We start from the raw sequence: 121,973 nt of genomic DNA, 5'->3' as shown, positions 1-121,973 counted from the left end.
CCTGCCCGCCGAGGCGCCCCCTCGGGGCCCACCCACAGTCGGACGGTTTGCATCCGTCCCATTTGCATCCCAGGGTCCCGCTGGGCAGCTCCTTTGCGCTCCGGGTGGGGGTGGGTGGGAGGGAGAGGCGGCTGCGCGGGAAGGAGACCGCGCAGGCCTGGAGTGGGGAGGTGCGCCCCCCAGCGCTGGGACCGTCCTCGGCCGGCGGGGACCGGAGCGCTGGGAGCCCACGCGCAGAGCGGCTGGCAGCGCCGCGTCGGGCTGGGGCGCCCGGGGTCCCGCGCTCAGCGCCCCCCCGGGGCGGTCGGCCAGGTGGCTGCGCAGGTCCGTCTTCGTGAGGCTTTCAAATTACACGGTTAACGTGCGTTCGTTGTGGAAGCACGGGAAACACTGACCGGTCAAATAAAAAGCTTTACGACGTTGCTTGGACTCTCACTACGTAACACTGGGTGGCATTTCCTTTCTGTGTGTGTGTGTTGTTTGGTTTTTAAGATTTATTATTTATTTGAGAGCGAGAGCGAGAGAGCGCATGAGTGGGAGGGGCAGAGGGAGAAGGAATCTCAAGCGGACTCCCAGGGAGCCCAGAGGGGAGGCGGGGCCGGATCCCGGGACCCTGAGATGGTGAACTGAAAGGAAACCGAGAGCCCGATGCTTAACTCGCTTAACGCCCTGAGCCACCAGGCACGGCTCCTTTCTTCTGTGCTTTCTATGGATCTTTTCACCATCCTTTCCCGCTTGTTTACAAAATGAAAGTTGTAGGGCATATAAGTGCTTCTATCCTGTTTTTCTTGATTTAACGTTATTCATTCTTCCCAGTAGGTGGATTGTCTTGGGGATAAATGACAGCTGCCCCAAAGCCCCCTTGTCACCTCCCTTCCCACCCCCATCCAACTCCCCTCTCTGGAAGGAACCAAAATTGTTAGTGGGCTGTATCTTCCTCCAGACCTTTTGCACTTCTTACATCACACCTTATATGTATCTAGAAATACACAGTTTTCTTTTAGGGAGATCAGACTGGGTTGCGTATATAGTTCTGGAACTTGCTTCCCACCCGCCCCCTTAACAGTATGTTTTGGGAATCGGTCTGGACCTACCTCCTGCTTCACCGCTTCATGATAGTCCACAGTTTGAATGCACCTTTATTTATTTCAAGCATTCTCTCTTGTTTCTTGTTTTTAGTTTGTTTCCAGTCTCGCTCTATTCAATCAGTCATCCCAAACGTGTTTCTTAAGCACCTGCTGTGTGCCGTACCTTTCCCAGGCTGGGGAAGTACAATAGTGAACAAAATAGATGCCACTCTCTTGGGGTTCACTCTTAGAAGTGCAATGAACAAGTACACTGCATGTGGGTGAGGAGGTGATATTTTATTTTTTGAACAGGGAATATGCTCGAATCACTAATATGGTTCGAATATCAAATCAATACTTTGAAAAATATCTAGGGAAAATCTTACTCCCACCGACGGACGTGCTGAATCACTATATTGTCCATCTGAAACTAATATTACACTGTATGTTAATTAGCTGGAATTTGACTAAAAACTTCTAAAAGTCATGAACAATAACAACAAAAAAAGAGAATGTACATATATTTCCCTCTCTTTTTTAAAAGATTTTATTTATTTATTTGACAGAGAGAGACACAGCGAGAGAGGGAACACAAGCAGGGGGAGTGAGAGAGGGAGAAGCAGGCTCCCCACTGAGCAGGGAGCCCGATGTGGGGACTCGATCCCAGGCCTTCAGGATCATGACCTGAGCTGAGGGCGGATGCTTAACCGACTGAGCCACCCAGGTGCCCCTTCCTTCTTTCTCGTGTAAAAGGAAGCTTGCTATAACCCCCTTCTGTTTGCCTTTTTAAAAATGTCTTAGTGTTATTTTCCTGTAATTGCATAGAGAGCTTCCTTTAAGTTTATATATTGTTTGAAGGTAAACAGTGTTCCATCGTATAGTTTATTTTACTATGATTTATTTGTGCCCTGTGACATTTCGTGTTTCCTGTCTTTTGCTTTATAAACCTCACTGCAGTGAATAACTGCACAAAGGTCTTCCACCGGCAAGTTTAACTTTAGGTTGGATCCTCAGAGTTGTGATAGCTGGATCAAGGCCTTGTGTGTGCACACTGTTGATGTATATCACTGAATTGCCCTCTGCATTAGTTAGGGTTCTCCGGAGACAATAGGATATTATACATACACCTTAATATAATATAGAGATCTATTGTGAGAAATTTGCTCATTCAATTAGGGAGACTGACAAGTACTAAACTGTGCAGGAAGGCGCAGCACACACACCTGAGAGCTGAAGGTATAGTTCCAGAGAAGGAAGGCCGGCTGGCTCGAGACCTAAGAGCCAATGTTTCTATTTGAGTCTGAAGACGGAGGGGCGGGGGGGGGGGGGGGGAATCAATGTCCCAGTTCCAAGGCAGCTCGTTCTCTCTTAGGCCGTTAGGAGTTCCCTCTTATTCAGGGGAAATTCACCCTTTCAAGCTTTAACTGATTGGATGAGGCCCACCCACATTAGGGAAGGCAATCTGCTTTACTTAACCCACTCATTCAAATTTAATCTAGAAGCATCCCCACACACATCCAGAATCATGGTTGACCAAATATCTGCTCCCCCCCCACCCCCCCACCCCCGCCTCCCGCCTCCGTTGCCTAGTCAAGTTGACAAATAAAATTAACCCTTCACACCCTCTTTGGAGTTGTCCTGGTTTGCCCTCCCCTCTGCTCGGGATGAGAGCAGTGTTTCTCCAGGTATCCCCAAAAGTGTCTGTCAAAATGTTGGGTGTTCCTCAGTCTGAGAAGTGACAAATGGTGTCTTCATGCAGTTTTAATTTGCATTTTTTTTTCATTGTGCGTAAGGCTGAGTATCTTTTCACGAGCTTGGGGGAATATTTGTATTTCTTTTCAGTGTACTGCTCATATACTTTACCTAATTTTTCTGCTAGGTTGTTGACCTTTTTGTAGATTGAGCTGAAAAAAATAACTTTTTAACCAGCATGTCTTTTTACAATGAGCATTATCAAAGTAAAATTCTATGTGACACAATTCATCCATCTAAAGTATATATTTCCCCCAAAAAAGTATACATCTCAACGGTTTTTAGTGTATTTACAGAACTGTGCAACAATCGCCACAATTTCAGAAACATTTCATTACCCCAAAAGTCAATTGTCACTTCCCTCCAATAGTCACAGGCTTAAGCAACCACCAACATCTGTCCTTTTGGTCTGTGTGGATTTGCTTGTCCCGGACATTTCATACAAATGGGATCATCCACTATGTACCTTTTATGTCTGCCTTCTTCCACTTAACATGTTTTAGAAGTTCATTCATGCCGTAATATTCCTTTTAATGACTGAATAATGTCCCATCGTATGAATAGACCACATTTTGTTTATCCATTCATCTATTGAGAAACATTGGCTTCTTTCCTCTTTTTGGCTAAGCCCCATTTTATGTTCCCAACAATGGTGCACAGGGGTTCCCCTTTCTCCACATCCTCACAAACACTTGTTATGACCTATATCTTTGATTATAGCCATTGTTAAAAAAGACATGACAAGGCTGAATGGGACCCCTGGGTGGCGCAGTCCGTTAAGCGTCCGACTCTTGGTTTCGGCTCAGGTCATAATCTCAGTTTGGGGCTCCAAGCTCAGCGAGGAGTCTGCTAAAGTTTCTCTCTCCTTCCCCCTCTGCCCCTTCTTGCTCTCGTGCTCTCTCTCCCTCTAAAGTGAATAAATACATTAAAAAAAAAAATGATAGGCCCCAAAATAGAGTCACCTGTGCTAAGCCCCACATCAGCAAACCAAAACCTTAACTCCTAACTGCAGTTTCAGCACCTCCCAGAAGAGGAATTTTAAACGAATCATTCTAGAATTTCCTGATCAATACTAGAGAGGTCACCAGCTTGATAGGCTCTGCCTTCCCCCAAAGGAAGGTAACCTTGCCTGAGTTAATCCACTCTTTGCTAGAAACTTCTTTTTTCTGCTCCCTTCTGCGTGTAGAAGCCTTCCATTTTGTACAGCTTCCCGGAGCTCCTTTCTATTTGCTAGGTGGGATGCTGCCCAATTTAAAACTTGGGTCCATTTGGATCTTATTCTGGTAAATGATGTGAAATATACATCAACTTCTTTCTTTTTTCCAGAAGCATGCTGTGTCCTGGCACCCCGGTGGGGAGGCATTTTGAGCAGGAGAGGACATTTGCATGAAGACCTGGATGGGATGAGGAAAGGGGCCACCCTCAATTGCATGCTGGAGTCGCAGGTGACGGGCGCTGCAAACATAGAGGTCTGAAGGTAGAAGAAACTCAGCAGTTTCTAAGAATAGCAAGACCAGGGTGGCTGCAGGTGGTGACAGGCCACGGAGGGCCTTGTAGGTAACTGTGAAGTGAGATTTTGTTTTGGGTATAATGGCACTGGACTGCTGCGGGTAAGATCATTCCAGCTATTTACTTGGTAAGATAACACCAAGAAAGGAAACTTTCTAGGTTAGGGCACTTCACATTTTTCAGCAAATCACCAAACTGTTCTCCAAAAAGCCTGTATAAAATTATTCACCCTCCCCCTTCATTTTGTTATTTCAATACCATGTGCCATTTAATTAAATATTTTTGGAACATGGTTTAATGAATGCATGGTTCTTTTAAAAAACATCTTTATTGGGGTGAAACTGATATACAATAAGCCACACATACTTAGAGTGTGTTCAATAAGTTTTGACACACGTATGCCCCTGGGAAACCATCCCCACAATCAGCAGTGAACATATCCACCACCTCCAAAAGTCCACCCTTGGTGGTCCCGGCCCCCGAGACAAAGCAGGAGCTGCACGTGGGTCTCTTTACCCTGACTGCAAAACCCTTGGCTGCCTCCATAAGGAGAAGAAAAAGCTAAGGCTCTATGCCTCTTGCATGGCTGATCTTGCAGAAATTCGAGGGTGGGGGGGGGATGTGAACTGAGATGCGGATGCTCACCACAAAGCCTGGCAGAGACCAGACCAAACTAGTCTGCGCCAAGATGGACCCCAGTGCTGACCTTTCACCGACTTTTCCTCTCATTATAATACTAAACATCACACCCAGGGAGTGGAGATTTAACGTGATTCGACATGCCACGTGACAGAAGCATGACCTTTAAGTGTGCAGGTGCTAGTAAGTCCACACCCCTACATCCTTCCAGGGGACCCTTTTCTCTCCTGGGTTTCTTTGAAAAACTCTCCCTGGGGAGTCTGCCTGAGGATTGTTTCCTTTGTGCACCTCCCCTGTGCTGGAGCATAAGCCCCAGTAAAACCTTGCCTGAAACCCATTTGGCCTCTTTTCAATTTCTATCCCTCGGAGAGCCCAAGGACCAGGTTGGGTATCTCCCTGCCCATCCCCAGGCAAAGATCAGTCTGCTTTTTTTTTTTTTTTAAGATTTCATTTATTTATTTCAGAGAGAGAGAGAGAGAGAGAGAGAAAGCAAGAGAGGGAGAAGCAGGCTTTCCGCGGAGCAGGGAACCCAATGCGGGGCTCGATCCCAAGACCCTGGGATCATGACCTGAGCCCAAATAGACGCTTAATGACTGAGCCACTCAGGTGCCCCTCAGTCTGCTTTTTGATTACTGCACAAGGTCTACCATATGGCTGTCATGTAAGTACTTGAGCATCCCTCTATCATTGGGCGTCCACATTTATCCCACTTTCGCTATTAATCCAGCTATGGTGCATGTCCTTGTACATACATACATTTGCACATATCTGATTATCTTCTTTTTAAAAAAGATTTTATTTTATTATTTATTTTTGAGAGAGAGTGCACGAGCAGGGGAGGAGGGGCAGAGGGAGAAGCAGACTCCCAGCTAAGCAGGGAGCCCAACGTAGGACTTGATACCATGACCCTGGTATCATGACCTGAGCCGAAGGTAGACACTTAACCGACTGAGCCACCCATGCACCCCTCTTAAGACAAATTCCTAGAACTGACAGAACCAGACCAAAGTTTGTGAATGCTAATACTTTCCTTTTTAACACACACACACACACACACACACACACACACACACACACACACACACACACAGCTACCGCTCCAAGTGTGGTTCAGCTGTTTCTGCTTGGAGGGAGGGCTGGCTGTTTTTTGGAGAGATACTTTTGTGGCTGAGAAACAAACATTAACAACTAATGGGACTGTCTTTTTGCTGGGCCCCTAAGGCACCCTGGGCTTTGGTGGGGTCCAGCCCAGAGAGGGCTGCAGTTGCCCCGACAGCCCTCCCTCAGCCACACCCCACCTTACACAATCCTGGACTAGCTACATCAAGGACGGTGAGAGCAACACCTTGGGTCAACTTCTGTAGGCACAGGGTCCTCGGAGCAGGGTCCTGGGAGCATTTCCCAGGCAGCTGGAGGTGAAGGGAAGAAGCAGGGTTGGGGCCCCAGCCTAAGTCATCCCCAAATAGGCCTCTTTGGCCTTTGGAGTATTTTGAGTCGGTTTGGCTCAAAATAACCATTGAAAACAAGCAGATTCAGGAAAAGCTCTAAAAGCAGGGCACAAGGGGGTTTTTTGTAAAGGAAATTTACATTTATAAAGGTAATTTCCATTTGTAAAGTCTCCTGCTCTCACACAGGAAGCGGAGGGCTCTCCACACAGATCAGTGGGGAAGGCTGGGGCGCCAATCTGCTCAGCGAAACTCAAACCTCCATTACCACCCTTTTCCCTGCCACTTTCCCGCAAGAGGTCCTCCCCCCGGCAGCCCACATCCCCTTACCCTTAGTTTTAATCTAGGTGGTTCTTACGGTCATTATAAGCTGGTATATTTAAGCCCAAATCCTAACCACCACACTGGTTGCTCATCCCATATGTCCACACATAACGTGCGTGTTAATAAACAACTGTTTGATTTTCTCTCCTTCGTCTGTCTTTGCCAGTCGCATTCACAGGGCCCCAACTGCACAACCTACGATGGGTGGAGGAAGATTTTTTTCCTCCCCTACAGGCATTGTTTAAAAACAAAAACAAAAACCGTGGGGCACCTGGGTGGCTCAGTCGGTTAAGTGTCTGACTTCAGCTCAGGTCATGATCTCGGGGTCCTGGGGTCAAGCCCCATGTTGGGGAGTCTGCTTCTCCCTCTGCTCCCCGCCCCATACTCTCTCTCTCTCTCTCTCAAATAAATAAATAAAATCTTATCAAAAAAGAAAGGAAAACAACAGACCCAAAAAGGAGTCACTTTCACTCCCTGTCACTACGCCCCGCCGTGTCACTACGCCCCGCCGAGAGAGACTTCAGACCTAACCTAACTGTAGTTGCAGACTCTCTCCCAGGCCTAGAGAGGTCATCTGCTTGATAGACCCTCCCCTCTCCCAACCCCCAAAGGGAGGTGACCTGGCCTAAAACAATCCCTTTTCTTTGGCTAATAACTTCCTTGTCCTGTCCCGTTTCTGCCTATAAAATCAATCCATCCATTTTGTACAGATTCCTGGAGTCCCCTGTGCCCACTAGGTGGGCTGCTGCCTGACTCATGAATCACTGAATAAAGCCGATCAGGTCGTTACATTTGCTGAGTTGCATTTTTGTTACCTCCTCAGGTAGGCCTCAAATCCAGGTGCTTCCACTCTGGGCAGTGTGCATGCGCATAAGTTCTCTAAGCTCCAGGCCTTCCACCTGTGAGGCAGGGATCCTGAAACCTACCTTGCAGGATGGTTGTGGGAAATTCATGGGTGTGATGGTTGATTTTGTTATGGAACCTGGACTGGATCACCCAACGGAAGAACCAAGCAGCACCCAGAGATTTTGGAAGATAGGAGGTTTTTCTAATGCCGACGGGCTTAGAGGAGAGTGGTCTCCAAAGGTCTGAGCCCCGAGCACAAGGGGGGCAATTTATACGCTTCTACTTCCGCATACTTGGCACTTTTGGCGCGTGCGCGAAGCAGAGTAGGGAGAAGAACCCGGAAGAGCCCCGGGGCAAGGACTGGGACTCTCTGGCTGGTTCGGTCGGCCATCTTAGGATGCAGATTTTCCTTATCATTCCCCGCTTTGATGCCCTATAAGCACCTAGTTTAGAGCGCATCATTCTGTTTGACTCTGAGGGTTGACTGCAAGGCTTGGGGCGAACACGGACTTAATCATAAACTTAACAGCACACCAGGTAGCAGAAGACCAGGACTGACGGGGGCCAGGAAAACCATGGCGAAATACGCTCAGGAGTAGACAGCAGAGGGCCAGTAAAAGTGGGATCTATGACCTTAGGTAGAAGCCTCTGGGGGAAAGTCCAGTCAGGACGGGCAACAGTGAAGAGTCCGACTCCCAAGATGAGGGAAATCACACCGATGAGAGCCAGGGGCCACGGTGAGCAGGTGTCCATCAGTCGGTGGGGTCTCGTCGAAGGTGAAGCCGGACTGGGTTCGTGAAGTCTGGCTGGACTCTCCACTGGCGCGGCGCCTCGTCCAAATGACGAGCTTTCTTCTTTCTTCCAGTCTTTGACCCAAACGGAGTCCCCCGTCTGGAAGGAGTGTACCCGAGACCCTAAGGAGATTGGGGCCCTCTCAATGGTGTACTTTTGTAATTTATTTAGGGTGGCCCCCAGGGCCTGAAGCTGCTCTATCCCTTTATCTCCAACCTGATGCAGGTTTCCTGGAAGTTTTCCCAAGCGTGGGGGAGGCCGTCCATATATTAATTCAAATGGGAGAAACTTGATGTCCCGGGCATGCAATGAGCATGCAGGAGAGCTGGGGGTAGCAGATCCGGCCATGGAAGTTAGTCTCCTGACAAACTTTGCTAAGGTTCCCTTGAGGGTGCGGTTCATTCGCTCTCCTGTTCAGAGATCCTGTCTCCTCTTGCCTTGGGTTCAGTCGGAGGCTAGTGTGTGGAGTATGTCTTGGCCCAGGACAGGGATGGGACAATCAGGCAGATGAATTCATGTCGGACCTTGTGGCTCCCGAGTTTGCACTGGTGAGCCTGGCACAAGGGCTGTTGTATCACCCGTGTCCCGGTGGCCCCAAGGACGGTCGCAGTCCTTTTGCTGAAAGGGGCCACTGGGGAGGTGACAACAGAGTGCTCAGCCCCAATGTCCACCATAAAAGTTCCTGGTTGGCCCCCACCTTCATTCTGACCGTGAGCTCCTGGGGGCCAAGGAGGAAATAACCTGGTCCCCCTCAGTCTGAGTCCATTCCCGCAAGGCCTATGAGGTCCTCCTCTCGGGGTGCTTCCTTGTAGCAGCTGGGCATTCGTTTTTCCAATGCCCTTTCTCTTTACAGGAGGCACATCGATCCCTTGCCAAGGGGGTTCTGGGCTTCCCCCCTTTCGGTGGTTGGGGTCTCCCTGTCTTTGTGTTGTTCTTTTCTTTCAGGGCGGTGACGAGAAGGCTGACTTTCTTTTTCATCTTTTTGTCAGCTTCCCATTCGGCTGCGCCCTCCCTGTTCATGTAGACCTTATTGGCAATCTCTGTTAGCTGGGTGATGTTCATCCCGGCGAAACCCTCTAGTTTCTGAAGTTTCTTTTTTCTGATGTCTGGGGCGGCCTGAGCCACGAAGGAGGTGTTTACCATCTGTTGGCTTTCCTCTGCCTTGGGGTCGAAGGGAGTGTATATCCTGTAGGCTTCACATAGTCTTTCATAGTAGTCCCCAGGGGACTCCCCTGGTTGTTGAGTGACCGAGGATACCTTAGTCATGTTCATGGGTTTCTTAGCTCCTACCCAGGTTCCCCAGAGGAGGGCCTCCTGGTACCGGCGGATGTGGGCCTGTCCCTTCGTTGTGGTGAAGTCACATGCTGGGTGCTCTTCGGGTGCGGCTGTGTTAGCCCAGGCAGCAGGGTCGATGACTCTCGCTGGTACGTGCTCTTCCAGGTACTGCCGTGCACCTCTCATTCTTCTCCTCCTTTCCTCTGTGTTAAACAGGGTGCAGAGTAACTGTTGGCAGTGTTCCCAGGTTGGCCGATGAGTCTGGAAGAGGGGTTCTATGAGGTCTACCATGGCCTGTGGTTTCTCAGAGTCGTCCTCGGGATCTCCAGCTAGGATTTGTAGAGACTGGGGTCTTCGCTGATTTTCTTTAGGTCGCTTGGGTGAGGCGATTAAGACCCTGGCCTGTCCCTGCCTATTGCAAGTGAATCGCACCCAGGGGTAAGGGTCTGAGCAATTCCCAGCCAGGAGTCAATGTACGGAAACTGGTCAGGGTGTCCCACTTCTCTTGTTACGACTCGCCACACTTGATGAATCATTGGGACGTCCAGTGTCCCTTCTGAAGGCCGCCCGACATCAAAAGTAGGCCATTCCAATTCACATAGGGTTCTCAACTTGCCAGGGTTCATCCTGACTCCATAGTCTCCCGAAAACCCCTTCTTGAAATTTTGGATCATGGTCTCTAGAACAGTAGGTTTACTCTGCCCTGACCCCATGGTGATGTCCCCGTGCGCGGTGGCACAGAGACAGACAAAGGGGGGGTGCCTCCTGAGATGAGGAGACCAATTAGATGCCCGTCTGGCCGTGTCCCGAAGTTCCCGAAGGAACTTAGGTGAAGCTTAGCCGTAGTGGTCTCAGCGTTGTGACTTATGATCGGAAACTATTCCGATGCCACCACAGACCGTATGCCTTTCACCACAGAATTGCAGATGGGCCCACTCAGACTCTGTAGGTTCTGGGGACCTTAAGGGTGCCCACTCGTGGAGTCACAGAATCAGTCCGCTTGAGCAAGCCAGGTCGGACTGCACACTCACTCACACATTCACACTCCAGAAGTTATTACATTCCCTCCCTGGGAATCCCTACCTGGGAGACCTCTAAGAGGTCTCTGGGAGGTGATCAGGCTCCCCTTCCACCCCAGTGGGGGTGGGCTTGTCTGGGTCCTGAGCCCCAGGCCCTACCAGAATCCGACATCGGGACAGGGTCCTCACCTGCCAGGTCTCCTCAAGTCCGGGGGGAACAGCGGAGCGGGGCCGGCCCGAGGCAACCGGGGTGGGAGACTGCCCAAAATTAAGCAGGGTGCACCTTCTCCCTTACGATCCCTCATTCCGTCACCGCCCCTCTGTTGCCCCCAAACCGGTGGCAACAATGGGCCAGCGCTGTTGGGTTTCCCGGTCAGGGAACGAGATGTTACAGAACCTGGACTGGATCACCTAACGGAAGAACCAAGCAGCACCCAGAGATCTTGGAGGATCGGAGGTTTATTTAATGCCGGCGGGCTCAGAGGAGAGTGGTCTCCGAAGGTTTGAGCCCCAGCACAAAAAAAGGGGGCAATTTATACACTTCTACTTCCACGTACTTGGCACTTTTGGCGCGTGCGTGAAGCGGGGCAGGTAGAAGAACCCGGAAGTGGCAAGGACTGGGACTCTCTCGCTGGCTCGGTCGGCCATCTTAGGACACAGATTTTCCTTATCAATTTTACAGCAGCCTGACGCAGGCTGAGGGGCGTACGGAGGGCTGGGAAAACATAATTTCTGGGTGTGTCTTCGAGGGCATTTCCAGAAGAGATTAATTAGCCTTTGACGGGAGGGGTAAGGGAAAAGCGACATGGGCCAGCCCCATCCCATCCTTGGGGGCCTGGATGGAGCAAACTGGCAGAGGGAGGGTGAGTTTGCCCTCTCTGCTTGGACTGGGGCTTCCATCTTCTGCCCTGGACTTGGCCTCGCGCCTCAGGCTTGCCCGGAATCACACTTTCCTGGGTCTTCAGCTTGCACGCGGCAGATGGGACATGTCAGCTTCCGTAACTGTGTGAGCCAATCTTTGACAGTAAGTCTTTTTCCGTGTATCTCCGTATATCCTGTTGGTGCTGTTCCTCTGGAGAACCCTGACTCATACGGTGTGATCGTTTGGGGATAGAGTGGTAAAAACTCACAGAAGGGGCTGCAGTAAGTTCTGGATGCAAGGTGGTGATTGCTCTTGGTTCTTCCCCGCACGTGCATAGAGCCTCCTCGAGCTTCTGCAGAGACCCTGAGAATTCTAAGCCATGAAGTTGGAGTTTTATGATGTAAATGAGTTTCTGGTTTTTTTTTTTAAGATTTTATTTATTTATTCATGAGAGAGAGAGAGAGAGAAGCAGAGGGAGAAGCAGGTTCCCCGCTGAGCAGGGAGCCCGATGTGGGACTCGATGCCAGGATCCTGGGATCATGACCTGAGCCGAAGGCAGACGCTTAACCATCTGAGCCCCCCAGGCGCCCACAAATGAGTTTAATGTATTCTTTCACACAGGTAATACTTGCCCGTGGCCAAAATTCCGAAGGTACAAAAGGGCATACATGAAGAGCGTGTCTCCCTGTCCTCTGGTCTCCTAGCTCCCCACTCCGAAGAGACACACTTGTGCCAGCTTCGGGTGTAAACTTCCAGAGATAGCCCATGTTTCGACAAACATATACTTTTCTGCAGTTTTTGCCCAAGTGAAATGGTATCTTAAGATAGCTCTTTCGTTGTAACAAGTGTTTACTGATAAGTAGATGAGGCATGGGGCAGACTGGATTGGGAGCCCCTCAAGGAACAAGTGTCTTGTTGAGATTTGAAGCCCTTAACCCTGAGCGAAGCTGCAGACACCGGCTGCTTCCCCTACGGAATCAAGTCAGTGCGTGTTCGAACCCATCGTAGATACGGTCTTTGGTGATGAGAGATCAAGACGGACCCTCTCCTCAAGCTTGGCTATGGTTCCCAAATATCCCACGTCTGTCGGGGACAATAAAAACAACCAGCACGAGGGGCCCCTGGGGGGCTCAGTTGGTTAAGCGTCTGACTCTTGATTTCGGCTCAGGTCATGATCTCAGGGTTGTGGGATTGAGCCCTGTGTCGGGCTCTGTGCTCAGTGCAGTGTCTGCTTGAGATTCTCTCTCTCCCTCTCCGTCTGCCCCCCCTCCCCGCCCCCTCCCCCCTGCACGTGCTCTCTCTCTCTCTCTCTAAAATAAATAAATAAAATCTTAAAACAAAAAAAAAACAAACAACCAGCATGATCACTTGCATGTGCCAGGCCAAAGCCTCTCTGCCATCCCAGCCCTACCTCTCTGTGGCACCACGATTACATGGCAGGGACCCTACACAGGAATTTGGTTGCATCTGTGTGCAAATATTTTCCATGAGCATAACTGGTCTGAGAAATCAGCTTGCTAGGACTCTCTTTACCAGCATGCATGCATCCATTCATTCAATCATTCATTCTTCCATTTATTTACACAGACTTTACATTATATATTTTTTTAATTTTTTGTTTTAAGTAGGCTCCACACCCAATGTGGGGCTTGAACTCAGGACCCTGAGATTAAGTGTTTCATGTTCTACTGACTGAGCCAGCCAGGTGCCCCAACATTATATCTTGTTGTAAATCCTTCATATGATTCTAAGGGCTTTACTGGGGCACCTGGCTGGCTCAGTGGGTAAGAGCATGTGACTCTGATCTCGGTGTTGTGGGTTCAAGCCCCACATTGGGTGTAGAGGTTACTTTAAAAAAATTAAAAAAAAAAACAAAAAACTAAGTGCTCTACCCACAGTTACTTTGCCCATTTTGCAGACAAATAGAGTGAGCCAGAGACAGGTTAAGCAACTTTGTCCAAGCTTCCATGGCTTACAGGGGCAGAGCTGGGATGCTGACCCCACAGGTAGAGCAGAAGCACTGGGCTCCACCAGCCCAGGTCAGGGACAGTTTGTCACCAGTGTGGGGTGCAGGGCCAGGCTTTTCCGAAGAACCCTGAAGCTTTGATTATGTTGTCTTTGTTTGCAGGTTGCTCAGCCTCCCTGGGTGACAAATAAAAAGACTCTTGACTGGGTGGGCTGTGGGCTGCCTCTGGAGAGGACAAACAGAGAGCCAGGGAGACTGGCCTGGGGGCTCTTGCAGTAACCTAGGCATCAGCTCACCACTGTGGTGCCAAAAGGAACAGACCCAGGAGGAATCATCGAAGCACCGCTGTGAAGGGTCCAGTGGCAGAACTCATGACCAGTTGGTTCAAGGAGGAGGAGGGGTGTGCCGGGTCCTGGCTGGGTAACTGGAAGAACACAGGGCTGGGGGCCCGGGCCATGGTCCTACAGTGATTTCTGAAAGAGCTCCTCATCTCCTTACACATCCCCTGGCACTGGCCTCATGTCCCTACATTTGGAAGGTGACCTTTCATTACCAAGGAATGTACTACAACGGATTCAAACACACACCCCCTAGGTTCCATCTGGAATGTACTACAACGGATTCAAACACACACCCCCTAGGTTCCACAGACCCACACCCCTGGGGTCTGTGGCTGCATTCGGGGTTAAGGGATCAGCAAGGATGGGAGTCAGAAGGAAGGAAAAGCGGTTGGGACCGGAGTCTTTGTTTTTAGCTGCCCCTAGGAGGTCTGACATAAGATGATTTAGTTTACGTTTCAGCAGCTTGGGCTGGTCAGGGCCACACCTCATCAAGGTGAAGAGCGGACAGGCTGGTGGGTGGACCTTTGGGGCTGATGGGTTTGCTCATCCATGACTCCAGCCAGCCAGCTCGCGCTGGGCCTTCCCCGAAGGGGCACACGCCACCAGGGTAAGGAAGAACCAGGTCTCTGGGAGGCTGGTTTGACTTTTGAAGGAAAATGAAGAACACCTGTGGATCAAGTCCATGGCTCAACCTGGACAGAGCCACACGCTGGGAGCCAGGTGGGACATCAGATGGTGGGAATCAGAGTTCGGGGCCGATTCAAGGATGTATCCATCCTCTGTCTTCACCACTGTCTTCGTTTCCTGGGGCTGCTGGATGAAGGGGGCTCACGCAGCAGGCATTTGTCGTTTTGCACCATGCTGGAGGCTGGGAGTCTGAGATCACTGGGTGGGCAGGGCCGGGCCCTGCTGCAGGTGCTGGGAGGGGCTGTCCCAGGCCTCTCCCCTGACTTCTGGGAGCTCCGCAGTTTGTGGTTGTGTCGCTCCCGACGTCACGGGGTGTCCTCCTCATGTGTATGTCCACATTTCCCCTATTCCTAAGGACACCAGTCACATTGGTTCAGGACCCCCCCCGCCCCGGCCCGCCAGCCTAGTGTGACCTCGTCTGAACGGATCACATCTGCAATGACACTATGTCCAAGGAAGGCCATGATCTGCAGTGCTGGGGGTGAGGAGTCCAACATACAAATTTTGGGGCGACACAATTCAACCCATCACTACCACCTGATGGGGCTGCCTCCCTTCTCCATGTTGGCACATGCGTGCATGCTCAGGGGTGGGCTGTGATGTGCCTTGCTGCCCCCCAGCTGCTTGAGCTTGGACTTTGGTTTCCCCTTGAGTTAATCAGAGGCCCTGGACTTGGCTCCTGGGTGCCGATAGAATGCCGGGGCCCCTCAGGAGCAGAAGCAGAGCTTGAGGTCCAAGAACCGTGTGCATATAGGTGGCTTTCCTCTGTATGGCTGTGAGCAGAGCTCCGGAGACTCTGATGGGAGACCGACACGCCCGCCCAGCCTCTCCTGTCCAACATGCAGCTGAGAGACCAGAGGTTCTTCAATCTCTGTTTATGCCCGAGGCACGGATTACCCAACAGGTATTTATGAGGATTCACTGTGTCCCAGCCGCAAACTTTGCCAGGAGCTAGAGGCTTCGGCATGCAAGGCTCTGCTGTGGGAAGCTGGCCCTAGGTGGCAATTAGTTTGACATGGGGCACAGAATGTGGCTCAGATACTTCCCAAAGTAGAGAAATAGCGTGAGACACGTTGCAAATGCAAATGCATTTGCATCAAAGCTTCCATCAAAGCCCGTATTTACTCTTTTTATTTTTTTTTAGAAAAGATCTTATTTATTTGAGAGAGAGAGAGAAAGAGAGAGTGAGAGAGCTAGCAGGAGAGAAAGCTGTAGAGGCGGAGGGAGAAGTGGGCTCCCAGCAGAGCCTGACCTGGGGCTCAATCCCAGGACTCTGGGACCATGAACTGAGCCGAAGGCAGACGCTTCACTGACTGAGCCACCCAGGCGCCCACCCATATGGATTCTTTATGGTGACAAAGGGATTTATGCTACCCAGTCCAGCTTTTCGTAATAGCATCTCTTGGCCTCTTGCACCCTCTTGCTCTCCTCTGCAGTGACCGCCAGACAGACAGTTCCCAGAACCTTCTAGCTCTTTCCCTCCTCTAGGACATTGGGAACTTGGTGGTGTTTGTTTGCTCTGAGTGGCGTCACGATCGATGTCTGCTCCTCACCGAGGCCGGCCTGGCCCTCCAGCTGGGGGAGGGGCCCTCTCCTGGCCAAGAGCTGCTCCTATCTTGTGAATTGATGGGTTGACCAGTTGCCCAGTGGACTGCAGTGTCCCCAGCTGGGCCTCCTGCATGATGCCGGGTCTCAGTGAGGACTTAAGAGATGGGGGAGTCTCCTGGCTGCTGTGGGTGAACGTGTGTATGCCTGTCTATGTGTGCATGTGCGTGCATGTGCGTGTGTATGAGCATGATGGGTCTGCCCCAGGAGAAAGGGCTTTGCCATGTGTTGAGCATCATTATGCATGTGATTGTATCGGATTTGTCCAAGTCAGTGAGGGGGTTGTTTGCTCTGATTTGTGTGTAGGGAACAGAGGCTCACAAAGTTTCCGAGCTGTTGGCCCGCGTGTGTGTCAACTGTATCTTTTATCTTCTGTGCTTCTGAAGCTCTGGCACTGGGTGCCTTGCTGACTCTGGAGGGACTGCCCCTCCCAGGGTTAGCGATTCCTAGAGACGGCAAATAACTAGCCTGAAGGGCGACTTTCAAATGTCAAGAAGCCCAGCTAGAGCCCTCACCCCCCACCTGTCTTACTGGGCTCTCATGCTCAGGACTTCTGTCTCCTGACCTGATCAGCCCAGCGCAGGTCCCAGACAGCCAGGGACAGCCCCTGGGTCCCACATGCCCTGAAATTATCCAGACTAACCAAGCCTCAGCCTGTTTATTCTGCCCCGCCTGTTTGTCCTGCAGAAACCACAGTGGAGGCTCCTGCCCACAGTTCCCGTCTCCCTCCTGCCTCCTGACTGACCCGGGTGCTTTCCCGTGTGGCCCCCGTGGTGCGGTGTGCCCCCTCCTCTCGGGATCTGTGGGTAACACACCATCTTTTCAACAGCCGCCGACTGGTGATCTGTTGGCCTCACTGTACCTGAATGATAATCAAACCTATATTGGGGGCACCTGGGTGGCTCAGTTGGTTAAGCATCTGCCTTCGGCTCAGGTCATGATCCCAGGGTCCTGGGATCGAGTCCCACGTCGGGCTCCCTGCTCAGCGGGGAATCTGCTTCTCCCTCTCCCTCTGCCCCGCCCCCCTGCTCATACGTGCTCTCAAAAAAAAAAAAAAAATCTTAAAAAAAACCCTATATTTTGAAACAGAGGGATGCAGAAGAGGGGAGGAAGGTGGTGGAGTAGAACCCTAGCCTTGTCTTGTCCCATGAACACAACTAGATAACTATCAAATCATCCTGAATAGCCCAGAAATTGACCTGAAGACTGACAGAACAAACTCCACCACTAAAGAGAAAGAGGCTACCTTGAAGAAGAATGTGTTTTGCTCCATAGAATTCCACGTTGCCTATTTTATTACACAGAAAGTGTGATGTCTAATTTAACAAAATCAGTTATAAAAATTTTAAACCATATGTCAAATAAAATAAAATAAAAAACAGAAGGATGCAGCTCCCTGCCAGCCAGGAGAAGGAGGTGTTCGCCAGGTGACCACCTGGGGCATGCACTGAGGTCCTGGCCAGCTGTACTGAATGACCAGGGAAGGAGCATTGTGTCCTTCTGGATACTGAGACTGATGGCTCAGGCCAAATGCCTCCCTGAGGCAAATAACTCTCTGGCCCCATTTGGCCAAGGAGGAAGCTGAGGCTCAGGAGGCGAAATTATTTGCCCGTCAGAACTGGGACTCTGAACAGGGTCACCTGTCCTGAGGTGGTGAAGGAAGACCACCAAGAGAACCCCACCCAGACCCTGCATCGTGAGCACGGCAAACTCATCAGTGCTATGTGTCGTTCATACGGTAATGGAGGGGGGGGGCACAGGAACAGGTGGGCATCAGGGGGAGGCAAAGGTGCAGTGGGGGGAGGTAATTCTCTGGGGTGATAGAGGGCTCTGAGCCCAGGCCTCAAATCCTGCCCCTTGAAATGGCCCCACTTCTAGAATCTTCTCTGAGCATCCTAGGTTTTTTGTTTTGTTTTGTTTTGTCTTTTAAGTAGGCTCCACAGCCCAGCGTGGAGCCCAGTGTGGGGCTTGAACTCATGACCTTGAGATCATGACCTGAGCTGAGATCAATAGTTGGACGTTTAACCGACAGAGCCACCCTAGGACTTTTTATCTCAGTCCAAACATTCCGGGAGAGAGAACTCTGCACGCCTTAGGTGAGCTCCAGAAAGTTCCAGCAGCAGATGGAGGAAGGGCTTGGGGGTGTTTACAGAAGGGGGGACCATCAGAAGACACTTGGCTCCCAGGTTTAGCCTCAGGCTGTTCAAGAGAACAGGTTCCCTTTGGTGGCTTCAGAGACTTAGAAGGTTTTCTCAAGGAAAACACTCCTTACCAGTGGAAATACCAGTTTCTTCTCAAGTCTGGGCTCGACAGTTCCGTAGAGTCTTCCCTCGAAGGGGCAGGCACATCAGGAGCTCCCATTTGCGTGCACTGTAGGATCCCGGGAGAACTTTTCTGGAAGGCCAGACACTGGGCACCCCTTGCGCACCCACAATTAGCCACCGCCGTGACAGTGACAATGCTCCCCCTGCACAGGTGCTGGTGCGAGGCCAGGCGGGCGCCGCGCCTGTCCCCTGCCACAGGCAGGAAACCGAGGAGCCTCATGAGCTCGCTCGGGGCTCGGAGGCCGACTTCTCTGGCCGACAGACTCTCTGCTTTGAACGAGTCAGGAACCCCCCTCAAAAAGACAGTTATCATATGATCTCATATGCGGAATTTGAGAAACAAAACAGAGGATCCTAGGGGAAAAGAGGAAAAAATAAAACAAGATGAAACCGGGAGGGGGACAAACCGTAAGAGACTCTTAATCACAGAAAACGAACTGAGGGTCGCTGGAGGGGCGGGGGGTGGGGGGCTGGGGCAGCTGGGCATGAGGGAGGGCACGTGATGTCATGAGCGCTGGGTGTTATAGAAGACTGATGAATCGCTGACCTCTACCTCTGAAACCAGTAATACATTATATGTTAATTAAAAATAAAACAAAAGAAAATGATCCTTGATGACGTGCCTCAGAGATCCCTCAGAGATCATTCCCGGAGACAATCAGATAGGCTCTGCCGGCCCTGAAGTTTGGTTAGGAGCCCGGGGGGCAGGGCAAGACCCCCACCTCGCCATTCTGTCCCCGCACACGGAGCCTCGAACCCCTGGGCGGGCGGAGCAGGGGGCGCCGTGTCTCCTGGCCACCTTCCGCAGGAACGAAGAGAGAAGAAACCCAGAGGCGTCTTTAGGGGACATTAGGCGTCCCCGGCTAATGCGTCTCCAGTCCCTGCAGTGTCACGGCACAGGAAGTGGGTCAAAGGGCAGGTGGGGCAGCTATCTCCTAGAGCCATGTGGCTGTGCCCCGCCTCTGAGGAAGTGGCCCTCAGCCCCAGGAGACGGAGGCCCCGGGGTGTGGCGATGCCGGGAGGAAAGGTCAGCCTGGCAGCCACACTTCCTGGGGGCTCCCGGGAGCCACGTGCAAACGGAGGGAGCAGCCCTCCATCGCTGAGTCCCACCTGTGCAATTTACATATTTAATGCTTCTAGAGCTTTGTCTGACCGTGGTTCTGGTAGACACGGGATTCGATCTCTTCCACAAAACCCCCAGGTCATCAGCCTTGCTAGTGAGCCAAACAGAATTTCATTCTCGTCCTGGGGCTGGCCGTCCAGCGAGGGAGGGAGGCCAGCCAGAAACCTGGGATAAATAAATACGCATGTGCTGACCCCCGGAAGAAGGCAGGGAGCAGCCAGTGACCTGGGGAAGGGTCCTCCTGACATGGGATGGCCCGGCAGCCCCATCCGAGGGGGTGACTCATATCCATAGCAGCCAGGCAGGCGGGTTAGTGATGGAGGGGACTCCTAGCCCTGTGCCTAACCCCTGGGCTGGGCTGTCTCCCACTGTCCATTCCATACTCTCCTTACAATGCCTAACACCCCACCCCCTGCGCTCTCGGGACCTGCTGGGATCAGCCGGGAGGTCTCGAGGTGGCCTTGAGAGGGTGAGCGAGCTCTGCAGGCCAGGGGAGCACCCTGGGGCGCCAGGTCGAGGGGCAGTGCTCAGAGAGGGCCAGGCCAAGGTGGGTGCCGCTGTGCGGGGGGGCTGGGTTAACAGGGGGTGAGGCAGGCAGGCGCTTGGAGGCCCTGGGTGAAGCCCACGCTATTACTGGGGCAGCGAGGTGTCCCTATGGAAAAGAGAACAGAAAGCCGGCCTGGGTGAGATGGGAGGCAGCGGGATGTGGACAAAGCAGGGGTGCAGGCCAGAGCGTCCTGCCAACCCTGGGCCGTGCGTCCGCCGTCTGCTGCCAGAACGGCACAGCTGTGTCAGGAAGAACCTGGGAGCCGACGTTCATACTCTGCAAAAATACAGATGTGGGCCATTTCTCTTTTTTAAGTCAAGTGATGTCATTAACCTAATCCAGGTTTCCCCCCCCTTTTTTTTATTGTGGTATAATGTACCTCACATAGAATTTACTATCTTAACCATTTTTGGGGGGAGAGAGAGAGAGAAAGAGAGGAGGTGGGGAAAGGGAGAGAGAGACTCTCAAGCAGACTCTGTGCTGAGCATGAAGCCCGACAGGGGACACGACCCCACAACCCTGAGTTCGTGACCTAAGCCGAAACCAAGAGTCGGCCACTCAACTGACTGAGCCACCCGGGCACCCCTCATCCTAACCATTTTTAAGTGACAACCCAGTGGCATTAATGATATTCCCAATGTTGTGCAACCATCACCCCCATCTACACGCAGACTCTTCCATGACCTCAAACATTAAGCAATAGCTACCTCTTCCCCAGTGCTTGCCTCCCCTGGGAACCTTTCTCCTGCTTTCCCTGTGGATTTGCAAATTCCAGGTATTTCACACAAGTGCAATCACACAATACATGTCCTTTTGTAACCGACTTCTTTCACTCAGGGTCGCGTGCTCAAGGTTCATCCAGGCGGAGGCCGCTCAGGGCTTCATCGTATTCGAGGCTGAACAACATCCCACTGAACGAAGGGCCACCTACGTTTCTCCATCCACCTGCTGACATTGAGTTCTTTCTACATTTTGGCTACTGTGAAAAAGCCTAGTCCAGGTTTCTTTTTTAAAGACTTTACTTATTTGAGGGGCGCCTGGGTGTCTCAGATGGTTAAGCGTCTGCCTTCGGCTCAGGTCATGATCCCGGGGTCCTGGGATCGAGCCCCGCATCGGGCTCCTGGCTTGGTGGGGAGCCTGCTTCTCCCTCTCCCTCTGCCTCTCTCCCTGCTCGTGCTCTCTCTATCTCTGTCTCAAATGAATAAATAAAATCTTTAATAAAACAAAGAATTTGAAAAAAAAATAAAGACTATTTGAGAGAGTGTGTGCATGCAAGAGAGAGAGAGAGAGAGAGAGAGTGAGCACAGGAATCGGGGGAAGAGAGGATGAGGAATAAGCAGACTCCCCTCTGAGCGTGGAGCCCAACATGGGGCTCCAATCCACGACCCTGAGATCATGACCTGAGCCCAAATCAAGAATCTGGATGCCTAACTGAGCCACCCAGGTGCCCCAAGCCTAGTCCAGTTTTTAAAAGCAGTAAATGTTCACGAGCTCAACAGCCCTATTAATGCCCTGAAGGCACATCACCCAGTTCCCCAGAGCAGAGGTTCTGCCTCTTTCTTTCTTTTTTTTTTTTAAGATTTTATTTATTTATTTGACAGAGAGAGACACAGCGAGAGAGGGAACACAAGCAGGGGGAGTGGGAGAGGGAGAAGCCGGCTTCCCGCGGAGCAGGGAGCCCGATGCGGGGCTCGATCCCAGGACCCTGGGACCATGACCTGAGCCGAAGGCAGACGCTTAACGACGGAGCCACCCAGGCGCCCCAGAGGTTCTGCCTCTTTCTGGGTAAATACGCACGGTGAATACTGCCCCAGCTCTTCCCATCACCCGGAGTCCTCACGGCAGTCCCCACTAGGGAAGCGGGTACTGGGATCTCCCGCATTTGACAGGGGAGGCAGTCGAGGCCTGGGGTGCACCGGTCCGGGGTTCACACCCACGTCTGTGGCTCCAGAACCACCTCATGCCCCAGAGCTGTACTGCTGGCCTGAGCAGGCTTTCCAGAACCTACTGGATGTTTCCAGCATATGGATCTGCCAAAGGCAGAGAACGTGGAAGGTGACTCCTGTCAGCATGAGGGATGTCCACAGAAGTTCGCGGCGTGGCCTTAGGGGAGAGCGCTCCACATTCGGGGGCTGGGTCCCACCACCCCTCACACCCCCGCGTCACAGCCCACTTGGGTGTCCTCATCCTGCGGGACTGTGCCCCCTGCCGTCCACGGAGGGCACTGCAGGGGGAGCGTCTCCAGGGGCCGCCAGCTCTCCGGTCTTCATGTCCACAAAGCAGGGCCGACCCCGCGACCCCCCAACGGGACTCTCCAAGGCCTCCTGCAGAAGAAAGCACGCACTACGGTTCCACGGGTTTTACTGTGCGGCTCGCAAGCCCTGACTATTCTCTGGGAGGAAGGCCCTACCTCTGGGAATGACACAGCTCGGAGGGCCTTGCCGTCCAGAGAGCCCCTCGTCCCCAACCCGCTCGCCCGTTCCCTGACCTCAGGGCTCAGCACCTGTTGTCCCTCCTTGCCTGACTGACCCCACACAGGTCTGGGCAGCCCCAAAGCCTCCCAGGACAGGTGGCTGCTTTTAGGACCCATTCCACAACGCCTCTGCTGTCCCTTCACACCCAGTTCCCCGAATGGCACGCAGCACCGGCTCTCCGCCCCCCGCCGCCCGCCGCCCGTCCTTCCCTGTCCTGCCTGTGCTGCCCGTGGTCGCAGCACCAGCCCCTGCACCGCGACCCTCCTTCCCTGCTGGACCAAGAGCAAGAGTAAGGACCCTGGGCCCAGACTAGTTTGAAGCCCAGCTCCTTAAAAGAGCAAATCACTAGCAACAGGTACACTCAGGAGGTGGGCTTCGCTCAGGCTTTGTCCACCTTGCCAGAAGCAGAACCCAGGTTGTGTCTCCCTCGGCTAGCTGCCGGGTCCCGGCCGCGCCCCCACACCATGCCCTTGGGCCCTGCCGCCTTCGGTGGGGTGGAGGGCAGCCAAGAACACAACCTTGTCTCCTAAACAAGCCTCGAGTCTGTAGCTTGGGAGGGCCGGGCTTGTCATTCTTCCCAAATTCCAGGCTCCTCTGGCTCAGGGAGGCTGTTGCTTACAAAACTAAGCTCACAGACACGGTGCTCAAGTTAGAACAATCTGTCACAGGAACGCAAAGCTTTTTATATCAGAACTCAGAAACATGGCCTCCAGAAAACAGGAGTTTATTTTTATATTCTGTAAACATGAGCTTCACAATCAGCACAAACGTGGAGCAATCTCGATGGTGTTTACTCGGAGGACAGTCTGTGGGTTCACAATAACTGGAAGAGAGAGAACAGAGTCACAGCTTGGCCACGTCTGATGCTGTTTGTGGGCTACGGTGAGACCCTGTCGCCGGACCACCTGCTCTTTCCACAGGGAGTTGGCCCGGCACCAGCCTTCCCCAGGTGGAGGGCCCTGCCGGCCCCGTGCCATGAGGGCTTCACGGGGGGCGCTGCCTGCCTCCCCCTCGCGCTCCGTGCGCTCCGTCGGAAGCAGCAGCAGCTGTAACTCCCGGAGGCTGGAGGTCAGGAGCAGCCTGGCCTGGCCCTTCTTCCCCCCGTGTGCCGTGAGACCCGTGGGCTGCTTGGGGGTGGACAGCCCCGAACGGTCGAACCTGAGGCTGCCTGGAGGCGGCCCAGGGTGGCAGAGAGGCTCCTGCAGACCTGACCTGAAGGAAAGGAAGCCTACTGTGTCGGAGTATTTTAGTAACTCCGTGCCATCGGCAGTTCAGGCCAGCAGTTACGGTGGCGACCAGGGGCTGTGAGTGCTACATGTTTCCCAAGACAGGATGCCTCAGCCTGCGGGTCCCAGCCTTGAGGGGCCCCCACAAGGTGATTTCCAGGGGAGGCTCCTGCAGGGATGGTCCTGTTCCTGCTCGTGGATTACCTGGGCAGAGGTGGGGGCCGAGGATTGGAACAAAGAAGGGTAACATGTAGGAGACAAGAGCGGAGAGAGCGCAGGCCAGGCCTGGGCTGGGCGCCCCCCCAGGGTGGAAGGGCAGAAAGTGGGCAGTGATAGCTGCTGGGGGCCTCCTGTGACCCCATGTGCCCCGAGGCCCTCCGTCCTGGATGTGCGGAGCCTGCCCCTGCCCCAGGAGGCTGGTCAGGGAAACCCGGGGCTCCTGCCCTTACCCAGGAAATGCCCTCACCTTCCCGACCCCTCGCACCACACACTTCCGTGACACCCCTGCAGCGGGCACCAAAATGCCACCGAATGAAGCTTCTTTTCCTCTTCCTGCTAACTGGCTGCTGAGCCCACCCCAGGGCCCCTCTGCTCCCTCACGCACGGGTCATGAGCCCCCCCCACGGGGGCACCCACGGTTGAGGCCTCTGCTGTGAAGTGACCCCTCAGACTCACTGCTGCTCCTGCAGCTCCACTCCGGGTCTCCTGAGACCGCGCCAGGGCCACCCCCGCCCCACGCGACTCAGGTGGTCGGCTGCCCCTGGTCCACGCCCGTCTTGCCTCCAGAACCACGTCATGCAGCTCCTTCTCTGGTCCACGCAGGCTTTGTTTCTTCAGCTCTCTGACTCCTGACCCCACCTCCACACCTTCCCACCTGCAAACCGACCCCCTCCGGGTCCCCAGCAGACGCCTGGACTTCCTGCCCAGCAGTGAGGCCATCAGATGGACGCTCACTTCATCACCAAGCCACACTGCTGCCCGGTCCTTCGCCCTGACCGAGCTGGAAGGAGGGCCCTCCTGTCTGAGGCATCCCATCGCCGGTGCACCGAAGCCCACGCTCCTCACCCCACCCTCCCCCCCAGGCACCCCTGGCTCCCCCTTTGACATTTCATATTGATTTTTGGCCTTCTCTATCAACCAACAGCCCCCCGCCCCTCCAGCCTCCCTGCTCCCCTGGAAACTCTGCAGACGGGCTCCCTCTCCTCCCCTTCCCATGTTCCATCACACACACGTGTGTAAATACGTGTGGGCGGATATATGTACCCAGAGGCACAAGGTCAGGTGTTGCTCGGGCCCCACTAGAATCGAAGATTCGTTCCCGTTCCCGTATAGAGGGCCAGTTCACTTAGCGCGTGCTGCTGGGCGACGTTCTGCTGAGAGGACCCCACCACGTCCCTTTCTTTGTCCAGTCTTTGTGCAGGACATGAGAGCCGCCTCTGGTGTCCCCGTCCGTGTCTCACGGGGCATGCTGTGCCGGGTTGCAGTGAAGGCGAATGTTTGCCTCGCCGCAGTGACCGGCTGAGCCGCAGTCTGGCGGCAGCACCTGAGGCTCCCAGGGCCCTCTCCCTCCACACCTTTGGCCTGGTTAAGAGTGACCTCCAGACCGGAGCAGAGTTCTCTCCCAGGTGTCCGTGGCCCCTGCACCCCAGCAGCCGCAGGACCAGCAGACGAAGCAGGGCGGGGACACTGCGCCTGCCACACTTTCTCTAACTTACCTTTTTTCCTCTTGTAGTTTTTCCTTTTCTGAAATTTCATATTGATTTTTGGCCATGATTCTGTCTTTTCAATGACTGTGGCTTCTACCCGAACAAGATCTTTTCTAGAAGGGAAAAAGATAATCAATGACATACCTTCTTATTTTTCAATCTTACTAATGCTTTATGTAAGAATTTCCAAAGTTTTGCTTTCTTTTTTGCTGATTATAAAAGTAGTATGTCCTCCCTACAGATATTTTGAAAACCGCCAAGAAGCATGATCAAGAACCGTGTAGAAGGAAGGGGAGAAGGCTGGGGGGACGGGGATCAAGGGGTGTGAACTTCTATCATGAAGTGACTTTGCCCAGGGAGTCCGGTCGGTAAGACTGTAATCACTTGGGGAGGTGACAGAGGGTAACTCGGCCTCTGGAGGTCTGCACTTGGTAAGGTACAGAGAATGGATGCGATAGTGTACGTGAATTGTATTTTAATAATAATAAAAAAGAACAGCACAGGGGAACCTGGCTGTCTCAGTTGGAAGAGCACACAACTCTTGATCTTCGGGTTGTGAGTTCAAGCCCCACGTGGGGGGTAGCATTTACTTAAAAACAGAACAAAAGAACAGGGTAGTCTGTCAACAAATCTTACAAGCCTCCACTGTAATAATTAGTAACAGAACACTGGTTTGGCCCAGGTGTCCTCTGCCTGGCCTCCCATGCAGCCCGCGTGGGTCCTAGACAAAGCCCGGCGTGAGCGAGCGCGTTACCCAAGGAGCGGCTTGCCAAGTAACGTGAAGTCGTCAGCTCCAACCAGCAGGACCTGCGAATGGAACAGACGCGTTACCAACAAGTGACGGGACAGTCAGCGGCGCAGACTCTGGAGCATGAGGAAGGCACCGGCCACCTTCCTAGCCGTTTCTGGGGTTCGAACCGGTGGGGATGCAGGCCGGCCCCGGGCTACTGTGCCGCAGCTCCTGGGGTTCCTCCTGTGCGGGCCCAACGGCAGAGCCAGGACCACTGTCCCTGAGCACTTGGTGCGGTGATGGCGCATCCAGAGAACAGTGTCAACCGTCCTGTCAAACAACGGTGGCTTTTTTTTTTAAACTTTTTATTGAAGGTTGTAACATATACAGGGAAAAATCACACTGTAGTGTCTTTCAAGGCAGTTCATAACTGCTAATCCCGCTAAGATACAGGTTTAAGTGTGTTTTTTATATATTTTTTAAAGATTTATTTATTCGAGAGAGCGAGAATGAGAGAGACAGCACATGAGAGGGGGGAGGGTCAGAGGGAGAAGCAGGCTCCTCGCTGAGCAGGGAGCCCGATGTGCGACTCAATCCCGGGACTCCAGGATCATGACCTGAGCCGAAGGCAGTCACTTAACCAACTGAGCCACCCAGGCGCCCACAAGTGTGCTTTTTTTTAAAGACTAGGAAATTCCATGTGGACGTTCCAGAAACCGTCCTCAGCGTGGCCAGGCGTGGCCAAGTGTGGCCTCAAATGAAGACATCTTTGCACTGCGAGGGCAGTGGTATTTTTCGTAGATGTTGAAGACCATCTTAAGTTTTACTGATAAGAAAAATACCTGATCAGGGCCACCTGGGTGGCTCAGTCAGTTAAGCGTCTGCCTTTGGCTCAGGTCGTGATCCCAGGGTCCTGGGATCGAGCCCCGCCATCAGGCTCCCTGCTCAGTGGGGAGTCTGCTTCACCCTCTCCCTCTGACCCTCCCCCCTCTCATGCTCGCTCTCTCAAATAAATAAATCTTAAAAAAAAAAATACCCGATTGTATAAAACTTACATATTTAAAGACAAAGTGTATTTTATAACAACACCGATGGACTCTGTTTGACGATGACAAATAATCAAAATGCTATCTTACAGTTACTTTCAGGTTGACGCGTTCTCTGCTACTGAATTTCCTAAGTGAGGAAAACCGATCTGCATTAGGTTGTGCTTTCTATAATGTTCTCGTTAACGTGAAATGTTTCAAAACAATGTCTTTTTAGGGGGCGCCCGCCGGCTCAGTTGGTAGAACGCAAACGCATGACTCTTGATCTTGGGGTTGTGAGTTCAGGCCCCACGCTGGGTATAAGGATTACTAAAAAAAGCAAATAAACTTAAAAAAAAAGTCTTTTTAGAAATCTTCTCAGATAGACTCCTAAAGTCTCCTACTTATCTTAAGACATTATGGAGTAAACGTGCCCTTGCTCAGGGGCTCACGACAGAGCCCCCGTGTCATCAAGAAGCGAGCACGGCTGGCTGCTGATGGCTATACGGTCGATTAGCTCAGCTCTGAGCTTAGACCAAAGGCTGTGAGACTACGTCTTAGAAACAGAGTTTGGGGCGCCTGGGTGGCTCAGTTGGTTAAGCGACTGCCTTCGGCTCAGGTCATGAGCCTGGAGTCCTGGGATTGAGTCCCGCATCGGGCTCCCTGCTCAGCAGGGAGTCTGCTTCTCCCTCTGACCCTCCCCCCTCTCGTGTGCTCTCTCTCATTCTCGCTCTCTCAAATAAATAATCTTTAAAAAAAACAAAAAAAAACCAAACAGAGTTTCATGCTCCCCTTGGTGTAAATACACAAAAACTGCCGCACAAAGGAGGGAGTACAGAAAACTATCATAGAAAACTTACATGTATATAAACATATATTTTAGGATTTGTTTATTTGAGAGAAAGAGAGAGAGAGAGAGAGAAAGAGCGCTCAAGCGAGTGCATGAAGGGAGAGGGAGAGTCCCAAGCAGACCCTGCGTCAAGCGTGGAGCCCGAGGCGGGGCTCGATGCCACGACCCTGAGACCATGACCTGAGCCGAAACCAAGAGTTGGACGCTCAACTGACTGTGCCACCCAGGCGTCCCTGAAAACTTAGATTTTATACACTTTTATAAATAGAATAAGAAAAAAACAAAGAAGGCCGCCCACAACAGCCAACAGAATCGTAAGTGATGGGTAGACATGCGAGGCCAAATACGTAGCCGAGCAGTGCAGAATGGCGGGTAAGCACATCGGTCAGGGAGACGCCTCTAAGACCAGCCTCTGAAAGCAGCCAGCAAAGCCAAGGCCGAGCAGCACTCCCGCTGAAACCTTCTCTCCGTAAATATGCGGAAAGCCCTCCGTCTGTAACCAGGATGTTCATTCCTTCCTATGGGAGAACGTTCCTGAGATGGGAGAACACTCAGCACACATAAGCAGCTCCGAGGAAGTCTCCTGGGGGAGGGGGGCAGCCAGCGGGGCCGCCACACCCGGAGGGGACGCCCATGCTCCCCGACCCTCGGCTCTGCTTGCCTTCGCCCACTGACCCAAGAAAGCCTCCCCAGGGATGAACCCGGGGGCAGGAAGGCACGTTTGGTGACTGAGCCCCCAGGTACACAGGCATGGCCGGTCTCACCTTCTCCAGCCGTACCCTCTCTCCGCACGCAATGTCTAACTCGTTGTCAATTAAAATCAGGTCCTCAGAGGTCACCTTCCACTGGTGGCTGGCGAAGTGCACCACAGCGAAGAGTCGGCCGTATCGGCCTTTGGCGATCATTTCGTTCACCTTCCCCACGACTTCTGTGGGGCAGAAAACAGGACAGGCAGCGGGCCAGTCAGCCGCTCACACTGGGCATGGCAGCCGCGCCGCCCCTCACGGCCCAGGCCCGCAGCGACAGTGATACGAGGCCATGTGCGCCCTGCTCTCCCTCAGCAGGGCAGGAAGCTCCAGCGGCAGCAGGGACATCAGGCGATGTGACAGATGGCACCACTGGTGAGGTCACCCACTGAAGGCCGCACCCCTCCCCACGGCCAGCGCTTGGCCTGCCATTCCTAGGAGCATGGGCTCGTCTGCGTGGGGGGCTTCTAGAGACACGCATCCTCCCAGACCTCATGGAATGCCCCATGGCCACCCGTGATTCTCTGGCCTGAGCACTCCGCGTGCCTGGCTCCATCTCTCTGACTCTGGGGTGGAAAGACCTTCACCCTGTGGGAGTCCCGGTCTTTATTAAGAAAAAGCCAGAGGACTGGCAAAGCGAGAGGAGAGGACTTTCTGCAAACCAGGAAAAGCTAGAATTACACCCCCTGGTGCTAGATTTACTTGCAAGCCTCTGGGCTTGCACACAGCTCTGGGCTGCCACGGCCTCACCTCAGCTCATGGTCTCCTCTATCCTGCCCCGTTCACTGTCTGCTAAGCATCTACGAGCCCTGACCCACCCAGCCCGGCCTGGGGCTGGGGGCTTGGAGAGGAACACACAGTTCCTGCCTCGGAAGCAGAGTCAGGCTGGAGCCGCGGCTGGAGAAGGGGCAGAACACCGTTGATCTTGCGCCGCATCTCAAACAGTACTTTAAAACTGGAAGATGCCCCATGCTGACCTGCATCTCCTGCCTTGTGAGGGAACTAGGATCCCACACTCGCTCATGGCAACGGTGGCCGGCCACACTGTCCCTCCTTGTGTCCCGACACCCCGACAATTTCTGCGACTCCCGGGACAGCACCGGCACCCCCGGCTCTTCTGACTGTGGGGAAGTCTTCCCCTGCCCCCACGTTCCTACCAACACCAGGGAGACAGGGATGGACCAAGGGCCCCTCCCTCGCTTACACCGCCTGCCTTGACCACGGTGGGTGCTTGGGAGCATTTGCGAAATGAACGAGGGTTTAAATTTTTGCATCAAGTGGCAAAAATGAGCCTGAGTGTTCACACCGCGCTGGGTCTCAGGGCACGTGGAAACATGAGATCCTGTTCTGTGGCCAGGGGACCATCTCGGTGAAGGGAGGAGGGACCACCACCCTCCAGTTTCTGCCTCTGTTACCTGCATGGTGTCTGGTCTCCTCAGCGGGGTCTGGCAGGACAGCTTCTGGCCAAGGTGGTGAACTCAGCGATGTTTTAGGAACGTATCTGTAAAACACAATTTATATGTGTGTGGCACACCCGTGGGAAGACAGTTCAGAGTCTGTAGGAAATGGCTGTGCTCAGGCTGGGGGGCTGTCACTGCCCTGCCGATGCGTGAGTCTTGGGTACAGACCTGCCCCCTGGTGGGACCAAGGACGGGCTCCTGCGCAGCCTCTCAGGTGGGCCGCGTAGTTCAAGAAACACCCACTAATCACTCAATAATCAAAACAGGAATTCCAACCATTTTATTCCAGAAGAGCCCCTCCTGGGAATAACTACTTGCAGAGAAGACTGGCCCTTCTTAGCGTCCTTGGGGCACACGGGCTCTCAGAGGTATGAGCTGCAGTGCTGCCCCCCCTCTCTCCTCCACCCAAGGGCAAGTTCTCTGCCTCCAGCCGGGCTCTCGCGCCTCACCCTGGCATTCCAGGGCTCTGCGAGCAGGGCTCCCACGACAGGAACACTTCCCCTGCTCTGCCCCAAGCCGGTCTGCCCCGACCTCTAACTCCTACCAGGTAGGTGCCTGCTCGGCCTTCATGCCCAGACAGGAGCCAGGCCCGGATCTGAACCCCACCTCTGTCACCAGAGTAACATGACCTTGGCAAGCATCTCACAACTCTGCGCTCCCATTTCTTTCATGGAGCAAACGAGAATAAAAAAAGCACCTGCCTCCAGGGTCGCGCAGGGTCAGGAGGGACGGTGTGCCCAGAAGGACCGGGCAGTGTGGGGGCGCACTCAGCGGCCATGGCACGGCCGTCACTGCCTGTCTTGTGTTGCAGCCAGGCGTCTGTCCCGCCCCCTGCTCAGCCTGGAGCAGATGAGCCGACTGTGCAGGGAGGGGAGCCCATGGGCGACAGGAGATGGCAGGGTCTTTCCCACTTCCTGATCTCATTTGGCCTCGAATTCCTGAAGTCTACAAAGAGGGGAGAGCTCAGGAGAGCCTGTATCGAATTCAATTATTCAGAACCGTTTTAAAGCTTTTGTTGCTGTTTGCCGCCACACGGGGAACCTTTCCTGACCTCAGTCTTTCTGCAGCAGAGCTCCAGCGAGGAAAAAAGCCTGCTCACCGGGGAAGAGCCGCTGCTTCTGCAGCTGGCCCCAGGCCCCTGTGCTGCTACCGGCAGCCAGCAGGTGCTCAACACGGGCGTGTACAACAAATGCTCTCCGCACTGGGGTTCGGGGCACTGCGGTGTCAACTGGCCAAGAAAATGAAACTGTACTCGTTCGCTGTGCTCCTCTCAGAGCACCTGGAAACACGCTCCCACTCTGTGGCCAGGCAGTGGCCTCTGATGGACAAGGAGGAGCGGGGTCTGACGTAGGAGCTCTGGCCTCCTCGCCAGGCCTGGCTGTCCTCTGCTGCCGACCGCGAAACAACAGATGCCGCAAACCCGGCACTCCACAGGCCTTCGGCTCAGGTCACGATCCTGGGGTCCTGGGATCGAGCCCCGCCGTCGGGCTCCCTGCTCAGCAGGGAGCCTGCTTCTCCCTCTCCCGCTCCCCCTGCTTGTGTTCCCTCTCTCATTGTGTCTCTCTCCGTCAAATAAATAACATCTTAAAAAAAAAAAAAGAGAGAGAAAGAATAAACCAAAGTAACTGACGTTCCCCCTTAGGATCTCTCTCTATAACCTGATTCTGTTTTTCGACTCCTCTTTTGAGAAACATAAAAGCCCCCTGAATCTCCCCACTTCTGAGTCTGCGATGCAGGAGCAGCCAATACTCTTGACAACTCCCTGTATGCCAGGCGCTGTCCTAAGCTCTTTAAATGTAGAAATTTACTGAATGTACACAGAACTCCACTGAGAGAGATCCTAACACCACTTCCATCTTGCAGAAGAGGAAACAAAGCTCAGGGACCCTGGGCTGCAAGGGGCGGGGCCAGGATAGGACCCAGGAGCTTCCTAATTCTTCACTGTCACCCTCTATTGCTCCTGGATATTCCTCCCAGCGGGTGTGATTTTGTCCAATTTACTTTCTGTAGTTTACATTAAAGGTTTTTTTCCCCTGGGGTGGCTCAGTCGGTTAAGTGTCTAACTCCTGATGTCGTGAGTGAGCCCCGCATTCAGACTCTGCGCGCAGTGAGGAGTCTGGCTTGAGATTCTCCTCTCTTTCTCGTCTCCGCCTTAAATAAATAAATAAAGTCTTTAAAAAAAAGGTTTTTTTTTTTTGTCGTAAGTGTATTTTAATACTAAACAAACTCTTCCAAGTGATACTTATTTTTTTCTTCCAAATGATATTTAAGTTCTTCCTAAAAATTCTGATCCAACCTTCCTGTGAGTCCATCTTCCCACTTAGAAGTCTCTAATTAGGAGCCACAAGCTTTCCTTAACAAAATCAGCTGCATAAGGCCTAGAAGCACATTTATCTTTGGACGCTTGATGTTCCATCTATGTTTATGTCAAGGGTTTTAAAAAACTACTATCAAAAGGTTAAGAGAAAATTTAGATGTTCTCGAAAACCCACGCATATGCCAGTTTGACTTTATAAAGACAGTCCTACAAATGACGAGTCACCCAAACCCACGTTTTGATATATTACCCTTGTGGAACTGAAGTGCTCTGCGAACCGAACCTTCGGGAAGCGGACCCCAGGGAAGCTGAGGGAACAAGAAACAGCGATCGTTACCGGTAAGAAATGCCACCGCTCTTCAGAAAGCGAAATACACTAGTACTACTGCTGGTGCCCGAGTCAGAGCCCCAGATCACAACGCACCTGCGGGAAAACCAAGGTCAACAAAGCTAGAACAACATCGCTTACAGTTATTGCTCGTGTGTGTCAAGATGTGTTCTCATGCCATCAAAAAGGGCCTAAAACCAGAACCGCTCACCCACCGACCCGATCCTTGACCGCCAAGTGCCCAATGGGTTCAGATGCTGTTCTGTGCTTTTCAGACGGCCCGCGGAGCCCACCTCCTCAACAGAGCTGGTTTCTGTGACCAATGGCATGTGGTAGAGGGAAGGGCACAGCACTTCTCAGATTAAGTTATAAAAGACTGGAGGCCTTCTGCCCACGGCCCACCTGGTGAGCTTGGAAACAGAAAGCCCAGCCCCAGCTGACAAGAGTGCCAGAATCACCCAGCTAGGCTGCTCCTGTAAATGCTGTGCATGACAAACGCTGGTCATCTTTAGCTGCTAAGCTCTGGGGTAACTTGTTATGCAGCAGTAGATGACTAATACACCAAGGGACAAAGGCAATCACGGTCTACCAAGTGAAGGGCCCAGTAATCAAATGCAGAGCTTAGGAGCAAAAAGCAGAGGACAGCAACTCAGTAACTGTCAAGGGTTTATTTATTCATTTATCTCCGAAGATGTCTTGTTCCTGAAGTTTCATTTGTGGGGCTCCTGGCTGGCTCAGTTGGTAGAGCATGCGGCCCTTGATCTCGGGGTTGTGAATTTGAGTCCCACGTTGGGCGTGGAGTCTACTAAATTAAAAAAAAGCTTCCTCTGTATCTATTTTTTTGAGAGTTTTTGTTATGAATGGATGTTGAATTCTGTCAACTACTTCTTGCATCTACTGATGGATGTTTTTTTTATATTGAGCTACAATTGACAGTCCATAAAATTCACCCTTTTATAGGTACCTCTTAGCAGGTGTTCCCAATTATTGCTGTCTTGGGCTGGTTTGTCCTCCACTACCTCGCTGTGCCTGGGGTTTAGACCTTCGGCCTTATCTCTTCTTTCTCTATTATCATTCCTCTGCCCACTGCATCTAGTGGAATGAATTTAAATAACCCGTCTACACTGGTGACTCCCAGGTTTACACCTGCAGCCTGGATTTGATCATCCACTTGTCTATTTGCTATTGCAAATCTAACAGGCATCTCAAAACCTACGGAGGTTCCAGTCCCCCCCCCCCCCATGCCTGCTTCTCCTCCCCATCTCACACAATGCTACCTCCATTAAAAGCAGGGATTATTTATGTTTATTATTGATGTATTCCACCCCTCCCCCATCAGTTCGTGATGCAAAAAAGGTGCTCAATAAATGGTGGGTGAATGAATGAAGTCCACTCTGCTGAGTCAGCACATGAAGCCCTGGTTGAAATACGCCCTGACGGGGGACTCAGCACTTCTCTTGGGAGCCACCCCATTGTTAAAGGCTCAGCTGGAAAGTTTCTGCACCTGATCTGCTTCCTTGTAACTCTCAGCTATGGTCTTGACTTAGCCCTGAACCCCAGAAAGAACAAATGTACTCCCTCCTCTCCCATGGGGTCATCCTTTAGGTCTCTGAGGACTGTGGTGTGTCTACCATCCTGTTTTCCTCTCTCACTCTTCAAGGTCCCACCCGCTTATCATTTTGGTCGCCTTCTCTGTATTCCATGTTATCTGTGTTTCTTAAGGTGGGAGACTGGAATTGAATACAGCATTCCAGAGGTGGTTTTATGTCGGTAGAACGGAGTAATTTTCAGTGCTTTTGTTAAAACGTCCCTCCGTACTTAAATCCAAGTTTTACTAATGGAAAACGTCAAGCACACGAAAGTAAAGAGGACAGAACCGTGAGACCAGAGCCCTTGAGCAGCTGTTCCCGGACTCAACAGTTAACAACTCACTTGATTCACACTGCCTCTGGCCCAACTTTGCAATTATTTTTAAGTAAATCACAGATACATTGTTTAATCAGTAAAGATGTCAGTACACGTCTATGAACAATAAATATTCTTAGAAAACGCACATAACGGGAGCACTATTATCCCATCTCAAAGAGGGAACGATTCTTTAATACCGCCAAAGATACAATTAGACTTAATTTTAAAACATACCTAAACACTCCCACACACAAATAACACACTCCAATCATTTCAAGCAAAAATACAGTGTTTCCGGCGAACATAACTTTTTTGAACCTCATAAAAATACGGCTGCTGCTTTTACTGAATGGGTTAAGATTTGGTAAGGACGTTCACCACTACTTTCCAGAGGAGGACAGCGGAGGTTCTAAAGAGTGGCTCGAAGCCTGGGAGCAATGGTACAGCACGGGCTTGGGAGCCGTCCCGAGCTGTCTGAATCGCTCTCGACCCACCTCCCTGCCGTGTGACCTTGGGCAAGTTCCCTAAGTTGTCTGAACCGAGCCTCAGTTTGCTCCCCAGACAACACAGGCACTGTAGGGAGTTGAAGAGCTGATGTCTGTAGCGAAGCCGCTAACTAAAGGAACCAGGATCCGAACCCGGGTTTCCCCGACTGCAAAGCGAGTACTACATGCACCGCACCGAAAAAAAGCGGTCAACACCGAAGGCACCGAGGCAGACACGGACCCGCACGCCCCGTTCGCCCCGCTCCCTCTTCTCACCCCGCCACCCGGGTCTCACCCGCTCCGGGCCCGGACACTCTCAGGCAGCTGCGGCTGCACGCGGACACCAGCCCCCCGAAGGCGACCGTCACGATCCGGGTCGTCACGGGCGCCGCCATCTTCCCGCAGCTTCGGCCGGAAGCGGAAACGGCCTCGGCGCGAACCTTGTGCGTCGACGCACAGGGTCCGGCCCGGGAACTCCGGCTGTCGCGGCAGCCGGAGCTCGGCGGCCCTGGGCCCGGGCCCGGCGTTGGCCATGGCCTCGGCGACTGTGGAGAGCTTCGTGACCAGGCAGTTGGACCTGCTGGAGCTCGAGAGAGACGCGGAGGTCGAGGAGCGCAGGTACGGCGTCGGTCGGCAGTTCCCCAGCCCCGCTGGCCTCGGGCAGAGATTTGCCCTCCTGCCCCCCCCCCGAGTCCCGCCAGCGGCGCTGGGGGGCTCGGCCGCCGCTGGGGATGGGATTCTCTCGCCTCCCGGGCGGCCCGTGCCGGTTTGGGGTCCTTAAGAAGCCTTTTCTTTTCGGCCTGGAGCCCCCCACTCCCAAACATGCAGCCCTAGGTCCTGCCTCTTCCCTCAGCGCGTCCTCAGCCCTTTCCCTTCTTCGGTGCGGGGCCGGTGGGAGGGCTCGAGGATGCGGCCTCCTGGGCTGGCGCGGGGTTGGGGGTGGGCCTGGGCGGGGGTAGGGGTGGGGGAAGGCTTGGGCCTGGGCAGGGGACCTGGGCAGAGGGGTGGGCCTGGGCAAGGGACCTGGGCAGAGGTGGGCCTGGGCCTGGGCAACAGTGGACCTGGGCGGGGGCAGAGAGGTGGGCAGGGGATCTGGGCAGGGGGGTGGGCCTGGGCAAGAGACTTGGGCAGGGCCTGGGCAGGGGACCGGGGCAGGGGCCTGGGCCTGGGCACGGGGTGGGCCTGGGTCCGTGTAAATGGTGCCTTCCAGCTGGGTGCGCTCACGCTGTGTGTCCGCGCGTGCGCGAGCGCGGGCTCTCAGAAAGGGCCGAGCAAGTGTGGAGGAAGACCAGCTGCCCCTGGGAGGTGCGAGGCTAAGGCGGGCTTCAGGGACAGGTGGTACCAAGCTCAAAAATGAGTGAGGTGGGTGGAGGAGCCTTCCTGTATGAGGCGTGGGGAGATGGGCACTAGAGAGAGCCCTGCTTGCTGCCTGGACGTGAATACTCATTTAGCTGAAACAGTAACAGCGAACGCGTGCAGAGTACTGTAAATGCTCTTTCGGTATGTTCGTTCCTTTAACCCTCAGTGTTCTTCTGATTTTGTGCCTGAGGAGGCTGTGACACTGAGCAGTTCAGTAACTTGGCCGAGGTGACACAGGTGGAGTCGGGTTGGAGGCTAGGCAGTCTGATTCACTGCACTGCAAACGCGGATGGGTTTGTGTGCGAGGCTTTTGATTTGAAGATTAAGAGCTTTTGCGGTTGTATCGACCTGGGTAGAACCCCAGCTCCATGTATGGCTGTGGGACTTTGCACGTTACATTTCTGATCTTTAGCTACGTCGCCTGTGAAGTAGGATTATTCCCACCTCACAGGTTTGCGGTGAGCACGAGATGGTCTGCTGTCAGGTGCTCAACTCAGTACCCAGAGGAGAGTGAGCACCCACGGAGAGGTAGGCAGTGCTCAGATTGAGAAGGGCCTTGTGGGTGAGCTTGTGTTGTATTCTGTGCGTGGAGGATGGCTCTCTGAGCGTTAAGTGCGGGGGGGTGGGGGTGGGTGTTAACCTTAAAAATAAAACTGCCAGTTATTTTACTAGCAAGATGGGTTTATTCATAATGGCAGAGAATTGAAATTCCGGCCAAGGAAGCTGTGGCACAAACTCTAGGTTAGAGCAACAAATGACGGAGAGGACCTTTATTTTACGGAGAAGGAGGGTGTGGGAGGGATTGTTTTGAATGGAAGTCCATTACAGAAAGGCAGGAGTTCAGGGTGATGACCATTGCTCACTGGATGAGTTGGAGGGGTGGTGGATTTCTTGTAGGGTATGCAATGTGCATCTTTCCCTGTTGCTTGATTGAGGATTCTGTCCTGTCAGGGTCTGTAACTGACAGGGGATGGTGCAGCTCCCCCTTCTGGCCTCCCCACTCCACTTTAGTGAGGTTTTCCTTTATTAAGTTTCGAAGGGGAGTGGATAGGGTGGATTTTGTGGGTGCTCCTGCTTGCGACTGGTCAGGGCAAGCCCCGAGGTCAGGCAGTTAGGAGGCAGGAAGCTCTGTCTGGTCCAGACGATGAGGGGTGTGGCTTGAACCAGGGTTATGGTGGTGAGGACGAGAGGCAGAGTGGATTCATGCGGGTACAGATGGCGGGCGGTTGGTGGGGGCACCGATGGACTTAGTGACCCCGGGGAACCAGGCGCAGAGTGTGAGTAGAGCAGGTAAAGAGACCAGCTCTACCTGCAGGAGGGGTGGGGGAGGAGCAGGATGCCAGGGCAGATGTGGAACCCTTTTGGGTTTTATTTAGTGCCCGTGCACAGATCTTTGTCTGCTTTTCTCTCCCTTTTACTTTCGTCCTGTATGGGTGGAAGTAAAAGTTGGTAAAGCGTAAATATTGAACACTCAGTGTTGGGTGTCTTCCAGGTCTTGGCAGGAAAACATCTCTCCGAAAGAACTGCAGAGCCGAGGCGTGTGTTTGCTGAAGCTGCAGGTGTCCAGCCAGCGGACCGGGCTGTATGGGCGGCTGCTGGTCACCTTTGAGCCCAGGAGATATGCATCTGCCGCGGTGCTTCCCAGCAACAGCTTTACTTCAGGTCTGTGCGTTTGTGACGTAGGCATGTGTTGCATACCACTGGTCTCCAAACTGTGACTTTTACTCTCGTGGAGACCGGCTTGCACGTGGCTAGTTGGAGAATAAAGCATGGCAACGAAGAACCCTTAATTAGGAGTTCACCACTTATGTGGCTTTTTGGTAGTCTAGGTCTGTGTGTCCAGAATGGCAGCCACCAGCCACAGGTGGCTCTGGAGCTCTTGACCTGTGGGCAGAACACACCAGATTTTGAAGCTCGAGTACCAAAAAATTTAGACTATCTCCAGAGTCATTTTTTTTGAAATCTGATACATGTTGAAATAGTATCTGTCATGTATTGGGTTAAAAAATGTTGTCATTAAGATCAATTTACTTGTTTGTTTAAAAGAAATTTTTTTTTAAGATTTTATTTATTTGACAGAGACCATGAGCAGGGGTGAAGGGTAGAGGGAGAAGCAGGCTTCCCGCTGAGCATGGAGCCCAACACAGCCCGATCCCAGAACCCTGGGATCATGATCTGAGCCGAAGGCAGACGCTTAATCGGCTGAGCCACCCAAGCGCCCATTAATTTTTTTTTTATCACGGCTCCTAGAAAGGGTAAAACTACATGTGACTGTCCTCGTATTAGCCTTGGACCGCCGTGGTGCGGTGTGCATGGTTCTGTCTTCCCCTGGGTTCTCGTGCCCAGCACACTCGGGGTACACTCATGCCAGCCCTGCTGGAGAGAAGAGGCTGCTAAGCCACACACCGGCATGTCTGGTGTAGCCCCCAGACCTGGAGACAGCAGCATTGCTGTGCTGGACTTGCTCTAGGAAAGTCTCCACCTTGTTTTGGTGGTGATGGGTTTTTGATTTCCTATTCCGATTTCCCAAACTCTTGCCCACGGTTGTTGGGCTGGATTTGGAGACAGAGAGGATGAAGGGCCGCTGGTTGGGATCAGGTCCTACATGTTCTTGTGAAGTGAGCTAGAGCTCATCGCCGCCCGCCCTCTGTAGATGGGGGCTGGGGACGTTAGAGCGGCACCTTTCTGCTTCGCCGTTGGGGTCGAAGGTCCGTGGGGGGGGGGGTCCTAAACCCTGAAAACCAAAAGTAAAAACCTATTCCGTAGTATATTCAGTTAGCTGGCATTGTGGAGTGTGACCCCAGAGATTGATGAGGGGTTCATAAACAGGAAGTCAGGGGAAGCAGCATTTCTGTGGAAAATCTGATGTGTCGCTGCAACTGTTGATCAGATTGAGGTGAGGTTGTTACTTTTTCTTCTGCAGAGCAGTTTTAAAGCTCAGCTAAGAAATGTCAGTTCTATGCAGGGCGCTGGTGGGGAGGTCCCAGGAGGCATGGGGTCCTCTGTGCTCAGCCCCACAGCGGGCCCTCCTCACAGAACCAGACCCTGCCCCAGGAGCATTGTTGCCATCTGCTGCTTATCTCTATAAAGTTGGGGAAGGAGCCAGAGAAAAGGTTCGAGGTACAGATGAAACTCGTCGCCTGGAGGAAAACACAGCCCAGGCTAAGAGCGTGCCTGGTGCCTGGTTGACTGTGGCATATACTTTCTGACACGGAATAGAGGGAGTGTAAATACATGAGTAGCTCTGGCTTTATCTCAGAGTGGAGTCTGTTTTGGTCAGAACTGTCTTCTGTTCCAGGTGATGAAAAGCTAAGCCAGGGATGCCTGGGTGGCTTGGTCGGTTAAGCATCTGCCTTCGGTTCAGGTCATTATCTTGGGGTCCTGGGATTGAGTCCCGCATCGGGCTCCCTGCTCAGTGGGGAGCCTGCTTCTCCCTCTGCCTGTCCCTCCCCCTGCTTGTGTGCACTCTCTCTCTCTCTGACGAATAAATAAAAATCTTAAAAATTTTTTTTTTTAGAAAAGCAAGCCAAATGGGCTTGGGCAAGAAGGACTACATTGATTGTGATACTAGAAGATTGGCTTCAGGGTTCATGGGAGGTCGCTTGGAGTTAACTTCTCTCCATTTCCTGGCGTTGCCGTCTTCTGGGTTGGCTTCCTTCTCAGGCAACACCTGATAGCAGTTCTGGCCCCGACATGCCCTCAGGTTTCTGGTCAAGCTGGACAGACGGAGGGCCTTTTCCCGGGTGCCAAGCAAAAGTCTCACTGCATCTCAGGGGCAGATTTGGTCCTGTGTTCATCCCTGAACAGTCACTGTGGCCGGAGACGTGGGATGCAGCGACTGGTTCAGGCGTAGGTTGCATGCGCCTTCCCTGGTGTCAGGGTCACCTAGCAGATGAGTGAATCACCCAACAATTACCATGGGAAGTGGGGGAGATCTGTGCTGAGTGGGCAGCAAATGACCTCTCTCCCTCCTTCACTCATGTTCCCGTTCTGCCTGGAATGTTCTCCCCTAGATGTGCTGTGGCCCCCACTTTGTTCAGGGCCCGTCTTGCTTACCTGCCACCACTCAGAGGAGCCTTTGCCATACACTGTTTCTAAAATGATGCCCGTGTCCCTCTCCATCTCCTCCTGGGCTTCGTCTTTCCTTAAAACCTTTGGTGCAGACGTCTGTGTCTTGTTTTTAATCAGACCACTGCTTAGAGCAGCGCCTGGCACAGAGTGAGTAGGCACTTTAAATGTTTTATTGACTGGCATGTTTGTCTTAAACGGTTCATTGATCTCAAGTCAATTTTCATATTTAATTTAGGTGTTGGTTAAAAAACTTTTGCCGCTACTGGTTTCATTCCTAAAGAGAGCAATAGAGATAGGTTATTTGAAATATGCTGGAATTTATTATATAAAATAATTCACGGCTTAACTCTGCGCAGTGTTTGTGTAACTTGAATCTTTGTTTCTACAGGCGATATAGTGGGTCTGTGTGACGAAGGGAGTCAGCTGGCCACGGGGATCCTGACCCGGATCACGCAGAGATCGGTCACGGTGGCCTTTGACGAGTCCCATGACTTCCAGCTGAGCTTGGACCGGGAGCAGGCCTACAGACTGTTAAAACTTGCCAATGATGTCACTTACAAGCGACTGAAGAAGTAAGGGTGTGACTGGGAATCACATGTTCTTTTTCCTCAAGCACCACTCACTCACCCTGACCGCTTCTGCCGGGCAGAAGGGAGCAGTTGCATTGAGTGTGGAGTCACTGGGGGCCGCTCATGGGAGACGGCAGCTGCAGGTGGCCACGCTGGGCAGGGGTTTGGGCAGGGAGTCAATGTCTGGTTTTCACCAAACTCCTAATTCTCGTTTTCTCCCCTGGCAGGGCTCTGATCACCCTAAAGAAGTACCATTCCGGCCCCGCGTTCTCGCTCATAGAGGTCCTCTTTGGTGGATCAGCCCCCAGTCCTGCCAGTGAGATACGTAAGAACCTTTGTGTTTTCTTTTCTGATTGAAGTCACTGTGGAAACACCGAGAACAGCAGGGCCCAGGGTGTTTGAGGGAGAGTTCGAGGACGGGCAGTTAGAAGGCATCTCTTTTCACGTCTTTTATAAATTTCTTTGAGTGACTCACGTGGACTGGACTCTCGTGTACTCAGTGCAAGGAAGCAGCTCATTCTGTTGACTTTACAATGTTCTCTCGAATGTATCTTTGTTCTTTTAAGATGTAAGGATGTTCTAGCTCAGTGATTTGTGGAAAGAGGATGGCTGAGCACAGTCTGCGCTTAATAGTGTTTTTGTGTTTGTTTGAAAAGTCCTAATTTGGGATGCCTGAGTGGCTCAGTAGGTTAAGCGGCTGTCTTCAGCTCAGGTCATGATCCTAGGCTCCTGGGATCGAGTCCCACATGGGGCTCCTTGCTCAGCAGGGAACCTGCTTCTCCCTCTCCCACTCCCCTGCTTCTGTTCCCTCTCTCGCTGTCTCTCTCTCTCTCTCTCTCTCTCTCTGTCAAATAAATAAATGAAATCTTAAAAAAAGCCCCCAAAACAAAAACAACTTCCAAGTCCTAATTCTAAACACATTTGATTGTTTCTCGGCATCCTTCAAATTGAAGATCGCTTATTTCTGATGAGAAGAGTAATATAATATGTGTTAATTGTAGAATATTTGGAAATAGAGAAGCGCATTAGCAAGGGAAACAGAGCACTTGGGAACCTACCATCTGTAGTTAGCCTCCCTAGTATTTGTGTGTATTCTAGTCTTTTCCACGTAGAACACCGTGTCTTTCGCATACAGACATTACGTGTGCACACACGTGCACACACGCACCCCTTCCTTGTCTTTGCACTTTCTCTTATCCCTCTATGGTCTTGAAGAACCCATTTTGAGAGGAGCATGTTGTCTCCACAAGCAGCTGCCGTGATTTGCCAATCCTCCACAATCTGACTTTGCCACCTTCCCAGCATGGCCTCAGTGAACCTTCAGTCTCTCCTGCTACCTGGGGTGACAGGGCTTATCCTGCGCCCATGTGACGTCAGGCCTGTGCCGACCACCCAATGTTGTGTTGGCTTTAAGCACAGGGCTGCTGGGTGGTACCTCCAGGTTCTGCACGCACTCACGTTTCAGTGTTTTATTCTGCCAAATATTTATCGAGAGGCTACTATGCGGACACTGAATTAGAAATTTATTTACTGTGTTTTAGGGAGCACGGTAAATTGTGGCTAGGTGGATAGCTAAGGAAAAGGGGTACAGTGTGGAGAGTGGGGTGCGCTGGGGCTTTGGGTCAGGTGATCTGCTGCTGCTTTTCAACTTTGTGTCCGTCTGGCCAGGCCAGCTCAGGGCGCTGTGCCCCGGCGTTCTGCTCACTCACGGGTTGGGTGTCTCCACGCACAGGGACCCTGCAGAGCCGGACACGGAGCACAGAGCACAGGAGGCAGATAACTGGTCTTCATCATGGAAGATTCAGTGTTCACAAACAGGATTCCGAAATTTGCTCCTAATTCCTTTTTGTCATTTGTTTTTGTCATTTTGTGGGCACTTATAAAGGGGCAACATGATAGAAATAAATAACTTAATTTTTATTTATTTTTTGAGAGAGTGAGAGAGAATGAGTGCACGTGGAGGGGAGGGGCAGAGCGGGGGGGGAGAGAATCCTAAGCAGACTCTCTGCTGAGTGTGGAGCCCGACATGGGGCTCGTCGATCTCATGACCTTGAGATCATGACCTGAGCCAAAATCAAGAGTCGGATGCTTAACCGACTGAGCCACTTAGGCGCCCCTAGTAGAAATGAATAGATTCCAAGAAACATTTACTTCAGAAAGGTCTGTTATTGTGGAGCATGAGTTGGGAAACTTTTTATTTTATTAATTAATTAATTTTTTTTAAAGATTTTATTTATTCATTCATGATAGAGGGGGAGAGAGAGAGAGAAGCAGAGGGAGAAGCAGGCTCCCAAGGAGGAGGGAGCCTGATGCGCGACTCGATCCCAGGATACTGGGATCATGACCTGAGCCGAAGGCAGACACTTAACCATCTGAGCCACCCAGTTGCCCCAATTGGCAAACTTTTTAAATAAAGGGATGGATTGTAAATATTTTTGGCTTTGTGGGCTGATGTAGCAGCCAGAGGCAGCACGTCAGTGAATGGGCATGGCTGGTCCCAGGGAAACTGGTCTCACGAAAACAGGCAGCCGGCTGCACTGGGCCTGTGGTCCATACTCTGCCTCTTCCTGTCCTGGGAGGAACCACTGGAAGCCCAAGCAGGTTGATTCTGTGTCGGCTGGCTGGCTCCCAGGGAGGTCCCGGAGCCCCGTGGTCGGCACTTCCTTCGGTCAGTGCCCCCTGACAGGAGGAAGTACTGGGGGCACTGAGCTGGAGCCTAACACTGTTGCCTCTCCCACAGAGCCGCTGCCATTCTATAACACTTCCCTGGATGCCTCCCAGAAGGAAGCGGTCTCCTTTGCGCTGTCCCAGAAAGAGCTTGCCATCATCCATGGGCCTCCTGGCACTGGGAAGACCACCACCGTGGTTGAAATCATTCTGCAGGCTGTGAGGCAGGGCTTAAAGGTGGGCCCCGTCAACACGCATGAGCTCCCCATGCCGGGCTCGCAGGTGCTCGGCTGGGTCTTAGCCTGGTCAGGAACACTCCTGCCCGTGTGCTGTGCACAGGTGACCGATCTTCTGAGACGTGAAGTGTTGTATGTTACTGTTCGCTTACATTTTTAATGGCTGAGAAAGGGTCTTTTATCCTCATCTGTGTCAACATGAGTCACCATGGATTCTGAGCATGTGGAAAATTTTCAGAAAATCTTTGTTTCTGAATGTCAGATCACGGTAAGAATTAGAATAATAATGGTCAACATTTTACTGGGTGCTTTTTACAAAACAGTTATCCTTCTGAGCACTCTCCATACATCACTCAGGTAATCCTCACAGAAACCCTGGGTGCTGGGAGCTGCTGATACCCCCCATTTCCAGAGGACACGGAGCTAAGGGCACATGCCCCAGTCAGGAGCAGTGGGTGGCAGGGCCAGGGTTTGAACTCGGGCAGACACGCTCTCCCGGGCTCTTGCTCCGAGCCTCCCACTCCTCTGCGGGCAGAATCGCTGCTTCGAGCTGAAGGGAGATCTGTCGCTTGGTCATGAAACTGTCCAGTAGTTTCCTACAAACGAGTGACTTGGTGTAGGCATTTGAAAACTTGAGTAAGTGATGACTCACTGGCGGGAAGCAGGTCTGGGGGTTTGATTAGATGCCTTCTCTTTGCGTAAACGGCAAGAAAGAACACAGCCCTGTTCCCGCTCAGGCCCTCAGGACACGGGGAGGGATGGCCGCGGCGCCTGCTTCTGAGGCTTGTGGGGAGCTCTCCGCCGTGCTGCCCCTGCAGCTGTCACCTGCTTCTGATGGTGGGGCTTCGGATTTTTCTCTCCTGATTGAAATCACTACAGAAAATAGTTGTAGGAGTAAGATTGAGCCCATCAGAAAGATCTTCCGTTGTTCCACTTTGTCAGATGATAAAGTGATTTCACTGGTGATGAGCTGGATGCTCCAGTCCTGAATATTTCAGGGCACGCTTTAATCTTCAAGTCCTTTTTTTCCCCAGTTGCAAATTATTTAACATTTTTGGTGTTTTGGTGACTAGGAGTTCTTAAGACCCAAGCTCCTGTAGAGTCTGCGGTAATGCGTGTCCTCTAGGCTGCACCCACCCTTGCTCCAGCTATATGTTTGCGCTCTGTCATGACCACTTGTGCACACTCTGTCCTCTTTTCTTTACTCCCAGGGCTTTTCCTTTGTTTTAGTGTGAACTGAAGTGGTTAACTAAAGAAGTCACCGAATTTGAGCTTTGCTTCCCCAGGTTCTGTGCTGTGCTCCCTCTAACATCGCCGTGGATAATCTGGTAGAGCGTCTGGCTCAGTGTAAGCAGAGAATCCTGCGCCTCGGGCACCCCGCCCGCCTGCTGGAGTCCATTCAGCAGCATTCCCTCGACGCAGTGTTAGCGCGGAGTGACAACGCCCAGATTGTCGCAGACATCAGGAAGGACATCGATCAGGCCTTCGTACGTATCTCCTACCAGCGACCGCTCTGCGTGGTTTCCGACCCGCGGTCTTTCCTTGGAGTCACTTCTGTCTGTGTTCCTCTCGCTTTTCTTTGTGTCTGTCAGTTCTTTTAAGAATTTCAAGCATTGTGGAGGCTCAGTCTGTTAAGCCTCTGACTCTTGATCAGCTCAGGTTTTGATCTCAGGGTCGTGAGTTTAAGCCCCACGTTGGGCTCCACACTGGGCATGGAGCCTACTTTAAAAAAAAAAAGAATTTCAGGGGCGCCTGGGTGGCTCAGTCGGTTGAGCGACTGCTTTCGGCTCAGGTCATGATCCTGGAGTCCGGGGATCGAGTCCCACATCGGGCTCCCTGCTCAGCGGGGAGTCTGCTTCTCCCTCTGACCTTCCTCCCTCTCATGTGCTTTCTTTCTCTCTCTTTCATTCTCGCTTTCTCAAATAAATAAATAAATAAATAAAATCTTTTTTTTTTTTAAAGATTTTATTTATTTATTTGAGAGAGAGAGAGAATGAGAGATAGAAAGCATGAGAGGGAAGAGCGTCGGAGGGAGAAGCAGACTCCCCGCTGAGCAGGGAGCCCGATGCGGGACTCGATCCCGGGACTCCAGGATCACGGCCTGAGCCGAAGGCAGTCGCTCAACCAACTGAGCCACCCAGGCGCCCAATAAATAAAATCTTAAAAAAAAAAGAATGTCAGATATCAGGACTGCCCATTAAAAAAAAGCTCTCTCCCAGTTTTTGGTTTTTTTTAAAAGATTTTATTTATTTATTTGACAAAGAGAGACACAGCGAGAGAGGGAACACAAGCAGGGGGAGTGGGAGAGGGAGAAGCAGGCCTCCTGCCGAGCAGGGAGCCCAATGCAGGGCTCGATCCCAGGACCCTGGGATCATGACCCGAGCCGAAGGCAGACGCCTAACGACTGAGCCACCCAGGCGCCCTTTCCCAGTTTTATTAAGAAATAAAGGACTGTCTACTTTTGGTAGAAACTTGTACTCAGCGTGTAATAGGGACTCAACTGTTTTCAGAGTAGGTGAGGGATCATCTTAAAGAACACATCTCTCTAAGCGTCCCCTAGATCTGGTCATGTTGGCTAGGTAATATTGGCAAGAAAATAAAAATTCAAAAACTCGTCCCAATTTTTGGTCCGTTTTACACTCTGCCTGTGGGAGAGAGGCAGTGGTGACAGGTTACTTGGAGATTGGAGAGGTATTTTTTTTTGGAGTCCGATGTGGGGCTCGATCCCAGGACCCTAGGATCATGGGATCATGACCTGAGCCGAAGGCAGACGCCTTGGAGAGGTGTTTTATCTTGCAGTTAGGTACTTTGGAGCTCGGTGGTTCTCTGATTGGCACTCCCCGTTTGCTCGCTGTCAGCTGGCCTCACGGCCTCACGGTGGTGCCCCTCCGTGTCCTGGCCCCACAGGGCTGGGGCCATGAGTCAGCCTTCCTGTGGGCGTGGAGTAGCGGGATGGCGCTCCAGATGCCTGCGTGGGCCCAGCAGAGGTGGGGGCAGGATGAGGCATGTCATTTGAGGGTAGAGGGGGTGTAGGAGTGCACACGGATGGTGTTGCCTCCACCACAAACGTGGATGACTGCATTTCTTGTTCCCGTTGACTCAGTGCTTTTCAGGGTCTTCTTCTCCATAAGGGAGGCGCAGGAAGACCCTTCCAGTCAACCCTGCCACACTTTGTCCTCCAAAGGAGAAATCACAGGTTAGGAAGGGTGTCTTTTTTAGTATTACAGAAAGTCAGGCCTTAGGTCAGCATTTTATAGGTTGAAGAAAATTTGTTACTCTCTTGTCAAGCGTGGACTAACAGCTGAAGTGTAGTCTCTCACCTGGAAGCAGCTGGAACCCAAATCCTGGGATGGCAGGTGCTCCTTCTTGCCCAGAGCATGTGCGGTGACTCTGCGCAGGGGAGGGTGGGGTTCAATTTCTGGTTTCGTCTGAGTTACAGTTCAAACCGCCGCGCGTGTCAAGGGCCTGACTCTGCCCCTCTGCTTCTCCCTGTGCGGGTGAGGCCGGCTGGGAGGCCGCAGGGGTGCCGGGCGCTCGCTTACCTGTGCGGATCTGTTGCTCCTTCAAGACAGGTTTCGGACGTGTTAGTGGCTCTCGAGAGACTTCGTGAAGTGGACCAGCTGGTTATAACCAGAAGCACTTCAAGAGCACAAGAGAGCGAAGTCAGTGCAGGGTTGTGTGCACATACTTATGTGTTCTTGGCTTTCCTTCGTAGGCGAAGAACAGGCAGACCCAGGATAAGAGAGAGAAGAGTAGTGTTTGGAGTGAAATCAAGCTGTTGAGGAAGGAGCTGGAGGAGAGGGAAGAAGCTGCGATGCTGGAGAGCCTCACGTCAGCAGCCGTGGTGCTGGCGACAAACACAGGTGAGGGCAGCAGGTCCTGCCTGCCGCGGCCCCCCCCGGAGGGGCCGGGAGGTGCTCTCCCTTCCGCAGTCTGCTGCGGGGGGCGGAGGTGTGTAGAGTTGTCCGGAAACAGTGGGTAGGATCCACCAGTGAGTGTTCCTTGTGAGGAGGTTTTCAATGAGAAGCTCCGTTTGTTTCACTGATATCAAATACAGGGATGTTCAGGTTTCCTCTTCTTTAGCGAGTGGCCGTCTTCAAGGAGTTTGTTCATTTAATCTAACTGATTGCACGCACAGGTCAAAGTTGTTCATACCCTCCCCTACTATAAAAACTGTATGTGGCATCTGTAACAACAACACTGGTTTCATTCCTGGATTAGGGATTTGGAAATCGGGTTTTCCTCCCTCCCCAGAGCTTGCTGTTACTCTTTCGTTTGTTCAGTGACTTTGCTGAGCTGATTCTGAAAGGCCTGTATCGTCGCCCCGGGTGGCTTCTGAAGCCTGCCAGCTTAGGGGGCAGGAAGGACCCCACAGAGTCCCTCCTGCTCCGGAAGCAGCACATCTGCCGGGCTTGGCCAAGGGGGCTCTGTGTGTGTGTTGGGGCGCACTTTTTACAACTCTTAGGCCTCACTTCCTGTTGTTGCGGAGCCAGGGGTGAGCCATCCGTGAGTGCTTGCGGCCTCCTCGAGTCTTGCACGTGCATGCACACAGCCTGACGAGGTGTGTGGCCCGCCGGGTCCCTGGGGACAGGCTGGAGCTTTCCTAAGCCCCCATGGACATCTCGCTCCCCGACTCTTCCTTGGAAGCTTTCTGGTTACCTCTTGTTCACTCCAGCTGTTATGAGTTGCCTCAGAGACTCTGATGGTTTTGGGCAAACGCCTGGGGGAAGGGCTGTCTGCATTAGGGGAGTTCCAAGTCAGGGGAAATACAGTCCTGAGAGTGGGATCTTCTGGGGAGCCGGCAGACAGCCCCAGTCACGGCATTTCTCTGGGAATGGGGCTTCAAGGGAGTTCTGCCTCCTCGCTGCGGGTTTTTCCCATGATTGCCGGCTGTTGGTTTCAGGGCTCCCACAGAACCGGGGAGGGGGTGCAGGCAGGGCCTTGCCTGTAGGAACACTGCAGAACTCTGTGTTCTGGCCCAGATTGAGCCACGTTTGTTTTTTTTTTTTTTAATTATTACAAGATTTTATTTATTTGAGAGCGAGAGAGCACAGAAGGAGAGGGAGAAGCATACTCCCTTGCTGAGCGGAGAGCCTGATGTGGGACTCGATCCCAGGACTCTGAGATCATGACCTGAGCCGAAGGCAGATGCTTAATCGACTCAGCCACCCAGGCGTCCCGAGAGCCACGTCTTTTAAAACAAACACTCCTTGGGTTGCTACAAGCCTTTAGCTAATTACTGGAGTTCTGAGAAAGTTGATTCTGACAATGCTGCCAGTGTTCTTGTTGCTCTCGTGGAGGGAGAGGGTTTCCAGAGATCCTTCTCCACCTGATCAAATCTTTAAATGTGGTGCTTGCTGGAAATCACAATGCAGCCTCCCCCCCAACTCAGCAAGGTCAGCTTGTGGCCTTTTAAGTCCTCCTGTCCTGTTGGACGGGGAGCTAGAATGGGTCTCCTGGACGTGCTTCTCTTTATGCCGTGAAGTCACATTCATACTCTGAACCTGCCAAGTTCTGCCTCCTCCAGCAGCTTCTCCAGCCATCCTTGCAAACCCCATCCCTCAGGGGGTTCATCAAGACACAGGTCTGAGTCTCAAAGTCATTTGTTAAAAGCTCCCTTCCTGTGGCAGGCACCTTATGTACTTTGTGTTAGTACGTATGTAGCGTATTAGGATTTGGTCATCTTAACGGCCCTGTGAGGTTCAGGTGGTGCCCACGTTTGTAGATGAGGAACAGGCTCAGGGTGGGTGGCCTGCCCGGGCCCACTGCTGGTTATGAGGGTTGGCGTGGGGCCCGGGTCTTGCTCACACGTGAGCTTTTGCCATGGCACGGCTGTTCCAAGAAGGAGCTGGGGCTGTGGTTTTGTGTTGTCAAGTACGCGGGGGCTCTTCCCCTCCCCCCCAGATTGGTGCCCAGTTAATTGTTGTGTGTGTCCAAGAGAACATCTTACGGGGGAATTAATTAAGCTCTAGATTCAGAAAATGGTACAGAAATAATACTTAGAAATCAGACACCCTTCGAAGGCCTTGGTCCCAGCCCCAAGGGGTGATTGATTCTGGTGATTGGGAATGTTGGGGTGGCCCTTGCCTAGGAGTACACTGCCCTACACTGAAACACAGGTGGCCTGGAACAAGAGGTTTTTAATGTTCTTCCTGAGTGTTTATTCCAAGATGCATACTTCTTACACAGTCTTAATGCCAGACTGGATTCTGAACTGACTGGCCTGTCGGTGTCTCTTTCGGTGCGGTCGCAGCCTCTAGGACGCAGCTAGCACCTTCTGTGAAGGCTTACGGTTCCAATTTCACCAGGTGCTTCTTCCGACGGCCCTCTGAAGCTGCTGCCCGATGGCCACTTCGACGTGGTGGTCATCGACGAGTGCGCCCAGGCCCTGGAAGCCAGCTGCTGGATCCCCCTGCTGAAGGCCAGGAAGTGCATCCTGGCTGGAGATCACAAGCAGCTGCCCCCCACCACGGTCTCTCACAAGTAAGAGCCCTGCCCGCGGTGCCCTTCCCCGCCTTCACCCGCCACCCCTTCAGCCCGACCTGCGGCGTCGCGACCAAGAAGCCCTGCAATGCCCTCCTCTGCGTTTCCTGCCCGTTTTATTGCGTGCGCCGGTTTAGGTGTCAGGTGGGTCAGGCCGCGTGTGCCCGAGCTCGGGGGTCGTAGCCGCCACGCACATCTCTGTAGGCTCAGCACCTGGCACTGTGCCCAGTCCGGGCCAGTTGAATGGAGTTTCCCTGGCGAGGCCAGCAGGTCGATGTGCCCATTCCCGCCAGGTGGGGTCCGAGAGACGGTTGCTTCTGTGGGCGGGCCGACTGGCCTCTGGGTCGATCAGCTTCCGGCCTGGCGTGGAGTCTTTAGAGTCCTGACCTCTGGGCACATCCTGCCACCTAGGCCACAAGGAGCGACTCCGTAGGCTCCGATCCTACACGCTGTAGATGCAGCAGCGGTCCCTAGTGTTGTGAGCAAGCTCGGCCGCCCCCAGCCCCGCCTCACCTCATTCCTGCTGCTCCCCTCATCCACTGCTGCGGCCACCCTGGCCTCCTCTGCCCTTGCTGTCGCCGTCCGGACGGCTCCTTCCCGGACATGGGGTGGCCTTGCTGTCCTCCACTCAGTACTCTCTCAGGTGAGCCCCCTTCCTGGCCCCCCGGGACCACCCTGTCTCAGCGCTTCTCAGTGTTTCTGAGCACGCATCCCTCCCCTTCCCTCGCAGTGGTGCGTGTCGGTCTGTCCATTCCCTGGCCGTCTCAACTAGGATGTGAGTCACATGCAGCCGGGGCCAGGGCTGGCCTTGTGTCCGTTTGCCTGGGGCCGCCCACCATCCCCGAGGCGGGGAAGGCCTTCCCGTGCAGGTGGCTGTCTTCTCGTTCCGCTGCCGCCTGAGACGGTCCTCTCCTTGGCCGTGAGTGTGGACAGGTCCCAGTGGACCTCGGAATGCTCCCTTGGTGTTCTCTGATGGCCAGAAGTGGAGCCGTGCTAGCGCGTGTTGGGTGGAACGCCGCCAGAGGGGAGTGGGGCCCCCAGGCAGAGGTGCATTAGGTCAGGACCCCTCAGAGAATCTGGTTCCTCAGAGCGGGCACGGTCCAGGTGGAGATGGGGGGCTACGTTTGGGAAGTTTGTCCTGGTGGGAGAACCGCCCCCCAGGGTGGGAGTCAGCGTGGAGCCTCCGGACAGGGGCTCCGTGGGCGCTATTCAGCGACTTGTTCCGGAGTGCCAGGGGCCCTTGAAAGGGAGCTTTGTCCTCCACAGACCTTTGTGTGGAGAGCGTTTGGATCTGTGCCCTCAGAGCAGGGACGCCCCCTCCCCTGTGGGGGGATGCGTGCTGGCTAGCTCTCTGCGAGCAGTTGGGACTGGGAGTGGCAGCTGCTTTGCTTGTGTCTTTGGTGTGAGTTGTTTTCAGTAGGTGTCTGTACTGGAAGAGGTTGACCACGAGGTCTTACAAGCTTATAGAGCCAGGACCCCTGAAGTACGATGAGGAACTTTCCTTCCGTTTTAGTATCACCGACTCAGCGGGAGGTGGTGTGCCTTCATGGTGAAGAGGAGCGCCAGGCTCCAGCTCCAGGAGCTGCAGCTCACTGGCTGGGCGGCCTGGGGCTGGTCACTCCACCTCTCTGTGTTTCACTCCCCTCCTGGGGAAGTGGGAAGCACAACACAACCTCCTGAGGTTTTGTGAGGATACAGTGAATTAATAGGGGGTAAGGTGTTAAGACGGAGTGAACGTTAGTTGCAGTTATGATCAGCAATGGGTTACTTGTGGCTGAAGTATGTGGGAGTTTAAATAATGGATCTGTAATGGCTTGCTATTGCTACTGGAACAAACTTAAAAAACATGGATTTGTTGTGTGTGGTTTTGAAAGCTGGAGGTCCAAACTGTGTCTCTGTGGGTTACAGTCAGGGTGTTGGCAGGGCAGCTCCAGGGGAGGGTTCATTTCTTAGCCTTTTCCAGCTTCTGGAGGCGCCTCACTGCTTCACCTGGGCCCCACCTCCTTCTGTAAAGCCAGCAGGCGGCGTCTTCAACTCTCCCTCTCGTCGTGTCTTCTGCCCTGACCCTGACCCTCCTGCCTCCCTCTTGGAAGGCTCCACTTCGCCCCACAGTGGCCCTTAACTTCGCACACACAGGTCAGGTCACATGTTCGCAGGTCCCAGGATATGAGGACACAGGCTTCTCTGAGGTGACCACACCCTTAATTTTAGGTCAGAACTTGGTGGGGGCGTTGGGTTCTGAGGCTTGAGCACTGCCTTCCTCCCTGGCCCCTGGTTTCAGGCCGGACTCGGAGACTCAGGCTCTGCTTTCCGGTTGCTGTCTTGGTGCAGGGCTGCCCTGGCGGGGCTGTCGCTGAGCCTGATGGAGCGCCTGGTGGAGGAGCACGGTGCGCGGGTGGTGCGGACGCTGACGGTGCAGTACCGCATGCACCAGGCCATCATGCAGTGGGCCTCGGACGCCCTGTACCACGGGCAGCTCACGGCCCACCCTTCTGTGGCTGGGCACCTCCTGCGGTGAGTGACTTGGTTCTGCCCCACCTGGCCTGCCCTGAGTCCCTCGGGTCACCCGAACCATGTTCAGGAGAGATTTAGAGTCAAAGTCACCTCTGAGGCTAGTTTTCAGGAGGGGAGAGGGGCCTTGCTCTTACACTTGGGGTACCCAGTGTCTGATGTTCTTCACGCCCCTCGTGTTCCCAGTGGAGCAGCCCCGTTCTCCTGTGGGAAGAGCCCGTGCCCAGGGGGGTGACGGGAGATGTGAGTTCTGTGGTTAGGACCTCAGCTCTGCTTTATTGCCCTGGCCTCACGAGTTCAGTCTTTCTCCGTGTGCAGGGACCTCCCAGGAGTGGCTGCCACGGAGGAGACCAGCATCCCCCTGCTGCTCGTGGACACGGCCGGCTGTGGGCTGTTTGAACTGGAAGAGGAGAACGACCAGTCTAAGGGGAACCCCGGTGAGCTTGCTCGGATGGGGCCGGCTTCCTGGCTTACACAGACCCTGAGCTCCTCTTCGTAGAAACCAGAGTGTCTGCGGTTGTCCACCTCGGACGAGCTGAGTGAGGGGAGAGAAGAGGGGAGGTGGGAGCCCGTCCCCGATGAGCTGGGGGGTTCGAGCCGGACGGGAGCGCTCACAGCGCCCTTCTCAGTGGGCGGCACTGGTTCGGGGGGAGGAGTAGGCCTGGGAGCGCGTGGTGGCCCAGCTCTGCCTGCTCAGCCTCGGGTGAGATCCTTACTCACCCACGGCGCCAGCCTGCTGGGTCGCACACTCAGCACTGCGGGGGTAAACTGAGGCTCAGCTGCGTGGCCTGCGTCTTCATTGGCTAGATCTGCAACCCTGCGGCTCAGGGCATTACCCCAGGCACAGTGTAAGATCTGCTTGTTGAATTGGGCGGAGAGCTGAAGGAGCTAGCACGAATGACGGGGATCAACGCGGGGTGACCTGGACTGACAGCCTGCTTGCTGCCCTCCAGGTGAAGTGCGCCTCGTCAGTCTGCACATCCAGGCCCTGGTGGACGCTGGTGTCCAAGCGAGTGACATCGCCATCATCACGCCATACAACCTCCAGGTGTGAGGGGCCACTTTGTGTGTTGGGGCGCAGTCACCCCCAAGTGCCTAAAGGACGGGGGTCATTTAGTGTCTCTGTGACCGTAAACTCCAGGTGGAATAGACCACCTCACGACTGGATCTGGGGCTCACATGACATCAGCAGGTGTCTCCGTCTGTCCCTTGTACTTGCTCTGCCACACCCCTGCCCCATCCTGATGTCAGCTGGCTTCCCTGGTTGGCTTTGTTTTCTGGACAGCTGCCGGGTGGCCCGGGCTGTTTTGGGCTGGCGCCATCCTTATAGGGCTACCCCGGGGACTGCTGGTCCCTTCACGGCATCTCCCACAGGGTCTCAGCTTTGAATCTTATGAGTCTGGCTCAGGTCCCCATCCCTGAGCTGGTTCCTGTTGCCAGAGCAGGGTCCTTGCCCATCTCTGGGCAGGAGGGCTGGCTCTGCTTCCGGGGCTGAGTGTGGGATGGGCAGTTTCTTGAAGGAGGATTGGGGTGCTGCCTGTTACCTGGAGGAGGGGTGGAGGCTGGGCCAGTGGGAGCAACCATCACCTGCTCCTTTCTTTTCAGGGTTTCTCGTGTTTTCTCTCTCGGTGCCTCCGTGCTTATCGGTAAAGCCTGTCTTTCTTAGTGGGAAAACGCAGCTGTAGCAAAGTATCATGAGGTCTGTGGATCGGCTGCCACCCCTTCCTGGTTCACAGGCATCACCCAAAGGGGCGTCTGAGGCAGGTGGCTTGTCACCTGAGCCAGAAGAAATGACATGATGTCAGTGCTGGGGTGTGGGGCCACGTCTGACCTGTTCAGGTGCTGCTTTGTGTGTTCACTGAGCTGTCAGGCGGCGGTCATGGCTGTTCTGCGGTGTGAGGCCCTCTGCTGAGTCCACGGGTGGAGTGTCGAGGCTGCCCTGGCCTGAGCTGAGCTGAGGACCGGCCTTACTTGGTGTTCCAGGTGGACCTGCTCAGGCAGAGCCTTGCCCACAGGCACCCCGAGCTTGAAATTAAGTCCGTCGATGGCTTCCAAGGCCGAGAGAAGGAGGCTGTGGTCCTGTCCTTCGTCAGATCCAATAGGAAAGGTACGTGAGGCTCAGCAGAGTCCTCTGGGGCACCGCAGACGGTGGACTGGGGTTCTGCTAGGGGCTGTGCCGGGCAGTGCGAGTGCGGCCTCTCTGAGCTCGCCGTCGGGCTGGAGGCAGGCGAGAGAGTGGGCAGGGAGTGGGGGGCAGTGGGGCCCTGACGGAGCCCACTCGGGGCCAGTGCCGCAGGGGGCAGGAGTGGTCCCTGGGCTGCTGCGGGGGTGGGGCCCGGTGCTCCGGGCAGAGGGGACAGCACGGGCGTGCGGGTGTGCCCTCGGGGACCGCCTGGATGCCCTGCCCAGGCCGGGGAGGCCCCTGAAGCACAGAGCTTGGTTTTTGGCCTCAAGGTTAGCCTCAGGGCCTGGCTTTTATACTGCTCCGGTTTGTGGTTATTCCTTTTGGTGGTGTACGCAGAAACGGTTTGTCTGGGCCTTGTAAGGCACCTTCAGTGGAAGGCGGAGGACGGATAAGAGAGTGGGGAGGGGGTGGGGGGAGCTAAGGTACTGGAGCGCCCCTCATGCTTTCCCCGCTGCCGGCTGCGGTCACTCTCTGGACTGGGCTGAGGGAGGAGGTCGTACTTGGAGATAAGCGGTGGTTCGGTAGCTGCCACGTCCAGGCCACGTGTGGTTGAGGCAGATTGGGGAGCCCTGGGCGGACGGTAGGATGCCGCGCAGGCGGCGGTGTGGGGGCGGGCTGGTGGCCGGTGGAGGGAGGGGTGTTTGGTGATCCCCTTGGTGATCCTTACTGCTCGGGTGCAAGAGTCCGTTTTCCATTCCTTTGTCTTGGGTCCGCTCTGCCACTCACCCCTGGCTCGTTCCTAGGTGAAGTGGGCTTCCTTGCCGAGGACCGGCGGATCAATGTTGCTGTCACCCGCGCGCGGCGCCACGTGGCGGTCGTGTGTGATTCTCACACCGTTAGCAGCCACACCTTCTTGAAGACCCTGGTGGATCACTTTGCGGAGCACGGGGAAGTGCGCACGGCCTTTGAGTATCTTGACGACATCATCCCTGAAAACTACTCCCACGAGAGTTCCCAGGGCCACGGCCGAGCTGGCGCGAAGCCCCACGGCTCTGCGGCGTTGGCCAGGAAGCCTCCTGGGGGCCGGCCGCGGGAGGGGGCCCAGGAGGCCAGAGCAGCTGAGGGGCTGGAGCGGAGGAGGCCGGGTGGGAAGCCCTCAGGCCCTGAGGTCCCTTCTCAGCCCAGGCTCAACGGAGGCAGCCCAGAGGGAGCCGGGAGCGGAGACCGTGCAGAACACTTCAGAGCCAAGATCGCTGAGTTTGTGGCGAGTGAGAAAACTCAGTTGGAGTTTCCTGCTTCCCTGAACTCCCACGACAGGATGTGGATCCACCAGATAGCCGAAGAGCACGGGCTGAGGCATGACAGCGCCGGGGAAGGGAAGAACAGGTTCATCACTGTGAGCAAGAGAGCCCCGCCCGCCCTGCCAGCCCTGCAGCCTCCAGCAGGGGCCGGCAGCCAAGCCCCTGTCAGGCCCACGGCCCCCGGCCCCACACAGACCAAGCCCCCTCTTGGGGAGCAGAGCAGTCAGGACCCCCTGAATCTGAAGGCCCTGCACCTGGAAAGGCTGCAGAGGGAGAAGAGCAGGCGGGAGCGGCCAGCCAAGGAGGGGCCGGCCAAGGAGTGGCCAACCAAGGAGGGGCAGCAGGCCTTGCGGTCCGGGCTGCGCGCGTTACCAGAGAAGAAGAAGAAGAAAGAAGCAAAAGGTAAGTGGGTTCATCTAATGGGAATACGGGCCTGGTATCCCCTTAACTGGGGTGTTTGCCCCACTTGAAGACCGCTTGTCACCCTCAAAAAGGTTCAGGACTTCTTGGTGCTACTGCCCTGATTCTGCATCTTGCACCTTGTTTTTAACTGGTTTGGTGTGAGCTCCTTGAGGGCAGTGATTGGTTACAGTGACCTTGGCGTCCCCAGGTCCTCAGGCAGGGCCTGGCAGGTAGGAGGCCCTTGGGGTGCACTTAGTGCAGGGGAAGAGCCTGGAAGAGGAGACGAGGAGACGAGGGCAGTGGACAGGAGCCCTCGGGCAATCACAGACCTCCGTGCTGGGCTTCATCCTTGTTCCGCTGGGACCCGAGCGGGCTTATAGGCCCGCTGGCCCGCGTCCCGGCTCCCATCCTGCGCGGCGGTGGCTGCGCACTGGCGTGCTCCATGGGGCTCTCTGCTCTGCCCCCCGTCCTGCACTGTGATTGAGCATCCATGGGCACTGAGCTTGAAGACCTGGATTTTCTGGAGGTCTCTGGGTCATCTCTTCAGCTGTTGTTGCTCTCCGAGCAGGACCACCCAGCCATGCACATTCTCTTTCTTTCATTGAGTTCCCGTGAGCAAAGCTGCACGGGCATGACTCCTGGTCTTAGAAAGCAGCTGCAGGGCCTGAGGCTGTAGCTGATTCGTTATGTGGGATTCAGTGCGTAGCTCCTACGTGCCCAGCTCTGTGCTGGGAAGTAAGGTCACCCCTGCTCTCCAGGGCGATGTTGTGGCAGAGGGAGGAAATGTCACGTGCCTTTCTAAACCACAGCAAGGGGTGGTTAGTACCGTGAAGGGCAGGTGCTGGGACACTGATGGGAGGACCTGGCCTGCCTTCTAGGGGTGTGTGGTGTGCTCACTTGAGGACAGAGCGTCCTGGGGAGACTTTGCCCTGTTTAGGCGATGGTAGCACCACTCAGTTTTGAAGCGTTCATTCAAGCAGCTACCTTCAGAATTCACCCTCAGGCTCCAAACGTGGTCTGTCCAGTTGGTCCCCAGACTCTGCTGAGGTCCCTGCACCTGAGAAGCAGAGGCCAGTCTGAGCAGGCCCCGGGGCCATGGCTGGGGACCCCTTAGGGAAGGGTGCCACTGAATGCATCAGGGGCTGCCTGCCGTGCAGGAAGGCTGGGGGAATGACAGGTCTTGTGGGGTAAGTGGTCAGGGCTCTGTGAGGCCTCATTTCTGGGTTGGGGCCTGAACACTGCGTGCCTGGTCCCTGCGCCCTGTTTCCTGAAGATGCCGGCGAGCGGCGAGCACCTTGGCAGGCCTTGTCCAAGCCTCCTGCTACTGCTCCTGGGCCTCAGCATGTCTGTCCCTCCCCTGCCTCGGGTGCCCGTGTGAGTGCAGTAGAGCCTGGCATCTCTCAGCCCGTCTGGGGAGGTGGGCTAGGGGCACCTCCCCATTTGCAGGGGACCGTGGCAGAGTTGCACCCGCCTGGAGGGACTGACGTGGCCGTGGCCGTGGCGGACGGAAGCGCCGGCAGGCCAGTGGGGCTGAGCTCACGGTTTCCCCTGGGTCCCCTCCACGGCCAACCGTCCTGACCCGGGTGCCTGGCACTGTGGCATGCCGCCGGCACGTCTTGTCTGTGCCCGTGCCCCAGGTCATTGGTGACAGCCACCTAGCAGATGCCTTCCCCGTGTTCCCGCGTGTCCACGCACAGGTGTTTGGGCTACGGGTGTGTGTTTCACAGAACTGCACTTCTACGTGATCTCGTGTTTTTCTTCCGCTTGTAAGCATTTTCTGATAACTTCAAAAGATTTCTACATACCCGGTCAGGAGCGCTGAGGTCCCCTAACATTGTGATCTGCGAATACACTGTGGTTCATCTGAATACGCTGTCGTTTCCCTGGTACGGTTAACATCGTAAGGAGTTTAGATGTTTTGTTGATGAAAGAGGATGGACTTTTCAGGGGCACTTTCCACGCACCGCCAGCCCTTTCTAGGAAGTCCGCACGCGGTCCACACCTCCCGGCAGGGACTGGTTATTAGCTCGCTGAAGGAGGGCCGCTCTAGGCTGCACAGACACCGAGCATGACTGAGGGTCATTTGCCTGTTCACTGTGAACTGAAATCAGGAAGCTGGGTGCGGCAGCTCGGTGGGGCAGCCGTGAGTCTGACGTCTGTGTTCTTCCCTGTTTGAGTGGCCCCTTTCTTCCGCTAGGACACACGGCTGTAGATTTGCCCGGTGAGGAGGACTTCGAGGCCCTGGTCGCGGCCGCCATCAAGGCTGATAACGCGTGCAGCCTCGCTAAGTGCACGGCCAGCGTCGTGACCGTGGGCCAGCTCTGTCTGCACTGCGGCCGCCGCTACTGCCTCAGCCACCACCTGCCCGAGGTACGGCGGCCCCTCCCGGGGTTCAGATGGGGGGGGGCGGTGTCTGCAGGGCTCTGGGCAGATGTGCTCACACCAGCGGTGCCTGGCCGCGAGCACTGGGCATTTCCGATGGACGGACGTAGACCCATGCTTTGTTTTGAATGCATCAGGGTGTGAGGAAGTAAAACGTTATACTTGCCAAGTTGCAACCAATTTTGTGGGAATTCTGGGCAGAGAGGGTCGTTGGGGTCCGTCAATGATTAGCCTAGGGGAGGTGGGAGGTGGGGCCTCTGGCCTGAGGTCTGAAATGGGCTGCCTGCCCATTTTTGTTCATTTCTTGAGCCCATTTGGATGGGAATCTCCTTTGCCAGGCATGGGGAGCTGGGGGCCAGAGCAGGCTTCATCTCTGCCCTGGGGGGGGGCGAGGACCTGTGGGACCTGGGTGTGAGACCACGTCTGGTGCCACGTGCTGACCATGGTGAGGGAGGACCCAGTGTCAAGCTGGTGGCAGGGGTGGGGGCTGGGCTGGGGAGGGCATGTGTGAAGGCCCCAGTGAGGGAGGGCCTTTGTGCAGCTGGGAGCAGAGCAGGAGGCAGGGTGATGAAGTGGAGGCTGAGAAGTCTGTGCCCTGAGCAGTTGAGCCCCGGTTCTGGAGGCTGTGGGAGCCCTGAGGGTTCAGCACCACCATGTTGCTGGAGCCCTGCCTGCAGCACAGGGAAGGCTCAGGGTGAGGCTGGGAGGTCCTGGGGTGGGTCGTGGAGAGCGTGGAGCAGTGGGCTTGGGCCCTGGACAGGTTGTGGGTCATGATGGAAAGGGGAAGGAGGGCCCAGAGGGGCCCTTGGGTTTCTGGTTTGGGCCGATGGGACGTGGCAGTGGGGCTCTCGGAGGCGGGTGGGTGGGGCAGGTGTGGGGGAGGGCATGTGGTGCCTGGGGTGTCACCATCCTGGACGAGCTGCATGGGGGTCCTGGTGGTATCCCGCTCTGGGTCAGGGGGTGTAGCTGCTTGCCAACAGGGAGCTTTGCCACCTCTTAACCTAGAGAGGGCCTCCTCCCGGGCAGGGGCTCCTCTCCCTCCCCCGCCCCTCCTCCCCCTTCACTTGCACGCACGCACACGCTTTCCCCTCCTGACACGCACCCGTGCATGCACAGTTTGTATTCGTGCCTGTTGACAAAGTGTGTGGTGTTTTGGAAAGCTGTTCATCTAGAACGTTTAGAAATCGTCAGGTGCGAGGTTTGGGTGAGCAGCTTGCGTTACTGGCACAGGCTGTGTGGGTCCCTGGTGCGGGGCGGTGGGAGGTGCCAGACCCTGGGCAGCTCCCGCTGCAGGAGCAGCTCCCGGCCCCTGAGAGCACATGTGCCCCATGTGGCCGGAAGTGTCGTGGGGAGCACCAGCACCGTGTCCCGTCGGACAAGATGTGCTGGGTGCGGGCAGGGCCACAGGTCCCTCTGCTCTGAGATGTTCTGTGGGATGAGGCTCTGCAGAAAGGGCACAGGGCTGGGCGGCGGGGACTGGGCCGCAAGCACCAGCTCTGTCACCTGCCCTCCTTGTGACACGGGCAAATGAATTCTGCCTCAGCCCGAGCCACTCTCCCCACACGTGCAGTGAGCAGTGTGCTTTCGCCCTCGCCCCCTGACCTGGGGGTGGGATCCTGGGCCACGTGGAGAGGTTGGCACCACCCGGCTGTCTCTGGGAGAGCTGTGCCAGGCACCCTGTGGGCCTGGGGCCGCCCAGAAGGGGCAAGGGTGAGGACACCCCATGGGTGGGGGGGGACAAGCACGGCGAGGGTGGCAGGCCGTGGGGGTCTCGGTGAGCCACGCACAGGGCTGGGCGCGCCGATGAGTGAGGTCCAAACTGGGTCCCACCTGGCAGTTCCCAAGGGAACACTCTTGGTCTCTGCGGCGGGTTAGCATGGGCTTTCTAGAAAGAACCCGGGACACGCACTGGCTGTAGTGCCTGGCACTGGGCAGGCTCGGAGGGTTTCCTTCTGTCTTTCTTCCTGTCCTTTCAAAAACAGAAGGAGTTACCTGAGAGTTTTCTGGAAACATGGGGGCACTTCATCGGGTCGGGCTCCTTTCGGAGCGCCCACCACAGGCCTAGCATTGGGGGCAGATTAAAGAGCGCAGCTTTTGGCCCAGAGGGGACAGTGGTTGTACTTGGACTGTGTGCTCAACGAAGGGCAGCGTGGCTGCTGGGGCACGTTGCCAGTGTGTTGATGTTCTGTTCAGACACCACTGCCGGCGGCCGTGTGTGTGTGTGTGTGCGTCACCCCCCATCAGGGAGGGTGTGGGGATCCGGCCCTGCGCCACCATGTGCACAGAGGACGGTTGGGGCTGAGCTGAGGGCAGGGGTGTTGTTGCTCCCTCGTGCCCCCCACCCCAGCAGCCTGCTGGTGAGGACCGGGTCCGGCTGCAGGAGTAGGGAGCCCCTCCAAGACCTCGTGCTGGGGCTTCATGGTCCCCAAGCTCTGCAATGGGCAGCACTGCAGGGCCTTTGTCCCCGTTTGGCTCACCACTGGCTGCTGTGTCCCCCCCAGATCCATGGCTGTGGGGAGAGGGCTCGTGCCCACGCCCGGCAGAGAATCAGCCGGGAAGGAGTCCTCTACGCCGGCAGTGGGACCAAGGACAGGGCCCTGGACCCAGCCAAGAGGGCCCAGCTCCAGAGGAGGCTGGATAAGAAGCTGGATGAGCTGACCAGCCAGAGGAAGAGTAAACGGAAGGAGAAGAAGTGATGGACGAGCTCTTCACATGCAGCTTCAGAGCTTCTGTTTTTGAAAAAAACCTGTGAGGGCGAGCAGGGCTGCTTTCTGCTTTCTTGTAGCTGCTCCCCGTGTCGGTGTGCAGCCTGGCCCACCTGCCTGTACCAGAGCCGGGTGGGGCACGGTGTCTGTGGGAGGAAGGGTGTGGTTTTGGACCCTGGAGATGAGCTCTTCTAACCAGCTCTTGGAGGAGGGTGCCTGGGGCATGTGGTCATTGCCCCGTGGCCCTCTCTCTGGGCTTGGTGTGGGTCGGTTCGGGCAGGTCCCGTCCCTCTTCTGCCCTGGACCATTTCCTGGTCTCTTCTTCCTTCCCAGTCACAACCAAAATCCCACCATCTGAATCTTGTGGGGTGTTGCTGTCCCAGCCCAGTGCCCCCTCAAGCTTCGTACAAGGAAATTCCCACTGTTGGGGGCCGGCCAGCTTTCAGGCCACCAGAAGGAGGGAGAGCACCTGAAAAGTCAGATCACGCGTCTGAGACGCCGGGTGCCTTCTCCCGTGTGTCCCCATGCAGCGACTTCACTGAGGCCGGTTTCCGTCTGTGCCCTTTACCCTGCCGACTGCAGTGACCCGTCCTGGTCATGCAGGGCGGCGGACACGGCTCAGGCTGCCCCGGCTCGGTCTGGAGCTGTCCCCGAGGCGTGTAGCCTGAGCGAGCCCTTCGTGTGTGGCGGTCGCAGGAAAGAGCTGTCCCAGGGCAGCAGCGCGGCCGACACGAAGCCGAGCCCTCCGACAGGTGTTCCCCATCGGTCTCTGCCGGCTGCTGTAGTGGGGAGAACCTCAGGCGGATGTCACATTTTAGTCTCAGAGTTTTGTTTGTTTAAGTGGGCTATAAATTATTTAAGAGTAAAATAAAGATCTCTGCACACCACCCGTAGTGTGGTTATGTGTCTACGGTGAATGCGCTTCCCCCTTTCTGCTCCCTGTCCCTTTCCTGGAGTAGCCCGGGGCTCAGGGTGAGCCCACGTTTGCTCCGAGCCCTGGGCATCCGGAAGGTGCTGGCAGTACTTGGAGCAAGAAGGTGGGCATGCAGCGCCCCTGTGGGGGCCTTGTCCCCGTTCACAGGTGCCAGAGGGGAGGAAGAATCCTTGGCTATTCTAACAGTTAGAACCAAAGTTTGAAATCGGGAAGGCTGGGGTTGTAAGCTGGTACAAACCAGCCAGCCTCTGTGGAGAGGTGGTGGGAGAGAGGCTGCTGCCCCAGGAAGAAAGAGGCAGGCGGTACAGACGGCGCCTCCCTGGGGGCTGCCTCCCGCTCACGTCCACGGCCCCGGGTCTGACTACCTGCTCTCGGCCGACTTGTAATGTCCTCTGCCCCCCCCCCCCAGACCCCCTCACACAGACCTTGCACCTGCTGACCCTAAACGCCATTTGTGTGTCTGTGACCGCAGCTTCCCTGACCAGGCATTCAAGATGTCTGTGTTGTCCTGGGGGCGCCTGGGTGGCTCAGTCAGTTGGGTGTCTGCCTTCGGCTCAAGTCATGATCCCGGAGTCCTGGGATTGAGCCCCGCATTGGGTTCCCTGCTCCGGGGGGGGGCGGTCTGCTTCCCCTCTGCCTGCCGCAGAAGCGGTGGGGACCCCACGGCAGTGTGTGTTTGAGGGCCACACGCAGTCCACTGGTTCGTGTTGGCACAGGGGGTGCTGCTGCCTGCAGGAGCCATGCGGCGTCCCGGATGGCTAGCTGCAGTTCTCACTGCCCCCAGCAGCCTGTGGCTGGTGGTAAACAAGATCGCAAGGTAGCGAGATCTGTGCACACAAAGCAGTGATTCACCATTGTTGAGGGACACAGTGGCAGCCGTTTTGCGTGCCGAGGTTGCTTGCTTTTTCTCCTTGTCTTTGTGGTAATAAGCTCTGAGCCTCTGGCCACAGCGAGGCCTGGTTCAGGGATGGGCCAGAGTCCAAACGGGGCCCATCAAGGTTCTAGCCTGGGGTCCACACACAGATGCTGATATAAAGATGTTGGCTTTTTTTCCTGAGAGTGGCTGGCGGAGAAGAAGCCTGTCTGTAGGAGGGAAGGAGGCCAACACAGAAACAGCCAAAACTAGGGGTAGGGAAATAACAATCACATTGTTTGAGCACCTGGATCCAGCCACACTTGACCCCTACACTCTTCTTCCCAGTGTCCTGAAGTAGTGTCCTTTTCTTTAGCTGAAGAAAGTCTGCCTTGGGTTTCTGTCACTTGCAGCTAGAATGATCTTTACTGGTCCAGTGGGCATACCCAGTCCCAGCATGGGGGCAGTATCGAATCAGGACCCCTCTGCTCATTAGAGGAGCATGTCTTGTACCTTCGTCCACGTGCTCTTCCCATGGGCCATGTTGCCAGGAAGAGCTTGAAGTAGGGGAAGGAAGGCAACGCAGAAATGGCTGGGGTGGCGGGAGGCCTCCGGAATCCCAAGGCCCTGCGTGGGCATGCTCTCTCCATGGAACGGGGCTTCAGCCAGTGCCCGCCTCCCTGAGCTCGTCTGCTCCTTGGTGACGGGGTTGAGAACAGTCTGCACCTCCCCAGCTGTGCAGACAGCTCCACAGGATGATCCATGGGCAGCATTGCGTGTATTCTAAGCCCTGGGTCTGGGTTAGTAGGCTCTGCGGCAGGGCCCGGCACGGGCTTTGCGCTGGCCGCCGCGCCCACCTGCCCCTGCACGGAGCCTTCCCCCTCCCCCGCCGACCTCCATGCAGGCTGGTTTTGACGCATCGTTAAAATGCGTCAAAGTTGATGGTTGCAACACAAAAAGTTTCCGTTTCTCGTCCCAGAGAGACCTTGTTAGGACAGTGTTTGTAACTGGTTGCTTGAAAAATGTCCTACATTTGGCCTGGACAGGGTAGCCCAAAAAAAGGGGAAAAAAATGTGCCAAGCCAAACATCTTCCCAGGCAGTGAGGGTGGTCTTGCTGGCAGCCTGCAGGCCGCAGCCTTTCCTGGGGGAGCTGCCCGGGGCTGAGGATTCCCTTCCGGGTGGGCACTGAGCGGGGAGCCCTGTCTTTTCTTCTTTTGGGGTGAGGGGAAAACATAGTACAGGAGAGAGCCCCAGCTTGGGCCGTGTCAGCCCTGGGGCTTCATTCAAGGTTCAGCCCTTATGGGCTGCGTGGCTCGTGCCTCCATTTCCCCATCTGTAAAGTGGGTAAATAACAGGACCTGTCTCCCAGCGTTGCTGTGCAGGTTAGGGTCATAGGGCCCCCGAAACCGTGCCTGGCGCTTCCGTGCTCAGGGAATGTCCATGAAACTGCAGACGTTAGGAGGGGCGCTTTGTGTGGGTTTGACACACAGCCTTTCCTGCTCCAGTCCGAGGGGAGGGCGCCTGGGGCCCCAGAAGCCGGTCAGCTGCCGGCCGGAGTTGCTGGTACAGCTTCGCGTGGGAACGCCAGGCTTCCTTGGGGGTTAACAGGGCTCACCCTCACCCCCTGCCGGTGGGCCAAGGACAGCCGCCAGACCAGCCCTGCTCTGTTTACGCGGGTGGTTTGGATCGTTACCCAGAGGGACCAGTGGGCTGACGGGCACCATGCTGCTTTGGGACGTTTTAGGCCCGAGTTATAACCTGGCACTTAAAAGGAACTGTGGTGTGTGCCAGGAGCATTGCAAAAGCTGCAGCCTTATTTGGTCTGGAAACTTCTTTGCTTGGAGGAAAAGGGGAACGAGTAAGCAGACCTCTCATCTGGGCAGGCAGATGTGTCATTATGCCGGGACTTGGTGTCCAGTGTGAGGGTTGTTTTGCTCCCTTCTGTGTCTGGCTGCCTGGCCGCTCGGCTCTCTGCCTTGCCCTCGACGGCCGGTGCATGGCTGCGTCGTGCAGCTTTCCTGAGGTGTGATCGCCAGGTTATAAAGTCCACCGCTGCAGGCGTGCAGCTCAGTGAGCATCGGGGGACGCAGAGGGCTCTGCCGGCCACCGCCCTGCCCGGCTCCCTCGTACCCGGCTGCAGTGATCAGGCCGGCACGTTCCCTTCCCTCCTGTGTTTGCTGAGTTTATTTGTGCATTGAGTTATTTACTTGTTTTTTTTTTTATTAATTTTTTTGAGACAGCACGAGTGGGGGGCACAGGGAGAGGGGGAACAGGCTCCCCACTGAGCAGGGAGCCCGACGCGGGACTCGATCCCACGATCCTGAGATCATGACTGAGCTGAAGTCAGATGCTTAACCGACTGAGCCACCCAGGTGGCTCTCATTAGTTGATTTCTGAATGTTAAACCAACCTGGTACTCCTGGAAAAATCCCACTTGGTCATGGTGTTTAATTTATGTGTATGTTGTTGATAGGGGTATATATGGTCGGGAGCATTTGGAAACCATCGTTTTCGGGATCTGCTCCAAATCAGAAGTGACTCTCCTTCTGTGGGGCAGCCATGCTTGGGTTTTTTTTCGTGAAATGAGACAGGGATTTCAGGACTTGGAGAAACAGACCCCCTGAAGGGTTTCTCGTGTCCCTTGTTCTCCACTGAGCACAGAGCGCCCAGGCCATCCTGGGCGGTAACGCGCTTGTGTCAGTCTCACTCTGCGCGCGCACCTTCAGCGTCAGCGTGGCCCTCGGGGGGTGGACCGAAGCAGACCCCCGCATCAGGCCGTGCGGGGTGGGCTTTGGGGGCGAGCTGGGACTGCAGTTCTCCGTGGAGTCATGCCTTCAGGCTGTGGCCACTCAGAGGAAGGGATGCTAGTGTCCAGCTTGCGCAGCGATGCTGCGGGGGCTGCTGGTGGTCCTGGCTGTGGGCAGGGGTGGGGGTACCGGGGCGAGATCACACAGCCTACCCTGTGCAGGGAATTTCTGCTCCGTCCTCTGTAGCGAATGAAGGAGCGTCCTGATGTCTCTTACACTCGTTCCTCGAGTCAAGAGGACAGAGCTCCTGGCTTGCTCCTCCCTGTCCACCTCCGTGCCCTCCCCATGAGCTCTATGGGGCCGAGCCCTAGCAACCCCCCTCCAGTGCGCTGGCTCTCTCTCTGAATGTACGGGAAAACACATTCGTGCGGGTGGCCAGTGCGTCGTTGAGTGGGGAGGGCCCTGGGAGCCGGGAATGACCCTGCCTCCCCCTTCCCCTGAGCCGACATGCCGCTGTCTTCTGGGCCAGACAAGAATCGCCACGGCCTGCTTGAGAACAACAGTCGTGCTCTCGTGGTCTTCATTCCTGAACGGTTAGGCAGCAGGACGCTCAGGTCCCACGGCCGGGTTGGGGGGGGGGGTGTGCTCCCTAGCCCCCAGCCCCCAGCATGGAGGGCAGCCGTTTTGTAGGAGGTCAAGGTGACAGGGCAAGTTTATGCTGAGAGGCACTGCCCCTCCCCCTGCCCCCATCTGACCTGACACTCAGCGGTGATTCACAAAATGGAAAAAGTTTTAAAAACATGGAGCCACACGCCAAAGATAAACATCCCTGTTTTCCAGAAAACCCAACAGGGCAGTCAGAGGTGTGGACACCGTGGGCCTGCAGGGTGCTTTCCTGTGGGTGACAGGGACGGACAGGGCTGATTCTCAAGCGGGATCGGAGCCAGGTTCCAACCACTTTGGAATTAGAAGCCGGGGCAGGACTTCCTGACTCATCAGAGGAGAAAAGGCTGTTCCCGTTACCATGGCTGCATGGTACACTTACCCGAAACTGTGGTATGAACAACCATTTACCATGCTCGTGGGTTCTGGGGCTCAGGAATTTGGACAGGGCAGATTTCAGAGTCCAGCCCTTTGCCTCAGGTGGGACAAGCAGAGCCGCCGCGGGGTCAGGCCAACGACAGTGGTCTCCAGCCAAGACCGTGTCTTCGCCTAACTTGCCCTGAGCCCACCCTGCTCCCTTCCCTGTCCTCCGCAGTGGCCTCTCCCAGTAAACCCCGCGCCCCGGAGTCTGGTCCCAGGCTCGTATCCCGCAAACCGGGCCTGAGCCCCTCCGTGCGGCCTCGGGGCTATAAATGCCCGGTCCTCACTGAGGGCTCCCCACTGATGATCTGCTTTGCCATCTTCCCCCAACTCCGAGTGATCGCCTACTCACATCTCCACTTAGATATATTTAAGAGGCATCTCAAACTCACCGTGTCCGAATCTGCCCCTCAGTAGCAGACTGAATGGTGACCCCCAAAAGATATGTCCATGTCCTAATACCCAGAACCTGTGCGTGTGAACTTACTTGGATAGAGGGTCTGCAGAGGTAGTTAAGGATCTTAAGAATGAGATCATCCTGGGGGCTGGTGGGCCCTAAATCCAGTGACAGGTGTCCTTCTAAGAGACACCCAGAGAACAAACACACGAGAGGAGGAGATGACCGTGTGAAGTCAAAGGCAGAGGCCAGGGAGCGCCTGGGCCCCCAGAAGCTGGAAAAGGCAGGAAGGACCCCGCCCCCCCCACCACAGAGCCTTTGGAAGGAGCGCGCCCACATCTTGATTTTGGATTTCCGGAAACCACGAGTGAATAATTTTCTGTTGTTTTTAGCCACCCGGTTTGTGGTTTGCGTGCTCGTCACCCCAGGGCTGCTGGTGTTACCACCACACGCTTCTGCTCCAGATCCACATTTTCTCCTCTGCTCTCTGACTCTGGGCGGACGCTCCAGAGGGGGACAGGGAGTTGGGAGGAGGGACCGGGGTCCTGTACTTGCCTGTCCCTCCTGGTTTCCCCCCCCCCCACAGTGGCAGCTTCCCAAACCAGCCTCTTGCCCAGCCTCAGAGGCCACCTGGTCCCTCCCCCCGCCTGGAGTTCTGTGGGGCCCGTCCCGTGAGCTCCTGAGTTCTGGACACCCTCTCTGTCCCCGCCTGTCCTCCTCGTGCGTGGTGACTGCTTCCCGTGCTTATTTTCTCTGCGACCTCAGTGCTCCAGATCAGATCCCGCGGTTTGAGACGCCCACTGTGGCTTCCCTTGTTCCGGACCAGATCCCAGCTGATAATCCTGGTCTTCCAGCCTCCTGCCTTTATTCTCAACCAGGCAGTCAGAGGGGTCATACTGGAGACAAGTGGGGTCTCTGGAGTTAGCTGGTTGGAACACAGAACTCTATGACAACCGCCTGTGCGTGTCTGCCTGTGCCACCAGCTTTGTGCTGTTGTCCTTTTCCCGGTGGCGGTCCGTGAGGTCCGCATGATGGGTGGTGACCAGGGTTGTAACCAAAAGTGAAATGAATGGACTAGACTAAGGTGTGCAGGAGTGATCAGAGCGAACAGACGTGGTGCAAGGAAGCCCTGTGGGGTGAGACCTCCATGCAGGGGTCTGGTCACACGCGGTGCCCCTGCGGCTCTTCCTGGGACCGCCTCACGGAGCTTTCCAGGCAACACTTGCCAAGTGCGCGACTCGGGGCCATCCCTCCGCGGCTAGGGCGGTGCCTCTTCGTGCTTCTGTCCAGGGACATTTTCTGCAACTGTTGTGCTGATTCCTCTCCTCTTATTTTATTTTATTTTTTTTAGATTTTATTTATTTATTTGAGAGAGAGAGAGAGCATGCGTAGGGGGGAGGGAGGAGGAGGGAGGGGCAGAGGGCAGAGGGCAGAGGGAGAAGCAGATTCCCCATTGAGCAGGGAGGCTGATGGGCTTGATCCCAGGACCCTGAGATCATGACCTGAGCCGAAGGCGACACTTTAACTGACTGAGCCACCCTGGCGCCCCTCTAATTAGGTTGTAAACATACATTTGCCCACTTGTCGGATCCGCGGTGCTCTGGGGGCCGAGTCGGGGTGCGGCAGTATCTCTGCAGCTGCTATTCGTGCCTCTGCTGAGTGCCCTTGTGTTTGTGTGGGATCCCCAGCGCCCCACTGCACCCCCGCTGCACAGGGAGACCTGCACACACAGTCTCCCCTGAGACTGGGCAGGAGGCTTCCCTGAGGAGCAGAGGGGGTTGGAGGATCTGATTGCTGCTGCTGCTTCTTTTTTTTTAATTGTGGTAAAATAACATAAAATTTGCCATTTTAACCACTTTAGAAGGCACAGCTCAGTGGCACTGAGTGCATTCCCACTGTCATGCAGCCATCACCACCATCTAGAAACTGTGCGGGACACACCATCTCCCATCCCCCCCTCCCCGGACCCTGGCAAACCTCAGTCGACACGGGAGTTCAGTCCGCCATCTGTACCCAGAAGGTCCTCTGTGACATTAAAGAATTCCTCTTTTTGTAGATACTTTGTAAAGCCAACCAGTAGAATCGTCTTATAATCACAGCATACAGTCACAAATGTGAATGTTTAATGATAAGAGTGGATATAAAACTGTATGTTCAGTGTCTCCGACTTAGTTGGAACACCTGTCTATGCACAAAAAAGATGAAGAGGCATAATAAGGCCAAATTGTAAATGTCTGTCGCCTTTGGGATTTGGTGTGATTCTTAGTATCTCGTTTGTACTTCTCTGCCTCCCTAGTTTTTGCAGATGGTGAGTACTGGTTTTGTCATCGGAACAGAATGACTCCTTCTGGCTGGTTTTGCGGCCAGTCAGTGGAGCGGGTCACAAGCAAGGGCAGGTGGGAGTCCTGCTGGGTCTGGGGTCCTCTCGCACCTTCTCCATCCAGCGACTGTGGCTCTGGGTCTCACACGGGTGGGAGGAGGTGAAGGGGGGTGGCGGGAAGGAGGAGACAGGCCCCCGTTGCATTGTAGAAAAATTGCTCCGGGGAGGCCATGAGGAGCAGGTGCCGCAGGTGGGCTGGAGTCGCATAGGAAGGCCTGCCGGGAGGGCGGCAGGAGTCTGCGGGGGCGCTGGGCCGGGCGGTGGGGCCGAACATTCGCAGCTTCCAGTTGTCAGAGCTCCCCGGCTGACCCACCGTGGGCGTGGAGGACAGGGAAGATCTTCACGTTTCGGACCCAGGCGATGGGCGATTGGCTCAGGAAGGGCAGCCCCAGTGTTCTTTATAATAATGTATTTCTTTCACTTTTAATTCCCACTTGCTGCCCAGAAGTTCTGCGCGCCCAGGAATGTATGCGTATGAGGAATTCTGGATTTTCCAGTCATGTCAGGCTGCATGGCATCTGCCAACAGTCTGTTCTGCAGGAGTCCCTCCGGGCCTCACCGTGGGCAGCATGGGGCCGGGGACAGACGCAGGGGAGGCCGCAGCACCCCGGTGGGAATGGAGCTTTCTGGGAGCTCTTTGTCCTCTTTGGGGACAGGGTCGCCAAGTCGGCTGGACAGTGCTGAGCTCTTCTCGCTGATCCAGGGTCTGCCTCATGGTGGGGGGGGGGGTGCCGGTGCATATTTATTGGATCGAAGAACCGTGTACATATTTGTGTGAGGCGCTGGTTAGGACGCTGGCCTTGCTCTCGACAGCACTTTGCAGCTGCCTTCCCACCCCCAGGCCAGCTCTCTGGGCACCGCTTTTTCTGCGGAGGTAAAATTCACGTAACATAAAACTACCCGTTGTAAGGTGAGCAGTTTGGTGGCATTCATAGTGGTGTACAACTATTACCTCTTGCTCCAGAACACTCACCACCCTAGAAGGAAGCCCCGTATCCGTCAGCAGTCACCCCTCTGTCTCCCCCTGGACCCCACAGAGCTGCTTTCCGTCTATATGGATTTGCCTATTCTGGACATTTCGTGTATATGGACTCCTACACTCTGTGGGCCTTTTGTGTCTGGCTGCTTTCACTTAGCGGAATGTTTTCAAGGTTCATCCACGTGTCAGGACTTCGTTCCTCTTTATGGCTGAATATGATTTCATTTGTATGGCTAGATCACATTTCATTTATCCATTCATTGTTACCCATTCAGTTGGTAGGCTTTGGATTTTTTCCACTTTTTGGCTGTTGGGAGCAGTGCCACTGTGGACATTTTATGTGAATGTGTTTTCACTTCTCTTAGGTGGTCAGTCTGGGTCCTCTGGACTCCTTTTTTGTTTTGTTTTGTTTTGTTTTAGATCGGTTTATTTATTTTAAAGAGGAGGGGAGGGGCAAAGGGAAAGGGAGAGACAGTCTTAAGCAGACTCTGTGCTGGGCACGGAGCCCAGTGAACGGCTCAGTCTCACAGCCCTGAGATCAGGGCCTGAACCGAAACCAAGAGTTGGGTGCTTGACCAACTGCGCCACCCAGGCGCCCCTCCTCTGGACTTCTTGAAAAGCATACAAGACTTCCAGGCTGCCGTATCAGCCAGGCTCTTTATAACTCTCATGTCCTTTGGCCCTTACTCTCCTCTGTGAGGGCGGTGTGTTCACTAGCTCCATTTTTCAGGTGAGGAAACCGAGGCACAGGGCAATGAGAAGACTTGCTGACTGCCGCTGGTCAGTCTAGCCTCCCCGCCTCTGCTCTGTGGCTCTGAGTTTGCCTCCCTCTGAGTGCGGCTAGTGCCCGTGCCGGCTGGGCTGGGCTGTTGGCAAGCTGAGGAGGTGCGTGCCAAGCACTTGCTGACCACTAAGACACAGGAAACCATCGTCTGGAAGGTGCCTGTGAGGGACCGTGACTGAGGAGGACGCCATGCACTGCAGTTGAGGTGCAGAGGAGGGCTCCCCGTGGGAGAAGCCTCTCTGCATGGGCAATACCAGGAGTGCCCCCACATTGGGAACCTACCAGATGCTGGGTGCATGTGCCCACATCCTGCGCGCAGCAGTCCCCGAAGAGGGAGCGGAGGCTTAGCCAAGTCAAGGCCCCAGGATGATTAAGGACCAGAGCTGGGTTCAAATCCCTTTATAGCCAGAAGTTAGGATTTTAATCACTGGCTACACTGCTTCCCCCAGCCTCCAAAATTTCATTTTGTGACAGGAGCTGGGTCTTACTATATTGGTTCTTCTTGAAATAAAAAAATGTGAAGAAATAATGATAAAAACTCCTCATGATATGCTAACTCAACACAGCTATTTTAATATTTTGCAGATTACCCTCCATATGCTTGCATGATTTTGCATAGTTGCCATCAAACTGTTCAGACCCTTGTGTGTTCTGCTATTTCTCACTGAATGAGTCACAAACATTTCCCATATTTTTTGTATTTGTCACAACTCTCATTTTAAATAGCCTCATAGTATTGCATCGTGGGGCTCTCCATAATTTAGTAAACTATTCCCCTAGTGTTTGTTATTTAGATCAGGAATTGGCACATAGAACACGCGGGCCGGATCTGGCCCACCACCTTTTTTGTATGGTCCACAAGTTAAGAATGGGTTTTACTTTTTTAAATGGTTGGGGAAAAAAAAAAAATCAAAAGAAGACATACGATACTGGTATTAAATGCAAATTTCAGTGTTTGTTAGTAAAGTTTTATTGCCACACAGCTACTCCCATTTGTTTACCGCTGTCTGTGGCTGCTTCTGGCTGAAATGGCCGTGTCAAGTAGCTGTGTGGAGACCATGTCCTCAAAGACTAAAATGTCTCCTCTTAGTCCTTGACAGAAAAAAGCTTGCTCACTCCTGATTAAGATTATTTACAATTTTTTTTTTTTGGTTCTTTATTTCTTCAAAATATTTTGTGAAGTGGCAGGTGCTGTCTAACTCTGGGGTACAGTGGGGCATGGAGTGAACAAAGCATTCAGGGTTCCTGAGCTCCCGGGACTGGTATGTTCTGGAAGTGATGTTGGGTGGGGTGGGGGGAGGGACAGTGAAATAAGATCATCTCAGAGAGTGGCCAGGGGAAGGTCACGGGGCTCTAGGAAGGCCTCTCCAAGGAGGTGACACACCCAGGAGGTGATGTTGGAACTGAAATCTGAATGTTAAGAAGGGGCAGCCATGCAAAGCCGTGGAGAAGGACATTCTGGGTCAAGAGAGGAGTGACTGCAATGTTAGCCAAACTGATTGGGGTAATCATTTCATGATATATGTAAATCAAACCATCATGCTGTATGCCTTAAAAAATGTATATAGTGATGTATGTCAATTATTTCTCAAACTGGGGGAAAAAGAGTAACCGCAAATGCTCTGAGACAGGAACCCGATGGACACTGCTGAAGAGTCAGTAGGAGGTAAGTGTGAGTGCGACAGAGAGTGATTGGAGGGTCTAGATGGGCGCTACCTCAGAGGCCACAGAAGGGAGCTTGGATTTCGCTTAAAGCCACCCTGTATAAGGGTCCTTGGCAGACCCCCAGGCTTGTAGAAAACAGACTGCAGGGCCAGAGAGAGTGCAGGGTTGATGGAGAGAATTGCGTGGATGCAGGATATTTTGGAGGTTGGAACTTACAGGATTGCTGAAAGGTTGTGGGAGATGAGGGGTTGAAGAGAGGGGTTAAGATACCTCCTCAGTTTGTGGCTTAGGCCGCTGGGTGGACGGGGTTCTAATTCCTGAGATAGAGCAGACTGGGAGAGGAATGGAGTTTTGGAGCCGGGATCGGCACAGGACCGCAAGGACTCTGCTGATGTGTTAAGTGTGTGGAGCCTATTAGACATCCAAGGAGAGATTTTTAAGAAGCCAGGTTGATATGAAAGTTGGAAGCTCGGTAGGTGGGTGATGGGATACCGTAGGGGACAGGGGTGTCACTGGCTCTGTAATGCTATTAGGCCATGGGGCTGCATGAGCTCATGCAGGAGGACAAATCAGGGTAGAGGAAATCAATACAATAAACGCTGATTACATTTCCTTTCTTGAACAACTCTTTGTTTTTACTAGTTACTAATTGCCTTGTTTTTCTCATTTGCTTAATTTTCTGTGCACTTTCTATACACAGCCTCAAACACTCTCACAAAACTAAAACCCCTCATTCTTGTTTTTTGCTATTAGTGGCTTTCTGAGAAAGAGTGAAGGGAAGGTAGACTTTTTTTTTTTAACTTTTCTTTATCTAGTCTCAGACATGGTTGGATCCTAGGTTGAAGATCGTTTTTTTTTTTAATTTTTTTAAATATTTTGTTTATTTATTTGACAGAGAGAGAGATAGAGCAGGAACACAAGCAGGGGGAGTGGGGGAAGGAGAAGCAGGCTTCCCGCTGAGCAGGGAGCCCGATGTGGGGCTCGATCCCAGGACCCTGGAATCATGACCTGAGCCGAAGGCAGACACTTAATGACTGAGCCACCCAGGCGCCCCTTGAAGATCGTTTTCAACCTGACATTGGAAGGCACTATCTTCTGCCACTTTGCTTCTTCCTTCAGTACCCTGCATGGGTCTGTTTCCTCGGAGTTCCTTTCTCCATTTTGTTTTGGCATCTTGTCTTTCATGTTTAAACTTTCTCTGGCAATCTTCGACTCTATTTTTATTTAAGAGTGCAGTAGTAAGAGCTGATGGAAAACTCCGTGGGTGGGGGGCAGGGTGAGTTGATTACTGGTTTCACTATCAGTTTATAGAGAAGGGACCATTGGTTTCTATGAGAAAACACTACACACAGTCTGTAGGTCTTATCTCTTGGGTAGGCCATTTTGCAGTATGTTGGACAGAATAATTGTCCCCCAAGGATGTTTGTGTCCTCATCTCCAAGGCCTATGTGTATGTGAGTGACCTTAATGGTGAAAGGAACTTTGCAGATATAATTAAGTATCTTAAGAAAGGGAGATTATTCAACTCAACCCAATTCTCAATTATTTACAAGTGATAGATCTAACAGATCTAACTCCTTTCTTATCTGAAAGGTTGAAAAGGAAAGGTTGAAAATCAAAGAAGGAAAGAAGATGCAACTGCCAACCAAAGAAAGCCAAGTTAATATCAGACCAAATAGATTGTAAGGAGTAACATGACTATGATCAATGACAGTAACTTCATAATTTATCACCAAAGCTCCACTTCCCCGGGATGATATAACGCTCCCAAATTTGTATGCTCCTAATAACATAGTCTCAAAATAGATAAAGCAAAGTAGCAGCTCATGCATGGACTAGTATTTTCATTTTGGAAGTCATATATATATATATATATATATTTTTTTTTTTTTTTTTTTTTTTTTGACAGAATTCAGTCTTTGCCATTAGCCTTGGTGAGGCTGAAAAGAGTCAGGCCCTCCTCTCAGGGAGTTTGCCCTATAGAGGGGAGAAAAAAAAAAATCACAGATTCATGAAACAGTTGGAAACGACTGGTTTGGTGCCAGCTGTGGAGAATGTAGGTTGTATTCTGAAGACACACTCATACTCATAGATTTCTTTCCACACTGGCACAGAGCGTCCCTGAATTTCAGTCCCAATCTCAAAACAAGACATTAGAGATCTGAGTTGTCATTCTGTTCGTGCAGGGTACCCTGGGCTGTTGGAAGCAGCCCCCTGTCCTGGTCCTGGGGACCCTACTCCTCCTCATGGATGTCTATGGCAGTAGCTCTGTGGTCACACTCATGGGTCCTGTCGATCATCCTGATCAGGTGACAGGGAATTCCTCTGTCCTCCATCCAAGGACAGATTCTGTGGGGACCAAAGCCTATCAACAAGAGGGGGACGCTCTCTAAAAAAAGAACACAAAATCATAAATACAAAGTTAACTACAACGATGAATATTTATTTAGAATGGGACAAGAAATCACAGCAAATTGTAGATTTTTAGGAGCGACAAATACCACAAATAATGCAAAATACAGAAAAACATCTGCGACATTTTTTCTACCATTCTTGCTGTATACTTTTCGATAGCTTTTGCATATGTAACAGTTTTGAATATTTTCCAAAAAGAGAACCGAGAGATAATGCAATCTTTATTTAGCATGGCTGAACAAAAATTGATTTGTATTCTTAATAGTTGAAAGGTATTTCTTAGCTTCACAGAACATTCTTTTTTTTAAAGATTTTATTTATTTAAGAGAGAGCGAGAGAGAAAGAGAGCTTGCATGAGCAGAGGGGAGGGGCAGAGGCAGAGGGAGAATCAGGCTCCCCGCTGAGCAGGGAGCCTGACACTGGACTCGATCCCAGGACCCTGGGATCATGACCTGAGCTGAAGGCAGACACATCACCGACTGAGCTGCCAAGACACCCTTCGCAACCCATTCTTGGTAATGTTCGTAATGTCATACACATTTTTAGGACTGTGATCAAGTCTGGGAAGATCTCTATCCAGTTTTTCATACCTGGATAGAAAGGTTTCAGGGCATGTCCAGTTTTTTTTTTCTTTTTTTAAAGATTTTATTTAATTGACAAAGACAGAGAGTAAGTGAGCACAAGTAGGGGGAGCAGCAGGCAGAGGGAGAGGAAGAAGCAGGCCCCCCACTGAGCAGAGAGCTAGACGTGGGGCTCCATCCCAGGACCCTGGAATCATGACCTGAGCTGAAGGCAGACACTCAACTGACTGAGCCACCCAGGCGCCCCCAAGTCCAGTTTTCTTGTACAGCGATTAATCTGAAAGAGTCTTCGAATTGATGACGCTCATTAACTGTTTTGTTGCCACTGCCCTTGCTGCCATGGTGATTTACAATTCTAAGCTGATGTGAAATCAGCACAAAATGTAAATATTTCCCAGTGTGTTATGGGATGCATCCCTCTTCATTACCTGGATTATCAGAAATCCAACAGGCTCTTGATTTCTTCTATTCCACAGTGATCTCTTCCTCTTGAATTACTTTTGGTTAAATTCAGGTCTCATTTTCAAACTAATGGCTCCTTGTTCTAGGCCCAGGAGACCGTGGGAAGAAAAGAGAGGTGAGGGGAGCAAGGCATTCTGATGTGTGTCCCAAATTTTCCCTCGTTGGGCATCAGGCCTAGAGGGGAGAAGTGTTTCCATCAAGTCGAGGAAGGGGCAATCCATGGGGGTACAGACGCTTGCTCTGTCAGCCACACGGGTCTCTGGGACGAAGCTGCCTCCAGGCTGCCCCCATCTCCTGAGCACAGTCCCATCAAGGTCCGTTGTGCATCTCCAGGGAGACCAGGCAGGGGCTCTCCTGGTTCCAGGGCAGCCTCTCCGAGGAAAGCGAACAGCCCCACCATGGTTGCGAGGCATGGTGGTGCACGGCGACCTGAACGCAAAGGCCAGGGTTCAAGTGCTGGCCTGGGCCACGTGGAGAATGAGGCCGTTTCTGGCTTACCGCCAGGGAGAGTTTGGTCAGTGATGGACATGGTTGGCTGGCCGAGGACTGAGGTCCCGGAGGGGGTCAGCAGGACACCTGGTGGAAGGCAGACCAGGGGCATCCCCCTGGAGGTCAGCTGATGCCACCAGCACGTGCCCAAGGAGCAGCACCAGGCCACCAGGTCACAGGAACCACACCCTGCCTCCTGGACAAAGATGTCCTTGGAGGGAGAGAAGGTGCTCTCCCACTCAAAGGGAAGCAGGCTACTCACCTGCAGAGGCTGGGAAGAGAATCAGCCTTCCACAGGCCAGGCCTCAAAGGGAACCTGAGCCCTCTGACAGGCGGGAGCAGACAAATTGCATTTTGTCTTCCCATGAGTCCCATTGTGAGCGCCAGGACACACTGAGCCGTGGGGGGCTTGGCATAGAAGAAAGGCACCCCGATAGGGCAAGAGGCAAGTCTTGGGGGCTGTTAACAGCAGGCCAGACAGGCACCGGGCAGGGCGGGCATACAGATCTGAGGGGCGCCCCAGGTCTCAGGCCCACAGCTCGTTGGTGCCGGTGGAGGGTGTCTCCCTCCCCTCCCTCTCAGGCTCCTCCTTCAGCGCCCTGTGGAGCACGGCCCCCAGGGGCTCCCACAGGCCCCGGCGACCCTGGCTGCCCACCATGAAGTAGATGACGGGATTGGCACTACTGCTCAGGGCTGAGGAGAGGCACGCCACGTGGTAGAATAGAGTCTTCTGTTCCTGGGGCACGTCCAGCCAGTAGAGGAAGAACCAGCTGATGCTGAGGGGCAGGGCACAGACGAGGAACACCAGGACGGAGGCCAGGATGACCACGTACAGCCGCGTGGCCCGCCACCGCCACTGCCGTGAGCTCTTGCGCACCCGCACGAAGAGCGTCACGCTGGACAGGGTCATCACTGGGGTGAAGATCCCCATAATGAGGAAGCTGAAGGCGGAGTCCACTGTGAAACACTGCTTTTGCATGCCGTACCAGGACTCGCTGCAGAAGAGTGAGGCCATCACGTTCATCAGGAGGGACAGAGCCCAGAGCAGGGCACACACCACGGCTGACAGGTACTGGGGCTGATGACACTTGTACCAGACGGGAAAGAGGACAGACAGGCAGCGCTGCATGCTGATGGCCGTCAGCAGGCTCAGGCTGGCGGTGTAGGCGAAGAACTTCACTCTAGTAATCACCTCGTAGGCCAGCACAGGGGTTTCTAGATAGAGTGTGATGGGCGTGCAGAGGAGGAAGAGGAAGTCAGCCACGGCCAGGTGGAGGACGTACATGCAGGAGGGGGTCCTCGGACCCCGGCAGCTCAGCAGCCAGACCACCAGGCCATTGCCCATCATGCCGCACGCACAGATGAACGTGGCCAGGGAGCTCAGCACCTCTGGAGTTGTGTCCAGTGTGTCTACCTGGGGGTTGTCTTCGGAGATTTTACTCATCCAGCTGTGGTACACAGTCTCGTTCATCCTGTGGAAGGAAGACGGACCAGCGTGAGGTTCTGTGTTACTGGGGCCCCAAGGGACTTCTGGGGGCCCCACACCCCAACTTGTCCTGCTTCGGGGCTCTCACCAGTGTTGTTCTGTTTGCAAGAAACATGGCCAGGAGACTTGACCCATTCCCCCCTCCTCTGGCTCCCACTCCGCTGACTCTGCCACCACCACCGTGACATACCTGAAGTTGCTCTAGACACTCTTTGTCAAGGTAAGAGTTTCTCTTGTGTTTTGAGTTTATTTTTTTCAATCATGAAGAAGTATTGACTTTTATCAAAGGCTTTCCCTAAGTCTATTCATTGCATCAATTTCCCTGATACTGCTCAAATCCTGTGAATTAATTTTTTTAAAATGGCACCGTGGGTGCAAATACGTTTAACTCCACCCCTCACTTTGCAGCCCACAATGAACATCAGGTCATTTAAAACCAGATTAAACACATGTGTGTGTTTCCATCTTCATCCCCATCCCGGCCCCGCCGCCATCTGTCTAACCTAACGTAGATCCTTGGGCATCTCGCTGTCTCTCCAAACAGGTGGATGCCCAGAAGTGTTTTTAATTTACACAAATGTTGTGATTTAGAATTTATGCTGTTTTTCTTCACTCAGCAGTATGGTATTTTTTTAAAAGGCTATTTGCAGGTGGTTGTACGGAAAAGTAATTTGTTGGTTTCAATCTTACAGTGTACCATATCTGTTTCTTCATTCCCAGGATCATAGAAATGCTGTGTCAGATACCTCATGCCTGTCCCCATTGGACTTGGCTGAGGATTTTTCTGGGCTGTTCCAGGAGTGGGATTGCTGGGTCATAGGACATGTGCATGCTTAGCTCCACTAACCCTCATCTGCTTCCCTCCCTGGATGGCTGCGTCAGGCCTCACTTCTCAGTAGTCCACAGAAGATTTTTTTTTTTCAGACCTCTAAAGTAGACACAATGGCAAGACAGATTTATATCTTACAAGATGAGAGCTAAAGCAAGCTATAGACGCTGGTGGTATACCTCCTGCAGATCCGTTATAAAGGTTCCATTCATTTGGATGTCTTGAACATACTGGGACAGGAAGGGTCCTGCTTCCTCATTCCCTCACAGATAATTATTGTCATGCCCTCTCCTCACTTTTGCCAACCTGATGGTTGCAGAGTGGATTTTACTGATGTTTGAACTTGCATTTCACTGACGGCAACAAGCTTGAGAATCAGTTCATTTACCCACCCCCCCTCCCCCCCGGGGCTCCCCTTCTTGGAACACCTGCTCAAAGTGGCTGCCCCCTTTTCATGTGGGTCTCCTTTCTGCTCCTTCTTAATTTGCAGGCGTCTGAATCCTTGCTGGTTTTAGACACTGCAGGTGTCGTTCTCTGAGAGCTCTCTTCAGTATGGTAGCTTGCTGCGTTGTGAACTTGAGTGCACAGATGCGCTCAATTTTGGTATAATCAACTCCCACACATTTTCACCCCAAAATGTTATGGCTTTCAGAACATTCCACATCCCTGTGTAAAAAAGATGTCCCCTTGTATTTTCCTCTGTTCCTTTTACACTTTTTCCCATCCAGAATTTGGTCTTGAGTCCAGCTGGAACTATTTTTATGTGGGAAAGAGATAGGATCCAGCTCAAGTTTTCCTCCGTATCATGAGCCAGTTTTCCCAAAACTGTCTCGCAGACAGCCTGTCTTTTCCCTGTTGACTTATCAAGTTCCCGTTTACACATGGGACTCTTAAAACTTGCTGTCCTGCTTTCCCTGTTCCTACACACTGTTTTTATGTGCGTGTATGTTTAAAATGTGTATGTGGCTTTGTGTGAGCTCTGGGCGTTGTGCGGCTGACAGCCACTCAGTACTTGTTCTGTGCCCGTTTCACCAAGTTTCATCCTTCATGGAGACCACCCAACTCTGCCTGGCTTTCCCCACTTCTGTGCCACTATCCAGAGAGCACCTCCGGGCAGAAAGCCGGGGTGATCACAGGGCTCACCTCTTCTGTTTCCCTTCTCTTAGAGTTCATGCTTCCGGAATGCCTCTTGCCCAATATCTGAACACAATTGAGTCTTTTCTCCGGTCTTCTGGTTGTTGCCAGTGAGAGGGCTGGTCCAGTAGCAGTTCCTCCCTTGTGGCTAGAGACAGAAATGCCTCTATTGTATTTTCCTCTTGATCATTGCTCGTGTGGAGGAACACTGTTGATTCTTGTAGTTTTTATTAACCAGGCAAATGTCCTGATTTAGTGGACCACACCTATCCGTTTTTCTGTTGACTATTTTGATTTTCTAGGCTGCTCTCCTCACCCCTCTAATTTCTTTTCATGTCTTATAGCAGAGACCAGAACATCTAGTAGTCTGCTGAGCAATGGTTCGAATCAGGCATGCTTATCTTCTCCCTAATCTTAAAATTTCTCCCTCGGATGTGATGGTTACCCTGAGTTTGTGGTATTATCTTTTATCAAGGCGAGAAAGTTCCCTTCCGGGTTGTCTGGGAGTTTTTATCATAAATGATGGAATTTATCACAGTTGTTCTTCTGCATCTACTTATCACTTTCTTTTTTCCCTCCCTTTGTCTATTTACGAGGTGGATATATAGTGGTAAGTTTTCTGGTGTTTATTCATCCTTACATTTTCAGGATAGACCATTTTTTTGTTTGTTCTGGTCACTCCCCACCTCTGCCCCTCCAGGTATCCTGATTTTATTTAGAAAATTTTCAGCCATGTTCATAAGTGAAATTAGCCCATAATTTCCCCCTCTGGTACTATCCTTGTCTGTTTTTTATTTCAAAGCGGTAAGATTATACTGGTTTCATAAAATGACTTGGAGAGAATGCCTTTTTTCTCTACCCTCTGGAACAATTTGTAGCATGTAAGGATTATCTTTCTTTGAAGATTTGGCAGAAGGTAAAACCATCTGGTCTGGTAATTTTTATGTGATCGTTAGTGGACATGCATGGCCTTGTAAAAAGAAAATTACAGCTGCAATTTATTTAATGTATTGGGTTTATTCAGATTTTGAATCTCTTCTTGAGTTAGAGTAGGGAATATTATTTTTGTGGAAAATATCCATGCTTATGGTTTCACATTTATTGGTATAATACTCTAAATGCTCTACACGATATTCTCTTATAAATTTTAAATCCCTAATTCAATCTGCCATTTTAAATTTGTGTGTCCACTTCTTTTTTAAAAAATCAGTTTGCTGGAGGTTTGCTTTTTCGAGAACTGTTTTTTTTTTTTTTTTTTAATCTCTATTGTTTCTTTGCTTCCAATTTTCTTAATTGGTGCTTTTACTTCTTCTACTCTCTTTGGATTTACCTTGTGATTGTTTTTTCAGCTTCTTGTATTGAATGCTTAGGTAACTGTCAAATGTTCTTCTTTTTCTAATGGGTATTTTGGGCTGTAGTTGTACTCCTAAGTATTTCTTTAGATGTCTCATGAGTTTTGGTTTGTAGTGCTTCATTGTTCATGACTAAATATTTTAAAGTAAAAAACCACTGAAAATATTGAAAATTTAAATTTCCTTAAATTAGTTGGAAATACCTTTCATAACAGTAGAAATATTTTTATTTTTATTTTTTTTAACACTAGAAATATTTTTAACCACCACAAATAACTTTTTGTTATTTTCTCTTCAGCTTTTACTTATTTATTTTTAAAAATATTTTATTTATTTATTTGACAGAGAGAGACATAGCGAGATCAGGAACACAAGCCGGGGGAGCGGGAGAGGGAGAAGCAGGCTTCCCGCCAAGACCCTGGGATCATGACCCGAGCTGAAGGCAGACGCCCAACCGACTGAGCCAGCCAGGCGCCCCTCTTCAGCTTTTAAAAACTGTGTTAAGTGGGTACAAATCCAAGATGATCATGGTGTCCCAGTCAAGTGTACCTTTTATGTTGTGGCCCTCTTCATTTTTTTTTTCTTTTTACTGATTTATCTGAGAGAGAGAGAGAGAGAGAGAGCACAAGCCGGGGGGAGAAGGAGAGGGAGAAGAAGACTCCCCGCTGAGCAGGGAGCTGATGTGGGTCTTGATCCCAGGACCCTGGGATCATGACCTGAGCCAAAGGCAGACACTTAACTGACTGAGCCACCCAGGTGCCCTGAACCTCTTCATTTTCAGTACTTAGATTTACTAACAGGCATTTGGCACTGGCTTCTGTTGCTATTTACAGGATTTCACTGGTCCAGGAGCAGGTTTGTGATGGAGTTCATGGCTTGGAGATTTGGCATTTTGCAGGTATTTTAAAATTCAGACTCTGTACCTGTGAATGCTGCAAATCTGGGGCTTTAGTTACTGAAATCAGTACCCGACTCTGCTCACACACCCTTCCCCCACAGTCTCAGGCAGGGAGACGCTCCTAATGGCATTCTGTGCAGAAAGCTGCTTCTCTAAGCAGCAGGGACCTCCTGGGCTCTGGCCTTGTGGAGCTCCCTCTGCTCAAGCTCCAGCTCCAGGATACTTTCTAGCCCCACAGCCCTTCCTCACCCCAGCCCCACCTAAGCCCTGGCTCCTGGAGCCTGTACCCCACCTGATGTTCCCTGGGCCATCGGCATCAGCTCTAGTTGCAAATTCATTTGTAGCACCTGGAGAATTCCCTCCCCACCTTACTTGGGCCAGGGTAGGAGGGGGATTATGTTTTCTCCCGCATTTCTTTGTATCCACAGTGGGAGCATGGTACCATGACCCACACAACCTCCACAGTTGCCCTGTCCTTACAGTCAGGAGTCCCTCCCTCATGATCCGCAGAAGCTTAAGTAATGTTTATCAAACTTCTACTATGTGCCAGATACTATGTGCGTAGCGCTCTATGTATGTAACACGTGGATAGATAATAACGTATGTACCTGTGCATAATACATATCCACACGTAGTAGCACAGATGCGCCTACAGACAGTACAAATACATGCAGAAACATAGTACACACGCACACTGGCACATAGGCCATGTGCGTACCCACACATGGTATATGTACAGCAAGTTCAAGACGGACAAAGACAGTCCTCACAGAACTCAGAGTCCAGGGCAGGAAATATACAATAGACACAGTTATCTGCTACCCCCCGGGGGGTACATAACAAGGTGGGGTCCCTGTGGTGGGTGGGGCCGGAAGGTACTGAGGTCGGAGGGTGGCTGGGAGAGGCCGGGTGGAGGGGTTGCTGTGAAGGACCCACTGACATCCCTGCAGGGGGCTGGGACCCTGCTACCCTGGCCCCTCCCCAGCCAGCAGAACCCTTTACACACCATCCTCCTCAGCCACTAGTGATTGGTCCTTGGCCGGTGCTGGGCACAGCAAAGGAGAGTCCTCGCAAGCCCAAGCTAAGTAAGGGGTGAGTGGGCCGCGCTCCCAGGGGTGGAGGATGGGGGACGCACCTGCTGCTCCGGTGGGGCAGGAAGCACACGGCCGCCCTGCGGGTCGACTGCTGCCCCCCCAAGTCCAGTGCCCCACCCCACGTCTGGGTGCATGTACAGGGTTCCTCAGCACACCCTGGTGTCTCAGCAGTCACCTGATATCCTGCTGACAGGGACAGAGGGCCGACCAGGCCAGTGCTACTCTGGGCCCTGGGCCACCAGACCCTCCCGGGGATGCTGCTCTGAGGGGAGACAGTCGACAAGCAAGAATATGCAGCTTCAGGTGGTAACTCACAGAGATCCTGACAGCTGCTGGGATAGGACTATTAGTAGTCAAGCTCACAGCGGGCAGAGCAGGGAGCAGGGATAGAGCCGTGGGTAGGAGGGGTGTGTTGTACAAGGGGTGGCTCCCTAGATCCCTCCAAAGGGGCGTCTCTCAGTAGCAGAGACCCCCAAATGCACTGAGGAGGCAGCTGTGGAGTCAGGGAGTGTGGGTGACCTTCTGAAGGGGCGTGTGGGTGGGGAGGGCAGAGAAACGGGGCCAAGAGGCTGAGGACAGGAGCCACTCAGCAGAGGGAGACCTGAGGGCGCAGGTGAGTCCATGGTTGCAAGGGGGGCTCCGGGGGACAGAGGTGGTAGGGCAGGCAGGTGGCTGGGAGGTGAGCATCACCCAGGAGAGAAGCGAGACGGGGGGAACCCGCCAAGGGTGTGGGACCCCAGGCGGGAAGTCTCCTCCTTTCTGGTGAGAGAAGAAGGGGGTCAGACACTGAGATTGAGGAAAGAGAGGAGGGATTTGGGGGGTTGAAGAGAGAGGGGACCTCCTCCTGACAGCTCCCCCTCAAATGATCTACTGAAGCACCAAGCCGCAGAGCGACTCTCAGAGACGGGCCTGGAGGAGGTAATTAAAGTGAAATGAGATCACCAGGCTGAGTCTTGATCTGATAAGATTAGTGTCCTTCTTAGAACAGATACTTGGGGCCCTCCCTCCTCCCCCAGCCACCTTCCCTCTGGCGGTCTGGTCCCCGAGCTCCGCTGGTGTGTCACTCGGCCTGTGAGAGCCCCTCGGGCAGGCCTGCGTCTGACTTGAGCTGCTCCATGCCCTCCCGGCCGCTGGCCCCATGCCTACACGAAGTCAAGGCTCAGGGATGGTGATGGTTTAGAACATAGTATCTGTTGAGTGTATTCCTGTCCTCTGAAGCCTTGTTTAAATTTTTGTCTACCCCACTGAAGACTTAGGGAAAAGTTTCGTTTCCTGCTAATATTGCCCATTTCTCATTGTACTTTAAACGTTAAAAAAGTCACCTAGATGAGATAGTAAAACGGTCTTATTTTAGAAGATGGGAGGAGGCTCAAGAGGGCGTAGGTTTTGTTGTGCCTTCACCCTGCGTCTCACTGTTAACGGTGGGATTACAACCTTGAAGGGGTTTTTTTTCTGTGCATTTCCATATAATGTTTTTACAGAAATGAAAACCTATTACCTGCTGCTTTTCCCAAACGAACCGTATGTCTTCTTCAATTGTGCTCAGCTGACACCTGCATGTCCCCCCTTTGTCCTGGCCCTGGCTGTCACCACGGATGGGGTCTCCCCACGTGGCTGGCCCCCAGGGGGGTGATATGAGCCACTTTAAATACGGTTGTGAGCTTGGCTTCAGTAGTCCATTTTATTTGGACGATGCCAGCTTGGCGAAGTCGAGGCACCTGCCCCGGCCATCCAGCTTGCGCCTGGCAGATTGGGGACCCTCTCCCCAGGTAGTTGCAAGGCACCGCCTGTCACCATCATGCTCTCCTCCACCCAGAGAGTAAAAATGTGAGGCTCTCACCTGCTCCTGACACGGTGCTCAGTCCTTCTGGGAAGGGTGGCCAGGTTCTGGTGCCTGGTTCTGATGCCTGGAGGCAGGACACTTGGCCCAGGTCCCCGAGATGCTCCTGCCTGGTCCCTGCTCCCAGCTCTGCAGGGCTGCTCTGAGCTCTCCTTGGCTGCTCCCACCCTGGCCTCATAGGAGTCCGGGCCCTGGGATGCCCCAGGAACCTGCACTGGGCTCCCTCTGAGTTGTTGGAAGGGGAGCTTGAGGCATAAGTACGGGAAGGCGCCCGCCACACCCACTGGGAGGCTGCACACAAGCTGGCGGGGGGCTAATGGGTCTGGCTGGGTGAGGCCTCACAGCCTCCCCATCAAGGGTGAGAGATGCCTTTCAGGGAAATAAGAATAAGGCTGGGGGCCGTGAGGAGCCGTGAGGGTGTTCACCCCTCTCCTGTTCCTTCCCGGCAACGCCTCCCTTCCTTAAGGCCACCTGGGACAGCCAAGGAGACCGCAGAGCATTAGCAGGCCCCATCATCTTGGAGTTAATGTTGGACTGAGCAGGGAAGAGGGGCTCTTGTGGGCCGGGAGAGGCCATTGTATCCGGCCAACCCTCTGCATGGAGAGATGCCCTGGCTAATGGACCTGCCCAGGGCTCTGTATGCTGAGGGGTGGAAAGGAAGGGGCATGAACCTGGACTCCGGGACCTCATTTCAAGTCTGAGTTCTGCCGCGCATTAGCTGGGGAACTATGTGGCTAGGTGAGCCCTCTGAGCATCCAGGTCCTCACTGAAATTCATGGAATCCCTTCAGGTCTCTCTCAACAACTTGCCTTTGGCACCCAAGGGCAGGGGATCATTTTGGCCCTGACTGGTGACCTTTCCCCACAGCGGCTGCGCCCACTTTCCTGCCTGGTAAGTGAAGAAGCCCCATAAATGTGAGCCCGTCCAGGTTAGGATGGAGGCTGACCTCACACCTGTGTAGCCTGGCATGCCAGGGGCCCCGCCGGACCTGGCTGCTGCGCGGGGGCCTGCGCACATCGGCGGACTGGTGGCTGGGGCCTGGAGTTGTCCTGCTAACCCCGCTGCCCGGCCACGGAGGAGGAGGAGAGCGCAGCGTGGGAGACTTCGGGCCTCAGCTTCGGACAGAAGTGTGAGTGACGAGAGGAGAGGCGGGGGAGTCCGATGGTGAAAGTATCACAACACCCCCGTCAATCACAGGCGACTGAGAGGCTCCACTGTGCTCATGGAGGTCCCCAGGGGACACGGAACATCCCGTTTTAGAGGAGCAGCTCGGACTGTTCAGGCGCGGCGGGCCGGGCGGTGGTGGGCGTCTCGGTCCAGGAGGTAACACCTAGCCCGAGAAGGCGCCGGGACACTCACACGGGCCTCAGGCCCAGAGACACACACAAGCGACCCAGGAAGACGCGAGCTTCCGGAAGACGCGAATTCTCACGGGCCTAGAAGAGGCCTGGCAGGTACAGACGCTCACATTTCCCGACTAATTACAGCCCGACTGAGAGTCCCAGGATCCAGGGCCCAGATCCCGCTGCGCCTGCATCCGTTCCCCGCCCGGACCTCTCAGTGACAGAGCCAAGCGTGTTACAGTGTGACTTCGTGCGTGCGTGCGTGCGTGCGTGCGTGTGCGAGCGCGTGCGTGCGCGAGCGCGTGCGTGCGCGTGCGTGAGTTGGTGCGCGTGCGCGCTTCAGTGTGGGTTCTGTCGGCTGCCGCCCAGGATCCTAAGCGGAGGGGAAGCTGGCTGGTACCTGGGAGGGGCGTGGAGCAAACGCTGCCCGCACACGTCCGCTTGGCTGGGTCCTGGTGGTGACACGGGGAGGACCGTCAGGCCCCACTGGGGTGCGTCAGGAGGCACCTCGGGTCCCAAGGCGCGCGGGGGCGGGGGCCCCTCACAGGCCGCCGGACCGAGGGCTCAGCTGCCTGCGGGCTGCCGGCCAGAAGCTGCCCTCCGCGCCTTGCCCTGCGGGCATCTCTGGCTTGGGCTCTCACAGCGGGGCAGCTGGCTTCCTGAAAGCCCGCGAGGGGGACGGAGGGCTCGAAGGACGGAAGTCACAGCCTCGTGTAGCCTCATGCCTTCTGCTCCGCTCTGTTGGTTGGAAGCCCGTCCCCCGGTCCAGCCCAGCCTCGCCGTCCGGGACTAGGTCGGAGGCTGTGAGCGCCGGGAGGCGGATGACGCGGCAACATCTTGGATTGCGGCGGCCGTGCTGACGGGCGGAGCCACGGCCTCCGTGCACGGCCGGTCCTCACCGCTTCCCTTCCAGCATGGAATATGCTGTGGGCCGCGCCTGTGCGCGTGGCGTCCTTTCCTAACCCCGGATGGGATTATTAAAGAAGCACGGGCATTCCACTCTTGACAGCGGCAGCCCTCGGTCACGGGAAGCCGGCCCTGGAGGACGTATCTCTGGGTCCGTTGGACGGAGATGCGAACAGCCCACGGGCCTTGGGCTCAGGGCTGGGGAGGCGGTCCCTGGAATGGAGTTTGGATCCTCTCTCTTCTGGGGGGGGTTAGGAGAGTGCGTAGTACACGTACTCATTCACGTAGGAGCATTGAGAATCGTCCGTGGGAAAGAAGTGCGTGTGGTGGAAGTGGCTTGTGGAGCTTCCCTGGTAGGGGAATCAGTAAACTTCCTGGGACACCCACCCCGTGCCCACCCGCACCCCAGGCTGCGTCAGACTGGGCTTCTGGTACTTGTCGCCGAGAGTCCTGGCTGACCAGCTGTACACGTCTGCCCAGGAAGCAGTGTGTCCTGTGGAACCCAGAGTGGCCTAAAGCAAGAGAGGAGTGGTCGCCCCAGGCTGGCGGCAGGGCGGGGCTGGGGGGCTGGGGGGCTGGGTGCTCTGCGGCACTAGGAAATTCTTGCGGGGAGTGGGGGGGTGACGGAAACGTTCTTTGGGGGAGGATGCAAGCATTCCACATGCTGATTTGGTGAGGTCGCGAGCATACCTACCTGTGTCAGAGATCCTCGCCTACACCTGAAACCGGTTGTTTGTACTGTATGTAAATCAGACTACAATTAATCACAATTTTTTTTTTTTTTTTTTTTTTTAGAAAATCTGCCCGAGTAGGTGAGTCTTCTCCCGAATTGCCAGGAAACTTGACGCCGGCATTTCTGACTCACTGGAGCCGACTTTTCCATGAGTTTTCGTTCCGTGTACGGTGCCTTGTTGTCTCCAGCCTCCACTGGCTTCAGATACACGAGTTCTGTGCTTGCATTCGGAGTTGCCCGATTCGGGGTTTGGGGGGGTGATCTCTGCAATGTCTTCATAGCTCCCTGGTCTTGTCACCAGCGTGTTTAAGGGCACATTTCCTTGGGCTGGGCTGCTTCCGTTCTGGGGAGAGGCTGGACGGTAAATGGACCCATCCCTTCATCCCACCTTCTAGATGGATTCTGTGGCTCCTGGGAAAGACGGAGCGGTCTTGATGGAGGGTTCTAGACCAAGAAGTGCATGTGTGAAAGGATCTCAGGCTTCAGAATTCTGGCCCCAAATAGAAAACTCAATTATCTCACAACCACAGTTGGCAGGGGATTGGAGAAAGTGAGGCCGATGCCAGAGAGGCATTCTGTTTGCTCTTACTGAGCCGGGACATGAAGACAGGGAGAGGCCTCAGCTCTCAGGCTGTGTGCTGTGCTGTCTGCCTAACACGCGTCTCCTGCCCGTCCCTGCCCGCTTCAGCCGCCGGCAGCCCGAGCCTAGGCTGTCCCCTCTTTGGTCTCACGTGGGGACTGTGGGCTCCTACGAGGCCAGTCTGGGTTGTCCTTGGGCTGTGATGGGCCTGTGCTGTCTGCTCCACGTGGCATCCCTGGGGCCCCAACTGCCGGTGCTTTGCTGGTGGGAACACAAAGGCCAGCGGCCTGGGTTCCAAGGCAAGCAGGCGGCCACCAGAACGTTTGGACTGTGACTGGGGCTCCACACTGGGGGCGACCAGGCTGTCCCTGGGAGCCCAGCTGTGCAGATTAAATGAGCTTTGCAGGTGGAGCTTTTAGCCCAGGGCCCACTGCACGCAGTAGGTCCTCTGCAAATGGCACTCCGTGCCCAAATTCCCAGGGCTTGGGATTGGTTCTCTCCTCATCCCTCCTTCCTGGCCACCTGCTCCCTCTCGGCCACCTAGCCCCTGGCCTGTGCCTGACCAGGGATTTAGGACAGCTCCTGAGGCCTGTGTGGGTCTATGAGAAAACCCAGGCCCACAGCTTGTGGGTGGCAGCCCCCTTCTCCCTGAGGCTTGCTCTTGGCTTTCCACATTTGACCCTGTTTACGCCCTGCATCATCCAGGAATGTGCTTGTCCAGACAGTCATGGTGGGAGGCACAGAAAGCCGGGCCCGGCAGCCCAACCCTGGCCGCTGTGCCCTCCCTGGCCGGCATATCCGGTGGTGGTAGCAAGTTGTGCTTAGTAACAGCTGGAGCGGCAGGGAGACAAGTGTTTCTTCCTTGTGTGGCCACCTAGGAGCTTGGTAGGGATGGCGATACCCACCGCCTGAATTCGGCTGACCTGCAGTGGTCAGGGGAGGACAGCCAGACCCCTTGCTCCAGAGAGTTCCAGGGTGGATATCTGTGATGCTCAGGGCCCTCTGCTTCCTGCCTTTCCCAGACACCCAGAAAGAAGGAGGCTGGGGGTGGGCCCAGCTGAGCTGCCTTTGGTGGGGGACAGCAGAGGCACCTCTGCCTGCCCCTGCAGCCTGCTCCCTGGGCCCTTTAATAACTCAGTACCCAAGGAGGGAGGAGAAAGTGCCCTTCCCTTCTGCTCCTGCTCCTCCATTAGCACAAATAGGGTTTGGTCTGGGGTGTGGACAGGATGTGCAGGCTGTCCCCATGCGGGTGGGGACTGGATGGGGAGGAGAAGCCTTGCTCCCAAGAAAGACTGTAGGGATCCACATCTGAGAAGGGTCCAGAGGCTTGACAGGGCTGATCCTGGAGTTCACCCCCCACCCTCCCAGGCCTCCTGCCCACTAAGCATGGGCAGATGCGTGTTCATATGGGGGCCCAGCCCTTTCCTGACCTCCAGGCCCTGCAGTGAGTGAGGGCTGCCTGCCCCCTCCCCCCGCCCCGCACTGGGCTGGGGGTCTGAGCTGCTGCAGCTGGACCCAGGTAGGGAGTCCCCTTCAGGCTTCTGGGGGTGGTGGGTGGGTAGCTCCTGACAGTGGTTCAGGGCTAGAGGCCTGGGGTGGGAGCTCCTGAGGAAGAGGAACCCCCAGACACTAGGATTCACTGGGTCCCGAGGCGTAGGTTCCCCAGAGGCCCCCTTGGCTCCTTTGTCCCCCTTCAGGACTGGGAGGCATTTCTATTGCAATGGAGGCCTGCTGGTAGAAGCTTTTCCCGTGAACGGGTCAAACGGGTCCCGCCCTTCGCATGTGTCCTCAGGACCCAACCTGGTTTCTCTTGAGTCCCCAGAAGTGTCGGAGATGAGGCTTCCAGATCTGCTTTTCCGTGATTCTTGGGGGTTTGTGCTTGGGCTTGGGGGGGGGGCGGTGGGCGGGCCAGGGGGTGGGTGGAGTGTGGGAGAACGGGGAGGGTGCACCCCAGGGCTGGGAGTGGGAGAGGCAGGCGCACTGACCTCCGCCATCTGAAACTCCTCTGCCTCCAGACACCTGGGGTCCTCTCTGCAGAGCAGTGACCTTGATGGAGGAGCAGCTGGGACTGTTGAAAAGGGGAGGACAGGAGCAGAGGCCTGGGGAGGCCAGGAGGGACTAGTCCGGCCACCTGGGGGACTGGTCACCAAGAAATGCACCGGGGGGCAGCCCACACCAGGGTGGTCCTGCAGCCCTTGCTCTGGGATGACCAGGCTAAGGCAGAGCAAGTCCAGGGTCTATGGGTGGAGTGCCAGCTGCCAGGCGGGCCAGCAGGAGAGCCTGGAGGTACCGCCGCTCCCTGGATGGGCTAGCAGTTGGTTCCGTTAGCCACCTGCCCACTCCCAGCCCTCTCCCTCCCCTCTCACTGCTTTCTGCAGACAGGGGCCTGCTCCCTGCCTGGGCCACGGGTGCCTCTGCCCTGTTCTCTCCTTGGGCCCATGTAGTGAGCAGGCTCCCCCAGAGCTTCCCCGCAGCGGGGCTGGGATCCCAGGCCGGATACCTGGAGCCCAAGACGGGCCTCTTCAGGGACTGGCTGGAGGCAGGGGGGCAGTCAGGGAGCCTCTGGCCCGGCCCTAGTTGAGCTGTCTCCAGAGGGCCTCCAGCCTATTGCTGGGCAATGGGGAGGTGCCAGGCTTAGGGAAGCCAGCCCCTGCCCCTGCCTCAGAGAGGGGCATCCTGGACAGGTAGCAGTAGGAGAAGCAGCAGTCCCACCCAGGGGGCCTCTGTGTGGACACACTGTGTTCCTTACAGCAGGACCTGTATTAACCAGCATAAGGCCCGGCTCTTAGTAGGCAGGATGAAAACTGTTTCCAAGGGGAGCTGGGGGCCCTGAATGGGTGAGAAAGGGCATAGGCTTATCCAACAGGACAGCGTGGCTGACCAGAGCTCCATGAGGCGGAGGGGTGGATACCCTATGAGGAGAGGGAACACTGCAGAGGTATAGACGGACCAGCCGGGAGAGGGAGCACCCCAGAGGTGTAGATGGATCAGCCCGGATCAGCCAGGAGAGGATCACAAATGCTGGGGTACAGAACAGATTGGGTGGGTGGGGCATAGCATGGGAAGCCTGCCATCTGGGCTGCTCGTCGCTGCAGGGCGCCTCACTGTGGAGCAGGTGCAGACAGGACAGAAGGCAGGAAGCCTTGCTCAGTGCACGATATAAAACGTTTATTGATACACATTTATTGTCTTTCATAAAACTTGCATTGGCTACACGGGGCCACTGTGCTTGGAGGTGGGCTGGGGTGGCCAGGTAGAGCCATGCCCACTCTCGGGTGGGGGCTGGAGCCCAGAGACTCCTGGACAGTGGGCCAAGTTTCGAGGACCAGGCGCACAGCAGCGCGAGCACACTCTGTGCTCCGGGAGGCTGCCCAGGGGCTGGCCGGCATGGAGTCAGAGAAGAGAGTGACCCGCTCCAGCTGGCCGCGGCCCCTTCCTGTCCAGCTGCTTGCCATGACCGTAAACTCCCCCGTTAAAATCACCAAAGGATTTGGGCAGGGACGTTGGGTGCAGAAAGACGGAACAACAAGGCAGGTTAGCCAGAACCCTCTTCCAGATAGCACCGATGTGTTCAGGTTGGCTCGCCAATACTGCCTCGAGGGGGTGGAACGGAGAGAACAGGTACCCTGATGGGGGTGAAGCTGCTGCCCCAAGGGGCGGTGGTGCTGGCTGCGTCATTTTCAAGGAGGGCTGATTGAAAGGGGCAGGAGATGGACGGGGTTGGGTGATCCCTCCCTCCTCTCCTTTTGACCAGCCTGGGAGGAGGAGGAACCCCACCCCCTGGGGCCACTTCCGAACCATGGACCTCTGGCCACAGAGGAGAATGGCTGGGGGAGCCTGGCCGGGCCAGGGGGCCTGTGTGTAGGTGGCTGCTCCGTCTCCCGGCCGGCCACTCCCAGAGCCTCCAGCCCGCGGAGAAGGAGGCGTGAGGGGCGGGAAGCAGACTTTCCTCCTTGCACTTGGGCACCGGGGCAGCTGCCCAGCTCCTGTCCAGCAGCAGAGGGTCTGTGGAGGCCACGGCCCCTGCCACCCTCCAGGTGCTGGCCACTCAGGAGGCGTTCCCCGAGGGGCACTGCATCTCCATGGTGACCGTGTTGGGTGTGCCGCTCCCGGCCTCCCCCAGCTCGGCGCCGTCTCGCAGGGCCCGCTGGAAGACCACCCTGAGAGGCTCCCACAGCCGCTGTGACTTGTCCCTTCCGGCCAGGAAGTAGACGACGGGCTTGGCGCTGCTGTGGATGCAGATGCATAGGTCGGTGACGTACTCAGGGAAGGGGGCTGGGATCTGGAAGACCCAAAAGAGGAACCAGTCGATCCCTAAGTAGATGGAGGACACGAGGAAAACAGAGACCATGGCCAGGATGACGTGGTTGAGCTTGGCAGAGCGCTGGCGCCGCCGGGCCCGGCATTCCACGTGCAGGATGAGCACCAGGCAGGGCAGCACCATGAGTGGGCAGAAGATAAGGAAAAGCAGGATGCCCAGGAAGGCGTCCATGGGCCTGCAGGCCCCGCCAGAGGCCCGGTGGGCCAGGAATACACAGAAGTAGTTGTGGATGCTGGTGACCAGGAGCGACAAGGCCCAGAGCAGGGCGCACACCACGGCCGACAGGCGCTTGGGCCGACGGCGCCAGTACCAGACGGGGCAGATGACCGACAGGCAGCGCTCCGAGCTGACGGCGGGCAGGAGGCTCACGCCGGCAACAAACGTGCAGAGTCCCACGATCCTGGACACGGCGCGGACGTAGTCAGCGAATGTGCCCAGGAAGCCGCCCGTGTTCAGGATGGAGAACACAGCCTTGCTGAAGAGGTAGCCGATGTCGGCGCCGGCCAGGTGCAGGAAGTAGACAGAGAAGGGGCTCCTCTTGATGGAGAAGCCGAAAAACCAGAGGACCAGGCCGTTGCCCACCAGGCCGCACAGACAGAGGAGCAGGAAGATGTAGTTCATGACGGCGGGCGGTGGCAGCATGGTGATCTGCTCAATGGTCAGGAAGCCACGGCTGTAGAGCTCGGGGGCCTCACTCACATCGGGACACATCTGTGCAGGTGCAGAGGGGAGACACTCATGATGCGGGCTGGGCCCCACCCCCAAACCTGCACCCGTGTCCAGACTGATCACAGGCTGGTAGAGTCCCTCGCTCTGGAACAATGAACTGGCTGTAACTAGAGCAGAAGACACCCTTGCTCCCACATAGTGCCACGACTCTGTGTCCCCGAGTCTGCAGCTAGCGGCCTAGAGGAGTGACTGCGAAAACAGTCCCTGATAAAGGCCCGGGACTGCCCACCTGTCAGAACAGACTCTGGTCAAAAGGTGTCCGTGTCCTGAACGATACAGAACAACCGAGGAACCTTTCCAGATTGAAGGAGAATGGAGAGCCGTGGCCAATAAATGCGAGGCTGAATCCTAGATTTTAGAGTGGCCCTAAGGGTTGCTGTGAAGGATATTAGTGGGGTAGTGGGGGAAACGTGCATCCGGACTGGGTATCCCCGTACTGCACCAACGTTAGATTTTCTGAGTAGGAAGATGCGCTGCTGCCCTGCACTGGAAGTCCTTGTTCTTAGAGGGCCCAGGCTATTTGGGGGCAGAAGGGCTTGGTGTCTGCAGTTTACTTTCCAACGGTTCCGGGAAAGAGTCTATCATGAGACGCATAGAGAGAGCCCAGGGAGCAAAGCCTGCCAGCTCGTGAAGGACACGCACATCTGCACTGCGCTGTCCTTGTGAGGTTTCTGTGCATTTGCCATTTTTCACACCAAAACGTGAAAATATTTATTTAAAAAATAGAATAAAGTAATTGATTGGAAAAAGTGGGCCCTGGCCCTAACTGGAGTGGGAGGCTGTCCCATAGCAGGATCAGAGAGACCTGGGGACTCAGAGGCGGTCCCTTGCAGGGCCAGGGTGACCCTGAGTCTCTGGGTCATGAGGGATCTGGATGTGGCCCAGGGCCCCCCTGGGGAGGCGGAGACTCGGGGCAGCTCTGGGGAAGCACTCTGATACTTGAACAATCTATCTGGCTGACCGAGTGCACCAGGCTGAGTATCTTGCCTGTAAATTCTGGGCTGGGGATAAATGCATGAAGGTGGGCCAGGTGCAAGAAACGGGGTGGGAGGGTGCAAACTGGAGAGCACCTATCCTGAGTAAAGTGGGCAGCTGCTCTGCTTGAGCTGGTGGGTGCTGGGGGGCGGGGGGGCGGGCAGTTGAAACGGGACCGTGGGCTGAGTGGCCCGTCATCCTTTCCCCCCTCCCCAGAGAAGCCAGAACCCTAGATTGTTATGTGAACTACCCTGATCTTTAAATGTTCGCATTTAAAAAACATTGTGTGGGCCAAACATAACACATCTACGAGCTGGATTCATTCTCAGGCTGTCATTTTGACCTCCCATTCCAAGCAACAAGGCTGCCCAGAACACTGTCACTCCCCTCCCTCAGCCTGGCAGACATCACTAGTCCATCCCAGCACTCCTTCCCACAGAGCCTGAACCTGACACCCCCCCCAAGACCCCCCCCCAGCTTAAGTAAGGCTGGGTATCGATTCCCATTGCTCATGACTCTCCCCAAAAGAAAACAAACGGAAAGGTTCTTGAGGCTGGAACATTCCGCCACCTTCCAGATGGCCCCCAGCTTTGCCAGATACCCCACAATGGTGGCGGGGCGGGGGGGGCTTCTGTCAAGGGAGTCTGCAAGCAGAGACTGGAGGTATTGGCCAAACTTTGGGGATACTCTGTGAGGTCAGGGCAAGCGCATTGGGGGGGGTCCTATTCATCACCCATCATCTTCCAGGCACATTTATTGGCTTAGCATCTCTGTCTATCAACCCCCAAACCCCTTAGCTTGCTCTTTCCTCAGCCTTTCCTGTTGGTGGCTTTGACCACTCCAGGCCACGGAGCAGCGGTCCACAAGACCCAGTGCCCAGACAAGCCCACGCCAAGGGATCACTCAGAGCTCCTCACAGGCTGGAAAAAGTCTGCAATCCCCTCCTCGGAGTCAGAGCGGGAGGGCCGGGTGAGTCACGGGGCGTGTAGCTGCCGTCCCTAGCCACATACCGCCTTGTAAAATGCCTGCTCTGGAGCCTGGCCCCCCTCCCTGGGCTCTGTCTTTTCTCTGGGGATTTCTGGAGACTTCTCCCCAGCTGGTCCCATCTCTGCCTCCCGTGGTTGCTGCCCACAGTGGTCACTGAGGGAGAAGGCCAAGGGCCGCAGGCCCCGGGCAAGAGTCCAGGCTCTTTTCCCACCTCTGGGCTCATGCCAGTCTAGTTACCGTGCTGTCGTGAGCCTCAGTTTCCTCAAATGTGGATGAGGTTGTACTAGATAAACTCAAAAGGTCCTTCCAGCTTGGAGAGGGTTTTGCCCGAGATTTAGAAGGGAACTCCAGAATTTTCGAGGAGCTCAGAGAAGTAGGGAGCTGAGAAGGGCAAAAGGGGTGGGTTGGCCGGATGCCTTGTCAGGGTCTTGGCCACAGCTGGTGCCTGAACATAAACTGTGACTACACAGCACAGTGTAGTCACGGGCAGTGGGGAGGCCCAGAGGCGGCGGTGTTCCCTGGGGCCCACATCAGGGCCTCCTGGCAGGGCCTGGCCGTGGGACATAGCTGACCACCCATCTCTGCAGGGGAGAGACGGAAGGAGGCTGCTCAAGGTGCTAACAGCTCGCAGGGTGTGCACGGGGGCAGGATTCGAGGCTGATGAGGACACTGGCAATCCCGGGGGGGGGGCGCCCTGGAACCGGTGCCAGGCCGCATAGCGCAGAGGGTCTTCTGCCCACCTATGAGTCCTGAGACGGAGGATGGGCATGGGTGGCAGAGTGCAGGGGGAGGAGATGCTGGGCTGAGCCTGCCTCTCCCGCCACACCCGGCCCTGCTGTGCCCAGAGCCCCCTCTGCTGCCTGATGGCACTTGCCTTGCTCCGGCTGCCAGGATGGGCCTCCCAGGAACAGTTCCCCGCCATCTCCAGGCCTGGCGAGTCCAGATTCCTCCCGGCTCTGCTCACCGCGGGCAGGCCCCTGGCAAAGGCAGAAAGGGTCGCGTCAGGGCAGAGGGGTTCCCCACCCGCCCAGAAGGCCCCTCCACCTTCCAGATCCCTGCCCCTAGCCCCCACAGCTGTCCCCTTAGAGGAAAGGCAGGCAAGCAAGCAGCTGGCTCCCTCAGAGGCGGGGCTGTGCTTAGCGGGGCACAGGGACTGTCCTGCGGGGTCCAGACGCACTGCCCCCTCCTGGCTGGGCTCTGCATTCACCCCTTCATCACACACAGCAGCTTGGTCCGGCCCTGTGCTTGTAACCCGCTAAGGTGTCGGGTCTTACCACAACAGGTGACTGCAAGGCGGGACAGCCTGGTCACCATCGGTATCACTGACACCACATCAACCCCTGGGACAATGACTCCCAGCGAGGAGCTGGACACTGTGCCAGCCAGCCAATGGCTATTGCCCCACTTGGTCCTCATTACCGGCTATGAGGCAGGAATCATCATTCCCCTATGACGGGGGCTTCAAGGCTCAGGGAGGTGCGGCCATCTGCCCAGGGGCCCCCGCGGTAACAGCTGCGCCCACTGCCATTTGGGAGATTTGCGTATCATTGAGCCCAGAGGGGCTGCCGAGGAAGAGCAGCTGGAGAGAGCCGGCCAGGAGGGCGGTGCGGCGGCCCCGGCTCCAGGCTGGAGGATGGGCAAGCTGTACTCAGCCGGGTCAGGAGGCCTGGAAGGGGTGACGGCCCGGGGAGGGGGCATCCCTGCCTGACGGACACGGCTCCATCCTGGCCAGGCAGAGCTCATTGGTCCACGTGCCCTGGGTCCCCTTGGAATGGACTCCTGTCCCCCAATCTGAGCCCTGCCCCAGCAGGCAAGTACCTAGCCCTCCCACTGTGTGGGCGGGGAAACTGAGGCCGAGCCGCAGGCCGCTGGCCCTGCCCTCCTCCTGGAGGGAATGCTGGGCTACACGGCTGGCCTCCCCCAGAATTCCTTCCCGGCCCACCGAGGTCGTGTGTCCCTCCGCACCCCCAGCCGGGGCGGGACCGAGGCAGGCACACCCGTCATCGGGCGGGGAAGGGTGGCCAGCCGCGGCCTTGCTCCCCTCCCGGCCCATCTGCCCAGAGCGTCCTTCGGGCCCACGCTTGCGCAGTGTGGTGTGTGCGAGTGTGCGTGTGTGCCTGGCGTGTGGGTCCCAGCGCGGCATGCGGTGACAGCAGGGCAGCATTGGGCCCCAGGTGGCTGTCCTCGGGTGGGGGCCCTTGTGCTCCGGAGGAAGCGGGCGAGTCCGCTGTGCGTGCCGTGTGTGCACGCAGAGAGCAGGTGCCCCTAAGTGTGTATCTAGAGCCCCACACCCCCTCCATCCATCATCTTGACTCCAGCCGGGCCACTGGCCCCAGTGCCTCGGACAGGCCTTACCTGCTCGCTGGGGCTTGCCCAAGCTCTCCCCTGCCTGCCAGCTACCGGCTTCTCTCCCATCCTTGCTGGTCCCCTTTGCTCCCCACTCACAATGCTCCCACTCCACTTGGTGGTCCTGGCTGCACACCACCCCTAGGCCTGGACTCTTGGGGATGTCCTGACTGTGAGGCTTGCCCTTTCTCCTCAGCCAAGCTAGACCCCCCCAATACCCAGATGCCCCCCAAGGGCAGCCAGCTGGGGCCAGGCACGAAGTAAGGGCCCCAGCTCACCTCTGCTGATTGCTTCCATGGGTAGGTGACCCTAGTGTGTCTCTGAGCTCTCCTCCTGCCTTGCCATGGGCAATCTGAAAGGCTCCTGCATGCATGCGGAGATCTAGAAGGCAAGGGAGTCCCAGATGGGCCCTGAGAAGACACGTGTGTGACATGTGTGCGAGCAGGGGTGAGTGTGTGCACTCCTCGGGTTGGGATGTGGCTTCTGCTGCAGCAGACCAAAAAAAAGCTGTCAGCTCCGTGCACTCCTGACCCTCCCTTCGAAGCACCAGGCCTCAAAGGGCTCTGGCCACCTGTCCGCCTCCTCTCCTTTCACCCCACCCTTCCACCACCCAGCCCCACACTTGCCGGTGGCAGGTGAGGCTGTACTCCAGGAGGCCCAGGTGGGCACAGACTGCAAGCCCCCAACCCGTCTTCCTGGCCCCCCTCCTCCCAGCTGTCACCGGCCTGCCCCCCACTGAGGGAGGCTGCATTTCCCGTTCCAGGGCCCGGGTCCCCTGCTCACAGCTCGGCTGAAAGAGGCTCATCTGGGGACAGCGGGGGCCGTCTGTGGGGGGACAGGGTGGGATGCAGCTGCTTCTCCTCCCGTGCCCGAGCTCAGCGCCACTGCAAGCTAGACAAGTGGGCCACGCCGCTGGCATGCCCACGAACCCTGGGAGCCATCTCTCCGTACTTGGGACGCTGCCGGCTGGGTGTTACCTTCCGCTCTTCCAGAAAGCAGACTTGGATGGCTGGCACGGGTGGGGGTAGGGACAGAGGGGGAGCCCCCCCACCCCTGCCAGGAGACCAGAGCAGGAGTTGGACATAGAGGACAGTGTGGGGGTCAGGCACTGGCAGAATGCAGGGCCTGCCACCCAGGACGGGGCCTCTCAGAGCCACAGGAGTGTGCCCGAGTCCTCTCTGGAGCCCCAGGGTTCCTGCTCCGAGCCACGTGATTTCTGGGGGCCGAGTGCCCTGACAGCGCCCACCTCGTTCTCCTCCCCCTGCCTGGCCTTCTCCCTGCAGCCCTGCTTGCCAGAACGCCCTCCCCTGGGCCCCAGGGCCCCCATGCAGCTACCTGCAGCTGTCCCGACCTTCCGAGGTCTTGTTCGCGGAGCGCGACACCCGCCTCTGGCCGCGGATCCCTGGGGCAGCAGGCCAGCACAGAGCACCGCCTGGAGCCTCGGAAAAGGCGAGCTCAGAGCCTCGGACAGCCCTTGCCTGCCTGCCTGCGGAGGAGATGGCTTGGGGAGCAGAACCCGCCTCAAACCCAACTCCAGGCCCAGAGGGAGGGGGAAGGGGAGGAGGAGGGGAGGAGGGGCTGAGCCAGAGCTGGGATGAAGCTTCGGGAAGGAATGCCCCGCTCAGGAGCCCCCGCCCCACCCCACCCCCCAGCCTCACTGGGAGCTCATCTCCCTGCCTGGTGACGTCGTGTTGGCCAGAGCACCGCTGCTGGAGTCCAGCTGTGAATCTCCCTCCATCCTGCAGCAACTCGGGGCTGCCCTGGAGAAAGCACTGGGCTGTGCACTTGCTTGGTTCCTTCCTTCTGCTCCCACTGGGCATTTCGGGGCGCGCAGGCCCGGGGAGGGGCAAGTCCCCACCCCGTTGTTGAAATGTGTTCAGGGGCTGTTACAGAGAAGCCAGGACAAGGTGAGGGCTCCATGGAGGGGGGAGTTGCAGGCACTTTTGAGAGGTAGGCTGAGCAGCAGGACAGCAGTGCCACCCAGGGGCCACCCCATCCCCCTTCCCACTTGGAATCTGCCCAGGGCCCCCTGCTGGCGTATGGAACCAGGAACCCCCTTTCCCCGGCCCTAATAGCAATCAGATGGCGCAAGTGGAAAATCACAGCGCTTGCCTGGGGGGTGTGCGGTTGGCGGGCTGTGCATGCCTGCTCCGCGGGGGATGAGTCAGGCTTCCCCCCTACCCTGTGAGCCTTCTCAGGGTCCTGGGGCAGTGAGCCAAAGCCTGAAAGGGGATGCAAGAGCCCCAGGGGTGGCTGTGAGGATGGGGGTGGTGAGGAGTGGCTTCCCAGGGAGCCACCCGGGAAGCTCCCCCCAACCCCCCCAACCTGCGCCAACTTTCTCATGGCCTGGGGACCCCAAGGGAATTCCCCTCAGTGCTTTCCCTATGGGAGCAAATGGTGCCCAGATTTGGGGTGGGGTGGGCATCTGGAAGAGAACCCAGAAATAGAGCTTCCCCTTGCACCTGCTCCAGGAGCTCCAGGCCTCTGGCCCCTGGAGGAACCCGATGTCCCTGCCCAAGTGCAAATCTCAGAGAGGATTTGCTCCCCGCAGGGTCCAGCTGGCCTTCTGGGGCCTTTGTTTTTAGGGAGAGTGTGAGGGGAGGGCTGTAGGGTACTGAAGCTCATGGCCACTCCCAGGACTGAGAGAGAGGCTGGGCAGGGAGCAGGCAGCGGTTGGTGACCCTCCCCTCCTCTCCAGGGCAGGCCAGCTGGGGCCCAGCTGGGCTGCTTGTTGACATGGGGAGGCCAGGGGGGGGAGGGAGGCTGGGGGAGGCCGAATCCAGGCAAGTTCCAAGTGTAATTGCGTTTGGACACTTAAAAGGAATCGTGTGAAGTGGGCAGCGGCTCTGAAGTCCACGCCTTATTTGGTCTGGAAATCTGTTTCTTTCAAAACTAATGAGAGGCGCTTGTGAATGGTAATGCCATCCTTGGCCTGTGTTTGCTGGGTCTCCTTGCCACCCAGCGTCCCTGCGTGGAGCAGCATGTCGGGGCTGCAGGGGACAGGCCTGGAGGCCGGGCTCCTGCAGGGACAGTGAGAGAGCCCCAGCTGGGCTGGCGAAACCACGGCCTCAGGCTCCGTGTGTGGGCCTGGCAGCAGTCACCCATTCATGCCCGCCCTCCCGCCACAAGGTGTAGGACTCAGTGCTGAGGTGACACGGCCACAGTCCCTGCTCCCTCACATCCTGTCACGCTCTGACCCGCCACCGCTCTGCCCTCCCCCCAGCAGAGAGGAGCTTTATTTTTAATTGTCACCTGCCATGGGCCCTGCCACACCCCACCCCACCCCACACCCCCTCCTGAGGGTGCAGGCCAGGACCCCCCTCTGCTGGGGTCCCTAGGGGGCAGGAGGCAGGCTCTGGCGGGCTAGCTCCTGACAGGGCCCTTCTGGGGTCCCCCATGGCCCTGCTGCTCCTGGATGAGGGCCGGGGTGGGGAACAGCCCTCCCGCGGCCCCTCTCACGGCCCCTCCGACTCTGTGAGGTCGCACAGCCCCCGAGGGAGTGTTCTGAGCATATGGGCCCCCGGCTGATGAACCAGAAGCGGAAGTTGGGCAGGGCGGCTCAGGTGACCCAAACACATGTAAAACCACACCCGGACAGGAGGCCAGGTATATCAGGACGGCTTCTCTGAGGAGGGGACGATGGAGCCCGTGGGAATGTCAGGCAGGAGTGGCTCTGGTGAGAGGGGGACGGGAGGCATCCCCAGCAGAGGAAATGGCAGGAGCAAAGGCCCTGGGGCAGGGAGGCTTGTGGCACAGGTGAGTTGAGGTAGATGAGACCCAGCTGCCAGGCAACTCTGAGGAGACCCTCTGGGCCCAGGACCTGGCCACCTTGTGCTGACCTCACCTTTCTACTGCCATCTGTGCCATGTGCTCGGAGGACAGGTGCAGGGCTGACAGTGGCAACCACAGCTGCCTCTTCCCGCATCCTGTGAGCCAGGGCCTGCCTCAGTTCCATCATTCAGTCCTCACAGCGTCCCCCGTTTTACAGATTCATTCATCATGTACAGACTGAGCACCTACTACGTGCCAGGCACTGTGCTAGGCTCCGGGAACCCACTGATGAATGAGACAGATAGTGATCCCTGCCTACAAAGTGCCCGGATCCTGGAAATGAGGAAACTGAGGCCCAAGGAGCAACTCCGTGTTTCCCTTGGCCGCCTGCACCCCCCCTGCAGGACCTGAGCTGGGGCCGGGGTCCGCTTCATCTCTGCATCCCCAGCACTAAGCATGGAGGTGTTGGGATATGAGGAGAGGTCCAGAGCGCTGGGATCTAGTCCTGGCTTTGCCTCTGATGAACTGAGACAACTGGGCCTCGGTTTCCCCAGTTGTACCATGGAGTGGTGGTGGGGGACTGGGTGAGACCTCTGCTCCGTGCCCGTGCTCACCCTTCGCTCCAGCTCTACTAGGCTAGTTCTTCTTTTTTCTCAGCAGGGCTACTGAGATATAATTCACATACCAAACAGTTCACTTTCAAGCGTACGGTGGTTTTAATATATTTGAAGAGTTGTGCAGCCATCACCACAGTCTCCCTAGGGAACATTCTAGTCACCCCCGAAAGAAACCTGGTACCCATGAGCAGTCACTCCACATCCCCCTTTCCAGCCCCTGGTGACCACAGATCTACCGTCTGTCTCCGTGGGTTTACCCGTTCTGGACGTTTCATAGAAATGGAATCACACACTTAGTGGTTTTTGCATCTTGTTTATTCCACTCAGTAAAAGTCTTCAAGGTTCATCCACATTGTGGCACGTGCCAGTGCTGCGTCCCTTTTTATGGTGATAGGCTGGTTCCTTAGGGCCCTGTGCTCTAGGACCCCTTCTCTTCCACTTCACTAAGATCCTCCGGGAGACAAGGCCAGTGTAGGCTTGGTCGGCATCTCCCAAGTTAATCCCTTCTCCCTTTTGGTTTCAGCTCTGGAGATTAAAAAAAGGTCTCTCCGAGGTCTAGCTGGCTTTCCTGATGGGCGAGGGTGAGTGGGCCCCTCCTCCTCCACTCTCCCCCTTCTCCAACCAGGCTGGACCATCGGTGATGGAAAGTGCATCTTGGGAATCTGCAGAAGCCTACATTCTCCTTTGTCCTGCATGTGGGAGATTACTCATTTGTTCATTCATGCATTCATTCATCCACCCATCCATCCATCCATCCATCCACCCACCTATCCATCCATCCACCCATCCATCTATCATCCACACACCACCCATCATCCATCCATCATTCATCATCCATCCACCCATCATCCATCCACTCTTCCATCCATCCATCCACCCATCCACTCATCCACTCTTCCATCCATCCATCCACCCATCCATCCATCCACTCATCCATCCATCCAACCACCCATCCATCCATCCACTCAGCCATCCATCTATCCATCCACTCATCCATCCATCCATCCATCCATCCATCCATCCATCCATCCACCCACCCATCCACTCATCCATCCATCCACCCATCCATCTATCATCCACACACCACCCATCATCCATCCATCATTCATCATCCATCCACTCATCATCCATCCATCCATCCATTCATATCTACTTTTAACACATATTTACTGAACACCCACAATGGTGCTGGGAAGAAATAGTGGATAAACCAGAACAGGAGGCGGGGAAGGTAGCTGAGAAAAGAAACAAATGAACACAAGAATTCCAACTGAAATAAACATCTTAAAAAAAAAAGGGGTGCCTGGGTGGCTCAGTTGGTTAAGCAACTGCCTTCGGCTCAGGTCTTGATCCTGGAGTCCTGGGATCGAGTCCCGCATCGGGCTCCCTGCTCAGCAGGGAGTCTGCTTCTCCCTCTGACCCTCCTCTCTCTCATGCTCTCTGTCTCTCATTCTCTCTCTCTCGCAAATAAATAAAAATCTTAAAAAAAAAAAGAATTCCAACTGAGATCCATGCAGTGTGGAGAATGAACAAGGATGGTGATAGAGAATGATATGATGAGAGGGTGGGGAGGTGTGATGTAAGCCTAAAATTTTGACATCCTAATACCTAGGTCTGGCAGTATGTGACCTTACAAAACAAAAGAGACTTTGCAGATGTGATAAACTAAGGGTCTTGAGATGGAAGAAAATCCTGGATCATCTGGGTGAGCCTGCATAATCACAAGGTCCTTATAAGAGGGAGGCAGGAGGCTCAGAGTGATGTGTGATCACCGGTGTTGGTGGGGAGAGGCGGGATGACTAATGAACAAGGTTGGATGAATATGAAAAGGGACCTTGAGCTAAGGCAAGCAGGTGGCTCCGAAAGGTTGTAAAAGGCAAGGAAATGGGGTCTCCCCTAGGTGCTCCAGAAGGGACAGGCCCTGCCTCCTCCTTGGTGTTATGTTTCTGATCCCCGGAAGTACGAGAGAATAAATATTTGTTGTTTTAAGCTTCTGATTTTGTGGTCCTTTGTTGCAGCAGCCATCCAGAAGTCATACGGGTTGTAGGCAGCACTGGAAGCTCTCTGTGCTTGAGTGAGACCTGTAGCATCCAGGATAAGAACAGCAGGTGCAAAGGCCCTGAGGTAGTAAGGATTTGGTGTGTTAGCAGAACAGAAAGGGTGTCTGGAGGGTAGGATTGTGAAGGTGTGTGCAATGAGGCTGGGGAGGTGGGTGCCGCCTCTAGCCCCCTGACAGCCCAGGTGAAGTGCTGCCTCCTGGAGCCCAAGGTCAGGATGCTTGTGGGCGGAGCATCTTGGCCAGTTTCCCATATTTCCAGTTGGATACTCTCTGCCTAGTTTCCAATTCCTCACTTCCCTAGGGCCCAGAAATTTCCCAACTGCATCCACTTCTCTCTCTCCCCCATGGCCTGGACTCGGGGCAGGATTCTGGCAACTCTGGTCCAGACTCCCCTGTGACCTCCCCTCCACTTTAACTATACTTAACATTTTTGGGCAGTTAAGTAGTTGACTTGGGTGATGGTCCCAGGAAGCACTACAAGGAGGTGGGGAAGTGAGCCAGGGAGGAAAGGAGTCATGAGAATACCCCACCTTGTTTGAGGGGGTCTAGTCTTTAGCCCACCATGGCCTCAGTCTCGATCATTGGGTTATTGTGACAATGGACACCTGCAGACCCAGGCATAAGCCTAGGGCGGGTGGCTGGAGGGTGAGGAGACAGGCTGAGGCCAGCAGTCAAGATGGCTGTCAGACCCTTGCGGGGACTGGGGTAGACTGACTCCTGATTTGGGCTAACAGGAGGCTGGGAGGCCAGAGATGACATTGCACTAAGTCCCAAGGTCATGTTCTGCATTCCCATCAAGGCCTGCCATCAGTGCATATGTACAAATACAATGGAAGTGTGTCTTGGTGCCCACATCAAACTGGTTACAGTTTTCCCTGGGACTAGTGCAAAATCACTGCGTTGTTCTCAGGTCTGGGTGAGCTGCTGTCTTCTGTTTATGGGAGGCCATGGTTCCTAAGCTTTCCGGCACAAGTAGCTATTTTCCAGAGAAAACTCAAGATTGTTTTGCTCCTGGTACATCTGTTTGATCTGGAATTTCCCCTGAATCCTGGTTCCATCTGCCAGCTGAACAGATCACACTGATTGTGTGTGCGTGTGTGTGTGTGTGTGTTTCAAGTCATTCTTTTTCTTTTCTTTTTTTTTAAGATTTATTTATATATTTTAAAGACAGAGAGAGAGCATGTGCAAGTGCAGGGAAGGGGGCGGGGTGGAGGGAGAGAGAATCTCAAGCAGACTCCACGCTGAGCGTGGAGCCTGACACGGGGCTCGATCTCACGACCCGAAGACTACGATCTGAGCTGAAACCAAGAGTTGGACACTTAACCAGGTGCCCCTCAAGTCATTTGTTTCTCTTCTTAAGTTTTAAATACCAGGATATTCAAAACATGGCGGTGAAATGCACCTAATGTAAAATTTGCCGCTTGGATCATTTTTAAGTGCATAGTTCTCTGGCATGAAGTGCATTCACACGGTCGCACAACCACCACCACTGTCCATCTCCAGAACTTTTTATCTTGCAAAACAGAAACCCTGTCTCCATTAACCATTCACCCTCCAGCCCCACCCTCCCCCTGGCACCCCTTGTCCTACTTCCTATGAATTTCACGACTCTAGGGACCTCATAGAAGTGGAATCACACGGTATTTGTCTTTTTGTGACTGGCTCGTTTCACACGGCTTAGGGTCCTCAGGTCCATTGCGTCGTGGCCTGTGTCAGAATGTCCTTCCTTTTTAAGGCTGGTTACTGTTCCAGTGTAGGGACGGACCATATTTTGCTCGTCCATTCATTCACAGATAGACACGGTTTGCTCGCACGTTTTGGCTGTTGCTGATCCTGCTGCTATGAACACACCAAGTATCACTTTGCAAATGTCTTTTTGAGACCCTGCTTTCAGTCCCTTTGGGGATATGCTGGATCCTATGGTAATCCGAGTTTGACACTTTTGAGGACTCACTATGCTGTTTTCCATCCCCCCAAGGTCCCCCAAACAGCGCACAGTGGTGGCAGTTTCTCCACATCCTCACCAACACATGTCATTTCCCATTTTTTCCTAGTGGCCTCCTGATGGGGTGTGAGATGGAATCTTACTGTGGTGACCTATACTTAACTTTTGAACAAAGAAAACAGTACTATCCTTCTACCTAATTGAACCCAACTTGTGCCTTAACAACCAAGGACACACTGACGCTCCTTCCAGAAGAGGAGATGTAAAGTCCTACTGGCCCCTTATCCATCTCTGGGTGGTGTTCATTCCTTCTAGCTGAGCCACGCTTCCTTCTGGATCTTGTAGCTTGAACACTAGACACTGGGCAGCCACTATGAACACATTTCCTATCAGCTAGAGCAGGAAGGGGAGAGGGGGAAAGAGCGCATCCACACCCACAGCAGCCCTTGTTCCTGCAGCTCCAACGAAGCAGGTGGACTTCCTTTTCCTCTAGTCATCCCAGACCATTCCCTTGGCCCTCTGCACTCATCTTGGCTTGTCTTGGTTCTTTGCCTGGCAGAGTGATCCAAACCTTCATCCCTGAAGGTTCCGTGCCATCAGGGGGCCTACCTCTCTTGGGTTGCTGGAGTTTCCCACACATGCGTACCAGGACATGGGAGTTCTGAGGGTGCATGCTCCCAACTGCCTGGTAGGTCCCCCTTTTCTGCTTGGAACCAGGACCAGTCATCCTAGACAGCAGAGTAAGCCCTTTCTTTGCCTCTTGGGTCCTGGGTCCTAGGTCCCTTGCATCCTAGGGTCCTGCAAAGTATTGTTCCCCAGCCATTAAACGGCCATCCCTTCACTCAAAAATACTTAGGATGGTGGGGAGCATGGCAAAGCAGAGTTCAATAAGCCTACTGATGCACTTCCTTTGTGGAGAAATGAGTTCCTCGAACAGAAGCAGTATTCTAGAACTTGCATAATGACCAAGGCATTCCCTTAAGTCCATGGATGGTGACTGTCAGGATTCCTTGCTGGCAGAGAAGGCAAAATCACACTGGGAGCAAGTGGTTACTCCAGGAAAGACAGGTTGCTATCCCTTCCATGACAGAAGGGGTTCAGTGAAATCAGACTGCCACTAAGTGGCTGGCTGTCCTCTGGGGAATGGCACTCTTTCCGGGGCGTCTGGCTCTCAGCCCTGACTGAGCTCCATCAGCTTTGCTGAGGGGAAGCCTGAGTTGCTGAGCTCATGCAAAGCAGGGCAGTTGAGGACACAGACCAACATCCGGACAGGGCCATCTGGTCCACCCGATTATTGGGAGCCTCCTCCGTGAAGCTGGCCTTTAGTAAGGCTTTACGTGGGACACAAGTATCTATCTGCCCACTCTGTGCCCACTAGAAGAGATTCTTCCCCAGACCTTCTGTGACCAATCTTGTTCCTTTCGAGAGTCCTTCACCATCCATTAGGCGCCGCCAATGAGGCAGTGTAGACCCATATGTCTGACCATCTACCCTTCCAAGTAAAATGAAGAGTCAGGGGTGCTGTTGGAAATTCTGTCCTTAGCCACTTCAGGACCACCTCCGACCACCTCCCTGGAGCTGCAGAGCTGCAGCTGTCTACTTTCTTTTGGGTCACTCAGCCCCAGCCGTGGAGAAGCTGTACTGCAGCCTGGATGAACTGCAGAGTCTTCTCTTGTTCTGGACCCCACTCAGACCTGGGAGAGCACATGGCATGGCATGAGATGCATGTTGCATCCCAAATCTAAAGAGGCCCATTAGGCATTGCGCTGTTTGCTTCGTAGTAGGAGTGGTCTGGTCTAGCAACCGGTACTTCCTTTTGGAGGGGATGTCGCAACGTGCCCCAGACAAATGTAGCACTAGCCATGTCACTGAGATCATAGGCCCCTGCACTTTGTGGGATTCACTTCCCACCTTCTGATATGCACATGTCTCCCAAGATTTCCAGAGTATTTGTGCCTCTTGCTCATCAGGTCTGAGCTACACAGTGTCATCAGTACTGTGAATCAGTGTGTTGTCCTATGGAACAGTGAGGTCCCCAAGTCCCAGAGTGCTAGGTTATGACGCAGGGCTGGACATTTGATGGGCCTAAGGGGCACTGTTTTCACTGCCCAGTGAAAACAAACTTCCCATTTGCCTGTGTTTTATAAATGATGAGTATAGGGGTAAAAGGATTTGTTGAGTGTTGGGAGCCATGTTGATTTGCTCTGGTAGAGAGGCCCACATCTGGAAGAGCATGTGAAACTGAATTCACCACCAATTGAGTTTACAATATTCCTTTTGGTTTTCTATTTTAGGAGAGAGAGAGAGGCAGTTCTGGGGTGTTCTACTCAGCCATCTCTGCTACCATAGTCCTCCCCCAGCCAGCCAGGGAACCTCCACCTGCTAAGACCGTCTGTCCTACCCTGCTTTCCAGAATAAGGGGGATGACCTACAGGAGGACTTGGAGGACCCACAGAGCTTGGTATGAGATGGATCAGTCTCAAAACCCTGTTAACTGCTTGACATTCATAAGGAGGACCACAGGGGAGATGTGAGCTGCCCAGAATTCACATCAGCTCGGACCTAGGGTCCTATGCTCCCCTCCCCACACATCTGGATCCTTCCTTTTCTCCATTACAACTGCCCAAGTAAATGGCCTCTTTGGAAGGCAAGGAGGAGATCTGTACACTAAACATTTTTGGTAGACGAGTAGGGTCGTGCCTCAAGGGGCTCTGGGTAAAATCTGGGGGCTGGAAGAGGGGCCAGGACTCTCTATTGTGGTGATTCAGGCCAGGTCTATTGATCGGATCTAGAGGGTTTTTTCTTATTCCAGTCAAGGAAGGTCCTGGTGGGCTGCTCATCTGTTTGTGAATCATGTTAAATTATAGTCGTTCAGGTACAAAATGGTTGAATACCATCAATTTTACGTGATTAAACCAAACATTTTGGTCTCAGGTACTTCACGATCAAGTAGCCGTTGTCAAAGATCACCATGGGTCAAGCTCTTCTGGTTATTACTGTTCCTATTATGGTAACGATGCACTCCTTGGCTCCCTGGCCCTGGGCCACGTGGGGGCTCTATCATCTCTGTTGATTTCAGGAAGTCCACGTCGATGGTAGCATCTCCCATGGTCTTTCCTGGCAAGCCCCAACATCACATTTCTCCCACCTTGGTCCAGCACCCTTGGGGTAGGGGCCATTCCCATACATATTCCCGAAGTTTTTGCCAATGGGAACTGAAAACACTTCCCAATCCTTTGTTGTGTATAGTATGTCTTCCTGGGTCAGATTTTGTTTCCATGCTCCCAGATTGTGCTGGAGTTTGAGTGTAAGTGCAGATCTAGAAGCAGGAGGAAGAGGTGGGCTCCTGAGGACATATCTAGCTCAGGAGTGACCCTTATAGTTCCTTCAAGCTAATGCCCTTCGAGAGGGGACAAGGGCTGCTTCGATCAGCAAGAGAGGTTCCGTGGAATTTGGAGGTTCAACGTCTTCAGCTGTACTGGAGTCTTTTTAAATGGAATTCATTCCAGTGTTCAGGGTTCCCCTCTTCCTCAATTGATGCATTAATGTAATTGAGGAGGGCCGCGTGGCCACAAGTTGAAATGGTCATGTCATGTATAGCTCAGCCACCCCACAAGGTCAACGTTTGGGTTTGGATTTTCAGAAATTTCAACTCTGTGGCTATAAGAGATGTGGGCTTTTTTCAGGCAGTCATGGAAGTTTTCTGGTACTTTAACTTGGCCATGCACTGAATAGTTAAAGCCTTGAGCTCATTTTTTTCCCCTCTTAATTTTCCTGTGCCATTAAAAGAGGCCCACCAACTCCATAGCACGTACACTCTGCTGGGTGTGATTGTCACTGTCAAGGAAAAGCATGTGTCACTTGACCCTTTATGGTACATGCTGGAAGCCTGGTTTGGGCAAAGCACACCGTGAATGCCCCCATTCATCACTGTCTTGAGAAATCACAGATCCCGTCCTCCCTCTAAATTCCGACCAAGCAGGATGTGTAGAAGAATGTATTATCCAGCCTTCAAGGTCAGGGACTCCGGGGCTGGCCAATCCAGAGCATCTCCCTTGTAACGAAGAACATCAGGTGGCATGCCTTGATCTCAGAGCGCTGGCCGCGCCAGGAGGGAGTGGCCACAGAGAGTTGCTTCCATATAAAAGCTCGCTGCATGCAGGTCCCCCACAGAGGTTGCTGCTGTGGATGATCCGTCCAGTCGGCCGTTCCCGGACGCCCTGTCCATGAGTCCCGCCAATAAACCTATGTCTCGATTGCTGTCTGCAGGGCTTTTCTTCAGTCTCGCTGGGTTATCACCCACCCTTGGCTTAGAGTCTGCAGGGTGCGGCTGCACAGCCTCCACGGGACTCATGGTGATTATTTAGGTAACCGTTTCGGCCCCCATGCATGCGTGAACACCAGCGTCCCAGTCTCTGCTGGCAATAAAGTGCCTTTAAATGTAATCAAGCCAGAGACCACATTGCAGATTCTCATCTCCAGACTTCATTCCTGTTACAGAAAATGGTATCCATCTGAGCTTGATCAAGAAAACAGAGCCTCTCCAGGTATTCCAGAAATACAGGCCTTTAATATAGAAATTGGGGCTTCTCTGTAGGAGAGGAGCTTTGGGGTAAAGGTCTGGAAATCCCAGAGGATCAGGGAAACAGTCACTGTTCACTTTGACCTGGAGCACCGGAGCGGAGGGACACGCAGGTCAGGGAGTGGTCCAGAGGCAACCACCTTTGGCCACCATGGGCGGGAGGTAGGAGCCCAGGAAGGGTGTTCAGAGTCACTGCTCATGCCTATCCAGGGCCAAGTGGAAGCTCCCGGAGACATCCGTGAAGCCGTTGTATCTGGTTGGCACATCATCTAGAGAATTCTGCTTTACAGATACCTTTCAAATCTTTTGAAAATTCCTCTTATTGGTAAACTCTTACCAGGAACCGTTCAGAGAAGGGGATTCTGAGACATGCGGTTCTCAGCTTTAGAAGGAGTGGCAGTGGCCCGTGGTGGGTATCCGACAACCCGTGTGTCAGCCAGGGCTGCCATGACCAAACCCCACAGGCTGGAGGGCTCGAACACATGGTTCCAGAGGCTGGGGAGTCCAAGAGCAAGGTCGACAGTGCTTGGGTTCTGGTGAGAGGTTTTCTCCTGGCCTTTGGACCACTGCCTTCTTGCTGTGCCCTCACGCAGCCGATAGAGAGCCACCAAGCTCTCTGGCGTCTCTCTTAGAAGGGCACTGATCCCTTCATGGGGGCCCCGCCCGCATGACCCCATGTAACCCTCACCACCCCCAAAGGCCTGTCTCCAAATAACACATGGTGGGGGTTAAAGCTTCAACATGGGAATTTGGGGGGCAGGGCACAAAAATTCAGTCCACCACACTAGCACACTCTCTATGTCTCTTTTTTTGTTTTAGTGCATAGTTTTGGTATTTAGGACCTTCGTTTTTGTGGTTGCAGTCATGACCTTACATAACATCCGCAGTCCCTCATGTTTTTGGCCTTGGCCAATTGGTTTTCTACTCTGGGTGGTGTGCTTCTCTATTATGTCATTAACATTTTATTTAATTTCTTGAATTATAATTTTTGATACATGTTCTGTTCCGTTGCTTTGTTTTCCTTGTGGGATTCCTCTTACGCATTTCTTGGATCTTCTTTGCCCATCTTCCCCGTCTGTAATTTTGTCTCAAGGTTTCATTTTGATTGGTAAAGTTTCCTGCTTTCCTTAAAGCCTCATTTGTGCTACTTCTTGGCTCTTCTTGGTTCCTTTCTGGTTCAGCTCTCATTTCTTAGATTCCTCTCTTGTTTTAATTCTTTTTGGTTCTGCCACCTCTTTTCAAATTTTCCCTGTTTTCCACTTGCTTCACTTCTGCGTCTGTTCTAATTCTTGCTCAGGCTATCTGGTCACAATATTTCTTACTATCTAAAATAACAGATATCATTCAGCCATAAAAAAAAAAAAGAAGAAGGGAATCCTGCCAGTTACAAGAGTGTGGATGGACCTGGGGGACATCATGCTGAGTGATATCAGTCAGACTGAGAGAGATAAATATGGTGTGATCTCACCTACCTGCAGCATCTAAGAAAAACAAAGTCACAGAAACAGAACAGATTGGTGGTTGTCAGAGGTGGGCAGGGGGGAGAGTGGGGGACATGGCGGAAGGGGGTCTAAAGCACAGACTTCCAGTGAAAAGATAAAATAAGCTCCGGGAATGTCAAACGTTTGAAATGTCAAATGTACAGCTTTCATCCGTTTGGAAGGCACGTCTTTGCAACTCGTCTTCCCGGGCTGTGGAGGGTTGTCACTGTTCCTCATTCTCTTTTGTACAGTGTCTTTCTTTTTTTTTTTTTAAGATTTTTTAATTTTAAAGATTTTTAAAGATTTTTTATTTATTTATTTAACAGAGATAGAGAGAGAGAGCACAAGTAGGCAGAGCGGCAGACGGAGAGGGAGAAGCAGGCTCTCTGCCGAGCAGGGAGCCCAATGCGGGGCTCGATCCCAGGACCCCGGGATCATGACCTGAGCCGAAGGCAGACGCTTAACCGACTGAGCCACCCAGGTGCCCCTGTACAGTGTCTTTCTGTGTGCGTGCGTGTGTGTGTGTGTATGTGTGTGTGTGTGTGTGTGTTTTAAGATTTTATTTATTTATTTATTTGAGAGAGAGGGTGAGAGAGAGAGAGCACAATAGGAGAGGGAGAAGCAGGCTCCCCTCTGAGCCGGGAGCCCGACACGGGGCTCGATCCCAGGTCCCTGGGACCATGACCTGAGCCGAAGGCAGACGCTTCACCGACTGAGCCACCCAGGCGCCCCTGTGTGAGTTTTGACTACCGTTCTTTTCTGCTGCTCAAGTTTCTCCCAGGGAGATGAGTTTTTATGAATATTCGGAAGGAGAGGTGGGCTATAAACTGTCCCTCTTTTATCTGGACCTCTGTTTCACTCTCCCTCTGTCCCTGTCCAGAGTTGATGACAGCTTGCAGCCAATCATTCTTCAGTACAAACAAGCAGCGCCAAAGAACGGAGCACAAAATGCTTGGGGATCTGGGTCTTCCTAGGCCGCTGTTACCAGACTGCGGAGACCCTGTGAAGAGAGCAACAAGGAGGGCCACCATGTACTGTTGCTGGTTTGTGCACTGCTCCCCTGTTTGATGCAGGATGAGTGTCTCCAGTGTGGCACACCCAGCCAGCTCTGAGCCACTGCCTGGGTCCAGCTGCCAGGATGTTGCTGGCTTTCTGAGGGGCTTGCATGGTCCATTAGTCACCTGAGATGGGTGGGGGCTTCTCCTCTGCCCCACAAAGCAAATCTTGACCATGAACCTCCAGGCCCCCTAGCCTGGCTTAGACTCTTGCAGGTCAAGGCAGGACCAGCCCTCTCCAGCCTGGATGACCGCAAGTGCCTCCTTGGCCTCGAGTCCAAGGACCTCCCCTTCCAGACCCCAAGCACTGGGTTTCCTGGTTCTGGTCTCTGTCCCTTGGTCCTGGGACCAGCTGAGGAGCGCTGGGAAGCTGGCCTGGCAGCAAGCTCAAGGTTCAGGCTGTTCTCCGGGTGGTTGAGGGATCTGCCTCCACCCCTGCCCCACTGGCTCTTGCTCATCCCCTCTTGCCTTCCCTGCAGGCCTGAGATGGTCCTCCTGCGGAGCTCCCTTTCTGTGCTGTGGCACCCCCGAACTTCTCTCTCCCTCCTAGGATTCATCATCTGAGGGCAGGGATGCAAATGGCCACACCAGAGCAGGGTGTCCCACCCACGGCCCTCTTAAGGCACAGGAGTGAGGACACGTTTGTGCCAGGTAGCCTCCAGTACTAGTCCCAAGTGATTCCCAGGAGGCATCTGGTCTCCGGGGGAGGGGGTCTGCCCCCTGCTCTCTCTAATCCACCACCCCAGGCCATCACCCTTCAAAACCCCATCGTGTCTCTCCCCTGCCCAGATCCTCCAGCAGCCAGCCTTGCTTTCAGAGTGAGATCTGTACCCCTCAGTATGGAGGCCTGGCCATGAGGGTCTGCTGCTACCCCCCCACTTTGCCTCAGCCCTCTCCCCTCAAGGTCACTGTCCTTAGTCCGCTGTCACTCCCCCTATGTGCCACGCCTCCTCCTGCCCCACCCTGTGCCCAAACGCCTCCTCATCCTTCAGACCACAACTAAAATGTCACCTCCTCCCAGAAGCCCTCCCTGATCATCTCATCTAAAAATGGCCCCACTATGTGTGTGCTTTTTAGAATGGAGGTATAATTTACCTACTGTAAAATTTACCCTTTTATTTATTTCTTTTAAGAGAGAGAGAGCAAGAGTACGGGAAGGGTTACAGAGGGAGAGAGGGAGAGAGAATCTCAAGTGCGGGGCTTGATCTCATGATCCTGAGACCATGACCTGAGCTGAAACCAAGAGTCTGACGCTTACCTGATTGAGCCACCCAGGCGCCCCTAAAATTTACCCTTTTAGAGCATACAGTTCATTGATTTTTAGGATATTCACATGACTGTGCAGACACCACAGCCATGTGGTTCCAGAACGCTTCCATCACCTCAAAAGAAACCTGGGGCCCATCAGCAGTCAGTGCCCACTCTCCCTCCCCCAGGCCCCGACTCCCCTAACTGCCTCTGTCTCTGTGCATTTACCTGTTCTGGACACTTAACACAAGTGAATCTGGCTTCTTCCACTGAGCAGACTCAGCACCTCACCCCTTTTTATGGCTGAACACCATCCCATTGCACCGCACGCCCCGTTTTGTTCATCCATCCTTCGCCCCTTTGTGCAGAATGCCCTGAGTGCTCCTGATATCCCCGAGTGCTCCCCTCATTTCCCATTTCCTTGATGGGACACCATCTCCGAGAGAGGCCTGGCTTGCGTGCTCCTGGCTGCGCCCGGGTGCCGGCACACGGGGGTGCTCAGCGAGCAGGGGTGTGTGCGCCGGTCACAGCGGCTGCCGCCGGCACCGGCCGCTCGCTGACTGTTCCAGGCTGATGGAGCTTTCGGTGCCGGGAGGACCGCGCCCTCCCAGCGACCCCAGCCAATGGCCAGTGTTGCGGGGCAGTTGGGGGACACCTGGCTTCCTCGCCCCTAGAGGGGCTGGTTCCTCGAGGTCCCCACTGGGACTGAGCCCGTTGCTGCCTTCTGTGAACTCTTCCCCTTCCCTGACCTGCTTCTCCGCTCCCCATCCAAACAAACTACCCCAAGCCCGTGTCAGGGTCTGCCCCCCCCCCCCCCCCGGGGTTCCCAGCCTAGGAGGATAGGCCTGCGCTTGGGCCTGACCTGCCAAGGCCCCAGAGTCCGCCCCACGCGCCCGCCTCTCCAGGCCTTCACCCCGGGCTCCCCACCGGCCTTCTCCCCGGGGCTGCACCGCAACCCCGGGCTCTCCCGCCCCCGCCCTGCTGACCGCGCCCCCTCTGCCCCTCCCTTGGCTGCCTCCCCAGGCAGCTCAGTTCCCAACACCGCAAATGATCTGGGTCTCCCCGGATTCTTGTGGCTTGTGTCACGTGTGAGAGAACTGAAAATAGCAAGTGCAGCCTGGCCTGGGAAGTATTTGCCTTTTCCGGGGGGGGGGGGGGGGCTTGTCCCCAGGGCGCTGCCGCGGGCTTAGCTCACCAGCGCCCCTGCAGGCGGCGCCGGGCTCAGCGGCGGCCGCTGTGTCCCCCCCCCCGCCCACTGTGTGACCGCGGACAGAGCACGTGGCCTCTCTGAGGCTCAGTTTCCCCAAGCACACCAGTGAGATAGTTGCCGCTCTGTTCGCAGCAGTAGTGTGGAGACTGAAGAGTGACACGGGATTTGGGGATTTGCCGTGACCTCAAACGCTGTTGTTTCTCACAGACGTGTGCTACGGTGGGGGGAGGAGCGGCACAGGGACTGAGGCTCTGTCGTGTGTCCTTTCTCCCTGCGCACCTGGGAGTCTGCACTGTCGTTGACCCCATGCTGTGGCCGCGGAAACCGAGGCCCAGCGAGGCGCCAGGGCGCCCGGAGCTCACGAGGGATACGAGCTCGACCCGACGAAGCCCGCGAGCACCTTCTGGGCTACTGGGTGGTGCCCAAGCCGGTCCTGCGTGCAGTCGGTGCCCGGTAGGGGGGACGGGTGAAGGGATGGGTGGATAAAACCACAAAGCCTCCTTTAGAAAGGCTGACGTGGGCGCATGCTCACTGCCAGTGCAGCTACGGGGGAACCCAGCTCCACGGTGGGCGGTGGGCCCGAGGTCCCCGGGAAAAAGCAAAGAACTAGGAAGGTACCAGAAGCGTCTAGAGCAGGCCCGGGGAGCCTGACCCGTGACGGTGGGTGTCCCCAGGCTGCAGGAACATTTGGGCCCCTCTTGGGATCTCCCGTGCACCCCACACCCCTGCAGCCTCACGAGGAAGTTCCCATTAATCCCCCTGTGAAGTCGGGAGCCAAATACAGAGGTGGTTGGCGTCTTGCGCAAAGTCACAGAGCGGCCCCCCCCACCCCCCCCCCCCGCACGGTTTTGGGAACCGAGGGGGCATTTCTGAAATTCAAACCAAGTTTCGAGCCACCCCCCGGGTGGGTATCTTGGTAGAAAAACCTCCCTGTTGGTGGTGCAAGCCTCCAACAGTGGCCCTGGTGTGACATGAAGCCATCCTCAGGCTGAGCACGAGTCAGTGTCCCCACCAAGAGGGCGCCTTTCTCCACTGCAGCTTCCGGGGGACACTGGCAAGAAAGCAACATTGGAAACACAGCTGCGTGGTGGTGGGTGGGCTCTTCATTTCTGTGCGAGGAGGGGGAAGCTGGAGAGAGGAGGCCCCTGTCCCCTGGTGAATCTCAGGTTTGTTTTCTTGCCTGGAGTCGGGCCAAGCCCCCCCTTTCTCATCTACTCCGCACACTGCCAGCTCTGACTTTGCCCCGGTGCCTCGTCTGGGCTGGCCTCGTTTTGCAGTCCCAGCCGCGCCAGGGCCCAGCCTGGCCCTGCCCCAGGCCCGATGTGCTGTGTGTGGCCTGCCTACCGGGGGCGCCTTCCACGGCCACCTGGGGGGCCCGTGCTAGGGGACTGAGTCGATGGCGGGCCAGGGCTGTGTTCAGACATGGTGCTGCTAGCCCACTGGGCGACGCGACCTTGGGAGGAATGCCCCTGAGCCCCCCCACCACCCCCAGCCTCTTCACTCGTCTGCCGGCGGGGAGAGTGACAGCCGTCCTGGCTCACAGGACGGACGTGAGAACAGATAACTGTGGTGTGGGAGATGACCTTATGGGCACAGAAATTAGCGTTAAAACAAAGCCTTGTCACCTATCGGGGCAGGCATCCTTAATTTTAGAGAGAGAGAGCGCGAGAGTGAGGGGAGGGGTTGAGGGAGAGGGAGAGAATCCCCAAGCGGACTCTGCGCTCAGCCAGAGCCCAGTGTGGGGCTAGCTCCCGGGACCCCAAGACCATGACCCAAGCCGAAATCAAGAGCCGGTCACTTAACCGCCTGAGCCACCCATGTGCCCTGGCGGGCATCCGTCTAAGATGACCCCCACAGGGCCCCTCCCCTTGAAGGTGGGCTGAACCTGGTGACTCACCTCTCACCAACGGGACACTGCAAGAGTGAAGGGACTGGGTTAGACAGGATGTGACTTCTCCCTTGTTAGTCCTCTCTCTCTCTCTCTCTCTCTCTGGCTTTTCTCTCTTGACTGCTCTGATGGAGCGGGCTGCCCTGTCGTGAGTGCCCTAGGGAGAGGCCCACATGGTAGGGGAATGGAGGCCCTCGGGTCCAACAGCCCACGAGGAACTGAATCCAGCCAACAGCTGCTGAGTGAGCCTCTAGCCTCGAGATGGCTGCAGCCTTGGCGGACCCCTGGATTGCAGCCTGCGAGAGACTCAGAGCCAGAGGCCCCAGCCAAACTGCATTCAGATTCCAGTCTAAGAAAAACTGAGATAACTGATGTTCTTTTTTTTTTTTTTTTAAGATTTTATTTATTTATTTGAGAGAGAGAGAGTACAAGGAGAGGAGAGGCAGAGGCAGAGGGAGAAGCAGACTCCCCGCTGAGCAGGGAGCCCGACGCAGGACTTGATCCCAGGACCCAGAGATCATGACTTGAGCCGAAGGCGGATGCTCAACCGACTGAGCCACCCAGGTGCCCCAACTGTTGTTCTTTTAAACCATGAGGTTTTGGGGGTTATTTGTTACAGAGCAGTAGGTAACCAATATACGTACTTATTTTAATGTGTCTTAGAAAAAAGCATAAGTAGCACATCGTTTGGATTTGCAGACATTTATTGATTGATTGCAGTGAAACTCGGGGAAATGAGTTCATTTAAATCAACTGTAAGAGAACTGTAAATAAATAAAAGAATAAAATAAATAAATAAATAAAAAGAATAGATAAATAAAAGAACGAATGGAGGGGGATGGACAATGACCAAAGTTCGGTAAGAATTAAGATATTGATGGGACAGGGCGCCTGGGTGGCTCAGATGGTTAAGCTTCTGCCTTCGGGCAGAAGCTCAGGTCATGATCTCGGGGTCCTAGGATCGAGTCTCGCATCGGGCTCCCTGCTCAGTGGGGAGCCTGCTTCTCCCTCTGCCTCTCTCTCTCTCTTTCTAAATAAAACAAAATAAAATTAAATGATGATATTAAAAAAAGATATTGATGGGACAGTAATTGCGAAGCCGTGGCAGGTGTATTCAATATTAGAAATAATTAAGGTTATGTTGGGGGCAGCCGTCTGTGGGGTGTGGGGCAGGATTCCTCTGGTTCCCTGGCTCCCCCTCGAACCACAGCCTGAATGTGTGCAGTGTCCGCATCAGGGGAGGGGCAGCTTTGTGTCCTGATTCCTGCAGCCCCATGCCCAGTGGGCATCTGGGAACCGCGCTTCTAGGGCAGCGTCTGACTCTGGCAGTTACCTCCGTTCTTTGGCCTGAGGAAGGGACACAGCAGAGGTTGGGGTACAAGAGGAAGGAGAAAGGAAGACAGGAGTAGAGGGTGTCAAATGAGGTCAAGGTCACGCCTTGGCTCCCCTGCAGAATTGCCTCCCAGTCTGGGGCACCAGAAAGACCCGTGGACCAAGCAGGTAGGAGGACTGACTTCTTCCAGTCTCAGCTGCACACAGGGGGAGAGCTCGGCAGAGGACATCTCCCCTCTGACCCGGGAAGTGCTGTCACCGTGTCCTCTTTCCCAGTCCTGTCTCCTCCGTTGGACCAGAGGGACAAGGAGGAACGAGGGTGGGCTGGTGGGGGGGGCCGAGCACTCAGACTGCTCCTGCAGGAAGGGCACCCTGCGCCCGAGCGCCTCCCATCGGCCTGGCTCTTGACAGGTGTCACCTTGCTTAAACCCTCTCAACATCCACGTGAGGCTGGTGTAATTTTCTCCCCACTTTACTGATGGGGAAACCGAGGCAGAGAGGGGTGGGATGTGCCCAGGGTCTCAGAGCTGGGTCTGCGGGAGAGCAGACGCTTAACCGACTGAACAACCAAGGCACCCCCTCCCCACTCCATTTTAAATAATGTTTCCTTTAATTAATTTTCACCAAATGCTTTTACTGCCTTGCGTTCCACTTGAGCCGCCTTGAGTTTGTGCCCAAACCTAAAGGGAATTCTTTAATGCAATAAAGATAAATCCTTGATGGATGGGCCAGTTTTTTTACAAAGTTCTCCATGTGTCTATTGCTTTCTTTTTCCAGAATAAAAGTATCTTAATTTTTTCAGGTTGTAAAACGCATGCTTCTTGTTTAAAAGAAAAAAAAAAAATCAAACCCGTGAACAAATTCTATGATTTCTCTCTACTCTCCTGGGATAACCACATTCTTGCACTCTAGCCCTTTTAAATATTTGCCAGCTGATTCACTCAATGATTTTTATTGTTATTTTAATTTGCATATCTTTGTATTCTAATGAGGTGAAGCTTTGTTTCAAGCATTCTACATGAATAATTCCTCTTTTGTGAACTTCTGGTTGAAGTCCTTTGTTCCTTTCCCACCTAAGGAGAATATAATCTTTTTCTTACGGATTTTTAAGAGCTCTGTGGGAGGCAGAATTTTGGTTCCTGGTATCTTCATCTCCCAGCATCGCACCGGTGGTTAAGATAGGATAGCTGGCAAAAGGGATTTGTAGATGTAATTAAAGTTACTAATCAGCTGATCTTAAAATAAGATTATCCTGGGTTATCTGAGGCGCCCA

At 54.5% G+C, this 121,973-nt stretch overlaps 4 protein-coding genes across 5 annotated transcripts; 1 reads left to right on the top strand and 3 right to left on the bottom strand.

The window, feature by feature from the left end:
• Positions 1 to 23,305: 23,305 nt before the first annotated feature.
• Positions 23,306 to 35,791, bottom strand: MRPL21 (mitochondrial ribosomal protein L21). Its single transcript, XM_028118020.1, has 7 exons — positions 35,674 to 35,791; positions 32,908 to 32,965; positions 30,296 to 30,381; positions 28,899 to 29,062; positions 26,284 to 26,336; positions 25,539 to 25,642; positions 23,306 to 23,420 (listed from the first exon to the last, which is right to left on the bottom strand). The coding sequence occupies exons 1-7, from the start codon at positions 35,771 to 35,773 to the stop codon at positions 23,356 to 23,358; spliced, it is 630 nt and encodes a 209-aa protein (XP_027973821.1). The 5' UTR covers positions 35,774 to 35,791; the 3' UTR covers positions 23,306 to 23,355.
• Positions 35,792 to 35,848: 57 nt separating this feature from the next.
• IGHMBP2 (immunoglobulin mu DNA binding protein 2) lies at positions 35,849 to 91,680 on the top strand. 2 transcript variants are annotated; one of them, XM_028118016.2, is made up of 15 exons: positions 35,849 to 35,996; positions 38,230 to 38,399; positions 41,197 to 41,380; positions 41,605 to 41,702; positions 44,118 to 44,281; positions 45,567 to 45,767; positions 47,996 to 48,143; positions 50,589 to 50,763; positions 53,095 to 53,277; positions 53,593 to 53,711; positions 54,228 to 54,322; positions 55,258 to 55,381; positions 56,203 to 57,102; positions 59,300 to 59,472; positions 89,637 to 91,680. In XM_028118016.2, the coding sequence occupies exons 1-15, from the start codon at positions 35,911 to 35,913 to the stop codon at positions 89,655 to 89,657; spliced, it is 2,841 nt and encodes a 946-aa protein (XP_027973817.1). In that variant the 5' UTR covers positions 35,849 to 35,910; the 3' UTR covers positions 89,658 to 91,680. The 2 variants fall into 2 exon arrangements, with proteins under 2 accessions (XP_027973817.1, XP_027973816.1); XM_028118015.1 differs by lacking the exon at positions 89,637 to 91,680 and adding an exon at positions 61,986 to 63,076.
• MRGPRD (MAS related GPR family member D) lies at positions 78,486 to 79,430 on the bottom strand. Its single transcript, XM_028118017.2, has one exon. It carries the CDS (start codon positions 79,428 to 79,430, stop codon positions 78,486 to 78,488), a length of 945 nt encoding a protein of 314 aa, XP_027973818.2.
• Positions 91,681 to 94,202: 2,522 nt separating the features above from the next.
• Positions 94,203 to 98,582, bottom strand: MRGPRF (MAS related GPR family member F). Its single transcript, XM_088017985.1, has 3 exons — positions 98,374 to 98,582; positions 98,041 to 98,143; positions 94,203 to 95,288 (listed from the first exon to the last, which is right to left on the bottom strand). Exons 1-3 carry the CDS (start codon positions 98,580 to 98,582, stop codon positions 94,203 to 94,205), a joined length of 1,398 nt encoding a protein of 465 aa, XP_087874111.1.
• Between the last annotated feature and the right edge of the window lie 23,391 nt (positions 98,583 to 121,973).

The sequence above is a fragment of the Eumetopias jubatus genome, unplaced genomic scaffold (assembly GCF_037043125.1).
Source record: "Eumetopias jubatus isolate StellerSeaLion01/CBP00866 unplaced genomic scaffold, mEumJub1_p1.0 scaffold_13, whole genome shotgun sequence".
Lineage (NCBI taxonomy): Eukaryota > Metazoa > Chordata > Mammalia > Carnivora > Otariidae > Eumetopias > Eumetopias jubatus.
The sequence above is the reverse complement of the archived record's forward strand: the minus strand, read 5'-3'. Positions and strand labels throughout refer to the sequence as shown.

Bases quoted from the DNA above. Each gene is read 5' to 3' on its own strand.
- MRPL21 (XM_028118020.1), bottom strand. From the start codon at position 35,773: ATGGCGGCGCCCGTGACGACCCGGATCGTGACGGTCGCCTTCGGGGGG. The intron at 30,382-32,907 runs GTAATATATCAA...TGTGTTTTACAG, and splicing joins AGCACTTCAGTTCCACAAGG to ATACGTTCCTAAAACATCGC. The intron at 25,643-26,283 runs GTAACGCGCTCG...TTTCCCTTCTAG, and splicing joins CTTGGCAAGCCGCTCCTTGG to AAAAGATCTTGTTCGGGTAG.
- IGHMBP2 (XM_028118015.1), top strand. From the start codon at position 35,911: ATGGCCTCGGCGACTGTGGAGAGCTTCGTGACCAGGCAGTTGGACCTG. The intron at 45,768-47,995 runs GTACGTATCTCC...TTTCCTTCGTAG, and splicing joins AGGACATCGATCAGGCCTTC to GCGAAGAACAGGCAGACCCA. The intron at 53,278-53,592 runs GTGAGTGACTTG...CTCCGTGTGCAG, and splicing joins GTGGCTGGGCACCTCCTGCG to GGACCTCCCAGGAGTGGCTG.
- MRGPRD (XM_028118017.2), bottom strand. From the start codon at position 79,430: ATGAACGAGACTGTGTACCACAGCTGGATGAGTAAAATCTCCGAAGAC.
- MRGPRF (XM_088017985.1), bottom strand. From the start codon at position 98,582: ATGAGGACCAAGTGGGGCAATAGCCATTGGCTGGCTGGCACAGTGTCC. The intron at 98,144-98,373 runs GTGAATGCAGAG...TGCCTTTGCCAG, and splicing joins CTGCTGTGTGTGATGAAGGG to GGGCCTGCCCGCGGTGAGCA. The intron at 95,289-98,040 runs GCAAGTGCCATC...TCATTGTTCCAG, and splicing joins ATCCTGGCAGCCGGAGCAAG to AGCGAGGGACTCTACCAGCC.